This window comes from Cydia splendana, chromosome 13, assembly GCF_910591565.1.
Source record: "Cydia splendana chromosome 13, ilCydSple1.2, whole genome shotgun sequence".
Taxonomy (NCBI): Eukaryota; Metazoa; Arthropoda; class Insecta; order Lepidoptera; family Tortricidae; genus Cydia; species Cydia splendana.
The window spans coordinates 6,947,999-7,064,354 of NC_085972.1; the positions used below are offsets into that span (position 1 = coordinate 6,947,999).

The 116,356-nt window shown below is 36.6% G+C and overlaps 6 protein-coding genes and 1 long non-coding RNA gene across 7 annotated transcripts in view; 5 read left to right on the forward strand and 2 right to left on the reverse strand.

Moving 5' to 3' along the window:
- LOC134796453 (uncharacterized) overlaps positions 1-85 on the forward strand; it is an 11,731-nt gene extending 11,646 nt beyond the window's left edge. The window contains exon 21 of the mRNA XM_063768646.1: positions 34-85. Coding sequence (XP_063624716.1) covers positions 34-59 — 26 coding nt within the window. The 3' untranslated portion in view covers positions 60-85. The remainder of the gene's footprint in view (positions 1-33) is intronic.
- Positions 86-5,935: 5,850 nt separating this feature from the next.
- On the forward strand, positions 5,936-16,836 carry LOC134796388 (putative inorganic phosphate cotransporter). The gene is made up of 8 exons (XM_063768580.1): positions 5,936-6,142; positions 7,068-7,206; positions 10,988-11,211; positions 11,470-11,622; positions 13,565-13,697; positions 14,770-14,891; positions 15,619-15,741; positions 16,643-16,836. The coding sequence occupies exons 2-8, from the start codon at positions 7,086-7,088 to the stop codon at positions 16,817-16,819; spliced, it is 1,053 nt and encodes a 350-aa protein (XP_063624650.1). The 5' UTR covers positions 5,936-6,142; positions 7,068-7,085; the 3' UTR covers positions 16,820-16,836.
- On the reverse strand, positions 12,259-12,874 carry LOC134796409 (probable NADH dehydrogenase [ubiquinone] 1 alpha subcomplex subunit 12). Its single transcript, XM_063768610.1, has one exon. The coding sequence runs from the start codon at positions 12,793-12,795 to the stop codon at positions 12,301-12,303; it is 495 nt and encodes a 164-aa protein (XP_063624680.1). The 5' UTR covers positions 12,796-12,874; the 3' UTR covers positions 12,259-12,300.
- Positions 16,837-17,797: 961 nt separating the features above from the next.
- Positions 17,798-18,562, reverse strand: LOC134796490 (uncharacterized). Its single transcript, XM_063768682.1, has one exon. It carries the CDS (start codon positions 18,560-18,562, stop codon positions 17,798-17,800), a length of 765 nt encoding a protein of 254 aa, XP_063624752.1.
- Positions 18,563-25,323: 6,761 nt separating this feature from the next.
- Positions 25,324-34,323, forward strand: LOC134795975 (putative inorganic phosphate cotransporter). Its single transcript, XM_063767869.1, has 10 exons — positions 25,324-25,500; positions 25,588-25,805; positions 27,315-27,500; positions 27,759-27,897; positions 30,510-30,733; positions 31,129-31,278; positions 31,639-31,771; positions 31,878-31,999; positions 33,552-33,674; positions 34,153-34,323. Exons 1-10 carry the CDS (start codon positions 25,365-25,367, stop codon positions 34,318-34,320), a joined length of 1,599 nt encoding a protein of 532 aa, XP_063623939.1. The 5' UTR covers positions 25,324-25,364; the 3' UTR covers positions 34,321-34,323.
- A 2,567-nt stretch (positions 34,324-36,890) lies between these two features.
- Positions 36,891-75,660, forward strand: LOC134796491 (putative inorganic phosphate cotransporter). The gene is made up of 11 exons (XM_063768683.1): positions 36,891-37,026; positions 37,445-37,668; positions 38,383-38,492; positions 70,559-70,628; positions 71,034-71,172; positions 71,850-72,073; positions 72,330-72,482; positions 72,902-73,034; positions 73,994-74,115; positions 74,563-74,685; positions 75,490-75,660. Exons 1-11 carry the CDS (start codon positions 36,891-36,893, stop codon positions 75,658-75,660), a joined length of 1,605 nt encoding a protein of 534 aa, XP_063624753.1.
- Positions 58,204-58,542, forward strand: LOC134796551 (uncharacterized). The gene is made up of 2 exons (XR_010144948.1): positions 58,204-58,464; positions 58,499-58,542. It is a non-coding gene; the product is annotated as an uncharacterized LOC134796551 (long non-coding RNA).
- Positions 75,661-116,356: the final 40,696 nt, after the last annotated feature.

Here is a 116,356-nt window from a genome sequence, read left to right on the forward strand (position 1 = left end):
TCTATGAGTAATAAAAACTTGTTTGTTTTTCAGACACCAGTGACACGGAAAAAAAATAATCAATAATTATTAATAAAATCAGTTTTTCATCAGTGATTCACCTTTATCCAATTCGATGTCGCTTTGTGCCTAGTTAATGCACAAGTTTCTATAAAAGTCCACAAGTCAAGATTTCCCGCTATTTTACCAGGACTGTAATATACTGACTTGATGACAAAAGGACTAAATGTACCTATATTAAAGTAAATTAATGAATGAGACTCAAATAAGTAAAAATAAGTTTACCATATCAGTCCAACAATCACTGAATTGAATAGCTAAATTTTATCGAATCGTTCAAAGTTCAAAAAAACAAAGATTTCGACGATTAAAAACTCTTCTTTCTGAAATTGAAATATGTCGGACATATTTATGCATTGTAAATAATATTCATGGCGCATTTCCATTCCCGATTGAAAACTAGAATAAAATAAAAGTTATCGAACATATCTTTTAGATTTTTTTCCCACAATAGAACGACAAACAATGCACAAACTTAGTGAAGCCTTAATATAGCTGCCAAGGCTTTATAGGAGCCCGAAGGCAATCGAATTAATTTCCATTTTAAGTGCTAAGAGACTGCAAAATCGACAAAGAGTGGAGATTGGTGGAAAACAAAAGAATCGCTGAGAGCCGCACCGACCACGATGAAACCACAATACAAGTTAAGCTCGGGAAGAAATTAATTTTTATTTTTACAAACTTTTATTGGAATCCTATTTGGTCTATACATATAAAGGGTGGCTAAAAATAAGTGCATTACCGTTCCCAGGGAGGTTTTGGGATTATACTGAGCAACTTTTACTACGGGACCAACACCGAAATCGCGAAAAAAATGTACCCTCCCATAGAAAATAGACCAGCCAAAATTTATGAAACAGCCATATCCCATACATTTTGTCAGGAATGTGACGTTTAGACGTTACTGAAACACGACTTAAGTCGCGCTTTAAAGTACAAGTTAAAATGAAAATGCCCATTTATACTAGCGACCCGCCCCGGCTTCGCACGGGTTAACAAATTATACACCAAAACCTTCCTCAAGAATCACTTTATTGATACATACCTAGGTGAAAACAGCATGCAAATCCGTTTAGTAGTTTTTGAGTTTGAGAGTTAAGTAGTAGTGATACAAACATACAAACAGACAGACGCGGCGAGGGAGTTTGTTTTATAAGGTGTAGTGATATATATAAAAACACGTAATTCCAAAATTTTATTAAATCAGTACTTTATGCTGTTAAATATAGGTACCTTCATTTTCGATGTAACTTGTAATAAAATTGCGCATATTTAATGCTTCTACGTATTCGCAACTAACTGGCAAGAACAAGCAAAGTACTAGTGAACTAGAATCCATAAACTTTTATAACCCAAGTTCACAATAACTTACTGCTTACTAACGGTGCTATCAAAGAGGCTCTTGGGAAAAGGTACAGCTGCGGATCTAATGCTTCACTCCGTTCATAGTTGCCGATCGGCTTGTCTAAAGGATGACTCACGCTAGACCGGCCCGTGCCTAGGCCGAGGCATCCGACATATAAAACAAAATCCCCCGCCGCGTTTGTCTGTTTGTGTGTTTGTATGTTTGTTCGCGATAAACTGAAAAACTACTAAACGGATTTTCATGCGGTTTTCACCTATAAATAGAGTGATTCCTGGGGAAGGTTTAGGTGTATAATTTGTTAACCCGTGCGAAGCCGGGGCGGGTGGCTAGTCATTTTCTATGACGGCTGATCGGTGATCACGTGGTGCTTTCATAGAAAACGAAGCGCCGGAAGCTCCGGCCCGGCCCTGGCCCGGTCTAGCGTCAGTTATCCTTAACATAAATAATAGGCATACACGTAGCCTACGAAAATAGGGACTACGTTTGTATAAAGAACCGGTCTACTATCCTCTTAAGTTCATTCAAAATTCAAACTTCAACATTTCATCAGCAAATAGGCCACAAGGGCACTTTTATATGTCAATAATTGAATTTACATACAAGCAAAATAATAATAATATATCAATATTATAAAATACAACTAACTGCAACTCATTTCGAGCTTTAGACATTATGAGAATAATCTGTTTTGACATTCTGATATTCTAGAAACACGTTATTATGATATTTGGCTGTAACGAACCGGAATCCATGATAAGATGAAAGAAAACTATGGAGTTGATATTAAAACTAAAATACTTACCTTTGTATATTTAACTATGTAAATAAATGACATTTTCCATTCGTTAAAATATGAAGTTTTCTTGTATTCTAATTATACTAAATATGTATACACATAATTAATTGTCACGCACCGATGTTGTAGCATCATTAGTACCATTTTTTGTTGTACTGAGTATAAGCACGCAAAGTTTAATGCAGATGGCGCTGCAATCGTTTAAAAAAATACCTTTGTCATTAGATACTTAGGCCAAGTTAATAAAAAAAAACCGGGCAAGTGCGAGTCGGACTCGCGCACGAAGGGTTCCGTCCGTACCATAATGCAAAAAACGGCAAAAAAAAAAAACGGTCACCCATCCAAGTACTGACCCCGCCCGACGTTGCTTAACTTCGGTCAAAAATCACGTTTGTTGTATGGGAGCCCCACTTAAATCTTAATTTTATTCTGTTTTTAGTATTTGTTGTTATAGCGGCAACAGACATACATCATCTGTGAAAATTTCAACTGTCTAGCTATCACGGTTCGTGAGATACAGCCTGGTGACAGACGGACGGACGGACGGACGGACGGACGGACGGACAGCGGAGTCTTAGTAATAGGGTCCCGCTTTACCCTTTGGGTACGGAACCCTAAAAAAACAATACAGAGATCACTTTTTAGCGATAAGACCGCCTGTTGTTTACCTCTGATTGTGTTGCTGTTTTCTTTTGTATTGAAGACAATATTCTATTGAAGTGTGTAAGAAAGAGTATTTGTATTGTATGTATTTATATTGTATTGTATCCCTAATTTTATGGGTTTCAAACAGTTGGAACCATTTATATCATATGTTGGTTTTAAACCTGATTATTTTGTTGCATTTAATAGTTATAGCAACGTATGAATTGACCCTTATATGTATGAAGCTAAGGCCTACCGTTTAGCTGATAATAGCTGCGTATATATAAAGGTCAATTCATATGTTACTTATAAACTTCAAACTTCAACATTTATACAGCATTTACATAGGTACAAGCAATAAAAACACATCAACAATTATAAAATACTTCTAATTCAAACTAAAGTATTACAATTCCTTAGAGATGTATAAAGTCTCTAAAAGAGTCAAAATCCTGTATAATTAAAACACTCCTTAAGAGAAAAAAAAACATACAAGAACCGAATGTCGAGGTGTCTCAATATCATTATACTCAAGAATAAAGTTAGGTACTAAATATAATAGCTCGTGTTTGCTTGAATAGACCAGTCTCCACAAACAGTACCGTAAAACACTATAACATTGCCCTTTCAACATAACTTTGCCCACCACGTCACAGTTGAGTACAAGCGAAATAACTTTGCCCACCACATCACAGTTCAGTACAAGCGAAATAACTTAAAAGTAGTTAAGTACAGATACATTTTCTTCACTTTCTTCAGAAAGTATAATTGACCGAAGTGTAGCCAAGGTCTACGTTTTGACTCGGGCATTTTGCTTTTGTATGTCCGGATGTTCTCCTCTACAGGTTACAATTCTCAACCGATTCTCATGAAATTTTGTGACCAGATTCTATGTGTAAATAAAATATTATGTCGATCCGGTTTTTGGAAATTTAAAAAAATGGACGAGTCGTGATACCTCGCGCTTAAACAAATAGTCGTGTCGATATCATAAGAGTATTTTCTTTTTGAGATATGTTAAATTTACATAGTAAATGGTAAAAAATGTAGAAAAATTGTATTGCTGGTTTAGGCGGTATTTAGATACATATTTAGTTTTTATTCGAGAATGAGTAGCCGAATTTCGTCAGCTTAGCTAAGAACTATCATGGTGCATTTTGCAAACATTCGCTTTTTTTTGTTTGCACACAGAAAGTCTGGGTTCGATCCCCAGTAAGACATAACTTTTTGTATTTTTTTCACTTAAACTTCGTATTTTTTATTTTGAATAAATTAAAAATTTCGTATTGTTGATTGATCAAACCGCTGTGTGGCGCTGTCATCGTGCACGGTCCCAATAAGCTAAGCTCGCCAGGTCTACAGCTCACAGAGCCACTAGTATATCTGTAACTACTTTTAAGTTATTTCGCTTGTACTGAGCTGTGACGCGGTGGGCAAAGTTCTATGTTGAAAGGGCAATGTTATAGTGTTTACGGTATATAGTACATACTTTATACAGGTATCTATTATGGATAGTAGGTATTTAATTTGACATCATTGTATTGGGCGACGTATTTGATCAGATGTAGCAGTTGAAACGACTTTAGTCGAAAAGCCAAGCTATATTTGTAAGTACATAAACTTGTGGTGGATATTATTTTCATGTTAAAATTACTTGATATATAAAAAAATGTGTATGAAATGAAATACTGCAGTGCTACTTAAACTTAATGTGTAACAAACTTTGCAAATAAATTAAAATACCCATTAGTAGGCAAAATCTTGGAGAGTGTTTGGAAACCGATGGGGAATTCTGAAGTTAATTTTAACTTTGGATTAAAATAATAATTACAAGGTAAGTTTGTAGTATGTACAAACAGCACAAATGCAAATATATACGAATAAAGGCATTTTATTGATTAATCATTCTAATACATTTAAAATTGCAGAACAAATAATAATTTTGTATAGTTAAATGATGATTAATTCAGATGATGAAAACAATTATGATGAAAAAATGTTGCACGACAAGGAAAAGTCACACTATATCGCTAATTTAACTGTATACGAGAAACCAGTGAAAATGGGTAAGTTTATATGGTTTACGAAAACTATTTTAACGTTTCTACTGTTCTCCTTACTCGTATTTTAAGTAACTTTCAATTATTTTGGGAGAGGTCACTGTCTATAAAAATGATTTTTTTAACTAAAATGTTTATCCAAAGATACAGTCGAAAATTTTTATTCCGACCCATTTTGTACCTTGTCACAGTGGCAATAGTATGAGGTCTCTAGCGACTTTCATATTATTTGTCACTGTGACAAGTTACGAAATGGGTCATAAATTAATACTTTCGACTGTACTTAAAAATACTAAATTTGTATAGGTACTAAATATAGATATTACATTAGATGATACACCAGAAAACTTTTATTATTATTTTCAAGAAATTTGAGTCATTAATTTTATTTATTTATTCTTTTATTTATGTGACAGTAAACAACTTTATTGCACAGTAAAAATATACAGTGACAAAAGGCGGACTTAATGCTACACGGCATTCTCTACCAGTCAACCTTTAGGCCAAACAGAGAACCATAGTTGGAGCGGGGCATGTAAAGAACACTAAAATGTATTTAATATACCTATTGTTGAAATAATTCATGAATAATAAAATCCTTGAATGAAATTGGAATGTTTGTTTATTATTTTTAGGGTACGGGTACCGACATCAGCAGACCATACTGTTGTTTTTTTGCTATATGGCAGCATTCAGCTTAAGGTCATTTATGGGAGTAGCCTTGGTGGCTATGATGTATGGTAATCATGACCGCACTAATATTAAGAATTTAACAAAAGAAGCTGAAAATAAAACAGAAATAGGAAACGTCGGATTTTTCAATGGAATTTTTTATCATGAACCGGTAAGGGAACTTTATAAATATTGTTTCATAGTGTATGTACCTACGTGCACTGAAAAAATAAATTTTTACTCTATACAAAATACATATGCTTCAAATTTCAAACGAACTAAGTATAACAACATTATTCAAACTTTTGACGCCTAGACTTTTTGCCATAGTATTGACTGTTCGATATTTTTTAACAGTTTCCAACACTTCAATGGGATAAAAAGTCACAGGATTATATTTTGGCTTCATTTGGGTTGGGATACGTAATCCTTCAGATACCAGCAGGCCAAATCGTTCACCGGTTTGGTACGCGGTACCTTCTTACTGGCGCGTTGGTCATAAATGGATTAATTTCTTTTTTCACTCCATGGGCGGCTTATCACGTGAGTTTTAGTCGGTTATCCTTTTTAATCTTAAGGGTCATAATTATTTTCGTTGTCTTGTTTTATGTCCCTAAAAAGTGTGACGGAGCGGAGATTTTTGTATGGGGTGAAATATAGTTAAAATGGTTATAGTTTTTATTTTTTCTCATGTTAATTATAATCTACAGTTAGAAAGACATGCAATAGCACTCGACTTTTTTATTAATTTGATGAAATACAAAAATACAAGCGTCACAGAGTGGTCAAAAACAAGACAACGAAAAGAATTTTGACCATTAAACCTTACTCGGAGGCTTTGAGACCTTATAATATAAATTAATATATTTTTTTCTACTCGAGCACTTTTATTTGTAGATTAAATGTCTGACAGTGAGATCGGAATAACTTCATAAGAAGTGCGGCGCGGCGCAGTGTTCTTAGGATCCTAACAGCAGTGTTCTTAGGAATATTCATACAATATTATGCAACTGTTGTTTTTCTTTAATTCTGACTTCTAGGCATAGATCTACAAACAATTATTGACTTTAATTTTATTTATAATTTTAGGTCTTAGAAAAAATATTGTGTGCAACGGTTCATAATTAGGTCTTAAAATTCTCGGGCATATCTTTACTAAACTCAACTTCGTTTTTTAACTTCAGCCCTTGAATTTTAAGAACCCTTATTATGTACCTGTTGCACAAAATACTATTATATTAATCCTCAAAGGGCATAAAATTCCTATTTCATTTATTTAAGTAGTATTGTATAGTTTATTACTCAGCTCAGGAAGGATTGGAAAGGGAGAGGAGGCCTTTGCCCAGCAGTAGGTAGGACACACAAATAGGCTATAAAAAAAAATAGTTTCTTATTTCTTTATCAGCTTTTACTTATTTAAATCATTTCATAATTATTTTCTCATAAGAACTTGTATAATGATTTTCAGGCAGGTTGGATATTTGTCATGGTTCTCCGGATGATTCAAGGCTTAGGCCAGTCTTGTTTCGTAGCAGGTATGCACAGGGCATTTGGAAAATGGGCACCGTTAGAAGAAAGAAGCCAATTGACTGCGTTTGCATATGGAGGTAAACATTGTTGTCTAATTGAAATATTTAATCATGTTTTATTTCTTCACTTTCTTCAAAAAGTACATAATATAAAAATTTGCCTTTTAACATAACTTTGCCCACCGCGTACCAAGTTTTATACGGTAGTTTATTCATATAGTTTTATACGCAAATCTCCTAGAAATTATCGCATATGATAAAGTCATGTGATTTTGCTACGAAACGTACGGGAAACGGGTACCGTGTATTCGACCTTTACTCTGAAGTGGAGGTAATTATTGCTTACTAGCTGTGCCCGCGGCTCCGCCCGCGTGGAATTCGGTCTATGTCAGTAAGCGGCTAATTTCTAATCCTAATTTCTCTCCCTCTCCCCTGGAGGCGGAACTTGAAGTAGGTAAAGTTGACAGATGGATATGCTAGAGGACTGTAGTCCAGATAAAATATTTTACAATTAGGTACCACTAAATAAAACTACACTCCAAAGTCAATAGTTTTTTCGCCCTTATTCAAATTTTACACGTGATTTAAACGACAGAGTAGGTACAAGGTATATATCGGACGATACAGTAAGCCGTAAGGTATACGCGCGCGAGCGAAAGTGAAGCGGCCTGCCTGTGGCTAGACCGCCACTCACCGTGGTCTTCTTCAGACTCCTGAGGCTCCTGAGGAAGACACGTGCCCCTTGTAACCTCAATGCGTTGCGAGACTTTCGGGAATGATTCGATTGTTTTCGGGAATGCATGGTAATGAGTATAAAATGCGAGTCCCAAATCATTTGACTCCGTTAACGACCAGTGCCGGATTAAGATATTTTGATGCCCTAAGCATTTCTAGACCATGGTGCCCCCTCTCCCTAGGGTCATCAAGATTACATTGAATTTTTTTGGTAAATTGAGTGACGTACATTGCCGCATTACAGCTGAGAATGGAAATTAATCACATCATTTTATCACGACAATTGACAGTGCCGCAGCAGTAACGTTGCAACAGAGTACCTAATGCTGCTGCAGTCGCCACCCGAATGTCACCTTTATCACATCTTAGAATGTCATTGAAAACGCGAGCGAAGCAAGCGCGAAAATTTTTCGATATAAAAACGCAATTTTATAGACAGTTGAACATTTTTACTTTTAGTATGGATATCAGTCACATAATTTTATCACGAAAATTGACAGTGCTGCAGCAATAACGTTGCAACAGATTAATACTGCTGCAGTCGCCATAGCTTAGAAAGTGATTGAAAACGCGATCGAAGCGAGCGCGAAAATGTTTCGATATAAAAACGCAATTTGATAGACAGAGTTGTACATTTTTACTTTTAGTATGGAAATCAGTCACATCATATCACGAAAATTGACAGTGCTACAGCAGTAACGTTGCAACAGAGTAATGCTGCTGCAGTCGCCATATCTGGGAAAGTGATCGAAAACGCGAGCGAAGCGAGCGCGTAATTTTTTGGATATAAATAGGCAATTTGATAGACAGTTGTACATTTTTACTTTTAGTATGGAAATCAGTCACATAATTTTATCACGAAAATTGACAGTGCTGCAGCAGCAACGTTGCGACAGAGTAATGCTGCTGCAGTCGCCATATCTTAGAAAGTTATTGAAACGCGAGCGAAGCGAGCGCAAAAAATTTTCGATATAAAAACGCAATTTGATAGACAGTTGCACATTTTTACTTTTAGTTTGGAAATCAGTCACATCATTTTATCACGAAAATTGACAGTGCTGCAGCAGTAACGTTGCAACAGAGTAATGCTGCTGCAGTCGCCATATATTAGAAAGTGATTAAAAACGCGAGCGAAGCGAGCGCGAATATTTTTCGATATAAAAACGCAATTTGACAGACAGTTGTACATTTTTACTTTTAGTATGGAAATCAGTCACATCATTTTATCACGAAAATTGACAGTGCTACAACAATAACGTTGCAACAGAGTAATGCTGCTGCAGTCGCCATATCTTAGAAAGTTGTTGAAAATGCGAGCGAAGCGAGCGCGAAAATTTTTCGATATAAAAACGCAATTTGATAGACAGTTGCACATTTTTACTTTTAGTTTGGAAATCAGTCACATCATTTTATCACGAAAATTGACAGTGCTGCAGCAGTAACGTTGCAACAGAGTAATGCTGCTGCAGTCGCCATATATTAGAAAGTGATTAAAAACGCGAGCGAAGCGAGCGCGAATATTTTTCGATATAAAAACGCAATTTGACAGACAGTTGTACATTTTTACTTTTAGTATGGAAATCAGTCACATCATTTTATCACGAAAATTGACAGTGCTACAACAATAACGTTGCAACAGAGTAATGCTGCTGCAGTCGCCATATCTTAGAAAGTTGTTGAAAATGCGAGCGAAGCGAGCGCGAAAATTTTTCGATATAAAAACGCAATTTGATAGACAGTTGTACATTTTTACTTTTAGTATGGAAATCAGTCACATCATTTTATCCGGAAATTGACAGTACTGCAGCAGTAACGTTGCAACAGAGTAATGCTGTTGCAGTCGCCATATATTAGAAAGTGATTAAAAACGCGAGCGAAGCGAGCGCGAAAATTTTTCGATATAAAAACGCAATTTGATAGACAGTTGTACATTTTTACTTTTAGTATGGAAATCAGTCACATAATTTTATCACGAAAATTGACAGTGCTGCAGCAGTAACGTTGCAACAGAGTAATGCTGCTGCAGTCGCCATATCTTAGAAAGTAATAGAAAACGCGAGCGAAGCGAGCGCGAAAATTTTTCGAAATAAAAACCCAATTTGATAGGCAGTTAGACAGTTGTAAATTTTTACTATTAGTATGGAAGTCGGTCACATCATTTTATCACGAAAATTGACAGTGCTGCAGCAGCAACGTTGCAACAGAGTAATGCTGCTGCAGTCGCCATATCTTAGAAAGTTATTGAAAACGCGAGCGAAGCGAGCGCGTACATTTCTCGATATATTATAAATTTATTAAATCAACATAATTATTCAATTATTTTGTTGATATCCGTGTCTTCTAAACTTAGAGTTAATTTGGCAAAATCTTTCGTCGGTGGCTTATTCATGTCACAACGTATTAAATTCAGCTCCATCTGTTAGTTTACCAGGGTACTCAATAGTGGTAGCACATATTTGAAAAAAGTTTGCCCCTCCTTCCTAAGTAGCGCCATAAGATTCAGGGGCAAACTTAAGTCAATCGAGTGTTATGGCTACCCCCCCTTTTAGGGGTTGAATTTTTAAAGCCTATAACCTGGCCGGGGATTTTCTCGACAGATTAGTAAAGGTTTCATCAAAATCCGTTCAGCCGTTTTCACGTGATGCGCGTTCAAATAAACAGACAAACAGATAAACAGATAAACAGACAAACAGACAAAAATTCTAAAAACTTTTGGAACGTGTTCTGTTATCGATTCTAAGTATCCCCAGCCAACTTTTTTTCAAATATCTTCCATGTACAGACTTTCGACCGTCTTCAGTTTTATTATATGTATATAGATAATTATCGTGGCTTGATGACTTTTTTTTTCGTACTACGATAATGTAATATTTCAATCGAAAAACTCCTTATTTACTGTCTACATGCACTCTATAAATTTCACCTTGTCTGTAATCGTAACTAAATGTTGGTAGAAAATATTTGAAGTTTCAGTTCTCAGATGAGTTATGTTTATCATTTCATTCACTGTGGTTGGTGCAACCGTATCACTATGCTTTTGTTTATTGAATACTGTCCTAACCAGTTCCAGTTCCAGTTGTCAGCTGTTTACGCCGAAAACATTATAAAAGGTTTTTACTTTTAGGGCAACCTTTAGGTACCGTTGTGGGGCTGCTATTGACAGGCTATTTAGCAGCTTCGCCTGTTGGATGGCCGGGAGTTTTCCGCTTTTATGGGCTTTTATCACTGTTCGTCGCGATCATTTTCTGCCTCCTAGGAGCTGACTCACCGGGACAACATCCGCGAATTTCTGTTGCTGAGAGACAATACATCGAAGAGTCTCTGAGAAATACTGAGGAAAAAAGAAAGGTCAGGCATTCCTTCTTCTTCTACTACTTTTTGTAGATTTAGTCATTTCATAGGAACAGAGATTTAGAACCATTCACCATCTTAGTAAAATTGCCAATTTTATCAGTTCTGATTTGCTTGTTAAAAAACGAATACAACTTTGATTTTTTAATAATCCTACTGAAGATTTAAATGCTGCTCCTATACCTATAAATACACATTTCAATTTATGCAACAATTGGAATGAATTAAAATAAAATAAACAATTTCACATTTCAGAAACATCTCAAAGTTCCTTGGAAAAAGTTACTATGCTGTAGAGGGGTGATCGCTGTCGCAATAGCCCATGTCGGCCAGGGGTGGTTTCAGATAACAATGTACTCCGAGATTCCTTCCTTTATGGACAAAGTAATGGAGGTTGATATAAAAATTGTAAGTTGATAATGTATTTTATGCCAATATCCTCGTGCTGCCTATACTCTGTAATGTATCTTTAGGTATTGAAATAAAAGTAAACAAACAATTTCTACATTTTCGGGTAGTTATAACATTTATTGCTTAACCAACCAAATACAAAAGCGCCTGGATCAGTCACTGAACGACCTGACTTTAACCTACATTGTTTGATCATGTAATGTTTTCATCTACCCTCAACTGGCTTAAGGAGCCATTTGAGGATAGATTTTGTTTACTTTTGTTTATATACCTAAAGATAAAAAGTATAAACTTGTTCCGATTTTGGTATTAAGTACTCGGCAGGTACCACACAAAAATACATGATTTGCAAGACCGAAGTGATCCCATAAGTGTACCGCGAACAACGTTTTGTGCGGTACACTAAAAATGAGCGTTATTGAGAACATCGGGTAGGACGAGGATATACGTACTTTGTTTATTAGCTATTTTAGAAAATAGTCAATGAATTATAATAAAAATATACCTCAAAATTTACTGCTGTGTAAATGTACGGATATATCCTTTGGAAACGAAATTTTTATTACAATCAATTAGCTATATTAAGTATCCACATTCGAAAGTATCTCTTTATTGTGTCACTATTTAATAATTGTCAAGATTAATTACGTTTTCAGTTGGAAGTGATTACGAAATTTACGACTGTTTACTATCGCAGCAAACGGGGGGACAGGGCAACTCGCATAGAGACGAACCGTCCCACACCGTGACGGCCTGCCTGGTGGTGGAGTACGGGTAGTACTGGCGTGTAGTGCCCGTCATGTTCTCCTCAGGAGGCAGGAGCCACCGGTTGTGGCAGTCCGACTCTCGCATACAGTACTTGATGGGGTTGCAGCACGGCACCTGGTCCGTCATGTAGTGGAGCCAGCCAAACCATTCTGGGGTCACCTGAGAGCCCTCATACTCCCATTTGTAGTGTTCCGCGTACTCCACCCAACGGCTGCGGCCGATCATGTACCGCTGGTTCTCGTAGTATTTGTTGCCGTTTACGTCCCAGCCCATCAGGCAGCCATGCTTAAAAGTATCAAATCTCCACAACTTATACAGAGTGTTTTTAAACCCGCCATTCGCGCGGACGGTGGCGAAAAAGTGCTTCAATTTGCTGATCTGATGATATTCAGACAGTGACATCTTTTACTTTAAACGAATTGTTTGTAACAAGATTATATTCCTTTGGGTTTTGTTTTGAGATTTGTGAAGGCTGTGTGACTTCAGTTTGACATTGATTGAAAAAAAAAATATTGACAGGAGTGTGACGTATTCTGCTGGTCTACTATTGTAAAGAGGTTTATTTAGGTTTTATATTTGAGTATTATTATCAGAATCCGGAATTCTCGTAGCATTTTTGAGCTGTCATAGGGACTTCTCATTTATCGACTTCCGATTATACATAATTATGTGTATCAATTTTTTTTTAATAATATATATAATAACATTTTTACAGTATAATAAAAACACTAAAACTTATAAATAAAAAATTTGCCCTAAAGGTGGCCACTGACGAGCCTTCCAACAGTCCAAATAGAGTGGCTGCAATCCAAAATCGGTCCGTGAATGTCAAAAACGTACAATGTTTAATAAGTATTAGGATGCCGTCCATTTGGATGAATCCATTGTAACGGCATCCATTTGGAAGGCTCGTCAGTGGCCTGCTTAAAGTCGTAGTCCGTAGGTAGGGTGCCCAGAAGGCTGGCCGCATTAAGTATCCTAAATTCCAAACATAAAGCCCATTTGTCTGAATATAAATGCTTGTGTATGTGTTGATTTTGTTTTACGGAGGTATTCAAAATTTAATTCAGATTTTATTGAATCATAGAATTTTAATTAAGAACAAACAATTGCCCATGAAACTCAGGATGATATAGCTAAAAACATTTATCAATATTTTAATTGTTTTCAGAACGGCCTTCTGACAGCATTACCTTTCCTTGTTATGTGGTTTACCAACTTTTTCTTTAGTTGGTTCATCGATATGATTATTGCCAAGAAGTGGCTCTCTGTCACCAATGCTAGAAAATTAGCTCAAAGTATAGGTATTTTTTTAAATAATATATCCTTTAGAGATGCACCGGATATTCGGTTACTATCCGGTATCCGGCCTATCCGGCCTTTATTTTAACAACCGGCCGGCTACCGGATAGTGGCCTACTATCCGGCCGGATACCGGATAGTAACAGTGCTTGATTTCGGAGTAAACAAAATTGGAATAAGAAACAGTCACGGTCATAATCGTACTCGTTTATTATTTTAAAACAATTTAAACATTCCACTCACTTGCACGCGCACCCATTTCGAACCTAGAAATGAGCCCGCGCGAACGTTCGCTACGAAACAGGCAAAAAACCTGCACACTGCGCACCTGAAAAATCGAAATCTAGGTATAGTTCCGCGGGCCGAATATTCGGCGGCCGGATACCGAATATCCGGTACCCGGCCAAATAACTATCCGTTGCATCTCTAATTTTGTGTCAGACTGCTGGGCAAACGCCTCCTCAATCTTCAACTAATCGCCACATCGTCATACATCACTCGTTATTCGTTATATCATACGCATTTTTTTTGTAGAGATCAGTATGGAGTCCGCAGGCGGCTCAGTTTTCCATACAAACGTAGTTACGCTCTCATTTTAAAACGACTATCTAGATTACTCTGAAACTTTGTACTTACAATAGGGTAAGTTATATCTATGACTGTAATAAAATCAGTTAATATAGCTTCAGATAAAAGGTACAAAAAAGAAGAAAAAAGCGAATTAAAGTTTTTCATACAAAACTTGTTTTTGCTCTATTTAGTTTGTTTTATAAGCTGGATCTATATAAACTAAATACAAGCATAGATATAGGTAGTTACCTCATGTTATTGTATGTGCAAAGTTTTATTACAATCCAACACGTTGTTTTAATATTTGTATGGGAAGCGAGCCTGCTGCGGACTCTTAAGTTATTGAATTATTTCATCAAACTGTTAAAAATATACAGCCATAAGTAGTCGACCATATTAACCTAATGAACATTTTGACAATTACATACCATTTAAAATTAATAATCGATTCATTGACGATTGACAACTTAGCTATTTCTAAGACCGATATGTTTTCGCTTTCAGGTACTATACCAACGATATTAGGACTATTGTCTCTCGCCTACGTGAAGAAAGACATTGTTGTCGTGGAGACGATTCTTATCATCACTTGCGCTTGTGAGCCGGCAGTGTTTTCGGGATTTTTCGTAAGTAAATTTTAATTGCATTATTAATCAGAGAAGTGCTTGATTTAAATGTAAACATAATCTCTTGGTTTTTATTCAGGCTACTGATTATATACCTAGATTGCGTATTTCGAAAGAATTATCAAAGACAGAGAAACGAAAAACGAGTAATCCCGATTAGCTGTTGGAACTCCATGAATAAATAATAAACAATAGGGTATTTTCCTACTAGTCAAATCAGTTACTTTTATGGAACTGTCAAAACGATTTGCTAATATGGAATTTATATGAAACATTACATCGTGACGTCACGGTCAACTCACCTACTTTTTATATTTCTATTCGATTTATTAAATAGAACTTGTGTTTAAAAAAAACTCCTATCTGTGTTTTTCTAATAATTATCTGGTGCTTTAAATTATTTCATGCATGGTGTAAAATAATTTATTTTAAATACAGTATAATACCCTATTAAATAATTACTCACGTTAGAGACCGGACCGGGGCCAGGCCGGAGCTTCTGGCGCCTCGTTTTCTATGGCACCACGTGATCACCAATCAGCCGTCATAGGAAATTACATGTCGGACGTCTCGGTCCGGGCACGGCCCGGTCTAGCGTGATTCATCCTATAATCTTCACCGGTCAAACAATAATGCTGTGTGTTAACCATTTAAAGTAATAAAATATTTAAAACTGTCCATATGTAGTTTGTCTTTGGCTTGGAATCTTACTATTTTTTGTTGACAGGTAAACGTCATCGATTTAGCTCCAAACTTTGCTGGCACTATTATAAGCATTAGCAACTTTACAACACAAGTATTTGGCTCCATGGCACCTGTAGTCGCTGGATTCGTACTTAATGAGGACGTTGTAAGTATTTTTGATTGTATATGAAATATGGCCAAATGATAGTCAATCTCGTTAAACAGACAGACACTGAATGAAACAAATGAATAAATATTATAGGACATTTTTACACAAATTGACTAAGTCCCACGGTAAGCTCAAGAAAGTTTGTATTGTGGGTACTCAGACAACGATATATATAATATATAAATACTTAAATACATAGAACACAACCATGACTCAGGAACAAATATTTGTATCATCATACAAATAAATGCCCTTACCAGGATTCGAACCCGGGACCATCGGCTTCACAGGCAGGGTCACTACCCACTAGGCCAGACCGGTCGTCAATAATGTCGTCCAAGTTAAAAATATCAATGACATAACTGATAGATATTATTGTCATTGCTCGAGCACCAAATATTGGATTGATAAATAACTTAAATTATTATTTATTTTTAATTGTTAGCCTGTTGTGTCCCACTGGCAAAGGCCTCGCTCTCTTTCTTCCACACGTCTCGTTCTATAGCAATATTAGGCCAATCTTTCCGAAAGACGTCAAGATCGTGCCGCCATCTCCTTCGAGGTCTGCCGTGACGCCGCACAATGTTTGGTGTCCACTCGGTAGTTTTCTTGGTCCACAAGTCGTTTGTGTTAAGTCGTCACTTAAATTATTAAAATATAATTATTAATGAAAGTGAAGTCGGGTTTATATCATTACAATAAAATTGAACATTTTTCTCTCTACCTCTAGGTCGAGCTATACTATAATATAATATAGTATAGCTCGGCCTATGTACGTATATGTATGTACGTATGAATAAATATTGTTTATTTTTAATATTGCCAGTCATAAAGAGAGTTTGGAAACCATTCAATAATTTATTTGAAATAAGTCAAAATACTATTTTTTTTATTACAGACAAGCCAGCATCTTTGGGCGAAGTTATTTTTCATAGTAAGTGGGGTTTATTTGGTAACTTATTTGATATACGTCTCAATTGGCTCAGCTGAAGTTCAAAAATGGAATGACCCTGAAGAAGAAACGAGAAAAAATGTAGTGACAGGAGAAGAAAATCCAATGCTACATACTACATGATTTAATTATTTCAAAATGGTGTTAATTTAGTGTTAGTTATTAAAGCATAATGATTGTTAAACCTCTTAACATGAATGTATACTCACGTTAAATATCTTTGTGTTGTTTGTTTGTGATACTTGTATATAAAAGAATTTGACTTAGGATTCATTTTCAAATAAAATGTTTTTCTGTCCATCACACATTATTTTACATTTTCAATCAAAATATTTTTCTTTGTTTTGTCCAAACAGTACCTACGGTCGATAAAGCCAGAGAGCATTTAACAATGTTCTGTACAAAACAGCTAGTCTGCCGATTTTTACTATTTCTGAGTCTGGCTATTTGTACTTTCCACACCACCACCACACCACACCAAACCACACCAACCAAGTTCGGCCTGGCCAGCCACATTAGGGCCCATAACAGGCGTATTCCGTAATTGCTGAGGTCGCCGACATCGAAATGGATGAGGAGGACTATACAGGGTGATTCAGGAGACGTGAGCAGGACTAACACTGCGCATTTCGTAAATTATAAGCAACTGTTTCGTATGAGTATTAGTGAGGTTAACGTTAATTTTCTAGTCGTGTTAAAAAAAAAGTTATTAATATATTTACGACATGCATGGTCACCCTAAAATTAGAATAATAAACTATCGATAAATCAAATCAAATGGTCAAATTGGTGGAATGTGGTCAAATTGAATGTCATCACGGTCTTTACTTTTGAAAACTCGTATCTCACTCAAGTTTGACAGTTTATTTTCTTCGTAATCAAAATGCTGTCATTATGGTCAAGACTTTAAAGAGGTTTTATGTTTATTAATTAGGTCTTGTAGGGTAACCATGATTGCAGAGTGCAGGCGATTAAGGTGCAAGTAAAAGATCTTGATGTACGTATGAAATAGGGATTTAATATCCGAAACTGATACAAGGGTTTGAAGGGTTGATTTAAATAGTATGTAAGACGCGTGCGGCGTTGTGGCTGCCGCTGGAGCTAATGGAGTGTGGTGGGGTCCGTACCCCGCGCGCCCGCGCCCCGCGCGGTGTCTTGTTGTCGTAGACATGCTGGGGGGCCGTTGGAGGAAGCTGAGGGGTCGGTAGTACTGGCTGGCGCTGAAGCTTCTTCCAACATCTCATCATCGTCATCAGGGAGGGGGCACACCTTATTTAGTGCCCGTCGTTCGATCCCTCTGATGGTTCTAAAATCGCCTACCCTGGCGATTCCGTCCTTGCAATAGTATAGTCGATGGACACGTGCAAGTTTCCATCTCATGGGAGGTAGGTTATCCTCTTTGAACACTACCATAGCGCCTTCCTTGAGATCTCTGTAGGGATGTCTCCATTTTGTTCGTTTTTGTAGCTCTGAGAGGTACTCGTTTTTCCACCTCTTCGCAAAACTGTCACGCAGGGACTCGAGCAGCTGATAGCGCGTCTTTATGCCCTTTCCGGATGCAGCAGGAGGGGACGCCAGCGAAGTCAGAGGACGCCCGATGAGGAAGTGCCCTGGTGAGAGGGGAGAAAGGTCGCTGGGATTACATGTAAGAGGGGTAAGGGGTCGGGAGTTAAGGACCGCTTCAACTTCTGTGCAAAGGGTACTTAACTCCAGAAACGTTAAGCTAGAGTTACCTATTGTTCTTTTTAAATGATATTTTAAGCATTTAACATTGGCCTCCCACAGTCCGCCGAATGTGGGGGCATAAGGGGGATTGAATATGAACTGGATGCGCTCTTCGGCTGTGTAATTATATATGGACCTCATGCCTGCCTGTAATGCTCGTCCCAGTTCATTGTTTGCACCAACAAAATTAGTACCGTTATCGCAATAGATTTTACTAGGTCTTCCTCTACGCGAAATGAATCTGCGAAGGCAGGCAATGAATGCTTTAGCACTAAGGTCACTAACAGTTTCTAAATGGACTGCCTTAGTCCAAAAACAAATAAATATGCAAATGTAGCATTTGCTTATTCGATTTCCGCGTCCTATTTTGCTTGAAATTGGAAATGGACCACAGAAATCTGTTCCCGTTATAGCAAAGGGGAAGTTAGGAGTGATTCTACTAGCTGGCAGGTGGCCCATCAGCGGCTCCATGGCTTTGGCTCTAAGACGAGTGCATATTACGCAGCGGTGATATATGCTTCGTGCCAACGTTCTACCTCCCAGGGGCCAAAACTGGTCTTTGAAGCTTGCCAGGAGTAGCTGAGGGCCAGCATGCAGTAAGCGTAGATGCTCGGCTCGCATCAACAATTTCGTTAAGTAGTGTTTAGCGTGTAGTAACACCGGATGTTTTTTATCATAACTATATTCGCTATTGTTAAGCCGACCACCTACTCTCAGCACGCCGACGTCATCAAGGAACGGAGATAGCTGTAACATATGGGACGAGGTAAGTTTTTTATTATTTTTTATTAGGTTAAGTTCCTCTTTAAAGGACTCTGACTGAGCTAGTTTTATAAGGTAAGTTAAGGCTGAACTAAGTTCGTTTTCTTTAAGGGGTCCAACTGATCGATTATGTTTTTCTTTGATTTTACAATTACTTATAAATCTGTGTACATACGCAATTATTCTTTTTAAGCGTAATGAACTTGAATATTTTTTTATGTCAATTAAGTTCTTAGTTTCATTGTTTTGATTTAATGTTGATTGTAATACTTTTATTTCAGGTAAAGCGGTCTCGGTGGTGGGGTTTTGCGGCCATTGAGATTCGTCATGTTTCAGGAAAGCTGGACCTTCCCACCACAAAGATGACTCGACAAGGAGACTTGGAGCTACTCCTCTCGAGGCCAAATCGGCGGGATTTTTATCAGTAGGTACATGTCGCCACGAGTCTCTCGAGGTAAGCTCACGAATCTCATTCACTCTGTTACACACGAATGTTTTAAGTATTTTAGGACTTGTTTTTATCCAGCCAAGTGCTACAGTGGAGTCGGACCAGAAAACATTTTCCTGTATGGAGCAACGGAGTGCTCCGCTGACCTTGGAAACGAGGCGAGCACCCAATAAGGCTGCTGCCAATTCAAGTCTCGGTATAGTCTGAACTTGAAGGGGACAGACTCGTGTCTTTGCGCAAAGCAATCTGACAGTTATGAAGTCTGAACTATCCGTGGTGCGTATGTATACGCAAGCTGCGTAAGCGTCTTTAGACGCGTCTACAAAACAATGGATCGCACAAGCGACAGGAGATGAGCATTGTACATGTCTAGGTACAGAAACTGAAAGCAAAGCATGCAAGTCGTTATGTAGTTTAAGCCACGTCTTCTTAATGTCCGCGGGCACCTCCTCATCCCAAGTCAACTTGAGAGACCACAGTTTTTGAAGTAAGATTTTAAGTGTTATAGTGCAAGCACTTAAGAGCCCAAGAGGGTCAAATATCTTACAAGTGTTAGATAAGATTGTTCTCTTTGTCACAATTTCATCTTTAGGACTTGGTTCTATCGCAAAGCTAAGATTGTCAGTGTTTGGTGTCCACTGTACACCTAGAACACTGGACTGTTTACTTAGGTTTAGATTGTCAGATTCTGCTGAATCCTTAAATATTTCAGGACAGTTGCTACGGAATTTATGCACCGGAAAGCATGCCGAATTAAGTGTGCCTACTACTCCGTTGAGTATGTGAGACAAAGTTTCTTTACTATCCGCACCTGTTAAGATATCATCTATATAGCAATCACTTTTTATGACTTCAGATACTAAAGGATCCGGGCATTCTAATGCGAGCTCTAAAAGGCACCGTGTGCTTAAGAACGGTGCTGAGGCCGTGCCGTAGGAGACAGTATTTAATTGAAGCACTTCTAAAGGCTTTGTGTCATCTTCGCGCCACAATATTAACTGTAAGTTTCGTTGCGAATCATGAATTAGGATTTGGCGATAACATTTTTCTATATCTCCCGTAAAAACGTATTTATGTTGACGGAACCTGATCAAAATATTGAAGAGATCGTCTTGCACCACAGGGCCTACATATTGTATGTCGTTTAGGCTTTTTAAAGAGGCGCTTTTCATGCTGCCATCAAAGACTACTCTTAATTTCGTACTTTCACTATTTTCTCTTATAACGCAGAAATGTGCTAGGTAATAACCGAATTTCGGCTTATCGATTCGTGTGAGATGACCTAAAGACTCGTATTCATGTATAAAATCACTATATTGTTTTTTCAAATTAGGATTTTTATTTAATTTTTTCTCTAAGGTGTAAAATCGCTTGGCAGCACCTCGGTAAGAGTCGCCTAATGACTTTTCAGGGTTCTCTTTCAGTGGCATCTGAACTGAGAATCTGCCATCTGGTAAACGGTAAGTATGAGCTTTAAAGTGCTCTTCACAATACTCCTCGTCAGCTGACAAGGGAGCTTTGGCTTCTGGAAGTTCTTCAAGGTTCCAGAACCTGGTCAACTTTTCACTTATTTCTTTTGTGAAAAAACAATGATGTTTTTGTGACGGTTTAGAATTAGGAAGATGAGTTGGACTTAAAGGACCTGCTACGATCCAGCCGAATTCTGTGTTTACAAGAAGGGGCTTATTTTTGCCCAGACGTATTTTTTGGAAACCTAATAATTCGTAAAATATTTCGGCACCTATCAAGATATCAATATCAGAAACTTTATGGAATTCAGGATCAGCGAGCTGAATATGTTTAGGTATGTTTAGTTGAGTAAGGTCTACGGGTAAGTTAGGCAACTGATCTGTAATTTCATCAAGGACTAAGCAGTTTAAGGTCACTTGGAACTGATTGGACAGGGAGCTGACAACTACGTCGCATCGATCGGATACTGAAAGTTTAATGTTTTTAATGCCCGATATATCTAAAGAATCGGGTTCAGGATTCCCTAATCCAAGTTTATTTTTTAGGTCTTCAGTAATAAAGCAAGGTTGGCTGCCTGCATCAAGGACAGCGCGTGCTACATATTCTACCTTTGTATTGGGATTGGATACCTTAACTAAAGCGGTACCAAGCATGATCTGCTTACCTGATCGGACTGATAAAGCCCTATGCGATTGGTTGACTACTTCAAGGTCATTTGATGTTCCAACCGTGGGTGTCGTCGCAGGCAAGGGTTTAGTTACGTTATTTTCTTTATGCAGTAATGTATTATGCTTTTTATGACATAATCTACACTCTCCTAATTTACAATTACGTGCTTCATGTCCGCGTCGTAAACAGTTGGTGCAAAGATTTAACTTTAAGGCTTCGCTCCACTTGTTTTCGAGCGGTAACGATTTGAATGATTCGCAGTCTAGGATTCGGTGACCTTGACTACACATTGGACACGATAAACCTACCGGTTTAGGACCACTGGACGTGAGAAAACTTTTTGAAAATTTACTATGTGTGAATGAGCCTTTATGCTCATTTTGTGTGAATGAGCCCTTATGTTCAGTTTTTGGTGGGCTATCTTTAGGAATATGAGAGACGCTTTTTTCATGTCTATTAGCTAACGTTGTTTCTAAAATGTCCGCTCGATTGCGAAGAAACTCGATAAATTCGTCCAAGAGTGGCAAGTCGGAGAGATTATTTCTGTGCTCCTCCCACTTACCACTGGTGGTCGAGTCCAGTTTACTGGACACCATGAATATAATCAGCGTATCCCATTGGTCAACCGGCTGTCCAAGCGTAGTCAGTGCCCTCAAGTTTTTGGTCACAAGGTCAATTAAGTATCTTAATGATTTATGTGATTCTCTGGTTAAAGGTTCTATTTTAAAGAGAGCCTTCAGGTGATTATTAATAAGAATTTTCTTGTTATTATACCTCTGACATAACAATTCCCACGCGACCTTGTAATTTTGTGAAGAAAATTCAATGGACTTGATTACAAGTGCCGCGCTCCCTTGTAAGGACGATCGTAAATAGTGGAACTTGTTTATGTCAGGGATAGTTTCATTATTATTTATTAATGACTCGAACGTATCGCGGAATTCCAACCACAAAAAATAATTGCCGTCAAATATCGGTAATTTGATAACGGGTAATTTTACGTTTACGTTATCCTGACGTGAGCAACTACTGTACGAACTTTGTTTATCCTCATTATTTATGGGTCGCAATTTTAATAATGTTTGAGCACTGGCAATATCACTGTAAAACCGTTTTTCAGTTTTCTCTCTTTCTCGAATTTGTTCATCTGGGTTAGGATAAGATAGTTCTATTTGACTTTGACATTTTTCAAAATCACAGAATAATGCTTCCATTTTTACACTTCGCAAATTCAATTCATTAAATTGCGCTTCGGAAATTTGGTCAGGTTTTATCCTTTTCAACTCTTCAATAAATTGTTCAAAATGTGTCAGTCTACCTCTAATCGAACCGCGCTGTTTAATTAAATCTTTAAGCTTTAATTCATTTTCAAGCGCACCTATGTCTACACCACCGTGAGGAGATGATGTGGGTGTAGCCATTATGTAAATTTATATTTAATATTTAGGTATATGCGAGGCACTAAAGTTGAAATGGATAAATAATGACCCAACACAAAAACGGTAACAAACAAGATCTAGTGAAGGGCAATCAATAAACAAGATAAGAAAACTGTGCATCAAACCAGGCAGGAGTTCCAGGTGCGCGTAGACGCCGCGCGAAAGTAGGTCAAGTCTCGCTCGAACAGCTGACGCGAAGTAGGTCGGCACTGCGGCGAGTTGCTAGGCACAGCCGACGCGAGCGCAGTCAGTCCGAAAGATTTATCCTGGAAATGTCGGCCCGAAGCGAAATGAGCTATGATGCAAGTAAATAAGGTATCTAATGGTTTGGACCTATGAGGAATAAACACTCTCTTTAATAGTGTGAGAAAATATTTATTTAGTTGTAAACACCTAAATAAACTAATTTAAAGTTACTTAAAATAATTGCTTTTATGAAATGGCTTAGCGAAATAATGTTTAAGGAATGCTTTGTGTAAAGAAAGCGTGAACAAAGGCGTGTTCGGTGCACAAGCACTTCTTATTTTACGTAAACAACTGATTATACTTTTAAGCAGTGCAAATTCAAGATGCAATGCAAATAGCACTTTATGACTTATATTATAAGGTTGATTAGCTCTAGCAGGCCAACGGATTAAATGCTTTTAGGCTTGAAATGTTTTACTATTATAAGTAGTTTTTAATGCTGTAAATATTATATAGGCGCGTAGCAACATAGGCGAAGAATGCACTCAAGATGAGAAAGATGATTACCGGAATCTAAAAATTTAATAAAAATTTTTATTATTATTTTCTTTTGGAATAAAGTACACTAAGCACAAAAATTAAAACTAGGATAGGTTAAGATAGGATAAGAATTGGGCACTCCCCTGGAAGTAGATCGCCGTGGAGACCCGCGTGGCATGCAGTCCAAAGGTCGCGCTCCGCAGTTTCTTTGTTCGCGCTTCTCGAACGTTCTGCCTTCCCTGTTGCTAAGTCGCGTACCCGCAGATGTCTTGAGGTGAAATGTCCTGTCACGGTCGCCAAAAACTTGCAGGCGATTAAGGTGCAAGTAAAAGATCTTGATGTACGTATGAAATAGGGATTTAATATCCGAAACTGATACAAGGGTTTGAAGGGTTGATTTAAATAGTATGTAAGACGCGTGCGGCGTTGTGGCTGCCGCTGGAGCTAATGGAGTGTGGTGGGGTCCGTACCCCGCGCGCCCGCGCCCCGCGCGGTGTCTTGTTGTCGTAGACACAGAGAATTAAATTTGTCCTTACTAAAAAGTTAAAAAATAGGAAAAAGTGTGGTTGTTGCACCTAAATACGACGGTGATCGATCAATTATCAGTTACTGAGTGTGCAGGATTAGTCCTGCTCACGTCTCATGAATCACCCTGTATATATATATATATATATATATAGGTGATATTTAGTACATACTATTATAGGTAGTATGTACTAACTATCACCTATCTATCACTGAGTAAAGCCGCGGACGGACAGAAATACGAACGGAGACTACGGACTTCGGGTTTCTCATCATATAATTTGACATGTTTTGATTATTGTATATAATTTATGTGACTTAAGATAGCAAAATACTCAGTGCACAAAAAATAGCCTTTAGGCTTATAGCCTCAAAAACATTTCCATTTTATTTTAATGTGCTCATGATTTCACAACTCGTGCAATACTTAATAAATCTGTTTAATTTACGTAGCGGATATGAATAAAAATTATTTATGGCACAGTACACATTATTATGATGATTTATAATTTAAGTTATAAGCTTTTGAGATAAGAGTGTAACAAGAGTTAATGTTGACACAGATAATAAAAACCAACAGTGCTAAAATTAATCTTATTAAGAAACTCGAAAAAACTCTTGCTTTATTTTATTTTGGAGAAGTATTAGTAGGGAAAATAAATAATTTTTGAGCATTTATTTTTGCTTTTTCCTAAGACATTCATTTTTAAATCTTTGTATTCCTTACCAATGAACTCAAACAGAAGTTTAAATAAACAAAACCACGACAAGATATTTATAAAGGAACGTCACAATATTTGTTATGATAAGAAAACATATATATTATACGCCTGACTAAGGAAATACTAACAGTTAGGTAAATGTCTAGGTACTAACTTGTACTGTAACATTTTGTGAGTGTATAATGTCTAATTTGGAAAATGGAAAAAAATATCAAAAAGACTTACTTCATAGTGAAATAGACGCTGAAAGGAAAAGCCGTGATGTTGTGGAGAAAAATGAAGCTCAAATAACTTTATGCGACAAACCGAAACAAATAGGTGGGTTAAAATTTTGAAAGTTTCATGTATTTAAAACAGATCTTATGTAAATATTGTAAAGTGTGATGTCAAATTACGATTGTTTAGGATACGGCTGCCGGCATCAGCAGGCTGCCCTTCTGTTCGTCTGTCTGATGGTAGCTTACAGCATGCGAACTTGCATGGGGGTAGCTCTGGTGGCTATGGTGCATAGCCACCATGATTCAAATTCAGATATATCTAATTCTACAATTGATATCCCAGAAAATAATCAAACGGAGATCGGAAGTGTTGGACTTTTAAATGGAATTTTGTTTACTGAACCAGTAAGTACCTAATTTTTATTATTTTTTATTTTATGGTTTATAAACTTAAATAGTTATATTATTTTATAGTAACTCATAACTGTAATAATTTACCAAATATAATTAGGTAAAGTAGCCATGTAGTTAAATCTAAATACTTTAAATTGTGCATTTAAAATTTGCAAAATACAGATAAAGTTTTTTTAATAAAATCATTATTTTATGGCCATCTTTTCACCTTTTAAATAACGTTACCTACATGACTCAACAATAATATTGCTAAATAATTTTTAATAAGGAGTTCAAATATAAAGCCTTTATATTTATTTCACAGATTTGCATTAGTAAATTAATATTTTTTTATAAATACCGTTTGTAGTAACTGAATAATGTTGAGTTACTTCAATGTTTCAGTCTACTTATATTTCATCAAGTAGGTATTAAAGTCTATTAGTTGTATAAAGTATTATTGTAAGTATGAATACTGCCAATCACTATTTAACAGGACTTACATGCAGCGACAAATTATTAGGTACTTAACATTTTTTTAAGTGCGACGCTCATTCGTTCCCAATTTCTGTAATTACTGTGACTAGGTATTGATTAACACGTGTGCAAACAAACTTCAAGATTTCCAGTGTTTCAAGGTCAGCTTCAACATATCAGAGGGCCTAACCAAGATGCCAAATCATGGAGTATAGAGTAAAAGGAGTGAAATCTCTTATTGTAAAACAGTTGTCAGTGTCCAGCCAGCCAGCTGTAAAATAATAGTTCCAAATCTCTCTAGAGTAGCGCTAGAGTAGCTGAGAAGAGTAGCGTTATTGACGGGGTGAAGTGCGCTGTCCATGATTTGAAATGTTTTATCAAATGTTCTAGGTATTGTGGCGCTACCTGTTTAAGGTTTTTTGACGTACACGTTTTGATACATGGAGATTCTTTTCCTTACCTTTACCTTCCATATGCCAACGAAACGGTAATGTCTCTCTATCACTCGTCCATAAAAGTGCGACAGAGAGACATTAGCGTTTAGTTCGCTACGGGGCAAACGATTGTCATCTTGGTTAAGTCCTCAGATATATTAAGTTAAGGAAACAGTAGCATCCAATCATTAAATAAATTTATCGTGATTGTATTATATCTTATTATTTACAAACTAAACAAAGGATTTAAACGCCATTATCAATGTTGGCTTGTTGTAGTTCCGGAAAAATATGGATGAATATAGTTAAATTTAATTATAGAATAATTTAATAATAATTATATATTTTATAATTTCGTTTAAAAAAAACTTTGCCAAATATGCAAAATTTTTGATATTTTTGAGTGATGAGTGAGATCACTCGTGATTCGGATTTACGGCGGACTTACCCCAACGCACCTTATATTATTTATTTATTTATAGATCAAATAAGTAACACAGAATTACAGTATAAAACCAAGGCACTGTGAAACTACAATAGAAAAGAAAAGATAGCGTCGTCTGATATTAAATGATTTAGCTATTTTTGTTTGCTTGTTATTTCATTGCAGTACCCAACATTTCGATGGAACAAAACAACTCAGGACTACATGTTAGCTGCATTCTCGTGGGGATACATGATTTTACAGATACCAGCAGGTCAAATAGCTCACCGGTATGGTACCAGGTATCTTCTTACCGGTGCGCTGGTAATAAATGGGGTGGTATCATTTTGCACTCCATGGGCGGCGTTTTATGTGAGTGAAAAAATTTGCTTACCTATCCTGGACATTTGTATCAGAAAATGTGTTAACTCGCATTCATTTTCCAATAACATGTCAACTTTAATCGTCAAATGTTTGGGTTGATATCTTATTGCAAAATGAATGTGGGTTTAACACATTTTTGCTTAACACCATCCTTACAATTATTGTAGTAAAAACTTTTTGCAGTCTGCATTAACCCGAAACGTAAAATTATATATTTTAAACAGCATAAGTATTAATATTTTTTAGGGAAGTTGGGTATTCGTCGTGATTTTACGAATGATCCAAGGCCTAAGTCAGTCTTGTTTCATACCAGGCATGCACACGGCATTTGGGAAATGGGCGCCTTTGGAGGAACGCGGCAGGTTGTCGGCGTTTGCATATGGAGGTAATATTTTTTGTACTCACTTTAAAAGGGCTGCTATTTAACTGATCACCAGATTTAGTAAAATTTAATACCAAAAAAATCTATTTTACCACCCTAAAATAATGAATGATCACCAAAATTATAACACCATTTTAATGTGAAATGATTACCAATTTTATTACACTTTACTATCCTTTTAAAGGAAATGACACCAAACTAATCATTATTAACCCAAAAATACTAAATGATTACCAAATTTCAAACCCCATTTTAATGTGAAATGATAACCAAATTTTTACATCTTGCTATCCTATTAAAGAAAATGACACCAAAATAATCATTGTAAAATGTAAACCCAAAAATAGTAAATGACCACCAAAATTAGAACTCCATTTTAATGTAAAATTATAACCAAATTTTTAAATCTTGATATCATATTAAAGCAAATGACTCTAAAATAATCATTGTAAACCCAAAAATAGTAAATGACCACCAAAATTTTAACCACATTTTAATTAAAAATGTGCAAATATTTAATATAATTATCGTTATCCTATTAAATTAATTAATCCACTTCGCCACCTTTTTCTAGTAGCATTTTATTTCTGTTACAGTCGCAGTTCTAACCTAACCTAACCCACTTTTCTAGTAGCATTTCGTTTCTGTAAGGGTCGCAGTTCAAACCTAACCTAACCCACTTTTCTAGTAGCATTTCTTTTCTGCAAGGTTCGCAGTTCAAACCTAACGTAACCCACTTTTCTAGTAGCATTTCGTTTCTGTGTGGGTCGCAGTTCAAACCTAACCTAGCCCACTTTTCTAGTAGCATTTTTTTTCTGTAAGGGTCGCAGTTCAAACCTAACCTAACCCACTTTTCTAGTAGCATTTCTTTTCTGTAAGGGTCACAGTTCAAACCTAACCTAACCCACTTTTCTAGTAGCATTTCTTTTCTGCAAGGGTCGCAGTTCAAACCTAACCTAACCCACTTTTCTAGTAGCATTTCTTTTCTGTAAGGGTCGCATTTCAAACCTAACCTATCCCACTTTTCTAGTAGCATTTAGTTTCTGTAAGGGTCGCAGTTCAAACCTAACCTAACCCACTTTTCTAGTAGCATTTCTTTTCTGTAAGGGTCGCAGTTCAAACCTAACCTAACCCATTTTTCTAGTAGCATTTGGTTTCTGTAAGGGTCGCAGTTCAAACCTAACCTAACCCACTTTTCTGATAGCAGTTTGGTTCTGTATGGGGCGCAGTTCAAACCTAACCTAACCCACTTTTCTAGTAGCATTTCGTTTTTAGAAGAATGATTATTTTGGAGTCATAGCAAACCTAACCCACTTTTCTATTGGCATTTCGTTTCTGTATGGGTCGCAGTTCAGACCTAACCTAACCCACTTTTCTAGTAGCATTTCGTATCTGTATGGGTAGCAGTTGAAACTTAACCTAGCCCACTTTTTTAGTAGCATTTCGGTTCTGTGAGGATCGCAGTTCTAACCTAACCTAACCCACTTTTATAGTAGCATTTCGTTTCTGTAAAGGTCGCAGTTCAAACCTAACCTGACCTACTTTTCTAGTACCATTTCGTTATGTAAGGGTCGCAGTGCTAACCTAACCCACTTAACTGATAGCAGTTTGACTTACTTTTCTAGTAGCATAACGAAATGCTACTAGAAAAGTAGATTAGGTAAGGTAGGTATGCGGTGCGGGGTACGGGGGGTTGAGCGAGAGGGGCTAGTATTTTTGGCATCAGTTTACTTTATTTGGTAATATGTATACATTTTTTGGTAATCATAGTGGTTTATTTAGGTGAAAATATCGCATTAATTTGGTCTTCAAGATTTGGTGATCATTAATGATTTTTGGTGATCATTCAATATATTTGGTATTTGAATACAATTTGAAGTGCAGTCGTAATTAAAATGGTGGTACTTTTGTATTTTTAGGTCTTATTTTTTTGGTGTTCAGTAATTTTTTTTGGTAAGCATGATTTTTTTATTTAGGGTACCAAAGTATTTTTTGGTGGTCATTATATTTGTAGCCCTTTAAAAGCCCATCAAAAATGACACCTTCCTATCGCTTATTTTTTGGAATTTATCTTCTTCCTATCGATAATTTTTTTAAAGAAAATTTTAATGTCGCACACAAATTAGGTTTAAAAATAATAACTGATTTCTTTTTAAGTAAGTAGTAGAAGTTTTAGCCCATGTAAAAGAAAAAAAGTAACGCCGTATCGTCTTGTATTCAACGAAAAGGACCAGGATTAAGAGTAGATAAATAGATAGAGTCCGTATTAGCTAACTGTGCACCGACTTTTACAGAACAAAGTGCGGAAATGTCATAGTAAACGACATATTTTCGACAGACATTTGACAACAATGATGACAATTTCTCACCGCCCTGTTGCAAATTCACGCAGAGTTAGCTTGGTTATTTAGACTCGAAATGAAAATCGCTCTACCAACTGGAGCCAAATACTTAAATAGATGTCAATAATGATTAATGATTTAAATAAAACAAAATTTTTGGAACGAATAAATAAGGTATATAAAAAGTAGTATATAAACAATACTCAATTCTGAAATTTTGTTAAGGCTTATATTTAACGGTTTAAAAAAAAGTAAAAATGATTGTAATTTCAGGTCAAGCTTTAGGGACAGTCTTAGGGCTACCAATAACAGGTTTTATCGCAGCTTCGCCACTAGGATGGCCCGGGATTTTCCGTTTCTATGGGTTTCTTTCACTGTCCGTCGGGGCCGTTCTGTGGTTCTTTGGAGCTGATTCTCCGGCACAGCACCCACGAATATCTGTTGCTGAGAGGCGGTACATCGAAGAGGCTTTAGGACAAACTGGGAGCAGAGGAAAAGTAAAGTTAACTTAGATTTATGTTCATGAATCTATTTTTTTCGTTACTCTCTTAAATTGTTCTATCCCCTCTAAAAATGGGACAAAAAGTACGTTTTTAAATTATTAAGTGTTAATTTTTTACTGTTTAGCAAAGCGAGGATGGCTCAATGACCATCAACGGCAACGTGGTTATAAGCAAGTCTGTGCTGAATGAGAAGAGTCGTGGAATGTATGGGGCCGAATACATTCCACGACTCTTCTCTTTCCGAACAGACTCTAAAATCGATTTAAATAATGTCGAGCTATGGTTGCTTAAAATATTTTTTGGCGAGATTTAAGTTTTGTAAGTTTTCGGATTTAAACTGATTAATTTTACAAAATTAATGTCATGATAAATATTTTTGTTTTCCGCAGCACCTTAAAGTCCCATGGAAGAAGCTGCTTCGCTGCAAGGCGCTGTACGCTATCGTAGTAGCCCATATCGGACAGACCTGGGGTCAGTTGACGTTGTACACGGAGGTCCCCGCTTTTATGGACAAAGTAATGAGGGTCAATATAAAAGCTGTAAGTTGATTAGCCACATACATATATTTATCATACAAACTTAGTAAAAAGTTAGTAATTATAATAAACCTAAAATTCACTTTGAGTTGTAATTCCCCCAAAAACAGAGAGCATAGCTCTGTTTTTGGGGGAATTCTATTCTTACTTCACTAGGTAAGTACACGATAGCCAAGCCCACGAAATTATTATTTTGACAAGGTAACGTTTTTAAATTGTCTTATATTGGTGTGTACTTAATTTTCATTTCTCTGTAGTCCTTGAGAAGAAATAAAAAAAATAAAATATAAATAAATATTTCTGGCTAAAAATGATTACAAGTAGCTAGAACATCAATAATCTTAATGAATTTATTGTTTTCAGAATGGCCTTCTAACAGCATTACCTTTCTTGGTTATGTGGTTTACCAATTTCTTTTTCAGTTGGTTTACCGATATGCTAATTGTGAAAAAGTGGTTAAGTGTAACCAATACTAGAAAGTTGGCGCATTCGTTAGGTGAGTCTAATGTCTTGTTTAAACTATACTTCCATCTTGACTATATTTGATAATATAAAATGCCTATTCGTTTCCAGCGGTGATACCCAAAATTTTGAATTTTCAGGTTGCATACCAGCGGCGGTGGGGCTGATCTCGTTAGCATACGTTAAGAAGGACATTGTTGTCGTAGAAACTATTCTAGTCCTAACGTGCGCTTTCAAGATTGCAGCTCATTTGGGCTGGCATGTAAGTTCTTCTTTAATTGCTCTACACGAAGGGAACATTTGTTTCTCTGACTAGAATAAGTACCTATCTGAAAAAAATGTGTATGAAATCTAAATTCGCCACGATGACCTCCTTTACACTTACTTTCTTACTTACTCTGCTGGCTCCGACCCAAAATGAGACTTGGCCTCCGACGCAAGACAGCCAGGCCCATTCGGATTTCGAGATAATCACAAGATCTTGAGACGATCAACTAGATCTACATTAGATATCGACTAGATGTGACTTGGATATCTAAGTCATAACTTGTCGAAATCGTTCAAGGGGACCTCCAGAATCGCGGAAACGTCAAATTTGACATATCTATGTTACAAATATCTTTAAATTATCCGTATCGTGAAAACATTTATTTACATACAATATATATACAGTGGTACTACTAAACGAAATTAATAACTAGCTTAAATCTAAAATAGGCCCTTGAGGCATTGTACCAAGGATGCTGGCGGCATTTCCTCGCTGTATCGCAATGCTGATACGTTGTGCGAGGTAGCCGCCAGCTCTTCGGTCACCAGTTACGTCAACCAGACGCTTCGCGATTTCTGCAAACAACTTATGCGCGCTGGGACCCCATGGACCTAGAGTTTCAACACCAAATGGTACAAAATGGTACTCTCTACCGAGGCTCTTATATTTCTTACGTTTTAGAATTTCGGCGCTTTCCGCCGCTCCGCCCGCTTTTACAGTAGTCCGTTGGAGGTGGGACGGTGCCAGTGTGTCTACGCAGGTAGCATCCCACACCAACATCCGTCCCAAGCTCCAAGGAACTAAGGACACCCCATCGGGCCTCTTGCCATCATCTCTGATAATGCCAGTCGGCTCAAGAAGAGCAGGCACATTGATGGTGGCAAGAGACCGACGGACTATGTCATTAAGCGACGCATGTCTCGAAAAACGGCCTGCACTTTTTTGACAAGATAATCCGTGGTGTCCCAGTCGGTCCACGTCCGTGCCACAAGAGCATATGTGTGGCGTACACACCGAAACCCCGAGTCGCAAACCAGTCGCCAGTCTAAGGGAGGCCGGATCCAAGAAAGTACCAGTATTGGGCGAAGGATGGGCATGTAGCCAGTAACCGGCTTCCCGGGCTCCGACCGCCAAAAGCCTCGCGCGGTCTGGACCTGTACAGTTGTTTAGGAGAGTATTGTAAGTTAAATCACAGTAAACATTATCCCAACTCCTTTGTGAATTTGGGTTGTCTGGAAATTATCGTAACTTGTTGAAGTCTTTTGACATATCTATCTTACAAATATCTTTAAATTATCCGTATCGTAACTTGTTGAAGTCTAGTAGAAATCTAATTCATTTTTCGAATCGAGCCGAGCGCCACTTTCCTCGGTCCTGTGCGACCTCTCGCCCATTGTCGACTCGAAGTTCCTGCCTGCCTGTTGAAGTGAAACATAGTCCAAGAGACCTGCTTTACAAGCCTATTAAAATATTAATCACATGTGGTTAGTTTCATGTCTCTTGTCTAGTCATATAAATTTAATAGCATCTTGGTTTTTCTTGTCAGGTAAACCACATAGACTTAGCTCCAAACTTTGCTGGCACAATGATGAGTATTAGCAACGCCGTATCAAACTTGGTCGGATCCTTGGCTCCTGTGGTTGCAGGGTTCTTACTGGCCGAGGACGTTGTAAGTATAAAAAAAAACGCTAAGGACACAGCGAAATTAAGAACCGTAAAATTAGGTAACTATAGTTATATAATACAACTAAGGTCCAGTTTTTAACATTGATTATCAACGAGCCTTTTTGATTTGTATTCGTTACGTTTATTTAGTTGCTTAGATATACCAGTGCTTTGTCTATATTAGATCCTACTCATTATAATTTGAATAATATTTGTATATTTTTTTACTGGAACTTGAACTTGGACCATAATGTAAGTTGTGCACTAAAGTTACCTGATTTTACAGAAGTTATTTTGATTTTCGTCAGTTCGTTTATATGAAGCCATACTAATGTTTCATAACCTTGTTCTTAAGATTACAAGATTTACTTTGAGAATTAACATATAATAAAAATAATTCAGCCTATATACGTCCCACTGCTGGGCACAGGCCTCCTGCCATGCGCGAGAGCATGCATTAACATATGTTTTATGAATTTCAGACGAGTGAATTTCTATGGAGGAAAGTATTTTTGGTGGCGGCAGGGTTTTATATTGTTACTGATCTAGTATATGTCGCTATTGGGTCAGCCGAGCTACAGGAATGGAATACCCCCAAAGAAGATACGAAAGGAAATATTGCAAATGACGAGCAAAAACCAATGTTATAGAAATACATAGAAGAGTAATACGTTCTTGCAAAAATCTTCATTTTATAGGTTAAAATAATTCTAATTCAGTGAAATTTAAAATTATAATTAATGTGTGATAATAGAATGAGAGAGAAAGAGAGAGAGAGAGAGAGAGACAGAGAGTTCACAATAATTTATTTTTGAATATGTCCGCTTAGTTATAATTGTTAAAAAACATGTTGGGTTACAAGTGACTACTTTTTTTAGATTGTACTTAAAATAGGTAACGGATTTGCAGTTTCTGATAACTATTGGGATGATTAGGATGATTTATGATTTAAGAACATGCTTTTTAGATAACAGTGTAATAGGTAATGTTGACACTGATTAATAGTAACCGTACTGTCGTAATAAAATCTTGATTATTATTTTTTCGATTTTGGGAAATATTCATAGAAAAAATAACATTTTAGATTTTATGAGGCCTAATTTCAAGGTTTAATTTCTTTGTTAAGTATGTATTTCTTATCAATAAACTCAATTAACAATTTAGTACAAGCCAATTAAACGCCAGACTAAGGAAATGCACACACGGCCCGATTCAAACTTTGGGATACGTCAAATATTACGGCTAGAGGCTAGATACGATATAGATTAGATATGTTAGTGTCAAATATGACGTTTCTTCAAACAAAAACGTCACTTTTGATAGTGACTTATCTAATCTACTTATTTCGTATCTAGACGTATCTTAAAGTTCGAATCGGGCAGACAGTAACTACTAAATACTACATAAGATGTACATGATTGTCGACCTTTATAGTCATACATGAAATAAAACTATTAAGACGAATTCTATCGCGTACAATGAATTTAATACATCCCGACGCTTCAATTCCCTTACAGTGTTCGTTGTCAACGGGTGACTGAGGAAAATATATTCACCTCTGTCAAAATTACACTGCGCTAAACTACCCACCTACAGAAATATTGGACCAAAACAAAAACTATACATTTTAAGTCAAGTTATACATTACAACTATTTTAAGTAACATCACTTAAAATGTCAGCACCATTCAACACTATGGTCTCACAGTCCTATGTCTTGCTTGTTTCTTTATTAGGGTGGTATTCCACCTGTCCAATGTCATTGCAGCTCACTCTTTTATTCAGCAAAAAGCAAAACGCAACACACATTGCACATAGAAAATGGATAGGTGGAATACCACCCTTAGATACTACTGGATTCCAAGCTGGTGGTAGAGAAAAGCCATCTTCTCTGTTAAAGCTTGGATATTTCTTAATCTCAATGGCCTCTCGCAACATTCTGGGAATATATCTTTTGTCTTTGGCAACCAGCGGTTTATCAAACTTTATTGAATGATCTATAAAGTATCAAAAATTAAAGATATCTAATTTTGATACGGTTTTAACAACCCCTGGCACTGACTAAAATAACCGACTTGGTTTCACATTATATCTCAAAACTTTTTTGTAGTAGAAGAATTGCGTCGCGAGACTTGCATCTTTTTATGTTTTTGATGGGATTGGCTTTGTCCAAATGTATATGTATATCATGAACAAGGACAATCATTCAATAACGTTTGGTAAACCGCAAACGCCTGGAAGAGCTTCAGGTCCTTGAAGACGCTAATGAAGGGCAACCTTCCACTCTCCTTAAAGCGCAAACTTGTCGACATGTGCCTATACACCTACCTACCTACACCTATATACCTACGGCGCCTAAACATGTTCTGAAACTGAATCTGAAAAGTCCAGACTCATAGTTTGCCAAAGAGCAATGGAACGCAGCATACTGGGTGTTCGTAGATCCAACCGTGTTAGAAACACCGAACTGCGTTCCAAAACCGGCATTGTGGATGTGGGCATGAAGTCCGCGAAGCTAAAGTGGGACTGGGCAGGGCGCGCTGCACCAAACTAGCTACAGACTGGGTCCCACAGGATGGATCTCGGGGCAGAGGAAGACCAAACCGGAGATGGCGGGACGACTTTGACACATTTTGTAAGGAGTGGCAAGAGTGTGCATCGGATAGGACCAAATGGCGGAAAAGTGGGGAGGCCTTTGCCCAGCAGTAGGACACTCCTATATAGGCTAGAATTTATTTTTATATTATTATTGAAATGAAAATGAAAACGTTCCGAGACCTATCGTTATAAAAGTTAGTTAAAAATAAATAAAAGCTTGTAATAAATTAAAAATATGCTGAAGTGAAGTTGTTATAACCCGTATTAAGCGGATGATTACCGCGGGAGAATTTGTCACACATAACCTTATTTGTACAGTTGTAATTATGGTTATTGTTGTATTTATACATATGTAAATGTTGCTATGAATATTAACATATTAAATACAATTTTATTATGATTTCGAACTCAATAACATAACGAACAGTTGCATCATTCAGAGCGATTGTACGTTGAGCGTCCGATCAAAATTTTTTAGCAAATAAATTCTTATAATAAGATTTACTATGTGGAGGTCTTTTACTATGTAAAATGACTTTCTAAATCAGTTTTGTAAAGTTTTATCATTACTTTAATTTCATAAAAAAGAAAGAAAACGTACCTCTTATGAAAACTTTATAGCAATGGCTAGTTTAGAAAATAACGAAAATTGCTCAGATAAATTTACTTATGGTAAAGTAACATCAGAAGAAAATAATAGTGATGTTATAGAGAAAACTGTGTTTCAAATGAATTTATACGAAGAACCAAAATATATGGGTAAGTTGAAATACACCGTAAACGATAAATTATATTTATATGAAAGGTAAACAACTGTAATGGTCTGATGAGGCCCAAAAGTGCTAATGATAATGTCAGATTTTATTAGGATATTTTTCTTATCGGATACAAATTCAATGTTTAATAATAATACTTTCAAAAGGGATGCCTTTGTATGATGAAATACGCAAATGAAAGGATGACTCACGTTAGACTGGGCCACGGCCCGGACACGTCCGGGCCGGAGCTTCAGGCGCATCGTTTTCTGTGGAAAGCATCACGTGTTCGCCTGTCATGTCATAGAAAAGTAAGCCCCGGAAACTCCGGCCCGGACACGGCCCGGTTTAACGTGAGTCATACTTAAGGCTGGTTTTATTGCATTTTTATCGCATGTAATATTTTTTTCTGGAAATTATAGGATACGGCTATCGACACCAGCAGACATTCTTGTTGTTTATATGTTTGACGATAGCCTACAGCATGAGGACATGCATGGGAGTAGCTCTGGTGGCAATGGTGAAGAGCCATCATGATAAACGTAAGGATACTGTTAATGGTAACGGAACAAGTAATCTTGAAGCCAATAATCAGATGGAGATGGGAAATGTGGGAATTTTAAATGGAATTTTATATAATGAACCCGTAAGTGCCTACTAAGCTAATATTTTGGTAATGACAGGAACTTACTTGAGCATATGTATGCACCTATCCACTCTAGTTGCTTACTGCAAAGTTATATTTATATTGCAATACTTCATAAAAAATACACATCATACATGCGTATTTTTAAACATCACAATGGGAAAAGTTTATAAATAAACTATATACCTCTGCATTGTGTCAATTTTAGAAATATTGATTTTTCCTAGGTATTTTGTGTTCTTCCATTGTAATGTACCTATATAGTCAGCAGCAGAAGTTGCTAAGCGAGCGAGGTTGTGTGTAAGAGAATAAGGGCCAGTTGTATCAACCACAATTAACAAACTGATCAACGTCAATCAGCAGACAACTAGGAAACTTTCCATACAGCAAAATTTAACGAACGCTAAAACGGTGACATACGGTTTGGTGCAACCGACCCTAAGAGTGTATCAAAGTAATTTTGTATAGCTCGCCCGCTTAGCAACTTCTGCTAACTGTACCGATGTTTATTTATACGATACTCTTATATAGCGTTTAGCTTGAATTATGTTTCTTCTTATTTTCTTTCTTTAACACATTCACTGTCAGCGCGAGCTACGCTCTACGAACCTAGACGAAAACACATATTTTCCGCGCACAAAAAGCAAATGCTAACAGAGAACCCGCCTAACGGGTCGCTAAAATAATCTATGTCGTAAATCTATTGTTTTCAAGTACCCAACATTTCAATGGGATAAAAAGACTCAGGACTACATGTTGGCCGCGTTTACATGGGGATACATGATTCTTCAGATACCAGCGGGCCAACTGGCTCATTGGTACCGGTGTGAAGTTAGCAGCCAAAGTTAGCAGCCGCCGATAACCCAACCAAATTAAGAAGTCAACATTTTTAATGTAAAAAATGTCATAGAAAACCAGTAGAAGACCACCTGATACATGTAATTACAAAGTAAACAGACCGAACAAGACTACAAGTGATGAAAAACTAAAATATGTACATTTTCGTCAAATAACTCATGCTATCTGTAATATCGCCTAGTAAAACGGCAAGCAAGCTCTAGAGGTTTTTAAAACAGGTTCCATGAAGCTAGATAACCAAGGTAAAAAGCTGCTGGGATCTATAAGTCATACTCGACCATAAACTTGGAGAAAAGGGGAGACCAAGACAAACTGAACCCAAAATATACTAAATAGTTGCAGTATTCAAAGATTTCTAGCATGAAGGACGGCAGGCAAGGGATTTTCGACCTATGTGACAGATAGCTACTGTCATAACCTGCAAAAGATTGCGCATCGCAAGTTGATACTCAATCGATAAGACTAGTCAATTAAGAGAAAATTATAAAATTAAGATTTTCTTACTTAAGTGGCTGATGAGAGCTACAAGTGCTGAAACGGCAAGCAAGAGATTTTTGAAACCTGAACTATACCGCTAGATAATCACGCTAACGAACTGCTGAGAGCTTTAAGTGATACTCGACCGTAAACTTTGTGAAAAGGGGAGACAAAAGCTAAATGTACCCTAAACATTCTGAATAGTTGCAGTTTTCAAAGATTTATAGCATGAAGGACGGCAAGCAAGGGATTTTCGACCTATGTGGCAGATAGCTACTGTCATAACCTACGAAAAATTGTGCATGGCAAGTTGATACTCGATCGATAAGACTAGTCAACTAACAGAAAATTATAAAATTAAGATTTTCTTACTTAATTGGCTGATGGGAGCTGCAAGTGCTGAAACGGCAAGCAAGAGATTTTTGAAACCTGAACTATACAGCTAGATAATCATGCTAAAGAACTGCTGAGAGCTTTAAGTGATATTCGACCGTAAACATTGTGAAAAGGGGATACCAAAGCGAAATGTACCCAAAATATGCTGAAAAGTTGCAGTTTTCAAAGATTTTTAGCATGAAGGACGGCAAGCAAGGGATTTTCGACCTATGTGGCAGATAGCTACTGTCATAACCTACAAACGATTGTGCATCGCAAGTTGATACTCGATCGATAAGACTAGTCAATTAAGAGAAAATTATAAAATTAAGATTTCCTTACATAATTGGCTGCTGAGAGCTACAAGTGCTGAAACGGCAAGCAAGAGATTTTTGAAACCTGACCTATACAGCTAGATAATTACGCTAAAGAACTGCTGAGAGCTTTAAGTGATACTCGACCGTAAACATTGTGAAAAGGGGATACCAAAGCGAAATGTACCCAAAATATGCTGAAAAGTTGCAGTTTTCAAAGATTTTTAGCATGAAGGACGGCAAGCAAGGGATTTTCGACTTATGTGGCAGATAGCTACTGTCATAACCTACAAACGATTGTGCATCGCAAGTTGATACTCGATCGATAAGACTAGTCAATTAAGAGAAAATTATAAAATTAAGATTTCCTTACATAATTGGCTGCTGAGAGCTACAAGTACTGAAACGGCAAGCAAGAGATTTTTGAAACCTGACCTATACAGCTAGATAATTACGCTAAAGAACTGCTGAGAGCTTTAAGTGATACTCGACCGTAAACATTGTGAAAAGGGGATACCAAAGCGAAATGTACCCAAAATATTCTGAAAAGTTGCAGTTTTCAAAGATTTTTAGCATGAAGGACGGCAAGCAAGGGATTTTCGACCTATGTGACAGATAGCTACTGTCATAACCTACAAACGATTGTGCGTCGCAAATTGATACTCGATCGATAAGACTAGTCAATTAACAGAAAATTATAACATTAAGATTTTCTTACTTAATTGGCTGATGGGAGCTACAAGTGCTGAAACGGCAAGCAAGAGATTTTTGAAACCTGAACTATACAGCTAGATAATCACGCTAACGAACTGCTGAGAGCTTTAAGTGATACTCGACCGTAAACTTTGTGAAAAGGGGAGACAAAAGCTAAATGTACCCTAAATATTCTGAATAGTTGCAGTTTTTAAAGATTTTTAGCATGAAAGACGGCAAGCAAGGGATTTTTGACCTCTGTGACAGATAGCTACCTACTGTCATAACCTACGAAAAATTGTGCATGGCAAGTTGATACTCGATCGATAAGACTAGTCGACTAACAGAAAATTATAAAATTAAGATTTTCTTACTTAATTGGCTGATGGGAGCTGCAAGTGCTGAAACGGCAAGCAAGAGATTTTTGAAACCTGAACTATACAGCTAGATAATCATGCTAAAGAACTGCTGAGAGCTTTAAGTGATATTCGACCGTAAACATTGTGAAAAGGGGATACCAAAGCGAAATGTACCCAAAATATGCTGAAAAGTTGCAGTTTTCAAAGATTTTTAGCATGAAGGACGGCAAGCAAGGGATTTTCGACCTATGTGGCAGATAGCTACTGTCATAACCTACAAACGATTGTACATCGCAAGTTGATACTCGATCGATAAGACTAGTCAATTAAGAGAAAATTATAAAATTAAGATTTCCTTACTTAATTGGCTGCTGAGAGCTACAAGTGCTCAAACGGCAAGCAAGAGATTTTTGAAAACTGAACTATATAGCTAGATAATCATGCTAAAGAACTGCCGAGAGCTTTTAGTGATACTCGACCGTAAACATTGTGAAAAGGGGATACCAAAGCGAAATGTACCCAAAATATTCTGAAAAGTTGCAGTATTCACAGATTTTTAGCATGAAGGACGGCAGGCAAGGGATTTTCGACCTATGTGACAGATAGCTACTGTCATAACCTGCAAAAGATTGTGCATCGCAAGTTGATACTCGATCGATAAGACTAGTCAATTAACAGAAAATTATAAAATTAAGATTTTCTTACTTAAGTGGCTGATGAGAGCTACAAGTGCTCAAACGGCAAGCAAGAGATTTTTGAAAACTGAACTATATAGCTAGATAATCATGCTAAAGAACTGCCGAGAGCTTTTAGTGATACTCGACCGTAAACATTGTGAAAAGGTGACACCAAAGCGAAATGTACCCAAAATATTCTGAAAAGTTGCAGTTTTCAAAGATTTTTAGCATGAAGGACGGCAAGCAAGGGATTTTCGACCTATGTGGCAGATAGCTACTGTCATAACCTACAAACGATTGTGCGTCGCAAGTTGATACTCGATCGATAAGACTAGTCAATTAACAGAAAATTATAAAATTAAGATTTTCTTACTTAATTGGCTGATGGGAGCTACAAGTGCTGAAACGGCAAGCAAGAGATTTTTGAAACCTGAACTATACAGCTAGATAATCACGCTAACGAACTGCTGAGAGCTTTAAGTGATACTCGACCGTAAACTTTGTGAAAAGGGGAGACAAAAGCTAAATGTACCCTAAATATTCTGAATAGTTGCAGTTTTCAAAGATTTTTAGCATGAAGGACGGCAAGCAAGGGATTTTCGACCTATGTGGCAGATAGCTACTGTCATAACCTACGAAAAATTGTGCATGGCAAGTTGATACTCGATCGATAAGACTAGTCAACTAACAGAAAATTATAAAATTAAGATTTTCTTACTTAATTGGCTGATGGGAGCTGCAAGTGCTGAAACGGCAAGCAAGAGATTTTTGAAACCTGAACTATACAGCTAGATAATCATGTTAAAGAACTGCTGAGAGCTTTAAGTGATATTCGACCGTAAACATTGTGAAAAGGGGATACCAAAGCGAAATGTACCCAAAATATGCTGAAATGTTGCAGTTTTCAAAGATTTTTAGCATGAAGGACGGCAAGCAAGGGATTTTCGACCTATGTGGCAGATAGCTACTGTCATAACCTACAAACGATTGTGCATCGCAAGTTGATACTCGATCGATAAGACTAGTCAATTAAGAGAAAATTATAAAATTAAGATTTCCTTACATAATTGGCTGCTGAGAGCTACAAGTGCTGAAACGGCAAGCAAGAGATTTTTGAAACCTGACCTATACAGCTAGATAATTACGCTAAAGAACTGCTGAGAGCTTTAAGTGATACTCGACCGTAAACATTGTGAAAAGGGGATACCAAAGCGAAATGTACCCAAAATATGCTGAAAAGTTGCAGTTTTCAAAGATTTTTAGCATGAAGGACGGCAAGCAAGAGATTTTCGACTTATGTGGCAGATAGCTACTGTCATAACCTACAAACGATTGTGCATCGCAAGTTGATACTCGATCGATAAGACTAGTCAATTAAGAGAAAATTATAAAATTAAGATTTCCTTACATAATTGGCTGCTGAGAGCTACAAGTACTGAAACGGCAAGCAAGAGATTTTTGAAACCTGACCTATACAGCTAGATAATTACGCTAAAGAACTGCTGAGAGCTTTAAGTGATACTCGACCGTAAACATTGTGAAAAGGGGATACCAAAGCGAAATGTACCCAAAATATGCTGAAAAGTTGCAGTTTTCAAAGATTTTTAGCATGAAGGACGGCAAGCAAGGGATTTTCGACTTATGTGGCAGATAGCTACTGTCATAATCTACGAAAAATTGTGCATGGCAAGTTGATACTCGATCGATAAGACTAGTCAACTAACAGAAAATTATAAAATTAAGATTTTATTACTTAATTGGCTGATGGGAGCTACAAGTACTGAAACGGCAAGCAAGAGATTTTTGAAACCTGACCTATACAGCTAGATAATTACGCTAAAGAACTGCTGAGAGCTTTAAGTGATACTCGACCGTAAACATTGTGAAAAGGGGATACCAAAGCGAAATGTACCCAAAATATTCTGAAAAGTTGCAGTTTTCAAAGGTTTTTTTAGCATGAAGGACGGCAAACAAGGGATTTTCGACCTATGTGACAGATAGCTACTGTCATAACCTACAAACGATTGTGCGTCGCAAATTGATACTCGATCGATAAGACTAGTCAATTAACAGAAAATTATAACATTAAGATTTTCTTACTTAATTGGCTGATGGGAGCTACAAGTGCTGAAACGGCAAGCAAGAGATTTTTGAAACCTGAACTATACAGCTAGATAATCACGCTAACGAACTGCTGAGAGCTTTAAGTGATACTCGACCGTAAACTTTGTGAAAAGGGGAGACAAAAGCTAAATGTACCCTAAATATTCTGAATAGTTGCAGTTTTTAAAGATTTTTAGCATGAAAGACGGCAAGCAAGGGATTTTTGACCTCTGTGACAGATAGCTACTGTCATAACCTACGAAAAATTGTGCATGGCAAGTTGATACTCGATCGATAAGACTAGTCGACTAACAGAAAATTATAAAATTAAGATTTTCTTACTTAATTGGCTGATGGGAGCTGCAAGTGCTGAAACGGCAAGCAAGAGATTTTTGAAACCTGAACTATACAGCTAGATAATCATGCTAAAGAACTGCTGAGAGCTTTAAGTGATATTCGACCGTAAACATTGTGAAAAGGGGATACCAAAGCGAAATGTACCCAAAATATGCTGAAAAGTTGCAGTTTTCAAAGATTTTTAGCATGAAGGACGGCAAGCAAGGGATTTTCGACCTATGTGGCAGATAGCTACTGTCATAACCTACAAACGATTGTACATCGCAAGTTGATACTCGATCGATAAGACTAGTCAATTAAGAGAAAATTATAAAATTAAGATTTCCTTACTTAATTGGCTGCTGAGAGCTACAAGTGCTCAAACGGCAAGCAAGAGATTTTTGAAAACTGAACTATATAGCTAGATAATCATGCTAAAGAACTGCCGAGAGCTTTTAGTGATACTCGACCGTAAACATTGTGAAAAGGGGATACCAAAGCGAAATGTACCCAAAATATTCTGAAAAGTTGCAGTATTCACAGATTTTTAGCATGAAGGACGGCAAGCAAGGGATTTTCGACCTATGTGACAGATAGCTACTGTCATAACCTGCAAAAGATTGTGCATCGCAAGTTGATACTCGATCGATAAGACTAGTCAATTAACAGAAAATTATAAAATTAAGATTTTCTTACTTAAGTGGCTGATGAGAGCTACAAGTGCTCAAACGGCAAGCAAGAGATTTTTGAAAACTGAACTATATAGCTAGATAATCATGCTAAAGAACTGCCGAGAGCTTTTAGTGATACTCGACCGTAAACATTGTGAAAAGGTGACACCAAATCGAAATGTACCCAAAATATGCTGAAAAGTTACAGTTTTCAAAGATTTTTAGCATGAAGGACGGCAAGCAAGGGATTTTCGACCTATGTCGCAGATAGCTACTGTCATAACCTACAAACGATTGTACATCGCAAGTTGATACTCGATCGATAAGACTAGTCAATTAAGAGAAAATTATAAAATTAAGATTTTATTACTTAATTGGCTGATGGGAGCTGCAAGTGCTGAAACGGCAAGCAAGAGATTTTTGAAACCTGAACTATACAGCTAGATAACCATGCTAAAGAACTGCTGAGAGCTTTAAGTGATATTCGACCGTAAACATTGTGAAAAGGGGATACCAAAGCTAAATGTACCCTAAATATTCTGAATAGTTGCAGTTTTCAAAGATTTTTAGCATGAAGGTCGGCAAGCAAGGGATTTTTGACCTCTGTGGCAGATAGCTACTGTCATAACCTACGAAAAATTGTGCATGGCAAGTTGATACTCGATCGATAAGACTAGTCGACTAACAGAAAATTATAAAATTAAGATTTTCTTACTTAATTGGCTGATGGGAGCTGCAAGTGCTGAAACGGCAAGCAAGAGATTTTTGAAACCTGAACTATACAGCTAGATAATCATGCTAAAGAACTGCTGAGAGCTTTAAGTGATATTCGACCGTAAACATTGTGAAAAGGGGATACCAAAGCGAAATGTACCCAAAATATGCTGAAAAGTTGCAGTTTTCAAAGAGTTTTAGCATGAAGGACGGCAAGCAAGGGATTTTCGACCTATGTGGCAGATAGCTACTGTCATAACCTACAAACGATTGTGCATCGCAAGTTGATACTCGATCGATAAGACTAGTCAATTAAGAGAAAATTATAAAATTAAGATTTCCTTAGTTAATTGGCTGCTGAGAGCTACAAGTGCTGAAACGGCAAGCAAGAGATTTTTGAAACCTGACCTATACAGCTAGATAATTACGCTAAAGAACTGCTGAGAGCTTTAAGTGATACTCGACCGTAAACTTTGTGAAAAGGGGATACCAAAGCGAAATGTACCCAAAATATTCTGAAAAGTTGCAGTATTCAAAGATTTTTAGCATGAAGGACGGCAAGCAAGGGATTTTCGACCTATGTGGCAGATAGCTACTGTCATAACCTACGAAAAATTGTCCATGGCAAGTTGATACTCGATCGATAAGACTAGTCAACTAACAGAAAATTATAAAATTAAGATTTTCTTACTTAATTGGCTGATAGGAGCTGCAAGTGCTGAAACGGCAAGCAAGAGATTTTTGAAACCTGAACTATACAGCTAGATAATCATGCTAAAGAACTGCTGAGAGCTTTAAGTGATATTCGACCGTAAACATTGTGAAAAGGGGATACCAAAGCGAAATGTACCCAAAATATTCTGAAAAGTTGCAGTTTTCAAAGATTTTTAGCATGAAGGACGGCAAGCAAGGGATTTTCGACCTATGTGACAGATAGCTACTGTCATAACCTACAAACGGTTGTGCGTCGCAAGTTGATACTCGATCGATAAGACTAGTCAATTAACAGAAAATTATAAAATTAAGATTTTCTTACTTAATTGGCTGATGGGAGCTACAAGTGCTGAAACGGCAAGCAAGAGATTTTTGAAACCTGAACTATACAGCTAGATAATCACGCTAACGAACTGCTGAGAGCTTTAAGTGATACTCGACCGTAAACTTTGTGAAAAGGGGAGACAAAAGCTAAATGTACCCTAAATATTCTGAATAGTTGCAGTTTTTAAAGATTTTTAGCATGAAAGACGGCAAGCAAGGGATTTTTGACCTCTGTGACAGATAGCTACTGTCATAACCTACGAAAAATTGTGCATGGCAAGTTGATACTCGATCGATAAGACTAGTCGACTAACAGAAAATTATAAAATTAAGATTTTCTTACTTAATTGGCTGATGGGAGCTGCAAGTGCTGAAACGGCAAGCAAGAGATTTTTGAAACCTGAACTATACAGCTAGATAATCATGCTAAAGAACTGCTGAGAGCTTTAAGTGATATTCGACCGTAAACATTGTGAAAAGGGGATACCAAAGCGAAATGTACCCAAAATATGCTGAAAAGTTGCAGTTTTCAAAGATTTTTAGCATGAAGGACGGCAAGCAAGGGATTTTCGACCTATGTGGCAGATAGCTACTGTCATAACCTACAAACGATTGTACATCGCAAGTTGATACTCGATCGATAAGACTAGTCAATTAAGAGAAAATTATAAAATTAAGATTTCCTTACTTAATTGGCTGCTGAGAGCTACAAGTGCTCAAACGGCAAGCAAGAGATTTTTGAAAACTGAACTATATAGCTAGATAATCATGCTAAAGAACTGCCGAGAGCTTTTAGTGATACTCGACCGTAAACATTGTGAAAAGGGGATACCAAAGCGAAATGTACCCAAAATATTCTGAAAAGTTGCAGTATTCACAGATTTTTAGCATGAAGGACGGCAGGCAAGGGATTTTCGACCTATGTGACAGATAGCTACTGTCATAACCTGCAAAAGATTGTGCATCGCAAGTTGATACTCGATCGATAAGACTAGTCAATTAAGAGAAAATTATAAAATTAAGATTTCCTTACTTAAGTGGCTGATGAGAGCTACAAGTGCTCAAACGGCAAGCAAGAGATTTTTGAAAACTGAACTATATAGCTAGATAATCATGCTAAAGAACTGCCGAGAGCTTTTAGTGATACTCGACCGTAAACATTGTGAAAAGGTGATACCAATGCGAAATGTACCCAAAATATTCTGAAAAGTTGCAGTTTTCAAAGATTTTTAGCATGAAGGACGGCAAGCAAGGGATTTTCGACCTATGTGGCAGATAGCTACTGTCATAACCTAAAAACGATTGTGCGTCGCAAGTTGATACTCGATCGATAAGACTAGTCAACTAACAGAAAATTATAAAATTAAGATTTTCTTACTTAATTGGCTGATGGGAGCTACAAGTGCTGAAACGGCAAGCAAGAGATTTTTGAAACCTGAACTATACAGCTAGATAATCACGCTAACGAACTGCTGAGAGCTTTAAGTGATACTCGACCGTAAACTTTGTGAAAAGGGGAGACAAAAGCTAAATGTACCCTAAATATTCTGAATAGTTGCAGTTTTCAAAGATTTTTAGCATGAAGGACGGCAAGCAAGGGATTTTCGACCTATGTGGCAGATAGCTACTGTCATAACCTACGAAAAATTGTGCATGGCAAGTTGATACTCGATCGATAAGACTAGTCAATTAAGAGAAAATTATAAAATTAAGATTTTCTTACTTAAGTGGCTGATGAGAGCTACAAGTGCTGAAACGGCAAGCAAGAGATTTTTGAAAACTGAACTATATAGCTAGATAATCATGCTAAAGAACTGCCGAGAGCTTTAAGTGATACTCGACCGTAAACATTGTGAAAAGGGGATACCAAAGCGAAATGTACCCAAAATATTCTGAAAAGTTGCAGTTTTCAAAGATTTTTAGCATGAAGGACGGCAAGCAAGGGATTTTCGACCTATGTCACAGATAGCTACTGTCATAACCTACAAACGATTGTGCGTCGCAAATTGATACTCGATCGATAAGACTAGTCAATTAACAGAAAATTATAAAATTAAGATTTTCTTACTTAATTGGCTGATGGGAGCTACAAGTGCTGAAACGGCAAGCAAGAGATTTTTGAAACCTGAACTATACAGCTAGATAATCACGCTAACGAACTGCTGAGAGCTTTAAGTGATACTCGACCGTAACCTTTGTGAAAAGGGGAGACAAAAGCTAAATGTACCCTAAATATTCTGAATAGTTGCAGTTTTCAAAGATTTTTAGCATGAAGGACGGCAAGCAAGAGATTTTTGACCTCTGTGGCAGATAGCTACTGTCATAACCTACGAAAAATTGTGCATGGCAAGTTGATACTCGATCGATAAGACTAGTCGACTAACAGAAAATTATAAAATTAAGATTTCCTTAGTTAATTGGCTGCTGAGAGCTACAAGTGCTGAAACGGCAAGCAAGAGATTTTTGAAACCTGAACTATACAGCTAGATAATCATGCTAAAGAACTGCTGAGAGCTTTAAGTGATATTCGACCGTAAACATTGTGAAAAGGGGATACCAAAGCGAAATGTACCCAAAATATGCTAAAAAGTTGCAGTTTTCAAAGAGTTTTAGCATGAAGGACGGCAAGCAAGGGATTTTCGACCTATGTGGCCGATAGCTACTGTCATAACCTACAAACGATTGTGCATCGCAAGTTGATACTCGATCGATAAGACTAGTCAATTAAGAGAAAATTATAAAATTAAGATTTCCTTAGTTAATTGGCTGCTGAGAGCTACAAGTGCTGAAACGGCAAGCAAGAGATTTTTGAAACCTGACCTATACAGCTAGATAATTACGCTAAAGAACTGCTGAGAGCTTTAAGTGATACTCGACCGTAAACTTTGTGAAAAGGGGATACCAAAGCGAAATGTACCCAAAATATTCTGAAAAGTTGCAGTATTCAAAGATTTTTAGCATTAAGGACGGCAAGCAAGGGATTTTCAATATAAGTGACAGATAGCTACTGTCATAACCTACAAACGATTGTGCATCGCAAGTTGATACTCGATCGATAAGACTAGTCAATTAAGAGAAAATTATAAAATTAAGATTTCCTTACTTAATTGGCTGATGAGAGCTACAAGTGCTGGAACGGCAAGCAAGAGAGTTTTGAAACCTGACCTATACAGCTAGATAATCACGCCAAAGAACTGCTGAGAGCTTTAAGTGATACTCGACCGTGAACTTTGTGAAAAGGGGAGACAAAAGCGAAAAGTACCCTAAATATTCTGAAAACTTGCAGTTTTCAAAGATTTTTAGCATGAAGGACGGCAAGCAAGGGATTTTCGACCTATGTGACAGATAGCTACTGTCATAACCTACAAACATAAACTATCAAATCACACTATTTCTAGACTGATACCTACTCGACGGCATATTAACGGTGCATAGGGAATTAGTAAGAAAATCAGGTTTTATATGAACATTTACATTCATTGAAATTTTTCTGCATCTTAGACGGCAGGCGAGTAATCCACACCCACTGCATCGTGCACTGCATAGCATTAACTTTCAAATAAAACTGTTTCTAGAGTGATTCTCGACTGCATATAAGAGTAAGTGGGGTACAGCCATACAGAAATTAAAGAAACCAATAAAAAATTGCATTCATTCAAGATTTGCTGCATCTTAAACGGCAAGCGAGTATACCACGCCCACTGCATCGTGAAGTGCATTACTTATTCTATCAAATAACACTATTTTTAGAGTGATACTCGACTGCATATAAAAGTAACAAGCAATCACATATAAAAATAATCCGTTTTCTATGAACAAGTGCATTCATTCAAGATTTGCTGCATCTTAGACGGCAAGCGAGTAAACCACGTCCACTGCATCGTGGAGTGCATTACATAAGCTATCAAATAACACTATTTCTAGAGTGATACTCGACGGCGTATTAACGGTGCATATTCAATTAGTTAGAAACTTAGGTTTTCTATGAATAATTGCGTTAATTTAAGATTTGCAGCATCTTACACGGCAGGCGAGTAAACCACGCCCACTGTTTCGTGCAGTGGGTGCAACATTATTTTTATTATTATATTTTTTTGACAGTCCTTTACGCTAACATAACAATTTTTTTATTATTTTTTTTTAAATCTGATTTTGCTTTTGTCATTGATTTTCTTTGATTTATTAAGTATGGTGCAGTGGTGCAACATTCTTTTTTATTATTTTTTTGTCTGTCCTTTCGCTAACATAACATTCTTTTGTTTTATTTTTTTTAATCTAATTTTGTTTTATTTCATTTTTTTACGTTTCTTTATTGTAACGACACATTAGTTTAGTTTTGATTTATTGTAATGAAATAAGTCACACAAGTTATCAAATCGTTTTTTTTTCTTTGTACATCATACCGTTCTCGCTATCCTAAACTCTAACATATTGTTTTTTACATATTTATTTTAATCTGATTTTGTTTTTTTTTTTCATTTATTTTCTTTGATTTACTTTACGTTTCTTTATTGTAACGATACATTTGATTTAGTTGTGATTTATTGTAATGACATACGTCTCACAAGTTTTTAATTATATTTTTGTTTTGTACATCATACTTTTTTCGTTGTCCTAAACGCTAAATTTTTTTTTATACTATATTTAGGTATTTATTTTTTATCTTTCATTTATTTCAATCTGATTTTGTTTTTTTTATTTATTTTCTTTGATTTATTTTACATTTCTTTATTGTAACGACCTATTAGTTTAGTTTTTATTTATTGTAATGAAATAAGTCGCACAAGTTTTCAAATCGGTTTTTTTTTCATTGTACATCATACATTTGTCGCTGTCCTAAATGCTAACATATTTCACTTAATATATTTATTTCATTGTTTATTTCAATCTGATTATGCTTTTTTTTTCATTTATTTTCTTTGATTTATTTTACGTTTCTTTATTGTAACGATACATTATTTTTGTTTGGATTTATTGTAATGAAATAAAACGCACAAGTTTTCAAATCGGTTTTTTTTTAATTGTACATCATACATTTGTCGCTGTCCTAAACGCTAACATATTTTTCTTAATATATTTATTTCATTGTTTATTTCAATCTCATTAAGTTTTTTTTTTTCATTTATTTTCTTTGATTTATTTTAAGTTTCTTTATTGTAACGATACATTATTTTAGTTTGGATTTATTGTAATGACATAAGTCGCACAAGTTTTCAAATAGTTTTTGTTTTTCTTTGTACGTCATACCTTTGTCGCTGTCTTTTACACTAACATAACATACAAAATGTATGGACCTCTTACAGCACAGACATTTAAATTCTTGAGATTGTAGCAGTTTACCGCAGAATAGGCAAACATTTTCCATAGTTTCGCTGTATTCAATTAAACGACATTTTAGTTCGTTGCGGTATACGTCAAAGTTCCTTTTTTGGGTGAGCTTTTTGTTTTCCATTAAAATGCTGAAAAAATGAATTATTATGGGTCCACAATTATAGCCGTCAGTCTGCAACACATGGCGTGGTGTTGTAATTTGTTTTATTGATTTTGCGATTCCCTTTTGGACTAATAACTCATTAATCCTATTTTTGTAATCTTTTTTGATTCGGCTTTCCTTGCCCAGGGGATCCAATATGGTCAATGTATCATTTTTTAATGATAGTATAGCCAGTGTGAAATGTTCCATCAAACATATTGGGAACACGTTGTCTTTTTCGTAAGACAAGTTAACATTGTTGACAAATTCCGGTAATTTATTAGAGTCTTCAAAAATGAGGCACGACTTTGCCACGCTTATTAAATTGGCCCTATTTTCAGAATTATACGTATGTAAGATGTGATCGACTACAAAATTTGTTAAATAATTTTCTGGGTCTAAGCTTTTGAAATCCTCCACAAGTAGTTCTCCGATTTTTTGGTTCGGAATGGACATCCGAGTAACAACATATCCTCTGGCGTCAGGTAAAAAGTCATAAAATTCGGGATTTTTGAATAATCCATTTCCATAGCGTGGAACATTCTCATACCATATGACACTCGGATGTTCATTCCTATCATCTTCATTCAAAGCCTCAAAACGGCACGAATTGATGTCATCCGTTACTCGAAGTATGCATTTGTGACACATAAAAGTTTCACCGATAGTGTCCTTTGAAACTTCGATTGCACAAGTTGCGTGAATCCAGTTGTCACACTTATCGCATGCGACCCACGATGTAACCTCATCTGGACCCTTTCCGGTCCCGTGCCCGCAGTAAAAACAATTATAGAGGTCGTCTGCATCATCTTCAATCAGCTTGACTGGCTTAACTGATGGAGGATGTTGAGGAACGTCGCTTGATACATTCGTGTTGGAAAATACCGGACGGCACGGTTTCTTTAAAAATCGTCCAGTGAAATGGGTATAGCCACGTGAAGTTTTTTTTTGCCAACGTTCTACTGGGTTGTTCTCTTTTTCTTGATCATTTTCTCTTTTTGATTTCGTAAGTCTGGTTTTAGGAATTGCATGTATTATCTCTATTGATTTTGATATAGTTTCCGCTCTTAATTTACGTAACAACTGGGTGCATTTTAAATTTTTTTGGCCCTGCAACACGTTTGTCTTTAAATGTCCAAAATAGTTTTCAATTGGAGCATTGCTCACCCGCTTTTCCTTCATCAAGTTAGTCCACATCGGCAAAAATGGAATGTATTTGTTAAGGATCTTTTGGAATAGCGAAGGTTCATAAAATGAGTTTTGATTTTGTCCAATATCGTTAAATTCAGTCTGATCTATAACTTGTACAGCACGTTTGTAGAATGGGCTATTTCTGAACATGGAAGTCTTGATTTTGTCATCTTTCGGTACGGACGTAACTGTAGTCCCCATGTTAATAACGGATTCCGTTGTTTGTGCGTCAAGCTGACAAAGTAATACAATATTTTCTTGCGCGGTTGTTGAATCCGTTGAAACATATTTGCTGTGCAACAGGATGAATATATTTCGAATGAACTCATCGACCTGCTCTAACGACGAAGCCATGACAAGATTGGCAAGTACGTCTTTGAACATTTTTTTATCTGTCAATTTACTGATATCAATGTCCTTGCAGAAGTTTTTGACCAAATGAGCACAGCATAGGAACAGCGGTGTTATTTCTTTGTTTTCGTTGATTTTATTTGTGTGCGTTAACATGTTATAGACGCAGATTAGATAGTCCAACAGACTACATTCATTAAAAGCCAGGCAACTTGCATTGATGAGCACAAAGCTCATGTCTGTTACAACACCTGAAAAGGCGGGCCAACAATTATTTTCGGCACAAAGCCGTCTGAAATCAATCAGCATTTTATAGACGGAGTTTGTGTCATGACAGGAAGTGATCATATCGTATACGCTGAAAATCCTTCTGTTTGTAGGTATTTGTATGACCCCTGAGTAAAGGTAGACCCGATTGCATTTGAGTGCACCAAATTCACTACACACTGGTTTTTTTACAACACTACCCGTGGCATCCAGGTGTAGTAATGGTTCTTTCTCTTTCTGGGATTTTAAAACTATCATTTGTTCTCTACTGTGTATTTTAACAGTAAAAGGAAATGCAACTTCTCGAATGTAATTGTTGTGGTCTTGTTGGAATATAACCAGATCTATAACATCATTTTTGGATCTATCATTGACACAGAGTAATTCGGATTTAATTTTTCTAATGGTGTCGTCAGATTTTACATTTTGCAGTGATTTGGTAGAATGTAACAAATTAGTATTTAATTTCAATAGGTCGTCTTTTTTTGCTGCTGAGGGTTTGACGTTATGTAGTTTTCTTTTTTTTAGTAGTCTGTCGACACCACGCACTTGTGCCGTTAATTGTATTAAGTGTGAGTAATTAATACTTTGACTGAGCACAGTAACTGTTTTGTCTTTTCTCACTATGACTTTAAATTTTTTACAATTCTCGTGCTTACAACGACAGTTGATTACTATGTCGGAATTTGATTTATATTTAACGTATTTTACAATGAATATGCACGTGTTGTTTACTTTTTTATTAATGTATTTTTTTATTATATATGGATACACAAACCCGTCCAATTTTTTTTCATTTGTAAAGAGTTTGTCCCATATATCTGTTTTTAATGTAAAGCTGCCTTCTAATACAGTACATTTCAGTATTGTGTCTATCCCTGGGGTGTTTATTGAGCATTTTGGCAGAATTGTTACATTTCGTCCTGGACTAGATATATTCAAAATTTCCTTAGAAACCTTCGGTATGTCCGGGGAAACGTCACATTCTACTCGAACCGGTTCGTATGAGGGACTCGCAGATATAGGAATTTCCGCAGAACTTGATTGCCTTGTTTCCTCTCTTATTGTGGCGTCATCAGGCAATGGTAAAACATTGCTGCATGTTTCCATGGGCTCAGGCACATGTTTTTCCGGGGTAATTGACTGCCGTTTTGTCTCTGAGATTGTGGCTTTCGGAAATGATAAAACATTGCCGGACGTTTCCGAGAGCTCATGCACTTGTGCTTCTGATTGTATTTTTTTCCCTGTGATTGTGACGTCGGGCAATGATGAAAGATCGCTAGATGTTTCCGAGATCTCATAAACGTGACTATTCGACCTGATACATATATCTTTTTTTAACGAAAGGCTGCCTTCTAATTCAGTACATTTCAGCATTGAGTCTTTCCCTGGGGTGTTTTTTGAGCATTTTGGCAGAATTGTTATGTTTCGTCCTGGACTAGATACATGCAATATTTCCGTAGAAACCTTCGGTACGTCCAGGGAAACGTCACATTCTACTGTAACGGGTTCGTATGAGGAACTCGCAGAGTTAGGGCGAATTTCCGCAGAACCTGATTGCCGTTTTTCCTCTATTGTTGTGGCGTCATCAGGCAATGGTGAAACATTGCTGGATGTTTCCAAGGGCTCAGGGACATGTTTTTCCGTGGTAAATGACTGTCGTTTTTTCTCTGGGGTTTTGGCGTTCGGAAATAATGAAACATTGCCGTATGTTTCCGAGCCCTCATAAACAGGAACAGGAGCATTGTCTCCTGGACTAGGTAAGTTTAAAATCTCTTTAGGGATTTTGACAACTTCAGGAGAAACGTCGCAAGTAATTTTATTTAATTTGTCAGGTTTCGGAACGAGACTATTTTCCTTACAGGGCTCATTTAATGAACTTGATATGTCTTTTTCTGTCTGAAAACCATTTCGTAATTCCTTTGTGAACTCATATGTTTCACTGACCGATTCTGAGATATGTCCGAACGACATATCACCTGGAGAAATGTTGTACGTCGGTGTTTTTATTTTTTCAGGATCCTGGAAAATATTGCGGTCCTCGGAGGACTCGCTTATTAATACTGTTTCATCTGAGGGCTCGTATATCGGACTGTCCGAACCTGTATTTTGAGCTAAAGTCATCACAATATTGCGGTCCTCGTAGGACTCTCTTACTAATACAGTTTGGCCTTTCTTCGATTCATCTGAGGGCTCGTATATCGAACTGTCCGAACCTGTGTTTTGAGGCAAAGTCATAACTCCTGGAAAATTGTAGGATCGTTTTGTATTTAATTTTTCAGGTTTCGGAACAAGGTCCTCACGCTCGTACACCGGACAGGTCATTTCCGCGATTTGAGCTACCGATATAACACTTTCACGTGTATGCTCAAATGCTTCGTTATTAGTAGGCTTTATAACGCCATCTGATTTATATACATTTAGCCATTGTTTGTAAATGTGCATTCGGTTGCGCAAGGAATTCTTTTTCTTCAACTTCTTACAGAGTTGTTCGTAATAGTTATCCGGATTGCGGTAAGATGTTGGCTTCTTTGGACACTTACATTCAATTAAAACGGACCTTATGTTTTCCCATTTTGTCTGTTTCACCAAAAAATTATTATATTTTTTTGTTTTAATAATTTTTTTTACTGTGCTCTCGTACCCATATTTTGAATTCTTAACATTTTTGACAATATTACGAATCGCAATTTGATCATCATTCGCATTACAGGCAATGAGTTCATAAATTTTTTTTTTCGAAATCATTTTTATTCATGATATTACTCTATTTTCGAAAAGTTAACTATAATTAATATTTTTAATTCAGAAAAACTTTGCTACCTATAGGAAGAATACTTGCCAAATGACATTTAAAAAAGCGGATTTACTAAAAGTGGCGATTTGAAAAAGTTAATATAAGTTTGGAAATATAGTTCACTGCACAATCACGTTTAGTTTTTTTAAATAAAAAACATCAAATTAATTCCTGTCAAAACTAGATTAAAAAAAGCAGACACTAAGACGGTTCAAATGAGACCAGAAACATGTAATTACGATTGAGTTTAGTGTTTAGAATAACATTCAGTTCAAAACATCGTTACCAATAACGTAAACTTTTGCGTAGATTTTTTTATGCAATGTGACAATTATCACGTTTTTCGACACAAAACCCTGCGTGACTATAACTTTGACACAAATCAACTATTTAAAGCTAAAAAGGACTAACTGTGGCGAAATGAAATGTTAATATAAAATTTGGAAATACAGTTTACTGAACGATCACGTTATTAAAAAATTATAATTTTATTCGCTCAATTACTGTCAAACCTAAAATTAAAAAAAAAACAGACAACGAGCCGGTTCAAATGAGATCAAAAATATGCAATTACGATTGAGTTTAGAGTTTAAAATAACATTCAATTCGAAAAATCTTCACCAATAACGTAAACTTTTTACAAGAATAAATATTTTTAAATCTTACAATTATTACGTTTTTCGACACAATAACCCTGGGTGACTATAACTTTGACACAAATTAACTATATTTAAAGCCAAAAAGGATTAAGAGTGGCAAAATGAAATCTTAATACAAAATTTGCAAATACAGTTTACTGAACAATCGCGTTATTTAAAATAAAAAATATCCAATCAATTACTATCAAAACTAAATTAAAAAAAAAGCAGACACCGAGCCGGTTTAAATGAGACCAAAAACATGCAATTACCATTGAGTTTAGTGTTTCAAATAACATTCAGTTCGAATAATCTTCACCAATAACGTAAACATTTGCCAAGAATATTTTCGAACTGAATGTTATTTTAAACACTAAACTCAATCGTAATTGCATGTTTTTGGTCTCATTTGAACCGGCTCGGTGTCTGCTATTTTTAAACTTAGTTTTGAACGTTATTGATTCGATTTTTTTTTAATAACGTGATTGTTCAGTAAACTGTCTTTCCAAATTTTATTATATTAAGATTTCGGTTTGCCACTCTTAATTCTTTTTGGCTTTAAAAATAGTTGATTTGTGTCAAAGTTACAGTCACGCAGGGTTTTCGGGTCGAAAACCGTCATAATTGTCACATTGAAAAAAAAAAAATATTCGCAAAAGTTTACGTTATTGGTGACGATTTTTAGAACTGAATGTTATTTTAAACAGTAAACTCAATCGTAATTGAATGTTTCTGATCTCATTTAAACCGTCTTAGTGTCTGTTTTTTTTAAATCTAGTGTTGACCGGAATTAATGGGATATTTTTTATTAAAAAAAAAACAAAACGTGATTGTTCATTGAACTATATTTGCAAATATATTAATATTTCAAATCGCCACTTTTAGTACATTGTTCGCTTTTTAAAATCTCATTTTGCAAGTATTTTTTCTATAGGTAGCAATTTTTTATCTTTTCATTGTATAATTTTCTCCGTTTGAGAAGTGAATTACGAAAAGAATTACGAAAGGAATTACGAAATGGTTTTCAGACAGAAAACGACATACTTATCAAGTTCATTAAATGAGCCCTGTAAGGAAAATAGTCTCGTTCCGAAACCTGACAATATAAATAAAATTACTTGCGACGTTTCTCCTGAAGTTGTCAAAATCCCTAAAGAGATTTTAAACTTACCTAGTCCAGGAGACAATGCTCCTGTTCCTGTTTATGAGGGCTCGGAAACATACGGAAATGTTTCATCAATTCCGAACGCCAAAACCTCAGAGAAAAAACGACAGCCATTTACCACGGAAAAACATGTCCCTGAGCCCTTGGAAACATCCAGCAATGTTTCACCATTGCCTGATGACGCCACAACAATAGAGGAAAAACGGCAATCAGGTTCTGCGGAAATTCGTACTAACTCTGCGAGTTCCTCATACGAACCCGTTAGAGTAGAATGTGACGTTTCCCCGGACGTACCGAAGGTTTCTAAGGAAATATTGCATATATCTAGTCCAGGACGAAACGTAACAATTCTGCCAAAATGCTCAAAAAACACCCCAGGGATAGACTCAATGCTGAAATGTACTGAATTAGAAGGCAGCTTTTCGTTAAAAAAAGATATATGTATCAGGTCGAATAGTCACGTTTATGAGATCTCGGAAACATCTAACGATCTTTCATCATTGCCCGACGTCACAATCACAGGGAAAAAAATACAATCAGAAGCACAAGTGCATGAGCTCTCGGAAACGTCCGGCAATGTTTTATCATTTCCGAAAGCCACAATCTCAGAGACAAAACGGCAGTCAATTACCCCGGAAAAACATGTGCCTGAGCCCATGGAAACATGCAGCAATGTTTTACCATTGCCTGATGACGCCACAATAAGAGAGGAAACACGGCAATCAAGTTCTGCGGAAATTCCTATATCTGCGAGTCCCTCATACGAACCGGTTCGAGTAGAATGTGACGTTTCCCCGGACATACCGAAGGTTTCTAAGGAAATTTTGAATATATCTAGTCCAGGACGAAACGTAACAATTCTGCCAAAATGCTCAATAAACACCCCAGGGATAGACTCCATGCTGAAATGTACTGCATTAGAAGGCAGCTTTACATTAAAAACAGGTATATGGGACAAACTTTTTACAAATGAAAAAAAATTGGACGGGTTTGTGTATCCATATATAATAAAAAATACATTAATAAAAAAGTAAACAACACGTGCACTTTCATTGTAAATTACGTTAAATATAAATCAAATTACGACATAGTAATCAACTGTCGTTATACGCACGAGAATTGTAAAAAATTCAAACTCATAGTGAGAACAGACAAAACAGTTACTGTGCTCAGTCAAAGTATTAATTACTTACGCTTAATACAATTAACGGCGCAAGTGCGTGGTGTCGACAGACTACTAACAAAAAGAAAATTACATAACATCAAACCTTCAGCAGCCAAAAAAGACGACCTATTGAATTTAAATACTGATTTGTTACATTCTACCAAATCTTTGCAAAATGTAAAATCCGATGACATGACACCATAAGGAAAATAAAATCCGAAGCACTCTGTGTCAATGACCGATCTAAAAATGATGTTATAGATCTGGTTTTATTTCAACAAGACCACCATAATTACATTCGAGAAGTTTCATTTCCGTTTACAGTTAAAATACACAGCAAAGAACAAATGTTAGTTTTGAAATCCCAAAAAGAGAAAAAACCGTTACTACACCTGGATGCCACGGGTAGTGTTGTAAAAAAACCAGTGTGTAGTGAATTTGGTGTACTTAAATGCAATTGCGTCTACCTTTACTCAGGGGTCATACAAATACCTACAAACAGAAGGATTTTCAGCGTATACGATATGATCACTTCCTGTCATGACACAAACTCCGTCTATAAAATGCTGATTGATTTCAGACGGCTTTGTGCCGAAAATAATTGTTGGCCCGCCTTTTCAGGTGTTGTAACAGACATGAGCTTTGTGCTCATCAATGCAAGTTGCCTGGCTTTTAATGAATGTAGTCTGTTGGACTATCTATCTGCGTCTATAACATGTTAACGCACACAAATAAAATCAACGAAAACAAAGAAATAACACCGCTGTTCCTATGCTGTGCTCATTTGGTCAAAAACTTCTGCAAGGACATTGATATCAGTAAATTGACAGATAAAAAAATGTTCAAAGACGTACTAGCCACTCTTGTCATGGCTTCGTCGTTAGAGCAGGTCGATGAGTTCATTCGAAATATATTCATCCTGTTGCACAGCAAATATGTTTCAACAGATTCAACAACCGCGCAAGAAAATATTGTATTACTTTGTCAGCTTGGGGGTCATCCATTAATTACATCACACGTTTAGGGGGGGGGGGTCAAGAAAATGTGACATGTTGTGACAAGGGGTAGAGGGGAGTCACAAACTTTGTGACGTCACTTTAACTTCATCAGGCGGCTTAGCACGGTCGCGTTTTTATCCCTTGTCACCATGCCTGTCACGTTCTAACAAGTATGTAAGTGCGAAAGGGACGCGCATAGTGATAGTCGATAAAAATGGAACCGTGCTGAGCCCGCAGTAACTAAAATTTTATTTTAATCATTTTATTTACTGTTTTTGGAACGATAATCGTTTTTATTAGTTAAATTTTTTTTCATAATCAGTTTTGGGTTATAAATTTACTAATATTTTGACAAAAAATTAATAACACTTAATTCGATTTGCCAATTTTGTTGAAAAAATGTGACGTCACACCAGGGGGGGGAGGGGTTTGCCAAATGTGACCAAGTGTGACAAGGAGGGGGGGGGGGGGTCAAACAACCTTGAAATTCTTGTGACGTAATTAATGGATGACCCCTTGATGCTCAAACAACGGAATCCGTTAACATGGGGACTACAGTTACGTCCGTACCGAAAGATGACAAAATCAAGACTTCCATGTTCAGAAATAGCCCATTCTACAAACGTGCTGTACAAGTTATTGATCAGATGGAATTTAACGATTTTGGACAAAATCAAAACAGATTTTATGAACCTGCGCTATTCCAAAAGATCCTTAACAAATACATTCCATTTTTGCCGATGTGGACTAACTTGATGAAAGAAAAGCGAGTGAGCAATGCTCCCATCGAAAACTATTGTGAACATTTAAAAAAAAACAAACGTGTTGCAGGGCAAAAAAAAATTATAATGCACCCAGTTGTTACAAAAATTAAGAGTGGAAACTGTATCAAACTCAATAGATATACAATTATACATGCAATTCCTAAAACCAGACTTACGAAATCAAAAAGAGAAAATGATCAAGAAAAAGAGAACAACCCAGTAGAACGTTGGCAAAAAAACTCCACGTGCCTATACCCATTTCACTGGACGATTTTTAAAGAAACCGTTCCGTCCGGTATTTTCCAACACGAATATATCAAGCGACGTTCCTCAACATCCTCCATCAGTTAAGCCAGTCAAGCTGATTGAAGATGATGCAGACGACCTCTATAATTGTTTTTACTGTGGGCACGGGACCGGAAAGGGTCCAGATGAGGTTACATCGTGGGTCGCATGCGATAAGTGTGACAACTGGATTCACGCAACTTGTGCAATCGAAGTTTCAAAGGACACTATCGGTGAAACTTTTATGTGGCACAAATGCATACTTCGAGTAACGGATGACATCAATTCGTGCCGTTTTGAGGCTTTGAATGAAATTGATAGGAATGAACATCCGAGTGTCACATGGTATGAGAATGTTCCACGCTATGGAAATGGATTATTCAAAAATCCCGAATTTTATTACTTTATACCTGACGCCAGAGGATCATCATCCTGTCCTGGCCGGTTTCGGCCACGGCGACTGGGGTTGTACTAGTTATTGAGAGCGACGATCGTGAGCTCTTAGGTGACTGACGTAGCCTATCTTTACAGTGAATGCACGACCGCACTCACCGCAGGTCAGCACCCCTCCGACAAAATTGTAGCTGATGACCGCAGGTGGTCGGGCCTTTAACTCGTCGCGCTTTGCGTCGAGTTCCACTCGCCGCTGCTCTTCGAAGGCTTGCACTTTTGTGCTCACTGTATGCCTCCACTTCGGCCGATCTTGTGCCGAAGTCTCCCAGTGCGATGGTTCAATGTCACATCTCCGCATGTGGCGCTTCAGAACATCTTTGTATCGCAAAAGTTGGCCGCCCTGTTTCCGCTTCCCACTCTGCAACTCTGAGTAAAAGATGCGCTTAGCAACTCTGTTATTAGACATACGGGAGACATGACCACACCATCGCAGCTGGCGCCGCATTAGATAGGCTTCAATGCCGCTGACATTAGCACGGCGTAGCACTTCTGTGTTCTTGACACGATCCGACGATGAGATTTTCAAAATGTCACGCAGGCATTTAAGGTGAAACCTATCCAATGTGCGAATATGCTTTCGGTAAAGGCACCACGTTTCAGAGGCATACATGGAGATTGGGCAGAACTATGGCCATATACACAGAGACCTTGGTCTGAAGCTTAATATCATGTCAACGGAACACCTTGACGCGAAGCTTGTGGAGGATTTGAAAAGCTTAGACCCAGAAAATTATTTAACAAATTTTGTAGTGGATCACATCTTACGTATTCTGAAAATAGGGCCAATTTAATAAGCGTGGCAAAGTCGTGCCTCATTTTTGAAGACTCTAATAAATTACCGGAATTTGTCAACAATGTTAACTTGTCTTACGAAAATGACAACGTGTTCCCAATATGTTTGATGGACCATTTCACACTGGCTATATTATCATTAAAAGATGATACATTGACCATATTGGATCCCCTGGGCAAGGAAAGCCGAATCAAAAAAGATTACAAAAACAGGATTAATGAGTTATTAGTCCAAAAGGGAATCGCAAAATCAATAAAACAAATAACAACACCACGCCATGTGTTCCAGAATGAAGGCCCCATAATAATTCATTTTTTCAGCATTTTAATGGAAAACAAAAAGCTCACCCAAAAAAGGAACTTTGACGTATACCGCAACGAACTAAAATGTCGTTTAATTGAATACAGCGAAACTATATGGATCATCATCAGAAATTTATTTATGAATGTAAATATCCATATAAAACCTCATTTTCTTACTAATTCCCTATGCACCGTTAATATGCCGACGAGTATCACTCTAGAAATAGTGTTATGTTATTTGATAGCTCACGTTTGTAGGTTATGACAGTAGCTATCTGTCACATAGGTCGAAAATCCCTTGCTTGCCGTCCTTCATGCTAAAAATCTTTGAAAACTGCAACTTTTCAGAATATTTTGGGTACATTTCGCTTTGGTATCCCCTTTTCACAATGTTTACGGTCGAGTATCACTTAAAGCTCTCGGCAGTTCTTTAGCATGATTATCTAGCTGTATAGGTCAGGTTTCAAAAATCTCTTGCTTGCCGTTTCAGCACTTGTAGCTCCCATCAGCCAATTAAGTAAGAAAATCTTAATTTTATAATTTTCTGTTAGTTGACTAGTCTTATCGATCGAGTATCAACTTGCCATGCACAATTTTTCGTAGGTTATGACAGTAGCTATCTGCCACATAGGTCGAAAATCCCTTGCTTGCCGTCCTTCATGCTAAAAATCTTTGAAAACTGAAACTTTTCAGCATATTTTGGGTACATTTCGCTTCGGTATCCCCTTTTCACAATGTTTACGGTCGAGTATCACTTAAAGCTCTCAGCAGTTCTTTAGCGTAATTATCTAGCTGTATAGGTCAGGTTTCAAAAATCTCTTGCTTGCCGTTTCAGCACTTGTAGCTCTCAGCAGCCAATTAAGTAAGGAAATCTTAATTTTATAATTTTCTCTTAATTGACTAGTCTTATCGATCGAGTATCAACTTGCGATGCACAATCGTTTGTAGGTTATGACAGTAGCTATCTGCGACATAGGTCGAAAATCCCTTGCTTGCCGTCCTTCATGCTAAAAATCTTTGAAAACTGCAACTTTTCAGCATATTTTGGGTACATTTCGCTTTGGTATCCCCTTTTCACAATGTTTACGGTCGAGTATCACTTAAAGCTCTCAGCAGTTCTTTAGCGTAATTATCTAGCTGTATAGGTCAGGTTTCAAAAATCTCTTGCTGGCCGTTTCAGCACTTGTAGCTCCCATCAGCCAATTAAGTAAGAAAATCTTAATTTTATAATTTTCTGTTAGTTGACTAGTCTTATCGATCGAGTATCAACTTGCCATGCACAATTTTTCGTAGGTTATGACAGTAGCTATCTGCCACATAGGTCGAAAATCCCTTGCTTGCCGTCCTTCATGCTAAAAATCTTTGAATACTGCAACTTTTCAGAATATTTTGGGTACATTTCGCTTTGGTATCCCCTTTTCACAATGTTTACGGTCGAGTATCACTTAAAGCTCTCAGCAGTTCTTTAGCGTAATTATCTAGCTGTATAGGTCAGGTTTCAAAAATCTCTTGCTTGCCGTTTCAGCACTTGTAGCTCTCAGCAGCCAATTAAGTAAGGAAATCTTAATTTTATAATTTTCTCTTAATTGACTAGTCTTATCGATCGAGTATCAATTTGCGACGCACAATCGTTTGTAGGTTATGACAGTAGCTATCTGTCACATAGGTCGAAAATCCCTTGCTTGCCGTCCTTTATGCTAAAAATCTTTGAAAACTGCAACTTTTCAGAATATTTTGGGTACATTTCGCTTTGGTATCCCCTTTTCACAATGTTTACGGTCGAGTATCACTTAAAGCTCTCGGCAGTTGTTTAGCATGATTATCTAGCTATATAGTTCAGTTTTCAAAAATCTCTTGCTTGCAGTTTGAGCACTTGTAGCTCTCATCAGCCACTTAAGTAAGAAAATCTTAATTTTATAATTTTCTGTTAATTGACTAGTCTTATCGATCGAGTATCAACTTGCAATGCACAATATTTTGCAGGTTATGACAGTAGCTATCTGTCATATAGGTCGAAAATCCCTTGCCTGCCGTCCTTCATGCTAAAAATCTTTGAATACTGCAACTTTTCAGAATATTTTGGGTACATTTCGCTTTGGTATCCCCTTTTCATAATGTTTACGGTCGAGTATCACTTAAAGCTCTCAGCAGTTCTTTAGCGTAATTATCTAGCTGTATAGTTCAGGTTTCAAAAATCTCTTACTTGCCGTTTCAGCACTTGTAGCTCCCATCAGCCAATTAAGTAAGAAAATCTTAATTTTATAATTTTCTGTTAGTTGACTAGTCTTATCGATCGAGTATCAACTTGCCATGCACAATTTTTCGTAGGTTATGACAGTAGCTATCTGCCACATAGGTCGAAAATGCCTTGCTTGCCGTCCTTCATGCTAAAAATCTTTGAATACTGCAACTTTTCAGAATATTTTGGGTACATTTCGCTTTGGTATCCCCTTTTCACAATGTTTACGGTCGAGTATCACTTAAAGCTCTCAGCAGTTCTTTAGCGTAATTATCTAGCTGTATAGGTCAGGTTTCAAAAATCTCTTGCTTGCTGTTTCAGCACTTGTAGCTCTCAGCAGCCGATTAAGTAAGGAAATCTTAATTTTATAATTTTCTCTTAATTGACTAGTCTTATCGATCGAGTATCAACTTGCGATGCACAATATTTTGTAGGTTATGACAGTAGCTATCTGCCACATAGGTCGAAAATCCCTTGCTTGCCGTCCTTCATGCTAAAAATCTTTGAAAACTGCAACATTTCAGCATATTTTGGGTACATTTCGCTTTGGTATCCCCTTTTCACAATGTTTACGGTCGAATATCACTTAAAGCTCTCAGCAGTTCTTTAACATGATTATCTAGCTGTATAGTTCAGGTTTCAAAAATCTCTTGCTTGCCGTTTCAGCACTTGCAGCTCCCATCAGCCAATTAAGTAAGAAAATCTTAATTTTATAATTTTCTGTTAGTTGACTAGTCTTATCGATCGAGTATCAACTTGCCATGCACAATTTTTCGTAGGTTATGATAGTAGCTATCTGTCACAGAGGTCAAAAATCCCTTGCTTGCCGTCTTTCATGCTAAAAATCTTTGAAAACTGCAACTATTCAGAATATTTAGGGTACATTTAGCTTTTGTCTCCCCTTTTCACAAAGTTTACGGTCGAGTATCACTTAAAGCTCTCAGCAGTTCGTTAGCGTGATTATCTAGCTGTATAGTTCAGGTTTCAAAAATCTCTTGCTTGCCGTTTCAGCACTTGTAGCTCTCAGCAGCCAATTATGTAAGGAAATCTTAATTTTATAATTTTCTCTTAATTGACTAGTCTTATCGATCGAGTATCAACTTGCGATGTACAATCGTTTGTAGTTTATGACAGTAGCTATCTGCCACATAGGTCGAAAATCCCTTGCTTGCCGTCCTTCATGCTAAAAATCTTTGAAAACTGCAACTTTTCAGCATATTTTGGGTACATTTCGCTTTAGTATCCCCTTTTCACAATGTTTACGGTCGAATATCACTTAAAGCTCTCAGCAGTTCTTTAGCATGATTATCTAGCTGTATAGTTCAGGTTTCAAAAATCTCTTGCTTGCCGTTTCAGCACTTGCAGCTCCCATCAGCCAATTAAGTAAGAAAATCTTAATTTTATAATTTTCTGTTAGTCGACTAGTCTTATCGATCGAGTATCAACTTGCCATGCACAATTTTTCGTAGGTTATGATAGTAGCTATCTGTCACAGAGGTCAAAAATCCCTTGCTTGCCGTCTTTCATGCTAAAAATCTTTGAAAACTGCAATTATTCAGAATATTTAGGGTACATTTAGCTTTTGTCTCCCCTTTTCACAAAGTTTACGGTCGAGTATCACTTAAAGCTCTCAGCAGTTCGTTAGCGTGATTATCTAGCTGTATAGTTCAGGTTTCAAAAATCTCTTGCTTGCCGTTTCAGCACTTGTAGCTCTCAGCAGCCAATTATGTAAGGAAATCTTAATTTTATAATTTTCTCTTAATTGACTAGTCTTATCGATCGAGTATCAACTTGCGATGTACAATCGTTTGTAGGTTATGACAATAGCTATCTGCCACATAGGTCGAAAATCCCTTGCTTGCCGTCCTTCATGCTAAAAATCTTTGAAAACTGCAACTTTTCAGCATATTTTGGGTACATTTCGTTTTGGTATCCCCTTTTCACAATGTTTACGGTCGAATATCACTTAAAGCTCTCAGCAGTTCTTTAGCATGATTATCTAGCTGTATAGTTCAGGTTTCAAAAATCTCTTGCTTGCCGTTTCAGCACTTGCAGCTCCCATCAGCCAATTAAGTAAGAAAATCTTAATTTTATAATTTTCTGTTAGTCGACTAGTCTTATCGATCGAGTATCAATTTGCGACGCACAATCGTTTGTAGGTTATGACAGTAGCTATCTGCCACATAGGTCGAAAATCCCTTGCTTGCCGTCCTTCATGCTAAAAATCTTTGAAAACTGCAACTTTTCAGCATATTTTGGGTACATTTCGCTTTGGTATCCCCTTTTCACAATGTTTACGGTCGAGTATCACTTAAAGCTCTCAGCAGTTCTTTAGCGTAATTATCTAGCTGTATAAGTCAGGTTTCAAAAATCTCTTGCTTGCCGTTTCAGCACTTGTAGCTCTCAGCAGCCAATTATGTAAGGAAATCTTAATTTTATAATTTTCTCTTAATTGACTAGTCTTATCGATCGAGTATCAACTTGCGATGTACAATCGTTTGTAGTTTATGACAGTAGCTATCTGTCACATAGGTCGAAAATCCCTTGCTTGCCGTCCTTCATGCTAAAAATCTTTGAAAACTGCAACTTTTCAGCATATTTTGGGTACATTTCGCTTTAGTATCCCCTTTTCACAATGTTTACGGTCGAATATCACTTAAAGCTCTCAGCAGTTCTTTAGCATGATTATCTAGCTGTATAGTTCAGGTTTCAAAAATCTCTTGCTTGCCGTTTCAGCACTTGCAGCTCCCATCAGCCAATTAAGTAAGAAAATCTTAATTTTATAATTTTCTGTTAGTCGACTAGTCTTATTGATCGAGTATCAACTTGCCATGCACAATTTTTCGTAGGTTATGACAGTAGCTATCTGTCACAGAGGTCAAAAATCCCTTGCTTGCCGTCTTTCATGCTAAAAATCTTTAAAAACTGCAACTATTCAGAATATTTAGGGTACATTTAGCTTTTGTCTCCCCTTTTCACAAAGTTTACGGTCGAGTATCACTTAAAGCTCTCAGCAGTTCGTTAGCGTGATTATCTAGCTGTATAGTTCAGGTTTCAAAAATCTCTTGCTTGCCGTTTCAGCACTTGTAGCTCCCATCAGCCAATTAAGTAAGAAAATCTTAATGTTATAATTTTCTGTTAATTGACTAGTCTTATCGATCGAGTATCAATTTGCGACGCACAATCGTTTGTAGGTTATGACAGTAGCTATCTGTCACATAGGTCGAAAATCCCTTGCTTGCCGTCCTTCATGCTAAAAATCTTTGAAAACTGCAACTTTTCAGAATATTTTGGGTACATTTCGCTTTGGTATCCCCTTTTCACAATGTTTACGATCGAATATCACTTAAAGCTCTCAGCAGTTCTTTAGCATGATTATTTAGCTGTATAGTTCAGGTTTCAAAAATCTCTTGCTTGCCGTTTCAGCACTTGCAGCTCCCATCAGCCAATTAAGTAATAAAATCTTAATTTTATAATTTTCTGTTAGTTGACTAGTCTTATCGATCGAGTATCAACTTGCCATGCACATTTTTTCATAGGTTATGACAGTAGCTATCTGCCACATAGGTCGAAAATCCCTTGCTTGCCGTCCTTCATGCTAAAAATCTTTGAAAACTGCAACTTTTCAGCATATTTTGGGTACATTTCGCTTTGGTATCCCCTTTTCACAATGTTTACGGTCGAGTATCACTTAAAGCTCTCAGCAGTTCTTTAGCGTAATTATCTAGCTGTATAGGTCAGGTTTCAAAAATCTCTTGCTTGCCGTTTCAGTACTTGTAGCTCTCAGCAGCCAATTATGTAAGGAAATCTTAATTTTATAATTTTCTCTTAATTGACTAGTCTTATCGATCGAGTATCAACTTGCGATGCACAATCGTTTGTAGGTTATGACAGTAGCTATCTGCCACATAAGTCGAAAATCCCTTGCTTGCCGTCCTTCATGCTAAAAATCTTTGAAAACTGCAACTTTTCAGCATATTTTGGGTACATTTCGCTTTGGTATCCCCTTTTCACAATGTTTACGGTCGAGTATCACTTAAAGCTCTCAGCAGTTCTTTAGCGTAATTATCTAGCTGTATAGGTCAGGTTTCAAAAATCTCTTGCTTGCCGTTTCAGCACTTGTACCTCGCAGCAGCCAATTATGTAAGGAAATCTTAATTTTATAATTTTCTCTTAATTGACTAGTCTTATCGATCGAGTATCAACTTGCGATGCACAATCGTTTGTAGGTTATGACAGTAGCTATCTGCCACATAGGTCGAAAATCCCTTGCTTGCCGTCCTTCATGCTAAAAATCTTTGAAAACTGCAACTTTTCAGCATATTTTGGGTACATTTCGGTTTGGTAATTCCTTTTCACAATGTTTACGGTCGAATATCACTTAAAGCTCTCAGCAGTTCTTTAGCATGATTATCTAGCTGTATAGTTCAGGTTTCAAAAATCTCTTGCTTGCCGTTTCAGCACTTGCAGCTCCCATCAGCTAATTAAGTAAGAAAATCTTAATTTTATAATTTTCTGTTAGTTGACTAGTCTTATCGATCGAGTATCAACTTGCCATGCACAATTTTTCGTAGGTTATGACAGTAGCTATCTGCCACATAGGTCGAAAATCCCTTGCTTGCCGTCCTTCATGCTATAAATCTTTGAAAACTGCAACTATTCAGAATGTTTAGGGTACATTTAGCTTTTGTCTCCCCTTTTCACAAAGTTTACGGTCGAGTATCACTTAAAGCTCTCAGCAGTTCGTTAGCGTGATTATCTAGCGGTATAGTTCAGGTTTCAAAAATCTCTTGCTTGCCGTTTCAGCACTTGTAGCTCTCATCAGCCACTTAAGTAAGAAAATCTTAATTTTATAATTTTCTCTTAATTGACTAGTCTTATCGATTGAGTATCAACTTGCGATGCGCAATCTTTTGCAGGTTATGACAGTAGCTATCTGTCACATAGGTCGAAAATCCCTTGCCTGCCGTCCTTCATGCTAGAAATCTTTGAATACTGCAACTATTTAGAATATTTTGGATTCAGTTTGTCTTGGTCTCCCCTTTTCTCCAAGTTTATGGTCGAGTATGACTTATAGATCCCAGCAGCTTTTTACCTTGGTTATCTAGCTTCATGGAACCTGTTTTAAAAACCTCTAGAGCTTGCTTGCCGTTTTACTAGGCGATATTACAGATAGCATGAGTTATTTGACGAAAATGTACATATTTTAGTTTTTCATCACTTGTAGTCTTGTTCGGTCTGTTTACTTTGTAATTACATGTATCAGGTGGTCTTCTACTGGTTTTCTATGACATTTTTTACATTAAAAATGTTGACTTCTTAATTTGGTTGGGTTATCGGCGGCTGCTAACTTTGGCTGCTAACTTCACACCGGTCTCATTGGTTTGGTACGAGGTATCTCCTCACCGGCGCGTTGATTATAAATGGAGTGGTATCTTTTTGCACACCATGGGCAGCTTATTATGTAAGTTACCATTGTGCATTGGGTTTACTTTCAGTAGTCTATGATGTATCAAAATTAAGCTATCAGGCACCTGATAAAGATAATAAACAGGATTATAATAATTTGTATTTAATTACACGAACGGTTATACCGCGATATGATTTCATTATTTTTACTATAAATTCTGACGACATTTGTTGACACTTTGCTGGGTCGTCAGTCTTTCCGTGACCACAGTTGGTGCAACTCAGCCGTCACGTCGGAATTTAAGGTAAAAAATCATAATTCTGATGGAAGATCAATCTATGAAATAAAATGAAAATAGGCAACCTTTTATGAAAATTCGTTCTATTAGTTAAGGTTCAGACTATTTTTTCAACGTAGTTAATTGTTTAGGTATTGCAATATAATTACATTTTTTTTTAGGAAAATTGGATATTTGTTGTGATTTTGAGGATGATTCAAGGCCTAAGTCAGTCTTGTTTTGTACCGGGTATCCACACGGCTTTCGGAAAATGGGCGCCTTTGCAAGAAAGAGGCAGATTGACCGCATTCGCATTAGGGGGTAAATGCTAATATATTTTCCTTGTATGTATTTTTTATGTAATGTTATAAAACTAGTTATAACCATAATTGGTTATAACGGATGACTCACGCTCAGCATGAAGCTTTATTAACTGTACAGCCGCGCTCACGCTAGACCGGGCCGAGCCCGGGCCGAGGCATTCGACATGTCATTTTATATGACGGCTGATCTGTGATCTCGTGCCCCGGCTCGGTCTCACGTGAGTCATCCTTTATTCATATTGTGTATTACTAACATAGTTGAATTTATATAAATTATCCATGTGACTATTCAAGTTGGCTATCACACAAAAATTAGGCTTAAAAAATATTGTAATGTGACGATTTCGAAACCTTGGATAGGTTTCACTTCACCTTTCCTAACCTACCTACCTATCAGCCACTGACGTCCAATGCTGGATATAGGCCTTCCCCATAAACCGCCACCGGGAGCGATCTCTAGCACACTTCAGCCACCGGCACCCAGCGACGCGTACCTACGAGATCCTCCGTCCGACTAGTTTGTGGGTGGCCGACCCTGCGCTTACCCATCCGTGGCCGCCACTCTAGGACTTTTCTGCCACAGCGGCCTACCTAAATACCTTACCTAAACATAATATAGCAATTATAGCATATTATAATCACTTTTATAACACAGAATTAACTTATAATTTTCAGGCCAGCCATTAGGTATAGTCTTGGGACTACCTATAACAGGCTACATCGCAGCTTCGTCCCTCGGCTGGCCGGGTATATTCCGGTTCTATGGGCTTCTATCGCTGTCAATCGGCGCCGTATTCTGGTTCCTTGTAGCAGATTCACCGGCCCAACATATTCGAATTTCTGTGCTTGAGAGACGGTATATTGAAGAGGTTTTAGGACAAACTGGGACCAAAGGAAAGGTAAAAATAACGCAATGAATATATTTTTTCCCCTCCACCTGAAAATACATCTGTTGCATGATTAGGATAGCAATTGAATCAGAGGATCGAGTAGGTATTTCTGTATGCCCCTTGAATAAATAGATGGATGTTACGAACTGGCCAATACATTTCAAAAAATTTAAATAGTTCTGCCGTGAGAAGTGAAACTTATTGTGGGAGATCAACTTTAATAGCAAGGGAAATACAATAAAAATGATATATTTTTTAATTTTAGAAACCCCTCAAAGTTCCCTGGAAGAATTTGCTTCGGTGCAAGGCACTGTATGCTATAGTGATTGCTCACATGGGCCAGTCCTGGGGTCAGTTGACGTTGTATACAGAGGTTCCAGCCTTTATGGACAAAGTAATGAAGGTCAATATAAAAGCTGTAAGTTGACTGGACCATGATTATTTGATTTTAAGTATGATGTTTTCTACAAATTTTTACCTATTGGGACAGAACTCTTTGTAACAGAATAAGTGATTGATCAGCTTACTACCTAAATGAAACTCATAAGGAAAAAAAGATGATTCTCGCCATTTGAACACTCATATCTTGTAGTAGGAACAAAACATATTTTGTAATTATATTGTAATTAATCTTAATAATATTCTTCTCTTCTTCTTCTTCTTCTTCTCAGCATATTTGCGTCCACTGCTGAACATATGCCTCTTTCATGGATTTCCATGTTGTTCTATATGCGGCGGTTTTAATATGTTATTAGTATATAAATACTCCATTTATGTTCAAGTCTAAGGTTAATGATTTCGAAAACCTTTTCATATCATTCACTTCGTGGTTTTCAGAACGGCCTCCTGACAGCGTTGCCTTTCTTCGTGATGTGGGTGACTAACTTCTTTTTCAGTTGGATTACAGACATGCTCATTTGTAAAAAGTGGTTGACCGTCACCAACACTAGAAAATTGGCTAATACGATAGGTAAGTCCTTCTATAAATTACATGACACATGTCTCAAACTTGATGAATAGGTAACAAGTACCTAGGTAATATATACGGAGTGGCTAAAAAATAATTGCATTCCCGTTGCCGGGGAGGTTTTGGGATTATACTAAGCAACTTTTTTATGGGACCAACCCCGAAATCGCAAAAAAATTTGGCTGTTTCATATGGCTCCTCTACACGATGGGCCAACGCCCGCCAATCCAAGGGACGCAGCCATGCGGTAAAATGAGATAGCAATAAGCCAACCGACACCAATACCCCCTCTACACGTTGTCCCAATATATTGGACCAATAGGTTGGGCCAACGTGTAGAGGAGCCAATACATTTTGGCTGGTCCATTTTCTATGGGAGGGTAGATTTTTTTTCGCGATCTCGGGGTTGGTCCCACAGTAAAAGTTGCTCAGTATAATCCCAAAACCTCCCTGGCAACGGGAATGCAGTTATTTTTTAGCCACCGTGTATACATTTTTTCACGCCTTGTGGAAAACTAGTTTTACCTGGGATTTTTCAATCAAAACTAGTCAAAACTAGGGTTAGGTTAAATTAGAACAGCGGCCCCATAGAAACAAAGTGACTTTTCTACATATCGATAATTCTGTGAAATGAAATTACATGAATAAACGAACTATTTTAAATTTTATTGTTGAAACGTAAATAATCCGATCTAAAATCATTTGCACTAAATAAGGTAAACGTACTAGTGCTCGACATGCTAATGCCCCCCTTGCTGTCACCTGTATTGACAATGACTTAAGTTTCAAAATGACATGTAGGTACTGGGACCGCGTCGAGCACCAGTTAAGTACGTTAACCTTATTCTGTATAAATAAGGATTATTTTACAATACGCAATAACTTGAAAAATATTCTGTGAAACAAAATTTTACAGAAAAATCGACGACAAAAAATGTGAATATCTTTTTTATATTTTACAGGTACTGTCCTTCCCGCTTTTGGACTTATCGCGTTGGCATACGTTAAAAAAGAGATTGTAGTTGTGGAGACTATTCTAGTCCTCACATGCGCTTTGAAGATCGCCTCCCATGTAGGGTGCTATGTAAGTTTACAATTTAGAAAAGAAAACATCAAACTTTAGGCATTTAAAACAAGTGAGGTAGTTTTTGTTCGTTAGTGCACTGCAGTAATTAGCTTAGCTCGCAATAACCATTTTTACGCGGGGTGGAACCGACTCCGAAACGTATATAGTAGACGTGTTTAGTGTTAGAATTTTTCCAATATCCAATCCTCAACAGCGAAGCGATTCTTACTTTAATGTATTATATTTTGTAAAAAAAGTACAGTAACACCAACTCACACAAAAATTAAAAAATAAAATTCGTATACCTATAGACAATACTTCAACGCAGTGGTCAGATATCGTAGTAACTGTCTGTACAATACAGTATGGTACTAAACTTGTTTTAGACACCTATTTTCTCTAAACATTTTACAAGGCGTGGTTGTATGACACTGGGCTCTGAATTCGATATGTAATTTTTGTCAGGTAAACCACCTCGACTTAGCTCCAAACTTCGCTGGCACATTGATGAGTATTAGCAACTTTATGGCTAACGCGTGCTCGTCGTTGGCGCCCGTGATAGCAGGGTTCATACTTGTAGAAGATGTGGTACGTATAATTATATTCTTCTACTGTTTTAATATCATTTAGCTTCCATTTTATAAGGCGTCCGTAGATAGATGTTCACTGGTGGATATTGCCTCTTCCATAAATCTCAACTACCAGTTGTTGTATCATCACGCTCCACGATTTTTGCGCCATTTAGGCTCCTAGTCCTAGCTAAATTGGTTGTTCAATACTTAAGCTATAGCATTTCCAATTTAGCAAGAACCCTAAATGGCATAACAATCCCGTGTGGTCACTGTACATTGTTTTCACCTAACTGCCACTATGTTTATTCCTTCTTTTACTGTGCCCTCTGGTTTACCGTCGCTACTTAAGAACCTCTTCAACTATGTCATTAATAGTCACTATCGAAAAGTTCTTGAGTGGTGAGCATATATTTAAAATATGTACAGGTTGGCCAAAAAATAAGTGCATTCCCGTTGCCAGGGAGGTTTTGGGATTATACTGAGCAACGTTTACTATGGGACCAACCTCGAAATCGCGAAAAAACATTTGGCTGTTTCATACATTTTGGCTGGTCCATTTTTTATGGGAGGGTAAATTTTTTTTCGCGAGTTCGGGGTTGGTATCATAGTAAAAATTGCTCAGTATAATCCCAAAAACTCCCTGGCAGCGGGAATGCACTTATTTTTTGGCCACCGTGTATATATGAGTAACTATAAATTATTTTTTTATAAGTATAGAAATGGTTACCTAGAAGTATATATTCCAATTCAAAGAAATATTACTAAATTATAAATTAATATTAATATCATGTGTCATCATTCATAAATTCTTCTATTTCAGACGAGTGAATTTCTCTGGAGGAAGGTGTTTTTCATAGCGGCTGGGTTTTATTTAGTATCAGATTTAGTTTACGTTATCATTGGCTCAGGCGAGCTACAAACGTGGAATTACCCTCAAGAAGCAACGAGGCACACAGACAAGTGTGAACAAAAGCCAATGTTACAAAATTAATGTAGACATAAATATTTTATCAGTTTTCTAATTGTAAGCTAACCGTTTCGGGTCCAAAATCTTTTTTACTAAGTACTAGTTTGGCACGATGACCCAAAATGTGTCTTGGCTTCCAAAAATCTTTTCAAATTAGGCCAATTGATTGAGGACTTTTATGAAAATATTTTTTTGGATTTACCTGTTAAAAATCGGTTTTAAACAATAAACACATTGGAAGCCAGCTACTAGTCTCTCATATTTATCCACCTGATCGCCTTTTACTCCCCTGCCCTGAAGGCCGATTATACTTATAATTTAACAATTTGTTAGGATTTTTAGGGTTCCGTACCTCAAAAGGAAAAAACGGAACCCGTATAGGATCACTCGTGCGTCTGTCTGTCCGTCTGTCACAGCCTATTTTCTCGGAAACTACTGGACCAATTAAGTTGAAATTTGGTACACATATGTAAATTAGTGACCCAAAGATGGACATATATATATTTTTTTAAAGTTATTTAAGAAAATACTCAAAAAATGACCATTCCCCCCCCCCTTTTTCTCCGAAACTACTGGGTCTAAAATTAAAAAAAAAATACACAGAATAGTTCTTTACCTATACATGACAGGAAAACCTATTAGAAATGTGCAGTCAAGCGTGAGTCGGACTTATGTACGGAACCCTAGAAACGCGAGACCGACTCGCACTTGGCCGGTTTTTTATCTTGTTTTGACACGGCATGTTTGAGAGAGTGAGCCGCCTCCGAATCAAAACAAGATTAAAACCTTAACAAATCAGAATCAGAAATCAGAATCAGCGTCCTGATTACCTATTAATTATGTAAACTGGTATAATAAAATAAAGTTGTTGTATTGTTTTCGTTCTGTTAAGTTTCCTGAAGACGCCCGCCGTTCCAATTGTGGCGTTAATCGGAAATAATTCTATAGCTTTTTATTTCTAGAGTACTACTTAATATTGTCTGTATTATTATGCTATCAGGATTTTAATCATATTTTTTTAAGAAGGAAATATTTTATTTAAAAGAATTTAATTACATAGGCAAAACAAAATTAGAATTATGTAATTTAAAATTAAATAAATTAGTACCTATAAATACAAAATATAAATTAAATTAACCTATAAAGAACCCAATCATTAAAAAAATGCCTCGTCCAACAGTTCGGCCTGCGGCATGGACCCCATTACACTGGCGGTGTTACCTCTCTGTACCGCTAGGGCGATATAATTTTTATAAATTGTGATAAGTATAATTCTGCACATTTTCTTACTAAAATGTTATAAAGTAGAGCAGCAGATAAAACAGAAACACATTTATAATAATTGAAGGCCATTTAAATAAGCAATGTTTGCGCAGTTGTCGCATTAATTAAAATATTTAAAGCATAATTATTATGACGCCAATAATATAACAGGTACAAGTAGTCACGGTTCTTTTTTTCTTATCAGACACTTATACACCATGTATTTGTTACCAAGATTCCGAGCAACAATATTGAGCTCGCTGAGCAAGTAAATTGTAGCACATTTTTAAATAATAAACGGCCCCCTAGCCTAGTTGGTAGTGACCTAGTGACCCTGCCTATGAAGCCTGGTAGTAGGTTTCGAATTCCGGTAAATTGTTTGTGTGTTCATGAATATATTGTTAAATTGTGGGTGATCACTAAGTAGTTTTTATAAAAGTGTTTATATGTGAGTATTTATATAGATGTGTCTTATACGATTCGTGTAAGGTTGTGTCATAATATTTATTAATTATAAATTTAAGTATGACGGTACATTTTTTTTTAAACACAATTTTCCATTATTATTTTTTTTATATCTCAGAAGTTAACTAACGAAAACATAGGAGTTTAGGATTATGATTAACTTATATTATTGCTTTAGAAATCAGACTCTGCCTTGAAACCGAATGATATAATAAAGGAATATTTTAATTTTAATGTGTCTATTCAAGACCGCCTTTCATGTTGGCTGTTATGTAAGTTACTTTTAATTTATTGTTTATATATCCCATATTAAAGAAATAGTTTCATTACACAGAACCGGACTTTTGATTATTTTTGGCGTACATACAAACACTAACTATGGCTAATTGTTAGATAATAAAATAGAGTATAATTTCTAAAAAGTTATTTAAACTGAAACAATACTTTAAAAAAAATACATCTTACCAATATTTAATTATTTCAGTATGTAGGTTATTTTCTTACACGTAAATTAACTTTGAAACTCCTGCAGACCTTATTATTAACGGTTCTGCAGTCAACCCCCTGTATGATACGATCTCTATTTGGAGGGTTTTTGTATGGAACCCTAATTAACGCAGCCGAGTGTGAACAGATTGCGTTATCTCTAAATGTCAAGAACTTGTGATGAGGATGGTATAGGTTAAGGATAATTTATGGAACATGAGAGAAAAAGTAATTTAAGCGGTTCCTTTTTTTACGTCACCTTCGCTTCCAGGCTGACCATTTATAATGATAATTTTATTCTATTGAAACACTTCGGAAATTTAACCCAGAAATGCCGTAGACCCGCTGAGATTGCAGCGAATTTATTGCGGGGTCCACCTCCAAATAGGGATAAGACTATAGAAAACTAAGTGATTGTTAACGAATGTTATACCTAACTACGAGTATTATAATAGATTTAGATTATTTAGACCCTTTCAAATGAACGACGGAGTGCTACCTATTCAATATTGCATTGCTAGAGATAAGATCGATTTTTTATAGCTATTCGTTCATTTTGTTTAATAAATTCAAAGTGACAAAGGTTCATGCAAACACCATTAAATTTAAAGGTTTAAATATTAGGAAATTAGCAGCATTAAACCATTTAATATTACTTGAACTAAAGTTCGTTTTTTTAGCATTAGAAAGAACTTGAAAGAAGGTAAGCGATCTTGACATGTCTTTTAATTGAAAAACGCGTTTTAAAAATCAATAACTATTACTTATGAAAGCAGATGAACATAAATGATCGAATTAGATTCATCATTGTTACATATTTGCCGTAACTTATTTTTAAAATGTGTTTTTTAATTAAAAGACACATCAAGATTGTTTACCTTATTTCTAATGCTAAAAAAAACGAATTATAGAATATCTTATTGTGACTTGATATTGTGATAGCTATAACTTAACATACAGCTTTGACAGGTAAACCTTTAAAAATATAAACATACAAACATACACCTTTTAAAAATATAAACGAGCAATCAGCAGAATTTTACCTATCGTAACAATAATGAATAGAAAACTAGGGTCTATTACTGTATTGATTAATTTTTTTGATATAATTAAATTTATCGCTTTACTTATTTTGGCAGGTAAACCACCTCGATTTAGCTCCGAATTTTGCTGGTACGATTATGAGATCAGCAACTTTGTAGCTAATTTATGCAGCTCTCTGCCGCCAGTGGTCGCAGGATTTATACTTAATTATAACTTACTTACTTACTAGTTTGGCGCGATGATCCAAAATTAGTCTTGGCCTCCACCACAAGAGCCTCCATAATTATAACTGTCAACTTATTTTAAATTTAGTAGAGCTAGACTACTATTGTAGGTGAAAGCGATGGACTGAATACTGGGCTATGAGGTATACATAAAACCGGACGCCTGCCTACTGAAATGGTACACAATTTTATTCCCGGCAGACGATGAGACGATGACATATGGGTCAATTTTCAAATAGGCATTTTTTGCTGTCCCACGGCTATAACTCGAAGTCCATAGGACTAAAAGACTGGGTATGTATATATTTTCATCAAATGTATTGTAAACTTTAAATATAATGTACAACTGTACCTTAAATATTATTTGTTTCTGACAAAATCACATTTGAAGTTCAAAAAACGGCGAAATTTGCCGTTTTTTGCGTGTCCCAGTGGCGGCACACACCCAATAAAAAAATCATAACTTTGGATGTAGGCAACATATTATTATGAATAACTTTATATTTTTATAAAGAGCATTTTCTAGAGAATAGATTTCGATAAATTAATGCGTTATTTAATAAAACAAAGGGAAGCCTTTTTATCGTTGTCCCGCGCGGCACTTGTTTTGTTATGACCTAATGATACCCCCCAAAATTTTCTTTGTCTATTGAATAACGGTTAAATTAAATTTACGACGCAATAGTGCGGTTAGTTGGGCGTCGATCAACATCAAATGTGGACGTGGAAGCAGTTTTATTTATATAAAAAGGGGCAAGAATCTCTTTCGATATATTTTGGTACAACTACAACGACATTTGTATGGACGCTTAATATGTTGGTATACAGTCGCAATAAAAATGTGTATTTTACAATAATAGTTACAAATACAGTGTTCAAATATATCGTAAAATAAATAAGTGAATCGGTTATATTGTGTAGGAAATTTCGCAAAAAAATATTATTGGCAACATTTGTATGGCGACATTTGTACGGCTATTTTGACCATATAAATGTCGATTGTGGTATACAAATGTATACCACAATCGCTATACTGCCATACAATGTCGAAAAAATGCCATATACATGTCAAAAGCTCCTTACAAATGGCTAAATAGTGCCATACAAATGTCGATATTTAAACGTCCATATCTAGCTAACTATAAAAAGTAGAGCCTCGTACAGTATATTTTTTGTTGTTAAAAACCCTTTCTAAATCGATGATTATAAATCTGATATTCCAAAAAAAAAAATATTGCCATACAAATGTCGAAAAACACCCTCTTCAAAAATTTACCCAATTATGGACTCAGAAGATGGGCCCCCACAAAAAGCGATATCTAGGATGGCTCAAGGGAAACACCGGTGTGAGAGCTGATGTTAGAGAGGTGTCACTGGACTTTAAACATATTACTAACTCTCCACTTATGTTTATTACACATCCACCCTCAAGAACATAGCTCTCGCGGCTCCAGTCTGGGCGGCTGGCTAAGGTAATCAGAGGCAGGGGGCACTGCACCACCCACCTCTTGCGGGTGATAGAACTCCCCAGGAGCAGTCAGGTACGTGGGGTCGCTACTCCCCAACAGCTCGCCACAAGCTGCCCTGCGTTGACTAGTTGCACTGGCAAAACCAGCAGACGATGGGATCGTCACATTCCCACGCCAAATAATATAATTATTAATCTTAGCCGCAATGCAAATAACTGAAATAAACAATGATATCTAAAGTACGTCTCAGTTAAGTCTGCAGCAAATTAGAGCGACATCATTTTATCAAATACCAATATATTTATATAATTATTACTACTTAAATCTATTGCAGACTAGTGAACTGCTTTGGCGGATAGTGTTTTTGCTAGCCGCCGGACTATACTTGGTAACTGATCTGGTTTACGTCGTGATTGGCTCGGCCGAGTTACAGAAGTGGAATAACCCGGAACAATATAGGAGAGAAAATACAGAAAACGGTGAGCAAACACCAATAAAAATAATATATATATATAAAGCTAAGCTGTTTATACATTATTTGTTTTATTCCATTAAAGTATTTGATATACCGGATATCGGCCATGACTGTCTGAATATTCTCTCACATTCCAAAAAAGTTACGGATTGTTCAGTAGTCGGTTACCGTAGTAGGTACGGATGTCATCGGGTAAAATTTCCATCGTGAAAAACGTTGTATCCCTCTTTCCACGTCACTTTTTTTAATGCTCCGGGGTATTGAATGACTATTCAGACGTCGCTCACAAAAAAAATAACAACGCAAAATTTCCTCGGTAACTTGTTAGTGTCAGAGATTTTCTCGTATTTTTATTTTTTAACCGACGAAAAAAACGAAGGCGGTTCTCAAGTCGACGCGTATTTTTTTTTATGTATGACCACGCATAACTTTTTACAGAGTAGTTCAATTTTGATTTCATTATGATTTGGTAATTGCATTTATTAAATGACTTGAATATTTTTTTATGTTTTATAGTAAAATACGGTCCCGACATGGGCTAAGTTACCTTTTCCATTAATGATTATGTATGCTAACTCATGTTTTGTGTGATATATTTTTCCGAAGAAAATAAAGAAAGTGTTTTAGACTACTTTTAAGTTATTTTGCTTTTACTTTTAAGTTATGTTAAAGGGCAAAGTTTTATACTTTAACGGTACTTGTTTTTTGGTTTAGTTACCTATCTGAGCAGACGGGCGGACAACGGAGGCTTTGTTCAGTTTGGTTAAGAACCTTAAAAAGGTTAAACATGTACAGGTAGGTTTATACCTAATTTTATAATGACTATAAGTAGGTAATAAATAAAGTACACGCTAATTTAATTTGATGAACATATATACTTTAAGAATTTCAGTTTTCTTACATAATATTAATACATTCATAGGTATATAAAAATGTGATGTTTATCACAGCCGTCGTAAATTCAACAAATTGTTTGGAAAAACTAAAGAAGCTTTGCGGTACTTTTAAGCTTAATTGGATTCCTCTTCATACTTACTGGTATCGGGATTGCCTGGTACAAAGACCAATGTGTACAGAATGTAATGTGCGTCATTTTGTTGTTAGTCGTATTTTGTTTTTAACATTCCGTAAAAAAAGGTACCAAGAAAACTGTGCTATGTACAATCACCACACGGGATTGTTATGCCATTTGTTCATGCTCAATTGGAAATTCTATAGCGTATGTATTGAACAACCAATTTAGCTATGACCCTAAAGGGCACAACAATCGCGGAGCGTGATGGTACATAATATATTTAATCAGTAAAAGATAGAACGTCAATTGTATAATATTAAAAAGTTAATATGAAAAAAGTTAAATGTGAGTTAATATATTATGTATTAAAAAGTTACCTTAAATAGCACACTTAAATACTGGAAAATCCTCCAGCAGAAATGTTGAATTTAATATGGGTACCTATTATAATTCCCCGATCGACCGATTAATAAATTATGATTCCCCGATCAATTTTTAGCAGCTTATCTTTTCGCAAACACGTGATTCTGAAAACTCGAAGAATTATTAAGGCACCTTTTAATACAAATATCTAAACGCAAAAATGTACAAAGGATATGTCGCGTCTTCATGAATGTTATCACGTCGTTAGAAGAATGCCATTTTATCATCTGTGGACACTCTTCGAGTCCTTTTAGTTCTTATTGTTAATGTTCCTAATCGGATCCAATTCCACTCAATATCTAATAGCTTTAAGAAATAATGCCTTGGACAGCTAATAGCTATGTGACTTATAAAAATTCACTGAAAAGGTAATATTTCTCATAAATATTTACTGGAACGGAGCATGTTAAGTATTTAAGAGAAATACTTATTGAATCGACTAATAAATAAGTATTTTTATTGTTTGTACCTACGTTAGTGCTTTTTATCTCGCTGAGATGTTCGTTAGACATTCGAGCATAGCGTGACGAACGTACGCGTTTGCGTTAAGTCTTATCTTGTGTGGGATTTTAAACAGCTCACGCGTTTTGAAAACCTGAAAGACCATACAAAATGAGGGGCGTTTTCTAAAATAAATATTGAAAACCTGTTTCAAATCTGGACGTTCTTGGGCTCATTCTACTCAGAATCGACAGCATTCTCCATCCCACCATTAAAAAAAGATGTCCCAAAATGTCCATTCCATTATGTCACGTTTTAGTATGAAAAAAAAATTCACTTGTATGTGCGTGACGTAGTGGAACGTACAATTTTCATACAATTTTTTGGGACATTTTATTTTATCATCAGAATTGAATATGCTAGTGATTCTGAGTTGAAAGAACCCAAAAAACACCAGGATCTGTGAGAATCAGGTTTTCGATATTTATTTTAGAAAACGCCCGACAACGCAAACGCGTACGTCACGTCGATATTTCGACGCAGTTACATGAAACAATACAAAAGGTTATCACGGTCGATATAAGTCACAGATATATATTGATAAATTACTTTAATGGACTAAGTCATAATTAATTTTGAGTGTAGCGCAGTGATCTATCATGATCTAGCCGCGTTGTACAATCATCATTACTAGGCCATCAATCTGTTTAACGACGGAGTTATCCATCATGATGGCTGCCGAAAAACAGGTCAAGTCTGCTGGCTGGGCAGGTCAAGTTCTGGAAAACAGATTAGACACAACATTCAGAGTTGTATTACCTGCATTCTGAATTGAGATCAAACTGATTAACTTTCGTGTCCGGGAGGTTTTAAACTTTTTAATTAAAATGATGACGTCGCGAACCAAAGAAAAATAACCAGGATATTAAGCTTATATTAGTTTGTCAAAAATGAACATTCACCATTTGGTTAATGGGAGCTGCGGGCGCAGCACGGTTCCATTTTTATCGCCTGTCACTATGCGCGTCCCTTTCGCACTTACATACTTGTTAGAACGTGTCAGGCATGGTGACAAACGATAAAAATGCGACCATGCTACGCCGTCAGAATTCAATGTCTAGATAGAGCAAGATTAGACTTATCCTGATCTTCAATCTGACGCGACGTGACCCTCATGCAAAAACGACATTTTCACAAGCCTAATACTTAATAAAGTGAACGATAATTTTTAAACACGAAATATAATTTGTGTATCTTTATCAATAAATTTATTTATTTTGGTGGAATCCTAGTTTTGATAATGGTAAATAATTATAACTAAAAATATTGTAAAAATAAAAACGTCAGATATCTTTAAAATATATAGACGATAGTGTGAAATGGCGAGATATTTACTCATGTTCGTGAAATACCTTCCTTCCCTTTCGGTAGAACGGACAAACTTGATTGACCCTGGAGACCTTATCTAATTGTGGTGACGCCAATTAGTTGGGTTCAATTGAAATTGAAATATTTATTGCAGACCGTGGTCCATAATGTGTTAAGTACAGGTACAATTAATATTTACATACTATATTTAAATTATGATTAGTTATTGCATAGGACACAAAACAAAACAAAACAAAAATCAATAAATGCCACCAAAATAATATTTTATTTTCCCTAGGTACCGTCAAATAATTTAATTTCAGTAGCGTTTCGTACCTTGTCACAGTGACCGTCAATATGAAAGTCGCTAGGGACCTCATACCATTGTTACTGTGACAAGATATGAAATGGTATTGAAATTTAATTCATTGACCGTATTGTTTGTTGAATTTAAAAAATAAACTCGCAGGAACTATTTTAATTAGCACGTGAACATTTTTTTTGTATAATCGTGAACGTGAAATTAGGATATTGTTATTAAAGATTAATAACAAGCAATGTCCTAGCCCTCTTGCGAGTGAGAGGAGGCCTGTTCCCAGCAGTGGGACGTATATAGGCTGAATGATGATGATGATGATGATGAATGTCCTAACGTTGACGTTGACGTAGGACGTTTAACGTCCTAAAAACGTTGACCCGCCTAGGGTCTTAAATATTCGTGAAACAATCTCGTCTTTTAAAGTTAAATATTGTTGCTATTTACATGACATAACTGACAATCATGATGTTGTAAACATATATTGTCCGTTATATATATTTATGTTTTTATAACCACAGTTTCTATCAGTAATTTTTCGGAGACAAATTTCAACATCAAAAATGCGTATCTCATCTTCACTCAACGATTTCCGCAGACGTAGCTCCGTGTACGCAATTTCAGTGGGTAGAATTTTAAGCACATTAAAAGGCTGAGCTTGCTTTATGAGAACCCTTCGCTGTGTCGACTACATACGTCAGAAAAGAACAACTAATGGATTATAAAATTCTGATATTTATATGACAAAAGTAACAGAGTGAGGGGTAACCCTACACATAAATTATAGGTGGTATTAGCAGAGAAAAATGTCCTTCTGCATTACGCTTAACCCTTAATCAAATAACGGGAAATTATTTCCCACTTCATTCTAATTTACGAAATATTTTTTATCTTTTTAATGGCAGCACTCAGAGATACCAACCATACAGATTTAAAATCTTAGTAGAATTTTAAATTTGAAAAATGGCAACACTTTTCTAATGGCCGCCATTTGTGACCATACGTCTAAGTCAATGTCAGTTGTCGTGATTTTTTTTGCAATAACAACAGTTTTTTTAGTGTTTTGAGATTAAGTGCGAAAAAAAATCTGGTAAGTGCATACGATGAATACTATCATAAACTAGACTTATTTTCCCTGTGTTTTGCTTGAAAAGAATTGTTATAAAGGATATGATTTAGCCAAGAATTTTAGGTTTTAGTAAGTGGGAAATTATTTCCCATTGTTTGTACCTGAACTTACGATTTACAAAAAAAATGGTAGGTTTTATCAAGTGGGGAATTATTTCCCAGTGTTTGTTCTCCACCTAAATTTTAATTTGTTTCCATATACTTATAAAAATATATGCCCGTTTGTCTGTTACACATAAAATCTGTGCGTTCTTTTTGTCTTCTTTTTTCTTTTATTTATTTCTTTGACTTTTGAAGATAACGTTAAAAAATCATACTTGAATTCCAAGCAAAGTCGGGGGGAGCTACTAACTAGTAAAAAGTTCTTTACCGTATCGGACAATGGGAAACTATTTCCCACTTCATTCAAAGTTTTGCTATTCCGTAACGGATAACGGGAAATTATTTCCCACCGCAAAACCCCCCTTTTCTCCCCACTTAAATATTTTTTATATATGTTTTCATAATCTACGCACCCAAATCACCTAAAAACCATTCTTAGTTTTAAAAAATCTCATTAAAAGTGTTCCGTTTGATTAAGGGTTAATACCCCCAATTATGTCTTCATACAATAAACTTGTACCTATATAATATTATATCGAAGACGTTCTTAGGTATACCTCTGGCGATTAATGTATGGAAACAATGTCAACCGTAGGTCCCTTTTCTTGCACGTGGTCGAATGCTGATAGCGACCCTGCGGCACCCTATCTAAAGCGGAGTTGGCACTCGTTGGTGGTTTTAGACGGTAGTCCTCCACTGGTTAGTCCGTCATCCCCCTGGTCCCCCCGGACCAGGTGGCATGCGTAAACGCATTTCCCCAACGTAAAAAAAAAAGGTCCCTTTTCTTGCTATGAGAATTGATAGAGTTAGACCAAAAAATGTCTGCAGCGATTTTGATAGCCCACGCAGTGCAAGTGTTATTTACAAGTCATAATTTCATAGAAGTTTGACGTTTAAAATGACACTTGCACTGCGTGGGTTATCAAAATCGCTGCAGACTTTTCTCGGTCTGACTCTAAGCGCTTGCAATTTTAAGAAGTAGAACTTAACAATTTTACATGATGGTCATAGAAATATATATAATAATATGTAACAGACATTTTTGATAACATATTTATGGTAACTTTCAAGAATGAGGGTCATATTTTATTAATTTTATAAAAAAGAGATTCCGGCACTTGGCTTACACTTGGTTAGTGCTTATACTTTATATCTTTAGGTATTTAAATAAAAGTAAACAAAATCTACCCTCCAATGGCTCTTTAAGCCGGTTGCGGGTAGATGAGAACATAATGTAGGTTAAAGACAGGTCGTTCAGTGACAGATCCAGGAAGTTTTGTATGTGGTTGGTTAACCAATAAATGTTATAACTACCCGAAAATTTTTGGTGCCATACAATAAAATGATACTACGATTAAAACTTTAAAACGATATATATCTCAACAGTATACATCCATGGGACACTGCCCATACTAAAGTGCCCATTCTCCTTTGTTTGTTTACTATTAGGTATTTAAATACCTAAAGATACAGAATATACAAGTAGGTAGCTTTAGCCCGTGTCACAGTACACTAAGAACAGTAGTGAATCTAAGGCCGCTCGGCAAGTTATTTGCCTACTCTTGCGTTGGCGCTTAGGGTTGTCACTTTTATTTTTAGTTAAATATTATTTGCGTATTATGAGTAGGACTACGTTTCTATTTATTATAATATAATGAAATGTTCTATCAATTCATAAATTAAGTATAAATAAAACGCTTTTTAAATATTTACATTAGGAAATGGCATTTATTAAAAAAAATATAAATTCAATACAGAAAAAAAATCCTCCGGTTTCTGCATGTTCGGAACGCTTTATTGTTAGCGGTTAAAGTAAAGTAAATTCTCATCCTTACGTATAACTTTAGTAAAAAGGTTTTAGGGAAGCATAGGCAAGTAGGTATTATGAAGAATGACAAGTCCGGGTTTGAGGAGTCGTTATTGAGACACTAAAATTTTTTTTTCTACTCGTCGACTGTAATTTTTGAATTAACATTTCTTATACCAAACTGCAAATGGGTATTTTTAATGTATGAGCTCCCAACTCAACTATAATATTCATTTCGATACAGTTTAGTCAACTATAATGAAATTGACCAATCACAGCTCGCCGCGGTCAAGAGGACGAAATAAAACCATAGCTCAAATTAATTATTAATTTTAGTTTGTATAGTAGAAACAATTGGTTCATAAGTCAGAAACGCGCATGTGACACCCTTAATATAGCAACATCCATAGACTACGAAAACCACTTAGTGTTGCTTATTAGTCTCCATAGGCTACGGTGGCAAAAATCGAGAAAACAACTGTCTAAAAATTTAATTTAGCGCGGAGCAAGTACCAGGGCCTCATGAGTTACGAGAAGGTGTCGTTGACTAACGCGCCGGGCGCGGCGGCCGAGGCGCGTACCAGTATGAAGGTATCGCGGTTGCTCGCGTATCTTACAATTAACTGTATACTTTTGGTTTGGTTCGTTTGTATGATTCTACTAGTTTAAAGTATTATTTTTGTTGATTCGTAGAAAAAGTATTGTAACAATATTGATATAATCAAGCTTTTGAATCTCGTACCTTACTTATACTATTGTCTCTGTTCGAAGTCATGATCAAAAAAATTAAGGCCTACTGTCAGAGCAGACAAATGCGAGCGGGCGGGCAGCGTACTCGAATGCGCGCGATCACAGTCGCGGTACAGCCCACACTGCCGCCACCGTATTCCCCCGTATATTATGCTAATGTGTGCGTGGCAGCGCGTGCGTACAGGGCGCCCGGTGCGCACGCACACATTCAAGCCGGCAGCGGCTCATTTCTATGAAGATTCACTACTGTTCTTGTACTGTGCCCGTGTGTACCAATTCTTCCAGAAAAACTAGAGGATGCAAACAAAAAGCCACACCAATAAAATTGATTAAATGCCCGCCGAAAACAACTCAATTCAACACTTGGCTACACTTTTATAAAGTCTACATTTGTTCGTTTTCACAAAGGGCATGTAATTAGGATGTTTATGTTGTTTTTAAGAAGGATGTAAGGTTATCCTAGACGGATAAAAAGATTCTTTGCGATGTAAACATTTATATACCGGATCGAACATGTGAAAGTTTCTGTAGCCGCGTATTATTTAAATACCGTAAAACGGGGTGAGTAGGTTTCGCGGGGAGAAAAGGTTTGAGGGGTTATGAATAGGGAGAGAAGGTTTGAGAGGGGGGTGAGAAGGGATTTTAAGGCTACTGCTACAAAAATAATGTATTCCAATTTAAAATGGAGCTATAGTAATACGCATAATAAAAAAAATCGATCCAACAATCTTCCAAAATCACCTTTGTATGAAAACCCCTCTCACCCCAAATACGAGGCACTACGGGGTGAGGTGGGTGTTCCTCTTTATCGTCAAAGTTATGAAATGGAACTACCCAAAATAAAATACAAACTAAAATACAAACGTCCGGAACACTTATTATATACACCATTCATTTTCATATGTAAAAATAAAATGTTATCGAGGTTTGAATTTCAGTTTTGACCCTACTCACCCCATTTTACGGTACCAGCATATTAGCCGGGTCCACACAGAGCGAGCATACGCGCGAGGCAATTTCCTCGCGCGTATTATGCTCGCTCTGTGTGGACCATCAGGCTATTAGCGTACCTTTGCAGGATGCACAAATCGTAACCCAACCTCCTATCTGCTTCTGTTTCCGTCGGCCTATGTTTATCACATGGTTGTAACTTCAGAATAGCGCAGTATTACGACGTAATATCATCACTGCGAAATAAATCTACCTACTTTCAATAAGAAGTCAATATTAGCACAATATTCTTTCAATCTATCTTCCACACTGACAGTACTGACGCAATACATAAAGACAGCTATCAATTAAAGACGAACAATTTAGGAATTCGATATTCTATTGTTTGACTTGTTTTGGCTTGACTTAGTGCATGACAATGTTCAATGAAATGCGAAAATATTATTGGGATATTTTGAGGCAAATGAGGCAAGTGTATTTTTAACTAACTTATTTAAGTTAGAACAATTATTGTTCTAACTTAAATAAGTTAGGTATTATACCGGTACCTACAGTACTATCCTCTCAGTTACAGTTATAGGTCAAAATAAATCAAACAAAAAGAACCCCATATATGCAATATTTCTAAACAAAATACTTACCTGACGAACGCGTATTACAAACAACTACGTTACCTATTGATTTCTCAAATGTATTTATATTAAGTTTATGATAGAGGGACAGACGGACAAGATGAAGTTTATTAATAGGGTTTGGATTATAAGTAGGTATTATCATTTAAAACTTTCGCATTTTGAATACATAATAAATCCTAATGTCATCGGGAACATCGCGAATTTATTTTGTTAACATTATTTCCGACCTTACAAAGCAGAGGTTCCTTACACTGGTCTTTCATTAATTCTTTTAAAATTATGGCTTTAGTTCAGTTGGACCATTTCGCCAGTAGCAAGGTATTGGGAGCTTTACAGTTATGTAGTACATTTAATTACAAGACAGTGTATGGTCATTTTATTAGCTCTTGTAAAGTGATAGCTGGACTTTACATATAGCACGTACCGGCCGTTGACTCCACAATTGTGGTTAAAAGCGTTTCAAGATTAATTCTCCATTCACTGCACACTACTTTACTATATTATTATAATTAACTATCGATATTACATTAACTTAACTTTAAACAATATTAATGAGCAAAAAACAAATCGGCGATAGGGGCCATTTTTTTTACTGTAGGCTTTTTAAGTTTTATTATGTTTGTTTATTTCTTTCTTTGTTTTTATGAATAAATAAAATTTAAACGTGAAAAACAAAGGAATTAATCACGAGGCGTGACTATCAACATGGCGCTCGAACCGAAAGTCCTACACTGGTCTTGTTCGCGGATAACTGATGTCCCAACAAAATGTCAAAACAGTCACAAACAAAACTACTGTAACATAACATGTGTCATAATGTCAGAAATAAAGGTAACAAAATAAATTGGAGCGGTGCGATAAAATTATAATTAAGTAAGTATATAGGATTTAAATTTTTACCCTACGGGTCTGTAATTATCAAAAAACGCGACTACGCAGGTACGTAATTGTTATACGACCATAAACTTTCAAAACACATTTTTTATAGGACGGAAAAAAGTTTTCACCCACATTGTGTTTTTTATACATCAAGCCATTATTAATAAAAAAATCCGAGAGATACAAAGTTTTAATCTGGATAAATTATATTCCATAATAAAAACACCGGAGCTACAGCGATTAAACACAAACGTGTTATTTATTAAAATGTCAACTTTAACAATGGCGTCGGTTCTTGTTTTAAAGTGAAATCCTTTTTGTTTCTCAGGTGAAATAAGTGTTTCCAATTTAAATTCGGTACATGCGAGTGACATGTTTTTTTTTATTCTGCCATAGGTTTGATTACTGCAGTGTACTCGTAGTTGAGTTACGCCAAGACTTTTTATTTGATATACTATGTCATGTTTTCGGATCGGACTAGATGGAATGGCCTATACTAGAGCGATGGTAAAGGGCGTACTTAGTTATCATTGGCTAGTAACATCACCTGGCCACTCTGGTTGCATCGGTAAAATAATTCTGAAGATAGAAACACTCGAGCGGTTTCATTTAGGTCGGTTTAATTTTTATTTTTCCTGTTATTCAGCGGCAGTTTTTGATTGGAATTGCTGCCGCAGGTCTAGGCCTCTTTAATAGGGTATTTTCCTATTAGTCAAATCAGTTACTTTTTTAGAACTGTTTAAACGCTTTGCTAATATGGAATTTATATGAAACATTACATCGTGACGTCACGGTCAACTCACCTACTTTTTATATTTCTATCCCATTTATTAAATAGAACTTGTGTTTAAAAATGACTCCTATCTGTGTTTTTCTAATAATTATTTGGTGCTTTATTTCATGCATGATGTAAAATAATTTATTTTAAATACAGTATAATACCCTATTTGTTCACTGTATCACAGTTAAAACGTGTCTTAATATAACCATTTGTCAATTTCCTTTAACAAAAAGTACTTAAAAGATAAAGCTCGAAGGTAAGGTAACAGTTAAAATTGAACTACGTAGTTTCCTGCTTAAAAGTTACTTAGAAAACTTACAACTGAATGCTCGCAAATCCTGTAACAGAGTTTTAGAAAGTTCCAACATAGCTCAAAAGCTTTGACCGTGCTAACCTGTACAGTGCCTCGAATATTATTCCAAAATCAAGGATGAAACTTTTCCCGATACGAGTGAGGTAGCGTAGCGATGTCTTTTTCTTCCTCGCGTTATCCCGGCATTTTTTCCACGGCTTATGAGAGCCTGGGGTCCGCTTGGCAACTAATCCCGTGACTTGGCGTAGGCACTAATTTTTACGAAAGCGACTGCCATCTGACCTAACCCAGAGGGTAAACTAGACCTTATTGGGATTAGTCCGGTTTCCTCACGACAATAGAAACAAGTAATGTTGGCTCCCAGTACAAAGGCTCTAAATATGTATAGCGAAAACACGAGTCCTTAAAGTATGTGATTCTATTATTTCGTCCTACTTAAATAGTGGTTAAGTGTAGTCAGATAATCGTCGAGCGTGTCTCAGACGGGGATATATCGGTGGCCGGTCGTTATATGCTCATTTCTTAGGGAGTGTTCCAATTTACGATATTATAGCGACATGAAAGGATTTATTTCACGAAATTGATTACAAACCAAGTAGGCAAACTATCCGATAGGAACATTGTTGCTCGTGAAGAACGCAACACAAACATATTTCAACACTCTTGAATACTTGCTGAATAAAAACTTACATTTAAGTAAAACACTGATGTAAACTTTCACGATTTGTACTAATTAGACACACGTCATTACGACGGGACTTAATCGCGTAAAAATGTTTTAAATTTACCTCCGACGTTTCGAGGACGGCGTTATCCCCGTGGTCTCGGAGAAGACTGGGTAAAGTTGACATCAACATCTTCTAGGCTTACATTTAAGTATATACTATTTGCAAATTTAAAAAATCACTCCTTTTTCCGAAGTTATCCTAATGCTTTGATACTTTATTAATTTGATCGAGTACCGCCTGGTTTAGAAGCTCGTTTTCATTGAATAGCACCATCGTACAAGTTCTAACAAAAAATAATAAGGATCGCCAGTCACTGACAGCGTTGAGCGATGGGCGTGACGAACGTGCCCAACACGCAATGTTTGAGCAAACATTTGGCCAAATACCTACTGATTGATTGTGGTTTGGAACAGACACTTCTGTTTTGGGAAAGGGAAGTATAATACTTATTCGAATAAGAATAGTTGCGAGTGCAACGCAACTACGAAAACTTACGAAACTTACGATTGACTTACGAAATTTCTCGTAATCAATAAACATCAATGTTAAATCTTAACTGATCAACAATTACATAAGTTTTAAAACCAAAATATACTTCAACAAAAAAAATTCTGCCTTTCGTCAGATCACAACCAAAACTTAGACTTCAGAGCCATAGTGAATCTTACTAGAGTAATATTATAATAGTAGATTATTAACCAAGGGATAAAAGGCACTCATTTCTGCCGAGGTAGTTTGGTGCTCGAGCGCAGTGAGATCGCCAATACTCGTAGTCCGCGGCTGAAATGATGCCTTTCACCCGAGTTAAACACTCTACTTTTAATTTCGAATACGATGAAAGTATGTAAAATACATGTGTTTTTTTAAAACTTGACTAAGTTTAATTTTTTATAGCATTTCTTGAGGGTACTTTCAATAAACCATTTAGGTAAAAGTATCGTTTTTTATGGAATGGGGTCTATTTAAAACCAAATTTCAATTGCTAATCGTAAAACAATGAAACAAATCTTACTTCGCATGCAAAATGCTCTACTGCAGAAACGTATCAATTTCTGCACACTTTTTAAAACAACAATTACCCTCCTTCAGAGCATGAGATATTAAAAACAAAGTTAATTATTGTTTAATTAGTTTTTACAATAATTGCGTTTTGGTTGATACTTCGCGATTTATCCTGTTATTATTTTAGTACCTTGTAGCCGGCTAGCTCGAGGAAAACTTAAACAAGGTTCTTATTATTCAAATAAAATATTAAATAAAACTGTACTCAACACCATGGTCTAATAAAACATGGTCTTCCATTCCCAGAGTGACACGCGATTACGTCACAATAACATTGCCACTTTATTTCAACATAACATGTTACATGGGTACATTATACCTATGGTTAATAAGTTAAAATATTTCTTTATAATTTTATAATTTTCATTTATATGTATTTTAGCTTAAATTTTACAATAACACGTCATTTTTAATTACTCGTTAGCAATATCTTCCGATTCACGAAAGAAATTTCAGACTTTCGGGTAATTCTGTTTATACTACTGGCAACACAGGATAGCGCTGAGGACATTTGACAATTCGGATCTAGATAACTTCATGCCCTGACCGTCATCCTTGTCGAACGCGTGTTAATTGTTATTTCCTTCTCGCTCAGTGTCAGCAGTCGCAGAGTTTTCCAAACTTTTCACGTCGTAAGCTTGGTAATTAATGTTTTGTTACGAAAATGGTTGGCTGTTCTATTCGGAACTGTAAGAGTAGGAGTAAAAAGGGCAGTATAATCAGATTTTATACGTTTCCGAATAATGAATCCGTAGCCAATGAATGGCTTCGCTATTGTGGACTGAAAACAATATGTAAAAATGGTATATATACGTAATTATCGACAATAATTACTATTAATGATAAAATTTTATGTTCTATGTTTGCTTGTTAACGCAAGCAGCCCCCCTAAGAAATTAATACGAAAATTGCTTAAAGTGTCGAACACCGTTTATTGATTAACTGTGAATTAGTTTTTCAAACGTTTGTCTTGTATAGATAAATAAAGTTTAATTTAATACATTAGATTTGTTTTATTTTACTATGTTTCTACATGAATAACTTAAAATTAATGCCGTTAAAATAATTTTCACCGTTGGTTAAAATTCTCCCACATTTCAAAGTTTGAGAACCTGTAAATAGCATGATGACGTAGGCGCGTGTCAGTTAGGTCATACGCGAATCTCGGAATGGAGTACCAGGCGGAGTATATTATTATACCATGCTCAACACTATCAAGATTTTAGTCGACTCAAACAATAAAGTAGAATAACTACGATAATAACCACTCACATGCTTGATATTTTTCAGTGACCTCTATTATTATAATAAAATAAGGGTGACAGCTGGTAGCTACAGTTACCAAAAGCAAGTGAGTGGATAAGCAACCCTGATACCCCCGCATAGAGGACTTGATAAGCTCCAGATCCAGAGTGAGATTCACAGGCCTATTCGGATTTCGAGATAATCACAAGATCTTGAGACGATTTAGAGATCAACTAGATCTACATTAGATCTAGTTGGAAAGAAAGTTGAAACTAAGTGATTAATTACTTACTGCACGAAAATTAAATAAGGCGCGGTTGGTCCCAACCCTACTCCAACCCTATTCCTTTCTTTCCATGGAAAATAAGATCCCCCACCCCTTGAAAATAAGATTAGATAAGGTACCGAAGACAAAAAATGCTTAATTAAGGGTAATTACGGTAATTAGTTTCTACGTAACTAATTACCGTAATGACCCTTAATTAGTTAGTTTGTGTCGCCGAAGGCAACCTGACGTGACCCCTACCCCAAGAAAATAAGATAAGATAAGGTAACGAAGACAAATAAAGCTCACTAAGATACTAAAATGACATAAACAAACCGATTAAGGGACAAATAAAGCCCATGGAGATAATAAAGTGAAACAAACGAACCGATTAATGGTCACGTACGCTAGGTCAAGTCTTCTGCCTGCTCTGCTATTATTATTATTTTTTTTAAGTTTAAGAGAAAATGTCGACATTCGTACTTTTTTAGAAAGCTGAGGAACTGAGAAACTCATTTCTGTGTTGTGTATGCAAAGTGTCATACTTTTTTTTAAAGTTAAAGTTTGGGGAAAATTACAAAAAATGTAACTTCAAATCCTTTTTTTTGGAAAGTTTTAGCAATTTTTTTTATTTCTCGTAATCAGTAGTTTTTTTGGCTATTAGATTAATGCTTAATTCCAAATTTGAGTAGTTTTTTCACAATTAAGTACCACGTTTTAGTAGAAAGGCGGGTTTTTAAAACAAAAAACTCAAATAACTTGAAAACCAATGAGTTTTGACCCCTGGTTGACTGGACTTAAATCATTGCAAATGACCCATAGAATAACCCCTTTCAAGGAATACGGCGAATTTCCAATCACCCTTTATAGGTATGTTACCGTAAAAACCAGTTTTTATTGAATACGCGTTTTCCCTAGTTCCCTTAAAAAGTAATTTTCCGTAACGCAATAGTGAAAAAACCAAATTTAAGAAGCGCTGCTACTCACCTACTTAATTGGTGTGCATAGAGCTAGACCAAGACAAGTCTACATCGATTTTGAAAGCATACACAGTGCAAGTCAGTCACACAGTAAACGTCATAATATCATAGAAGTTTGACGTTTAAAACAATACTTGCACTGCTATAAAAATCGGTGCAGACTTATCTTGGTCTAAATCTAACTATTTTGGAATTTGCTCCAATATATATAGAAGATTATTACCTAATCATTGAACAGTAGCAAGCTAAAACTATAGAAAAAGATCAATAACAATTCTAAGCAAAATAAAAATTAAATCAAATATCATGTGATTCAATCAATGACCTTTTATTTATGTAGACGTGTGACGTTCATAGTTGACAAAACTAAAATTTGATCCAACGATTTTGACAACTTGACAGGTTGGCGTCACCCATACGAATAACTAAATATAGGTTCCGGAACCTATATTTGATGGCTCACGATCGTGCGCCTGGTACCATATCTACCTCTTTTTACTTACATCCATGTATTCAATACTCAATTTTATTATTTCATAGCAACTTCTCAGCTCAAGCCACATAACTGACATGACAATTGACGCGTCTGACAGTCTAATATTTTCTTTTGAAATGAAATAAATGGAGCGGCCGAAAAATAAAGCAAGTGAACAAAAACGATGACATTCTATCGAATTTAGAGTTCCACTCGACCTTCTGTACCTACCTACCTAGTACTATTATTTATTCTGTGATATGGGTAAGTAAACGTGCCAACACATGCGCTGCTCTACTATAATATCGCTTTAAAATTCGCTATGTGCGTTGGTTGCAATAAATCAAAAGGCAGCCTCTTGAGGATGGTGAACGTATAAAATTTCAAGTGGATTCGTTGTTCGCTACCAACCGACAACACTGACGTAAAATATTTAACGAACAGTGCAATGCGCAACGGCGCGGCGCCAATCGCATGGGAATTTGATCCAGAGCACAGAATAACTAATAGTACTACCGTACAGAAAATTCACTCCTTCACAATAGTCAGATTTAGGTATAAAATTATACCTATACTCGCCGCCTGAAAATTGAAACTTATAACCGCGCACGAAAGGTGAATCTTCTTTGCGCGAGCGCCACGTGACACGACTATCGTGCGGTCGAGCGGCAGCCCACTGCCATACATCTGCCGGCCCATAGTCTAATAAAACATGGTCTTCCATTCCCAGAGTGACACGGGCCTACGTCACAACAACATGGCCGCTATATATCGTCGTTGAGAATGCCAAATCCGTTATGTGCACGAGTTTTGATTGACAAATAGTTACCTAGCAACAAAATACATAAGGTATTCATTAATTTGATTAAAATCGCGCACATACCGGATTTGGCATTCTCAACGACGATATAGCGCTATCGCATATTATCATATAGCGCTGTCGCATGATGACGTAGGCCCGTGTCAGTTAGGTGACCTAGAAAAGACGGGAATGGAGTACCAGGCGGAGTATATTATTATACCATGTGCCGGCCCGGGCGGCGCGCCGGCCAACTGTACCTAAACTGCGTAGTGACACCCCCCTGTTCAGAGCTCCAAACAAATGTATGTTACTGGAATCGACAATTTTGACCGGTTAATTATAAAGCCTTCCCGGTGAATATTCAACGATTGAGGACGAAACAGGACTTTTTACGAAATTGTCATCTCGGCAATTATTGTTACGAGAGATTTTGCTCGAAGTTTTATACGAGGTGTAATTTTTTAGGTGAATACAAGATATATACAGGGTGCCTAAAAAATAACTGTATTCCCTTTGGCAGGAAGTTTTGGGATTATACTGAGCAACTTTTACTATGGGACCAACCCCGAAATCGCGGCAAAGAATTTGGCATATCGCGGTAGACCCGTTTGTGTAATTAAATATGTTTCATAAAGTTTGGCTGATCCATTTTTATGGGAGGGTAATTTTTTTATGCGTATTCTATAGCAAATCAAACAATATTTATAGGTAATTTCAATTTGATATACCAATTAATTAAACTATTATTGCTAACTTTAAATTATGTGCTAAAAACTACGTCCATCAGTTTCAACCTTTGCTAAGATTTCCAAAAGCTCATTTTCTTTAACTTTGAGCTTAAACTAAATTTAAATGTCCAATGCAAATCTTTCAAATGATTTAAATGGAAATTTGCCGTTTAGCATAGATTAACTCGTTCAACACAACTCTGGAGTTTTAAACTTACCTACAGTCCTATGCTTTCAGAGTTTATGGAACGTATAGTGTAGTAGTGAAAGGCTGATAGTGATAATATTGCACAGATGTAATTAAGTTGTCAAAACGTTAAGTAATACGCGTCAATGCCGATTTTTGGTAGACACGATAAAAAATTTACCGAGCGAAATTTTAGTTCGTAGATGAGCACTTAGTAATGTCATATTTGAGAATAGGAACTAGTGACATTTGTCCGCCATATTGTCATGGTTCGAAAGGTTAGGCCTCGAACCTCGAACCTATCCAGCATTCACAATTGAAAATTGAGTAAACATATTTAAACGGATATTATATTAATCAAATTAAATATTTTTAAACATAAACAAAAATATTAAATTATAAACGTTCGGTAGTCTACCTACTCAGAATGAGAGAGGATCGGGATGTCAAGAGTGTGACTGGCAGCCGTCCGGTGGGTCGGCCCAGGTATCGCTGGGAAGACAGCGTGACGGCGGATCTGCTTCAGCTTCGCGTCAGTAAACGGCAGGAAGCTGCGCAGGATCGGGACAGGTGGCACGCTCTCGTTTCGGAGGCCAAGATTCTCTTTGGATCGCTGAGCCAAAATAGTTAGTTATAAAAGTTAGTATTTGAGAAGTAAAACTCATTTATACCTAGTTAATTCGTATGAGTTAGTAACATAGGTAATAAAAAAAGTCTCTAATTGAGTTTTAGATTTTTTGTTCACAATCTACAACTCTGGCGGGAACAATATATACCTTTGTCCATCAGTACACCTGCATGAAATAAGATCATTCGAGCAAGTGTGATAAAAAAATCATTCGTATTTTCAAAATTCACCATTAAAAAAATCTACATTTTATTCATAAAAAAAACCGGGCAAGTGCGAGTCGGACTCGCGCACGAAGGGTTCCGTGCCATAATGCAAAAACGGCAAAATAAAAACGGTCACCCATCCAAGTACTGACCCCGCTCGACGTTGCTTAACTTCGGTCAAAAATCACGATTGTTGTACGGGAGCCCCACTTAAATCTTTATTTTATTCTGTTTTTAGTATTTATTGTTATAGCGACAACATAAATACATCATCTGTGAAAATTTCAACTGTCTCTATCACGGTTCGTGAGATACAGCCTGGTGACAGACGGACGGACGGACGGACGGACAGCGGAGTCTTAGTAATAGGGTCCCGTTTTACCCTTTGGGTACGGAACCCTAAAAAGTGAGTGTGAGCGGCTGGGCCGGTAATAGGTACCTATAAAGTACAATCTGATTTAATACAATTAAAGCCAACAACAAACCCTGATCTCCTCGAAATGTCGCCTCCTTATAAACTTTGATAGACCTCTTCCAATTCATCTCGGAAACGCTGGAGAAAACAACGAATCATTTGTATCTCAAAAAATATTTGTCGACTTTCATTGACACTTATTTCCATGCCGTAAAAGTCTAATTACAAATGTTTTTGTTGGTTCCCAAATATTCCCGGCGGCAAAATTGTTTTGGTACATTTCTTTTGGAGAGGTTTCTTTTAACAAATTGCTGTCATTTGTTTTAGCCCGCAAGTTTAGTCAAGATTGATTCGGTGATTACTCCGTTATCCGATGTTTATCTTGGATACGGGTAATTAATAAAACATTTAATTACTTACTTTGAGTGATTTATTAATTATACTTAATTAATTATCATTACCAGCCCATATAATATTTCCCAGTGCTGGGCAAACAGTTTCCACCATAACCCAATGTGGTTTGTGGCCTTCACCTTTCCTATCTTTGAATTTATTCGCACTTTACAGGTTTTCTCGCAATAAAAAAGCAGCTAGTAAATATCAAAAGCTATTTTGTAAAAATGAATTCGTACCAATTCATAAGATTAGAACCCAAAACCGACGGTTTGAAAAACGCTTAGCAACCAGCCATGTAATATGTTTTATATTATAGTATATATATACTATATAGTTAATTTTGTAATAGTTCCCATAAAATCGATTATACATCCAAAATATAAACAAATAATTATGTAAGTTGATTTATATACTATTAACCTTACGAAGTACAGAAACCAAAAATATATTTTGTAAAAAAAAAGTTGATTTTTAAACTTTGCAATCTTACTTTGTAAGTGTAGCATCAATAAATATATTTACAACAATTATTTGAATTTTCACTTTGTTATAATAGGTTGCTTATTTTCTAACTAATTTTACTTTTCACTACTTCAAAATAATAAAATTCTGCATCACTCAACATTCTACCGTTAGTAAAAGGTGGCGCATCATCATCTAAATCGGCGGTCGGCAACCTGCGGCCCGCGGGCCGCATGCGGCTCGTGAAACTGTCACTTGCGGCCTGCGGCGAGCCTCTCTGGCTATGTAATATTGAGAAACGACAATAAAGTCATAAATATTAACAAAGTGTGGCCCGCGTCAACTTACTCATCGTTAACTACGCTACGTAGTTTTCTACGCAAAAAATCTAAATGGACCGCCTTGAAGGTGAATGACGTGCTCTGAAAATATAACTCACGGATTCTTGTTTATTACCAGGCTTATGATGATACGCCCAGGTTTCATTAGCAGTAACCATATTTTTGATTACCTACTTCATCAGGGATTTATTTACCTACAAGATTTTTTGCCATCAGATTTTGTTCTTATTTTATTGTAATCGTAAACTCTTTGTTTTGCACGGCTTATTCTTCTATAAAAAAGGAAATTTGATGGCTTTTTTGATGGATGGATTAGCGTTTTCATTTAATTTTTTATAATACAATGAAACCTCGATAGTACGAACCTCAAGGGAAACGCCGAAAACTGGACTTCGTGATAACGAGCCTTGTTATCTAAAAACTTCGTTAAGTATATAGAGGTGATAAAACAATACGCCTATTTTTTCGAATTATAGAGGTCGAATTTCATTTTTAGAATTACAGAGGTAAAAATATTGTACTTGATAGCCGTGAAGGGAAATTAATGAGGTTAAATATTTCGAGTTACATAGGTTTTGTTGAAGGGAAGGGAATGGCATTTTGTTTGGTGTTAAAGAGTATTTTGCCTTATTGAAGTTCGAGTTATTGAGGTTCAACTGTAATTCAATTACTTAACCATGGATTTAAGAAGTCGACTCTTTGGAAAACATAAACGAAAATTCAAATTAATTCGTTTCCTTTTTGAATAACATCGGCTTTTAAAACTGATGGGAAAAACAAGGAAAACCTCGAATTTATGTACTTAAATACCTACATATGCAAACAAATTCAAAGATGTGTACCTTTCAAATAAGTGAAATTTGTAACCTAATCCCTCGTTTAAGTACCGGTTGTAACTCTGTGTCTCTTTTGTGCCTAATCCGAGAGCTGTTTACAAACGTGATAATAAAATTTGTATATTACTCGTAATGATGCCACTTTTCTGCAAATTTCTACGGATAAAAATCATGATCCAATACCCATCATATGATAGGATAAGGAAACAAACGTAATAATCAAAGATAACTCCGGGAAAATAAAATCAAACGGCATCAGATCGCGAGATGTAGTAAAAATAATACATATATATAACACATAAGCCGGATGACGGATTGGTCGAAAAGGACACAGATTATGTGCAGTTAATATTTTTAATATTATATATTTTTAACCGTACGTAATTGATTATAAAAAAGTATTACCAGACGTATCGGATATTTGGGTGATAATCAAACAATACATTTCTTTAAAAAAAAATTTTATTGTATGTACATACTTATTTGTTTAAATATTTACAAGTTGTTAAGTGAATTGGTGTGTGTATACGTCTCTACGTATACACTAATTCACTTGACAACTTGGTTTTTCAGTCAGACTCCCAATGTGTGTAGGTAACCTATACCTGTCCAAAATCACATAAAAAATTGAATCATTTTGATTCAGTTCGCAAAACCCTGTGAGTGCGAGTGTTTTATAAATATGCACAATGTGTTGTCTGTGAAAGGTAGTCTGAGGTATCAGGCTTATCCTATACCCAACGGGGCATCAATCAGCCCAGTTATTGGATCAACCAATGGTATCAGTAATGGAATATTATTTTTGACTGACGCTTAGTCTACGCCATGTATGATTTATCAAAGAAAATATGGAATAAGTATCTTTTTACAATCATATCCTATTGGGACTGGATCTTGGAGTGGATTATCTTTATTTTGATGGTGACAGAGAAAATGGGAAATATTTACATACCTAAATGTAGATAAATCAACAAAGAAAACGTTAAGCCCAAACATAATGCACTACTAGGTAGTTAGGCTCCTGCAAATCGTTGTCTGCGATACAATAATCGACGTAATTTTACTCAGGCAATTGATAGGGCAACGCGTGCTTAACATAACACGGTACTTACAAAAGAGATGATTAACGAAATTCAATTGGACTCATCAAGACAATTCTGAAAACCCTAAACACAATTAGGTTGCGTTGTTTCATCACAAAGTTCATATGCCCTGTTCCTTTCTCCATCAGATCAGCATGATGGTACCATAATATTGCATTGTCACTCGACTTACCTACATTATGTATGAAAAATTTCAGCTCAATCAGAAATCGGGAAGTGGGTCAAATTTAGCTTCCAAGATTTGACCCACACTAACTAACTAACAAACCAACATAAGTTACATACTAACAGGGCAAATTAAATAAAAGCTTCCGGTTTTTTGATAATGTTTTATCCTATTTATTTTATGTAAACAAAAGGTTTTGAATAATGAAGGTTTCACATTACCTACAGTATAAGCGTTTAGATTGATTAGAAAGCTTAAGTATGTATGTCAACTTTAATCTATAGTAGGTACCTCCATAAACTTTATCCATCGTCATGTTTGGGTGAAATAGTAAAACATAATTTATAGTCGAAACCACAACTTTTTTGTAAATCGGTCGATAGAAAAAAGTGATATTTTTCAATGGTTCAACGATTCATAACTCCGCAGAAAACCTCCCAAAGTGGCAATCCATTTACCCTTTCGACGACCCGAGAATTCTTTTCAACTCACGTGCAAAAAACATACCAAAAGATTTCGTATCTAAGGTCTAGCTCCTGCTTACGTATCTCGAGATGCCGTAGAGAGAGACATAAGGCAATGATTTCTTGAATCTCAATAAATAGCTCAGCTAACAGAGTGGTGGAAAATATCCTTTATACATTACCCAGGATTGACCTGCCAGTCAGCGGTGAGGGCCGGAGTGACAGCGCGCCTTTATATGCCGATCACGTCGGTGCAAACGTAAGAGAGATTAGGTAGCGATTTAGTGATAGACGGGAAACATTGGAGTCGGAAACCAATTGGCTTAAACGGGCAATAAGGTTTTCTATGACGGGTGATCGGTGATCACGTGTTGTTTAGTCGCAATGCCATGCATTGGCCTAATAAAAGAAGATCAGATCAGACACCATAACAAATTATATTTCAAGGGTAGATGAACACGCTTATTTAATGTTTACTTTATGATGAAAAATACAAGGGTCTGAAAGGGTGTTATTGATTTCTTTGCACCCTGATTTACATTGCTATCCTTTAGGTTGGGGCAGGGCTGAATTAATGTAGCCTGTTTATATTAAGCACTGGAATAAATGAGGTACTCATGAATACGAGACTAGCTTCTTATATGAGACATAACATAATATATGTTCAGTTTTGAAATATGTTCTGGGAGGGATGTATGTCAGGGTCAACATTAAAATGAAGCAATACATTACTTAGTACGTTTTTCCTGGCGGGTATGGGTCAACCTCGCATGTACAATGATGATCCCTATGACAGTTCATTTTTATACTTCTTCTTCCTCGGTTCCTCATTGCTGAGGATCACGACCATGTAGGTATGCTCCGTCTCCACAATGTGCGATCATAAGCCATATTATGGGTAACGCAGTGCATGTTGCCGCCAATCACCCTCTTCACAACATCACACCATCTCGTGGGTGTTTTTCCTCGCGCACGCTTGCCTTCTATTTGACCAAAGATAATCTGCCTTTCTGGGTCATGCTTTTTAGACCGTATGATATGACCAAAAAAGCTGAGTGCGCGTTCTTCACATATTGTAAAGAACCAAGTGGTGATTTTCAGCTCCTCTAGGATGGACTTATTGGTTTATTTTCGTTTAATCTACCTAGGTACTGCCTGGTAATTAACCCAACTCAGGTGTTAGCTGATCCAAATCATATAATTAGTTATTTCATCCAATTTAACTTCAGGCGGCTGGTCTCTTTGTTTGACTTTTATCTTTCAAAGTTAATTGAGATTTGACATCTGAAGTTGTGTATTTTGCGTATTACGCTATTAGCTTATTTTAAGCTATGAACTTTGAATTTATGTCTGGGTCTAAAGGTTGACTCAGGCTAGACCGGGCCGGGGCTAGGCCGAAGCATCCGGCGCTTCGTTTTCTATGGAAAGCACCACATTTTCACCGATCAGCCGTCATAAAAAAAGCGGCCAAGTGCGAGTCGGATTCGCCCATGAAGGGTTCCGTAGCAGCAAGTAACATAATAAAATTGCGGTTTACAATTTATGACCTATTCAAAAAAACCACTTATTTTTTGCATCATGTATTTTTTTTAGTTTTATCATTCTCTTATTTTAGAAGTTACAGGGGGGGGGGGGGGGACACATTTTACCACTTTGGAAGTGTCTCTCGCGCAAACTATCCAGTTTAGAAAAAAAAAATATTAGAAACCTCAATATCATTTTTGAAGACGTAACCATAGAAACCCCACACGTATGAGTTTGATGAAAAAAACATTTTTGAGGTTCAGTTCTAAGTATGGGGAACCCTCAAAATTTATTGTTTTTTTTTTCTATTTTTGTGTGAAAATCTTAATGCGGTTCACAGAATACATCTACATACCAAGTTTCAACAGTATAGTTCTTATAGTTTCGGAAAAAAGTGGCTGTGACATACGGACGGACAGACAGACAGACAGACAGACATGACGAATCCATAAGGGTTTTGCCATTTGGCTACGGAACCCTAAAAAGACATTTCAGATGCATCGGCCCGGGCACGGCCGGCCCAGTCTAGCGTGAGTCATCCTTAAAAAATCCTTGAAGATAATCTAAAGCCCTTGCTACACGATCGCCGACAAGCCTTCTAGCCGTCTGACCTTGGTCTGTCCTTGGCCAGTTTTGGTCAAATTTTGTTGGAAACAACTGTCTACACGGTCCGGGACGGGCCAAGGCCACGCGGTCTGAAGGCTTGTTGGCGACCGTGTAGCAGGGGCTTAAGAAAGATCGTAACTGTGAATTCAGTGGAGTTGTTGTTCAAGTGAAAATGTTGCGAGATTTACTACACAACTGTATGAAAATTTGAAGGATACAACAGCACGTCCATGGAAGTAACAAGATGGAGCAACATGCCATACATCGAATATTTGTTGTTTACAAGTAGTCAAAGAAATGTGTCCCAATAAATTGATTTCTCTCAGAGGTGACATCCTATGCCCTCGAAAGAGCTCAGACCTTACACCTTATTATTAAATAAACCTAAGCATTTACTGCTGTCATGTTTACGCGCCATGTTTTCGGGCGTCAGAGGTAATGAGCATAACTAAACTTGAGTTCACATTTTAATGGTTAGTCTCGCCCACTTTTGCGCACTAAATGCGAATAAAGCCTATTTTTATTGCTTTTACTGAGGTGTTCCAATTGACGATTTTTTCTGTAGGACATATTTATGTATGACTACTTTGAGGCCAGTAACAAACAATTTTATATACCTATAACCTTACAATAAATAACATATTTATTACCATTTTAATGGCAGCACATTTGAATCAAACTAATTTCAAGGGATACATATTGTCAAATTAGACTTCATAGATCATTAGAGCATACCTTTAATGTCGACTGAAATTCGATATACAAATACCTTTATTCGAACTACTCCTTCATTACCAGTAGGGCGACCAAGTTGGATTATTAATTTTACGGGACAGTGACATTTAAGTATAATTCAGGACTCGGGCTTAAAATTCAGGTATTCGCGTGAAATCAACTTAAGTTATTTAAAAGTAGATAACTAATAATTTGTCAATGGACCGGTATGTTTATTATGGGGAAAAATATAAAAGTAAGACTACATTTAAATATAACTTAAACAAAACTACATAAATGGACAAGATGGTCTGCCAATGATAGCTTTGTAAATTATTCAGAAATTAATTAATACACAAAGTTTGTCCTCAAACAGTCGAAACAAAATAAACTCAAATGGTCTGTTAATTTCCTCAAACAGCAGATATTTCCTTTACAAACTTAACTCGTTAACTGTCAAATTACCTGCTGAAATCCTTTTCATAAATGCGGGTGATCATCCTCCTGTGGTTTGAATGCCAATTGATCTATAATGAATGACATTAATGACTTTATAACAAAAGGTGATTACCTACTAGATGTTGACAACTTCAAGTAATCAAAGTTTAACTATAAGGGTAACATTCCATTTCTGACCGCAGCTGCACTACTAGTACGAAACGCGTCGGTGTTATTGTCAATTTCCATAGTAAAATGAATGGTAGTGCTGCTGTCGTTGGAAATGGACTGTCACCTTTACTTATGTTATTGTCATCACTCGACTGCTTTGGCTCTGTTCAGAGCGGGCTTTCGGAATATTCGGCGACCCAAAACTTACAAGTGACATTGAACTTCTAAGTCTACGAATAAACTCCGCCTCGATATCTGTGTTCTTAAGGTCTCCTCAGATATATCGACGCGCATTCGGCAAAATTCGATAGCAAAAAGCTTTATATCCGAGTAATAAGAGCGAAAAAGCCGTGGACGCGTCGGCAGGCGCCGGCCGATGCGAGCCGAGGCGAACGGCGACTTTTTCGCTCTTATTGCGCAGACATAAAGCTTTTTCCTGTCGGATTTTGCCGATTCCGCGTCTACATATGTGGGGGAACACTTACCGAACTGTATTGTGCGGTGTACGCAGAGCAGCAATCCATACTATGCCGACGGCTGCTTCCTGGAGTCTCACTGCTTTAGACGACAGGGTATTTATCTTCACACCGTTTAAGGATATCCGCAACGTCGCCGCACTGGTGGGCGAGCGGGTTAACGAAAAATAGTACTTATGAGCGCCGCTGACTCACGCAGAGGCAAATTTTATAGTGTAAATCTTTTGAACTGAGCTAGTTTACTCAAATAGTCTCAAGAATACATTACCATTGAGTGGTAAACCACAAATTAGGATAACTACCTCGTAGTAAAAGCAGATTATAACCGCCTTGAAATGTTAGTATAGATTAACGACTCTATTTCTTTAAACAATAGAGTACAAAATACACTAACTAAATAATGGCTAACATAACTTTTTTTGCATTTTGTACCAGACTACTTTCCTGTCGTGGCTAAAATGGGTATGACATTACAAAAGATTGAATATGATATTATCTTTTTAGACCATTTTTTTTTAACAAGGAATAAGGTTAAAAATTCAATATACATACAATGTACATCTAACTTATTTTGTAAGTAAACTGGTTGGTGCCTACGAGAACAAATGTAGGTAAAAGGATTGTAATAAAACAATGCCATTGTTAGTACAGGTTAACAACAAGCTCAGTTCAAAAATTTTTTACTATACCTACAATTTTCACTCCATGCACCCGCGCGACGTTGCGGATGGCCTAACCTAGAAGGTTGCAAACTGTGTAGCGTCTAAAATACCTCACTTCGCAAGGGGCTAAAGCTGATGCTATAATATGAAAGCATTTTGTAATGCATAAAAGTAAAGCGGCCCTTTTGTGGACTGGATTTTATTTCTGACAAAATCTAAAGCAAATCGCTTTCGCACATCCCAGCAAATAAAATAATACATTTAAACAATAACTATAAAACATGTATACTTAGCTGACAAATACTCACAATCAGAATGTTGATACTCAGCATCAATATTCCTCACTTATTTACAGTGGTTCTCACAAAAAACAACAGAGTCAATTTAATATAAGGGCCGATTTACTATATACATATGGAAATCCGACTTTGGCCTTTCTATGAAACTATCAAGTTGTGGTTACACATAAATCTAAATATTCTGACAATTTTGCGAAGGATTTGACCACAAACTCGACTCGGATGACAGTTACGGAGTTATGTTCTGCCTGACCAAACATAAATTTATACAACCGCTATTGGTAAAATTCATTCAGATAGCGTAATAAATTCTAAATTCAAACTGATTTTCAAAAGGCTTACCTGTTATGCATTTAGTTGCGTTTGCAGACTACATAAAAATACGTAAATACGGCTGAACCAACAGTTTCCTTTGGCAATGCCGTCTTTATTAATTCAAAAAGAGATACACGAGCATAAGAATCCATTTTTTTATTATTTCGTGTCATATGAATACATTATACTTATTTACGCATTCCGGAAGCTTGTTATTTCAATATAGGATGTTATGTTTCCATCATCCATGGTATGGGTTTCATTTCATAATTATGCCGTTCACGAAGCGAACCCCAATGTGCGAAACGAGAGCATCCTTAATCCTAAGTAAAACTAGAGGTATGTTTGATGTAATAATAAAGCGATACGGGTAAAATTAAATTGATATTTTAATTACATTTTCAAGGAAATCAACCCATAATGTAGGTACACTATAATGAAGCCCGCTAATAAAGCGATACGGGTAAAATTAAATTGATAATTTAATTAAATTTTCAAGGAAAGCAACCCATATGTGGGTACACGTGAAATTTCATGGTAGTACCTAGTTACTTGGCAACCTAGACTCATTACCTTGTAAATCTGTTAACTCAGAGAACCCTCTTGGCCCATTAAGGTCCTATAAAATAGTCTTTCATTTCAGCGCGCTCTTTGGTGGTCAAATAAAAAAAAGTATCAAAATTTATTTTGAATAAAAAACATCAATTAATCGGTCGGTCCGTTTAGGAATTGGGTATACCTAATGAAAATCCTTGGTGAGGCAGCGGCAGTCTGGCAGGAAAAACGTATATTTTAAATCTATTTATTCAATGTTAAATTTACAAATAAATAGTACATTAGTTACCTAACCATTTACATTTAAAATCATAAGCTAAATTTATTATTAGCACCCTTATTGAGAGAAGAAAAATCCCTAAACGCTCAAAAATATGTATGGACCATAATGGAATTCAGGGGTCTTTGGTGTGGTTGGTTGGATAGTGACCACGATTTTAGGAATTCTGAGGTTAGTCCTCAAATAGCTTAGGATAACCATTTTAAATAGTTTGTAGCTTAATTTTAAAACTATGCCAAATATATCGCAGGGCATGTCATGGGCGTATTAACTGACATTATACTTATAGGTATTTTCCGAGATTGAGAAATTAAAACATTTAGTCAGTTACATTATCGGCATCCTACCAATAGTTGACGTATTGATTTTTCTACAACAATAGGGCGCTCTAGTTTTCAGTGTTAATCGTCGGTGTATTGTTATAATTGGGTACCTAATTTGCGGTAAAGCCTGACAACAGTTTATTTGACCCTCGCCATTTTGCGGATTTTCAATGGTACTAATTTCTTTTACTGGCAACAAGTCCTCTTTGACAACGAACGTTGGATGTCATCGAATGTCACCGATGTAAACAAACGGAAAATATCTACGAATATATTCAAATATAAACGCTTTTATAACAAAAATGCCAAAAAAAATTACCAAAGATGCGAAAAAAATTGTAGTGAATGCAATCAAATACTTACAGCTTAAAAAAAGACGAAGGATTACATAGCATTCCAATAAACAATGTTTTAAAGTTCGTTGTTGACATGACCGGTATTGACATTTTATAGTGCGGTTTTATTGAACTGGTTAGTTGTTAGGTTTGAACTTTAATATTTCATTTAAGGTAGATCGACGATAAAAATCCTATAATCGATTTGGAGACTGAATGTTTTATAATCGAGGTTGGTGGTCCTGAAACCGACACAACATCTGATGAAAATCAGACTTCGTCAGAGTAAGAAAACGAAGAATATAATAATACTAGCTGTGCCCGCGGCTCCGCCCGCGTGGAATTCGGTCTGTGTCAGTAAGCGGCTAATTACTAATCCTAATTTCTCTCCCTCTCCCCTGGAGGCGGAACTTGAAGTAATGTTGACAGATGGATATGCTAGAGGACTGCAGTCCAGATAAAATATTTTACAATTAGGTACCACTAAATAAAACTATACTCCAAAATCAATAGTTCTTTTTCTTTTCCTTTATTCAAATTTTACACGTGATTTAAACGACAGAGTTGTAGATGTATATCGGACGATACAGTAAGGTATACGCGCGCAAGCGAAAGCGAAGCGGCCTGCCTGGCTAGAGCGCCACTCACTGTGGTCTTCTTCAGACTCCTGAGGAAGACCACGTGCCCCTTGTAACCTTAATGCGTTGCGAGACTTTCGCGAATGATTGGATTTTTTTCTGGAAGGCATGGTAATGCGTATTAAATGCGAGTCCCAAATCGTTTGACTCCGCAAACGACCAGTGCCGTTTTGATGCCCTAAGCATTTTTAGACCATGGTGCCCCCTCTCCTTAGGGTCATCGAGATTACATTGAATTTTTTTGGTTAGTTGAGTGACGTTCATTGCCGCATTACAGCTGAGAATGCAAATTAGTCACATCAATTTATCACGAAAATTGACAGTGCTGCAGCAGTAACGTTTCAACAGAGTAATGCTGCTACAGTAGCCATACATTAGAAAGTTATTGAAAAAGCGAGCGAAGCGAGCGCGAAAATTTTTCGATATAAAAACGCAATTTGATAGACAGTTGTACATTTCGACTTTTAGTATGGAAATCAGTCACATCGTTTTATCACGAAAATTGACAGTGCTGCAGCAGTAACGTTGCAACAGAGTAATGCTGCTGCAGTCGCCATACCTTAGAAAGTTATTGAAAACGCGAGCGAAGCGTGCGCGAAAATTTTTCGATAGAAAAACGCAATTTGACAGACAGTTGTACATTTTTACTTTTAGTATGGAAATCAGTCACATCATTTTATCACGAAAATTGTCAGTGCTGCAGCAGTAACGTTACAACAGAGTAATGCTGCTATAGTAGCCATACATTATAAAGTTATTGAAAACGTGAGCAAAGCGAGCGCGAAAATTTTTCGATATAAAAACGCAATTTGATAGATAGTTGTACATTTTTACTTTTCGTATGGAAATCAGTCACATAATTTTATCACGAAAATTGACAGTACTGCAGCAGTAACGTTGCAACAGAGTAATGCTACTGCAGTCGCCACCCGATTGTCACCTTTATCATATCTTAGAAAGTTATTGAAAACGCGAGCGAAGCGAGCGCGAAAATTTTTCGATATAAAAACGCAGTTTGATAGACAGTTGTACATTTCTACTTTTAGTATGGAAATCAGTCACATCATTTTATCACGAAAATTGACAGTGCTGCAGCAGTAACGTTCCAACAGAGTAATGCTGCTACAGTAGCCATACATTAGAAAGTTATTGAAAAAGCGAGCGAAGCGAGCGCGAAAATTTTTCGATATAAAAACGCAATTTGATAGACAGTTGTACATTTCGACTTTTAGTATGGAAATCAGTCACATCGTTTTATCACGAAAATTGACAGTGCTGGAGCAGTAACGTTGCAACAGAGTAATGCTGCTGCAGTCGCCATACCTTAGAAAGTTATTGAAAACGCGAGCGAAGCGAGCGCGAAAATTTTTCGATATAAAAACGCAATTTGATAGACAGTTGTACATTTCTACTTTTAGTATGGAAATCAGTCACATCATTTTATCACGAAAATTGACAGTGCTGCAGCAGTAACGTTCCAACAGAGTAATGCTGCTGCAGTCGCCATACCTCAGAAAGTTATTGAAAACGCAAGCGAAGCGAGCGCGAAAAAGTTTCGATATAAAAACGCAATCTGATAGACAGTTTCTACTTTTAGTATGGAAATCAGTCACATCATTTTATCATGAAAATTGACAGTACTGCAGCAGTAACGTTGCAACAGAGTAATGCTGCTGCAGTCGCCATATGTTAGAAAGTTATTGAAAACGCGAGCGAAGCGAGCGCGAACATTTTTCGATATAAAAACGCAATTTGATAGACAGTTGTACATTTCTACTTTTAGTATGGAAATCAGTCACATAATTTTATCACGAGAATTGACAGTACTGCAGCAGTAACGTTGAACAGAGTAATGCTACTGCAGTCGCCAAATGTCACCTTTATCATATCTTAGAATGTTACTGAAAACGCGACCGAAGCAAGAGCGAAAATTATTCGATATAAAAAACGCAATTTAACTTAGAAAGTTATTGAAAACGCGAGCGAAGCGAGCGCGAAAATTTTTCGATATATAAACGCAATTTGATAGACAGTTGTACATTTTTACTTTTAGTATGGAAATCAGTCACATCGTTTTATCACGAAAATTGACAGTGCTGCAGCAGTAACGTTGCAACAGAGTAATGCTGCTGCAGTCGCCATACCTTAGAAAGTTATTGAAAACGCGAGCGAAGCGTGCGCGAAAATTTTTCGATAGAAAAACGCAATTTGACAGACAGTTGTACATTTATACTTTTAGTATGGAAATCAGTCACATCATTTTATCACGAAAATTGACAGTGCTGCAGCAGCAACGTTGCAGCAGAGTAATGCTGCTGCAGTCGCCATACCTTAGAAAGTTATTGAAAACGCGAGCGAAGCGAGCGCGAAAATTTTTCGATATAAAAACGCAATTTGATAGACAGTTTCTACTTTTAGTATGGAAATCAGTCACATCATTTTATCATGAAAATTGACAGTACTGCAGCAGTAACGTTGCAACAGAGTAATGCTGCTGCAGTCGCCATATGTTAGAAAGTTATTGAAAACGCGAGCGAAGCGAGCGCGAACATTTTTCGATGTAAAAACGCAATTTGATAGACAGTTGTACATTTCTACTTTTAGTATGGAAATCAGTCACATAATTTTATTCCGAAAATTGACAGTACTGCAGCAGGAACGTTGCAACAGAGTAATGCTACTGCAGTCGCCACCCGAATGTCACCTTTATCATATCTTAGAATGTTACTAAAAACGCGAGCGAAGCAAGAGCGAAAATTGTCGATATAAAAAACGCAATTTTACTTAGAAAGTTATTGAAAACGCGAGCGAAGCGAGCGCGAAAATGTTTCGATATATAAACGCAATTTGATAGACAGTTGTAAATTTTTATTTTTAGTATGGAAATCAGTCACATCATTTTATCATGAAAATTGACAGTACTGCATCAGTAACGTTGCAACAGAGAAATTCTGCTGCAGTCGCCACTCGAATGTCAGTTTTATCATATCATAACGTTATTGTAAGCGCGAGCGAAGCGAGCGCGAAAATTTTTCGATATAAAAAACGCAGTTTGATAGACAGTTGTACATTTTTACTTTTAGTCCCAACCAGGCGCGAATCCAGGATTTCATACAGAGAAGGGATGGGACGTTATTAGATGGGTACTTGTACACGTATAAAAGTTTCATGTAGGTACCTACTCCACGACGACTGCAATGCTGATGCAGCCTGCGCTTTTTTTTGCCTAGGGTTTTGGTGCCCCTGCCCCCTAGACGTGTCGCCAAAGCAAGTGCTTATTTTGCCTAAAAGGTTATTCCGGCACTGCAAATGACAGAGGTCAATGTTTTTTTTTTCCAAGTACCCACCTCGTATGAATATGGATTTGATATGGGTGCGATATAATCACGATTAGGTATAATTCATGATGGAGAAAATTAATAATTTTAAAGAATTTTGCAATTATACGCGTGTTGATAATTATGTGTGTTTATTTTACCACTAAGTAACTATGTAAACTCATTTTTAGTTTTCTTTATTAATTAATGTTTACTCAGTTCCCCAAAAGACTGTGCAATGAGGGGCAATTAATTTACTGTCGTTTAATTTTGTTGTATTATTAATTTATTAAATCAACATAATTATTCAATTATTTTTGTTGATATCCGTACCCCCTGTTCTAAACTTGGAGTAATTTGGCAAAATCTTTCCTCGGTGGATTATTCATGTCACAACGTATTCAATTCAGCGCCAACTGTTAGTTTACCCGGGTACTCAATAGTGGTAGCACACAATACAACACAATAGTATGAGCAAAGTTTGCCCCTCCTTCCTAAGTAGCGCCATAAGATTCAGGGGCAAACTTAAGTCAATCGAGTATTGTGGCTACCCCCCCTTTTAGGGGTTGAATTTTTATAGCCTATAACCTGGCCGGGGATTTTCTCGACAGATTAGTAAAGTTTTCATCAAAATCCGTTCAGCCGTTTTCACGTGATGCGCGTTCAAATAAACAGACAAACAGATAAACAGATAAACAGACAAACAGACAAAAATTCTAAAAACTTTTGGAATGTGTTCTGTTATCGATTCTAAGTATCCCCAGCCAACTTTTTTTCGAATATCTTCCATGTACAGACTTTCAACCGTCTTCAGCTTTATTATATGTATAGATTGAATATTCAAAATCAGATTTTGACGAATAGGTAAATTGAAAGAACCGAATTCTCTGTAAGCAATGTTTCTGACATTATACGAGTATCAACATGAAGCCAATGCCCACTACCCCGACTATACATGACGTACGCACATTATTGCCATACGTAAGCTGTTTGCAGCGACACTACCTCAGGGTTAAATAAACTGTTGTCAGGCTATAACTGAGATCACTATAGTTGTCTAGTATGCCTGTTAAAACTTTAAAAATCTCAACATTATTATATTGATGTGTGTACATGTACATCTCGTTCGCACGAATTGATATCTATCAATAACAGATTTAAAAGGATTTTAAGGTACAGTCAACTGTAAAAATATGGTTGTAGCCCACTTATTCAAAAATATGTCCCATAGTTCTTAATTCGCTGACATAAGAGCTATGGGACATATTTTTGAGATGATTTGTGCACCCATATTTTTACAGTACTGGATCTACGTTGCACAATTAAAACAAAGCCTTTGTCATTTTGATGACATCCTTAAAGGTGACTAGCAGGAATAGGAATTTGAAATCAGTGATTACTATTTTATAATAGCAACAAAAAAGTAAACAGACATAACACTAATTAAAAACTAAACTTAAATATAAATAAACTAAATAATAAAGACAAACGAAAATAAATTAAACTATTAACTAAAAATACTAAATTAAAACTACCTAAAAAGTAAAAACCCTACAAATTAAAAATTGGCCCCAGGTCTGTGCCCTCCGGAAGGGTGCCCAGAAGGCTGGCGGCGTTACCGCGCTGAACGGCAACGCCAATGCGTTGGGCGAGGCAAGCTCCAGCCTTCCGGTCACCCGTTGCGTCTCTTAGGGCCACTTGCACTATTCACTAACCCGGGGTTTACCGGTTAAACCTTTGCGTTACCATGGTTACCAGTACAATTTGACACTAAGTTAACGATTTAACCGGTTAACCGCGGGTTAGTGGGGTGGTGCAAGTGGCGCTTAGGCGCTTGGCTAACTCCTTGTAAATGCCGTGCGCGCCTTGACCCCACGGCCCAAGCGTCTCCACACCAAACGGCTCAAACATGCAGCCGGTGTCTATGGCTATTAAATAAATTAAGGTACCTTTATTTTATAATGAGATACTCGGTTGCGTTACTAAAAAATTGTTTATAAATAGTATTTGAATCTCTTTCTCATAAGCTGAACCTACATTGAAATTACATTTTATTCACATCTCAAGGTCTGAATGTTGTCCATACAATTTCTAGAAATGGAAAATACCTAATTGGAAAGCAAAACGTAATTAAGGTGTTGTGCATTTCATAACACAACAATGTGTGTTATGCCAGTTCTGAGCGCCTAAAGCCACTAAATTGCAATTTAGATTATTGTCCAGATTTCCCATTGTCCCATCCG

Excerpts from the sequence above, each read along its gene's own strand:
- LOC134796491 (XM_063768683.1), top strand. The coding sequence starts at position 36,891 with ATGGCTAGTTTAGAAAATAACGAAAATTGCTCAGATAAATTTACTTAT. Across the intron at positions 37,669-38,382 it reads GAATTTTATATAATGAACCC|TACCCAACATTTCAATGGGA; the intron begins GTAAGTGCCTAC and ends ATTGTTTTCAAG. Across the intron at positions 70,629-71,033 it reads CACCATGGGCAGCTTATTAT|GAAAATTGGATATTTGTTGT; the intron begins GTAAGTTACCAT and ends ATTTTTTTTTAG.
- LOC134796490 (XM_063768682.1), bottom strand. The coding sequence starts at position 18,562 with ATGAGGTCCATATATAATTACACAGCCGAAGAGCGCATCCAGTTCATA.
- LOC134796409 (XM_063768610.1), bottom strand. The coding sequence starts at position 12,795 with ATGTCACTGTCTGAATATCATCAGATCAGCAAATTGAAGCACTTTTTC.
- LOC134796388 (XM_063768580.1), top strand. The coding sequence starts at position 7,086 with ATGGTTCTCCGGATGATTCAAGGCTTAGGCCAGTCTTGTTTCGTAGCA. Across the intron at positions 11,212-11,469 it reads ATACTGAGGAAAAAAGAAAG|AAACATCTCAAAGTTCCTTG; the intron begins GTCAGGCATTCC and ends TTCACATTTCAG. Across the intron at positions 11,623-13,564 it reads TGGAGGTTGATATAAAAATT|AACGGCCTTCTGACAGCATT; the intron begins GTAAGTTGATAA and ends AATTGTTTTCAG.
- LOC134795975 (XM_063767869.1), top strand. The coding sequence starts at position 25,365 with ATGTCTAATTTGGAAAATGGAAAAAAATATCAAAAAGACTTACTTCAT. Across the intron at positions 25,501-25,587 it reads CGACAAACCGAAACAAATAG|GATACGGCTGCCGGCATCAG; the intron begins GTGGGTTAAAAT and ends ACGATTGTTTAG. Across the intron at positions 30,734-31,128 it reads AAACTGGGAGCAGAGGAAAA|CACCTTAAAGTCCCATGGAA; the intron begins GTAAAGTTAACT and ends TGTTTTCCGCAG.